Genomic DNA, 143,736 nt, shown 5'->3' with positions numbered 1-143,736 from the left:
TCCTTTCTCTCTCTCTTCTCTCTGTTCCTTGCTGTCCCCAGTCCTTCTCTCTCTCTCCTCTTCCCAGGGTTCTCTTCTTCTACTTTTCTCCCACCTCTTCTCCTCAGTCTCTATTAGTAAATCTAGGTTGGCCCCACCCTGTGATCAACCCTAGTGTCAGAAAGAACAGAGAGACATGTCACTGCAGGACCTCTCTGCCCACCAGGGAGCTCACAGCTTAACCTGAACTTCCTGCCCCCCAAACAAAACAAAACAAACAACAACAACAACAACAACAAAAAAAAAAACCCAGAAAGTCATTACCTAGGAGGAACTGAAGGGAAACTTGGTCTTCTTACCCAGGGGCTCCACAGCCCTTTCTACTGAGAGGCCACCCAACACCTCATTTCCTGATATGGAAAGCTGAGGAAACAGAGGGCAGTTTTACTTCACTGAGGGATAAACTGAGTCTCCAGCCCCAAAGCAAAATATATCATGTTAGATGGGTTCAAATTCTCATTCTGCTGTTTAATGAATTAACAGGTTGCTTAACCTCTGAGCTCAGTGTGTTAGGGTTGTGAGAGTCATGTATGTGGATACTTAGAGCTGTTCCTGGAGTTAGTCTATGGGTCAAGGCCACCTGCCCAGCTGAGGTATCAGGATTGGGACCAATCCCCATCTTGGAACTCTCAGGCTGAAAGTCTTTCTTGCGGGCAGAGGCCACAGGAAACAGAATGCTTCCTCTGATTGGCTCTTTTGGGGAGTGGTCTCTGTATCAGTCAAAGCACAGGAACTCGTGCCCTCAGGCACATTATGTCTTTTCCTGCCATGGATTTCCCTGGGGGAGCGTACCACCCTTTATTCTCACCAGGCCATACCTGATATCCCCTGAAAGCCAGCTGAGGGAGGAAGAAAGAAGAGGTGGATTCGAACTCTGCTGCGGGGCGGGTGATTTTTGACCTAGCTGCTCCACTTGACTGGATTGATTTTATAGATAGACTCATAGATGGGAAGAAAAATGGTGCATGAGGCTTCCAGTCACCATTTTTCTGGCTATAACAGAATATTCAAAGTCAGGCATGGTGCACACCTACAACTCTAGTACTAAGGACATGGGACAAGGCCAGCCTCAGCTACATAGAAAGTTTGAGGTCAGCCTGGGCTACATGAGACCTTGTCTCAGAAATTAAAATAAATCTCCCCCAAGGATCAAGTCTCTACTTTCCCTCTTTCTATCCATTCTTTTAAAAATACAAGAGCCCATTACATAGCCCATGATGGCCTTGAATTTAAGGTGATCCTCCTGCCGTAGCCTCCCAATGCTGTGATCACAAGCACACACCCCCACATCCATGCCTGGCTTTCTTTTCCTTTCTTCCCCTCTCTCCCCTCTCATTCTCTCCTTTATTTTTCTCCCCATTCTTTTCAACTAAAAATTTTAAAAATTGGATTTATTCACTTATATTTTATGTATGAATGTTTTTTTAAAATATTTTATTTACTATGCATACAGTCTTCGGCTTGCATGTCAGTGGAAGGTACCAGATCTCATTCAAGGTTGTTGTGAGCCACCATGTGGTTGCTGGGAATTGAACTCAGGACCTCTGGAAGAACAGCCAGTGCTCTTAACGGCTGAGCCATCTCGCCAGCCCTATGTATGAATGTTTTATCTCCACATTTGGCATCACATGTGTGCTTGGTGTTCAAGAAGGTCAGAAGAGGGCACTGGATCACCTACAACTGGAGTTACAGATGCTTGGGAACCTCTATGTGGGGCTTGGGAATTGAACCTGAGTCCCCTGCAAGTATAAGTGCTCTTAAATGCTGAACCCTTGCTCCCACTTAATTTTTTGTGTGTATGTGTGTGTGCATGCGCATGTGTGCATGCATGAGGTCAGAGGACAACTTGAGGCAGTCTGTTCTCTCTTTCTACCGTGTGAGTCCTGGGGATTGAACTCAGGTCATCAGGCTTGGCGGTGAGTATTTTTACCTGCTGATGCATTGCCTTTTTGCTTCCCTTTCCCAACTTTAGACAGGGTCTCATTCTGTAGACCAAGCTGGCGTGTCTACAGGATCAAACCTGTGATTCTTTGGTTCCACTTCCTTAGTGCTTAGAGTACGGACCTGCAGGAGCACACCCTTGCATTTCCTTATTCCAGAACACATGTGGTGAACGAAGGAGAAGCCTTCTCCAGACAGGAGGCCTCACCCTGCTAGCAGCCTTGGGCTCTGGCTTCCTGCTCTTCCAGAAGAGAGACGCATTCAGGAGCTTTATAGCAACCATGGGCACGGCAGAAAGGGCCTGATGGTGACAAAGCTTTCCCACTGGCTGTTCGGTCTGGAAGTTTTTCTGGGAATGAAAGCGATGTGGACATCTACTTTTTTTTCTCCTGCTGGCATAGTGGTTTTGATGGGTTGTGACAAGGGCAGGGTCTTCCGCTTGGCTGGGGACCCAAGGCCTCCCAGGGAAGGACAAGATCCCAGTAATGACTAGTTTGTTACATCATCTAAGTCTAGCTCTCAGGGATCCCAGCCAAGAAAGATGCTGCTAATGATGGTTAGCCCTATGAACTTCCCCTGCTAAGCTTGCACACATTTCCCTTTTCCTCAGAGACCTGTGTGTGCCCATCCCCTTATATGTACAGGCAGACGCAGTTTTTCACTCATACACAAACAGGTCTGCTTGTTAAACCAACAGGTACACACGCACATGCAAACACCCACAGACACATGCACCCATTCAATCCACACTTTAAGACACACAGTGTATCCAGATAGCCATCCTGATGTTCAGAACAAATCCCCACAGTGGCAGTTCCCAAAGGTGGCTGCCAGCAAGTCTTCTTCCCTAACATCTGTCAAGAAGAAAATCTATTATCCTCCTACTGAATATTTGTGGTCAAAGCAAAGCTCTGACATTTCTACACCCATGCTTGAAGAAGACTGGGAAGGAGCCATCTATGAGTGAGTCCATTTGAGGATGCCATGCTGGGAGGAAGCCCAAGTGAGTCACATGAAGAGAGAGGGGAGCCATACTGAGGAGCACTGGTATGCTGGACACCTGGGTGAAGCCAGCCCAGCTGCTGGGCATCAAACCCATGGGGTGCACTTAACCACCCAGTTACACTTTTTTTTTTTTTTTTTTTTTTTTTGGTTTTTCGAGACAGGGTTTCTCTGTAGCTTTGGAGGCTGTTCTGGAACTAGCTCTTATAAACCAAGCTGGTCTCGAACTCACAGAGATCTGCCTGCCTCTGCCTCCCGAGTGCTGGGATTAAAGGCGTGTACAACCACTGCCCTGCATAGGAAATGGTTTTTTAAAACCATTTTAAGTCTCTTTTACTTTCTTGTTTGTCTTTGAGACAGGTGTTATGCATCCCAGGTTGGCCCTTTGGAGTCAAGAATGACCTTGAACTCACAATCTCTCTATCTGCTCTTTTACAGTAATGTCATTTTAGGCATGCATTATCATGCACCCAGGGATTTATTGTATGCCAGGCCAGCACTCCATCAAAAACCAGCCCTCATTTATGTTTTTGAGATAGGTATTGTTATGTAGTCCAGAGTGGCCTGGAACTCTTGGCAATCCTCCTGTCTTAACCTTCCCAGTACTTTATAGACCCGTCCCACCATGCCTACATCTGGACTACGCTCATACCCTTGCTTCTCTCACAGAAGTACTCCCAAGCTATTAGTCATAACACGATGCAGTCAGGGGGCCCTTACAAGACTTTGCATGCCATTTGAACTTTGAGCATCAAAATTATGAGCAAAGTAGATTTCCTTTGTTTTTAAGTTTTACCTAGCCTCTGCTATTTTGTTATAGCAAGAGGAAAATAGATTAATACACAAGACAAGAAAAACACATGAACAAACCATTAGAAAGGGCTCCAAGCTCTAATGTTAGCTCTAGGTGGAAGTATGAATCATACAGACGTGAAAATCATAGTCGGCAAGAAATGAGAGGCAAGCAGGAAAGAGAATCTACCTGGCTGCCAGTGGGTATGAGTTCTGGAGCTCAGTCGCCTCACCTCTGTGAACCTCAACCTCCTTATCTATCAAAGGGGTTTAGTGATAGCAAATGGCGTGCTCTGATGATCAGATGAGATAGACTATCTCTAACTGTTCTGTGGACTCTGATATTAGCCTAGAACAGCACTTCAAATGCAAAAGCATCCTTATCCTTGCTAGTAATTCAGGCCTAAGCAGCAGACAGGGTGGGAAGTGTGTGTGTAGATCTTCTGGGGACAGGGTCCTTGAATGCCCCTAAAACATTTTGACCTTCAGGTATCCCAAAGAAAGAGAAAAACAGGAGTGGCCAGGTCACTTCTTGTCATTCTCCGCATGTCCGGTCCTTTCATAATTTAGCTGCCTGCTCCACATAATTATTTGCCTTTGCGTCTGAGCTTGGAGCCACAGTAGTTCCCAATAACTAGAGGCTTAATAAGGCTAAGCCATAATGAGTGTCCTGCAGAATTACACACCGCATTAACACCAAATGAGTTCATTAGAAATTCATTAGGCATGATTCCTGTGGCTGCCACAGGAATTAATCATGGTTAGCCAGCGGCAGGAAAGTGGGGGATGGATCATTGCAAGCAGAGTGGGAGGATCTTTTGGCATCTGACTTTGGCCCCAGGCACTTTTTTTGTGAGAGTCATAGACTGCTTAGGTGTAAGTTTGGAGGTGAGGATACTTGGATGTTGTTGACCCTCCTTCTGTCTTCCTCCCCCTTCCTCCTGGATGTAGCCCCACTTGGGATGGAATCTACAGACACGGAGTTAGGCCACCTTCTCTTTCAGTCCTGATTGTAACAGGCAAACTTAGCACAACTGACACCATGATGGAAGTACCAACCATTCAGGCCGTAAAACCCAGCATGTAGACAGTTCCACCTACCAAAATAAAAACAAAGACCTGACCCATCACAGTCCACAGCTCTGGGAAAGTCTCTAAATGTACTAACCTTGCCTTTTGGCTTCTGTAGTTCTGCTTCTGGCTAACTTCTTGTTAAGTGCAGTATGTCACCCAAGATATGGTTTTTAGTGCTTAAAAGCTCACTCCAGGAAAGGGTTTGGGTTACAGTGGGATCTGGAATATCCAGTGTCGTGGCCTACCGGCTAATAACAATTTTCTGCTGGCTTAAACCTGTTTCTGAGCAGTCTTCTCTGGTGGGTGGTCCACAACACGGATGAGCTGGGAGGTCACACTAATCTGGCCTTCACAGTATGAGTCTGTTCTCTTCCAACACAATCCTATCGTGTTCCTCAAAGAGCTGGTCTTTGAATTTCCTGAAGTCTGTGAACCTTCATGGAACTATCAATCAAGCTCCCCCCACCCCAACCCACATGTCTCTCACTGGGCCAATAATACTCTTTCTTTCTTTCATTCTTTCTCTCTCTCTCTCTCTCTCTCTCTCTCTCTCTCTCTCTCTCTCTCTCTCTCCTCTCTTTCTGTCTTAATATTTTTGGTCATGAGCCTAGCTTTTAACGGCTGAGCTATCCCTCCAGCCCCTTTCTTTCTATTTTTGTTTTTTACACAGAGTAGCTTAGATTGACCTCTAATTTGCTATGTAGCCAAAGATGAACTTGAATTTACGATCTTCCTGCCTGTACCGCCAGAGTACTGGGATTATAGCATGTGTGACCACTTCTAGTTTATGAAATTCTAGGGGTTAAATCCAAAACACTTTGCATGCTAGGCAAATAGCCTGCCAGCTGAGCTGCATCCCCAGCCCCTCTCCCATATTTCCTTTCTTTCTTTTAAATTTTTGTTAAAGACAGGCTCTCACCATGTAGCCCAGCTGTCCTGAAATCCATACATAGACCAGGCTAGCCTTGAATTTACAGATCTGTCTGCCTCTGCCTTTAGGGTGCTGGGATTAAAGGCACATGCCACCACTCCCAGCCCATAATAGCTAATATTCATTAACTTAGGCTGTCACTAATCTATGACTTTAATTTACAGGTTTTGACGTTGGTGCAGATGTGATGTGAATTTAGTAGAAGCTATGCTTTTTTTTTTGTACAGTGAGAGGGATTCAGACACAGGGCTGCTGCCATGTCAAGCATCCTTAAATCCTACCCCTGTATAATACGTATCTAGCCTCATACATTGACTTTTGATCTTTTTCTGGGCTAGTGATATGCCATACAATACTCACTATCCTCCATTAGCTAATGGCCTGAACCTCCAGTGGAAGTTCAGCCACCACCACTGCCTCCCCCCAATACCCCAAATCAAACTGTTCATATCAGTGCCTGGTCCTCAGTACCACTTTTATTGTTCTTATGTATGCATGCTCTTTTCCTAACCTAACTGTCCAACACTAGGACTCTGGTTGAGTAAGTTGTGATGCATTGTTGGGGGATATTCAATCACACTGTGAACTCCAAGTTTGCATCTTCATTAATTAAATAGAGTTAACCCCGGGGCAGGAGCCTAAGTTAGCAACTAGTTGACGGAAAGTAATCGTAGAGCATCAGAGGACATCAAAAAGAATTAGAGAGATACACAGGAAGTAGGCAGGAGGGATTTGGAATGGCTTTTTTATGCTTTGGTGAAACAGAAAGATGTTCTTTGGGAGACGCCAGTAATGACAGAGGGATAGCTAGTTGCTACTCTGCCTCTCTGAGCTTACAGGTTTTCATCCTTGTCTTTGAATCTCGAGGCTTATTTATAAATAGAATGATAGAGATTTAGTTAAAGCTACTTTAGTGGCAGTGACAGAGCTGCGATGGCCTGTGGAGCAGCTGCTGGAGAAGGAGGTCACTAACTGCTTGAAAGAGCAGTAGATTAAGGCGCAGCCATCCTGTTGATGTGAAAACAACATAAAACAACAATGTATCTTCACAGCGGATGGCAATGTGGCTATTGAAAACAGTGTCTTGACCTGGCAGTGGTGGTGCATGCCTTTAATCCCAGCACTTGGAAAGCAGAAACAGGAGGATCTCTGAGTTCAAGCCAAGGCTGGTCTACAAGGTGAGTTCCAGGACAGCCAGGACTACACAGAGAAACCCTGTGTGAAACAAAACAAAATAACCAGTGTCTTGGTGCGGTGATGTACTCCTGTAATCTTAGTACCCAGGGTGCTGAGGCAACATGAGTGTTTTGAGTTCAAAGCCAACCTGAACTACATAGTGAGATCCTTTCTCAAAATAAACAACAGCAGCAACAAAACACCAGGTGTGGTAGTACATGTTTGTAATCCCAGCACGGGGAAGACTGAGGCAGGAGGACCATGAGTTTGAATCCAGCCTAGGTGTATTAGTTATTTTTCTGATCAATGTGATGAAATACACGAGAGAAATAAATAACTTAGAATAGTTATTTTGTTTCATGGTTTCAGAGGGCATCAGTCCCTCATAGTGGAAAGAGCATGGAGACGGGAGAGGCTCATTCTGCTGTGACAGGAGTTTGTAACTACGGCTGCTCACAGGGAGCAAACCAGCACACAGAAAAAAAAGAGGCCAGAAGCAGTTGTGAGCATAACCTTTGAAGACCTTTCCTCAGTGGCTTACTTCCTCCATCTTGATTCCATGCACTTAGGATTCCAAAGTCTTCAAAATCGTGCCACAAGCTGGTCTCTGTGTACTTCAAATGTGAGCCTGTCTGGGATCTATGCAAGAGAGCCATAGGTGGTAGAAACGTATTTTCCAGACACGACAGGGCTGGTACACATATGAAATCACAGAGACTGTGACAGCATAACCAAGGCCCTGCATAAGACCAAGCCACACAAATTCCAAGCACAGAGGTTGGGCAGTGGGCACCAAGTCCCACGCTTAACCAAGAAGCTATTTGCAATTGATAGCTTCCAGGAGAGAGGAAATCTGTTCTCTTCAATGGAGTGAAATTGAGTGTATCGACTTTACTCCAGGGCAGACTCTGTGCCCAGGAGCAGTTAGTAACACAAACTGGACTCCATGACTTTGTTGTTGGTGGTGTGTGTTTGTTTTGCTTTAAGAGAGAGAAAGGACATGAATTTGGGTGAGCAGGGAAGTAGAGGAGGGTCTGGGAGCATTTGGGAGAGGGAAAGAGTATGCTCAAAATATATTATATGAAATTCTCAAAGAATAAATAAAAACATTATAAAAAGTAAGTCTGTCGGGGACATTCTAGACTCAAACCATAATACTGGGCTACATAGTTATTTACAGGCTATCCTGGGCCTCAGACTAAGTCTCTAGATAGTTGATCTGGGTGTCCCCAGCTGGTGGGAATGTGGTTGGAGGGCTGGTAGGAAGATGAAGTTTACTCCACATCAGTTGTTATGAGCAAGGAGAGTGGGGTTAACTCTGTTAAAAGGAATGACAGCTGAGCTTTTCAAAGCCCTGCTGAGCTTCTGGAGCTGGGGATGTAAGTCACCTGGGAGAGTGCTTATTGCATAGTGTGCATGAGTCCTGAGTTCAATCCCGTTTCCCGACACCAGTTTGAGTGTTAGGGCTCATGCTCACAAGCCCAGCATAGGAGGGGTGGAGACAGAAGCAGAAGCTCAACATCATCTTCAGCTACATAATTAGATTAAGGCTAGCCTAGACTACAGAAGGTCATCCCCCCATCCCTTTCCCGAAAGAAAAAAGGAGAATCTTAAGGGAGGAAGTGGTTTGTTCCAGGGCCTGATAGGAAAGTAAGTAAGCTAAAGGTTAGGGGCTAAAAGGGTGGGAGGGGATAAGCTGCCAAGCTAGAGCTATCTGCTGAGTCACTGCTCACTCATAACCCAGGGCTCAGGAAATAGAGTGAATTAATGGACGAATGCAGTTTACAAGTCCATGTGAGGATCTGGGTAAGGAGAGTGGAAGGAAGCCCAGAGTTCCTCTTTGATCAGGGACCCAAGTACCCAGATCCCCACTCCTTATTCTGCAAATTCTCCTCAGGGTAGTGGTGGCTGCTTGAGGCACAGCCAGAGTCAGGTGGGAAGTTGGGGTTGCCAAAAGTAACCTTAGACTCACTCTTATCTCCACTGGGGTATATTTGCACCACTGGTTCAATGGCCCCATAAAACTTGCGGTTGGAGTTCATTTACCCTTCCCAGGAGGCTGAATGTTCAAGCAGATGAACCCCAGAATAAGAGGAAAAGATATGGGTGTGGGTGGATGGAGGGTGGCGGGTCAGATGCACCATGGGAAGAGGGTGCAGCTGAGTCAGGCATCTGGATGCCAATGTTGTCCTTTCTACACCTCACCACTCCCATCCTGTCCTCGGTGGCTGTGCTGAGCAGCAGTTTGGAAGAAACCGATTCTGCCCATTTGGGAGAAGTTGGTGGGAAGGGAGCTAAGTGGGGGCTGTAGAGTCCCAGGCCCGTCCTGGCAGCTTCGCACCCATCTTCTGGCCCCACTGCTATGAACTCCAGTTTGCAACTTCACACACTTGTTTGGAAGAATCAATGAATGAGATCAGCCATAAAATGCCCAATACCTCTTAGCCATTACTGTCACTGTTATTCTGCCATTATTATTATCCTGGGGGAAATTCTCACATGGCTGTGGGAGAGAATATAAACCACTCTAACCTTTCTGAATGGCAGTGGTAGCTATAAATACTATATTATTTCTTTAAAAATTATTACTTTGTACTTACTTATTTGTGTGTGTGTGTGTGTGTGTGTGTGTGTGTGCATGCAAACACACATGCCACAGCACATGTGTGCCAAAAGGCAACTTTGCTGGAGTTAGTTCTCTCTTCCTGTCATGTGGGTCCTGGGACCATCAGGTCCATCAGGATTGGTGGCAAGTGCCTTAACCCAATGAGCCATCTTGCTGGCCCTATTTGGTTATTTCTTAAATTAATCAATTATTATTTTTTCTAAAACAGTGTCTCACTCTGTAGCATCAGCTGTTCTGGAATTCTGGATAATCCTCCTGCCTCAGTCTCCCAAGTACTAAGATTACAGGCATACACCATCATGCCATTCTAGATATATTATAAATATAAAACCCTTTATGTGTAGTGTGGTAGCAGATACCTTTAGTCCCAGACCTGGGAGTCAGAGATAGGCAAATCTCTGAGTTCAAGACCAGTCTAATGTACATAGTGACACATTGTCTCAGTTCCATTTGTTTCAGGAATGCTATGCTTATAATCCATCCCTTTATTTTTTTTATTTGTTGTATAAAACAATAAGGGCCTTGTACAACATATGGAGCTTTCACATGTACCTCAGCTTGGTTTTTTTTCCCTACCTTCCCCCCAACTGTCACCCCATCCCCCTTGCCCTCTTCTCCACTGTACCCTTTAATCCCAGTATTTGTCCCTTCCATGTTGCCCCATTGTCTTCCTTACCATCTCCCTTGGAACCTTTTTATTCCCCAGTCACATGGCCCCTTTCTTACTTAGGAATCCATCCTTAACAGATAGTCCTACTTCGTTATCTGATATATATGCACCCAAAGGTATGAGCAATAATTACTTAATTATGATAGAAAAGGGTTGGAAACAAACATCCAGAATGAAAGTAAATTATACATAGACTAGAATGTGATTGATTGATTGAGACGCTGTGGATAGACCCCAAGACCATGTCCATGCAAGGCAAGCTCTCTACCACTGAGCAATTAAAATGATATAAACAATAAACATGGTGTGTGCCTGTAGTTGCATCTTTTGGGAGGGTAAGGCTGGAGGGTCATGAGCTTAAGGTTTTCCTAGACCGCATAGGGAATTTGAGTCTTGTCTAGGCTACTTGAGACTCTGTCTCAAAAAGAAAGAAAGAAAGAAAGGAAGGAAGGAAGGAAGAAAGAAAGGAAGGAAGGAGAAAGGGAGGGAGGAATGAAGAGAGAGAAGGAAGGAGAGGAAGGAAAGAAGGAAGGAGGGAAGGAAAGAAGGAAAGAAGGAAGGAAGGAAGGAAAGAAAGGAAAAACTCATTATTGGGATAATGAATTATAGGACTGAAGACTGAAAAAGTGTGGCAAAGCTGACATTTCATCAGTTTAGAAAGTACTGAGGGTCAGTGAGATAGCTCATCAGAGAAAGGCTCTTGCTGCTGGGCTTGACCTGAAATCAGTCTCTGGGTCCCGCATGGTGGAGACAGAGACCCATTTCTGAAAGTTGCCCACTGACCTACAGACACACACACACACACACACACACACACACACACACACACACACGGCACATGTGAGCATACACACTCAACAGAGAGAGAGGGGTGGGGAAGACAGAGAGACAGAAAGAAAGAGAAACCACCTAGTCACAGGCTTGGGAATCAGCAGCTGTGGTCAATTCTGTGTTGAGCAGAAATGATGGGAGTTTGCAGAGAGGAGACCCCAGAGAAGGAGAATTTTTATTTGTTTGCTTTTGGATTGCTTCTGAAATGGGACCTTGCTGTGTAGCCTATGCTGTCCTTGGCTTTATGGCAATCCTCCTACCTCAGCCTCCCAAGTACTAGGGCTATGGGTGTGAGCTGCGATGGCCGGCCAAAACTTTGTAATTTAGAGTAGTAATGATGAAGATGCTGATGAGGGCCTTTGTAGATACTTTGCATTGCTATTTTTGTGTGGCCAAGGAGCCACCCAATAAAACAAAGCAGGCAGCTGTCAACCCAGAGACTGGGGTCTCCATGTGTAAAGTGGCGCAGAATACGTCTAGCTTACACACTGCACATACGTGCCTTGGGTCTGGGTTGGCCTGGGTGCTCCCTGGGAAGGAAGCATCCCTCATGCTTCTGGGTTGCCACATACAGTTCAATGCACAGTGCTTGGTGAATGAAGGATGAGGAGAGCATGGGGAAAAGGCATGGCAGGGATGAATGGATGGTGTGATGAGCAGAGAGGTGAATGACCACACTCTATGGCAGTCCTGGCCCTGACCTTTCTGAGACATAGTGGGATTGCAGGTAGCTTTTCCTGGGTCAATAACCTTGGGGTCATGCCCCTCAGTGTCCTGCCCATATCATAAAACATCAAACACCTTCTGATTAGGGGCGGGACCAAGGAGTGGGGTGACTTTGGTGCTGAGCCTTAGCAGTTGGGAGTGTTTATAAACCGGGACGCCAGTCTGCTCAGTACCAACCTTTTTCCTCAGCTTGCTGCTCTCTGCTGCCAGCTCTCTCCCAGCATTATGGCCTTCAGTGGAAAATTCGAAATTGAGAGTGAGAAGAACTATGATGAGTTCATGAAGCGCCTGGGTGAGTGAATTTCTTCGTGTCCCTTCCCTGGGGCTTGCTGTTTACAACCAGCTCTGGGATAGGAATCCAAACCCTTGGGGTAGAGTGGGACAAAATTCCATCATCCATCATCCATCCATGCATCCATGCATCCATGCATCCATCCATCATTCTGTCTGCATGCATGTCTGCATGACAGAAGAATGCATCAGATCCCATTATAGATGATGGTAGGTCACCATGTGGGTGCTAGGAATTGAACTCAGGACCTCTGGAAGAACAGCCAGTTCTCTTAACATCTGAGCTATCTTTCCAGCCCAACATCTTTTGATTTTAAAAGACTTAGAATCTTAGTATTTCTAGTATCTTCATGTCTCCAGTTTGAGCTTGAGGCTCAAACAAGTCACTTTAATATTCCAAATCACATTGGAATGGTGAAGCAGAGATCTGATCTTTAGTCATTTAAATGTTTGTTATTGTTATTAGAGAGGTAGGTCCTCATATAGAGCAAGCTGGCCTCAAAATAACTATGTAACTGCGGATTCTCTGACATTCTGATCCTTCTGCCTCTCTTTCTGAGTGCTGGGATTATAGGCATGTGCATACCTATTTTATACAGTGCTGGGGACCAAACCTGGGGCTTCATGCATGCTAGGCAAGCATTGTGTCAACTGAGCCATATTCCTAGTCCTACTCAAATTTATTGAAAATCTGCTACATGCAAAGGCTGTCCCAATATTCTTAATGAGACACCTCAGCACTATTTACCTAAGTCAGGGACAGAGATCATCACTACCTAGGACCCTGTTTTGAATGCTGGTACTATATCTTGCCAGGGAGAGATGACCAGGGAGGTAATATAGAAACCAGGTATGACAAGAAAATCCTCATAGCCAACAAACTTTCTTCCCTTACTGTGCCATTTCAACTAAAGTGACTGGTTATTTTACCTCCCTTACACTGTCTTTTGCTTTTTGCTTTTTTTTTTCCTGCTTGCCCTTTGACAATGGTCTGTTGTGAGTTGACCTTTGACACTGGTTAGTTGCAAAGTGTCAAAGAGAAAGTAGATCTGACAATCCTATCAAATTTCAGTGTACTAGCCTGGAGGCCATATAATTGTCAAGGGCCAGATGAAAGATGTGACTCAGTTGGCAGAGGGTTTGCCTACCATGCATGAGGCCCTGGTTCCATCATCAGCACTGCATAATTCAGGCATTGTCATGAATGCCTATAATCCCAGCACTCCAGAGACAGAGGAACGAAGGTCAGAAGCTCATGGCCATCCTGGCCCAGGGTGCTTGAGATTCTACCAAAAAGAAGTAAAGCTCCATGAGAACTGTGGACCTTCCTCTTGTGGTCACATCTGTTATTTCAGAGAGGCTGAGAGCAGAGCCTTGTCCCCAGGCCTTGTGGACAAGCTCTTTTCCCTTTTGGGTCTTCATTTCTTTGGAGTATGTGTGTGTGTTTGTGGGTGTGTGTTGAAATTTATTTTTATTATTTTATATGTATTGGAGTTTTGCCTGTATATATGCAACTGCCTGGTCCCCAGAGGTCAGAAGAGGGCATCAGATTCCTTGCTGTAACTGGAGTTTCAGATGTTTGCAAATTGACATGTGTATGCTGGGAACTAAACCCTGATCCTCTGCAAGAGCTGTGTTCTCTTTCCAGCTCTAGGTCTCCATTTTCTCATCTGTAGAATAGAAGTATTAGAAGGCTGAATTGTGAAGGTTGCATCCATTCCAGAACTTTCTGCTATATTGGTATATCACTGTAGGAAAATTTGCTATTATTATGATTTAAAAAAACGAGATTTGTTTTATGTATATGAGTGTTTTGCTCCTATATATGTCTGTGCTACAGATGGCGTGAGCAGTCATGTGGGTGCTGAGAATTGAACCCGGGTCCTCTGCAGAACAAGTGCTCTTAACTACTGAGCCCCACACCAAGTAGTTGTGAGGAGCTGTGAGAGACACAACCACATTGAATTTAATTCTCACAACAGCTCTGAGTCAGACCTTACTGTCACCATTTTGTAAATGAAATCAGTGGGGCAGTGTCCTGCTCAAGCCACAGGTCTTATGGCAGAGCTGGGATTTTAACCATGTGCTATCTATGTCTCAGACACTATATTAGACCTGCAGGCTTGCCTGCCTCTGGGGAAGAAATCTCACTCCTCAAATCATAGGGTTATAAGTAGATCTTATGTGGACTCTCTGCTTGTCACTGGGCCCAGGTCTTCCAGGAGAGGTGATTGAAAAAGGACGCAACTTCAAGATCATCACAGAGGTCCAGCAGGATGGACAGGACTTCACCTGGTCCCAGTCTTACTCTGGAGGCAGCATTATGACCAACAAGTTCACCATTGGCAAAGAATCTGAAATTCAGACCTTGGGGGGCAAGAAGTTCAAGGTGAGAGGCCCCTAGCTGCCTTTTAGGAAAAGATATGGCCCCTCTGCTTCCCAGGCCAAGGCTTCTTTCTATAGTTTAGCCTTCAGTATGAAAAGTTTTCTTTCTTGATGTTTTTAATGCTGGGTAATGACTGCCATTAGCAAGGAACACAACACTGAGATACAAACAGCTAATGTGCTGGGTGGGTGGTGCTCGTCATTAATTCCAGCACTTGGGAAGCAGAGTAGGAGGTTCTCTGTGGGTTCTAGGCCTGCATGGTCTACAAAGTGAGTACCAAGACACTGAGAACTGCATAGAGAAATAATGTCTCAAGAAAGCAAACAAACAAACAAACAAAAATAGTTTAATTTTCTGAGCATGGTGCAAGCTAGTTACAGCACTTAGGAGGCAGAAGCAGGCTATCTCTGTGAGTTCTGAGTCAGCCAAAGTTACATAATGAGACTTCTTTTCAAAAAGAAAAAAAAAGTCCTGGATGGACTGTAGTGGCACATTCATTTAATTCCAGTACTTAGGAGGCAGAGGCAGGTGGATTTCTGGGAGTTCAAGGCCAGCCAGGGCTACAAAGCAAGTTCAAGGACAGCCAGAGTTGTTACATAGAGAAGCGGCCCCCCAAAAAAGGAAGGAAAATAAAGCTTATATTTGCTGAGTATTTAACATCACTCACTTCAGATACTTACTAATAGTTGGTCTATCTGTCTGTCTGTCTAATCTATCTATCATCTATTAATCTATACGCTAATCTATTAATCAATCTATTAATCAATCTATCAATCATTTCTATCATCTATCTATCTATCATCTCTATAATTATCTATCTATCATCTATTGTGTATGCACATGTGTATGTATACTCACTGTGTATGTGTATGTGAAAACCAGAGGTTGATATCAGGGTTGTATGCTCTTTAACACTCTCCACCTTACCTTTTGAGGTAGAATCTCTCTTTGAGATCCTTTTTGTTTCTGTAAGACTGGCTTGCCAGTGGGCCCTTGGGATCTGCCTCCCAAGTGCTGGGATTAAAGATGTGTGCCACCACCACCCAGCCTACATGCTATTTTTAAAATAATCTAAGTGATGCTTAAAGACTTGGTAGGCTGTAGATAGAGGTTTTGTGCTCAATGCTCTGTCTTTCTCCTAGGCTGTTGTGAAGATGGAGGATGGGAAGGTGGTGGCAACCTTCCCCAACTATCACCAGACCTGTGAGATTGTGGATGACAAGTTGGTGGAGGTGAGTTCGCAGAGATTCCTATTATTTCTATTTTAAAATTTATTTATTTTTATTTTATGTGCATTGGTGTTTTGCCTGATTTCATGTCCGTGTGCAAATGTCAGATCTCGGAGTTACCGACATTTGCTAATTGCCATGTGGATGCTGGGAATTCAACCTGGGTCCTCTGGAAGAGCAGTCAGTGCTCCCAACAGCTGAGTCATCTCTCCAGTCTTGTATTATTTCTGTTTTTAAAAAATGCTTTATGAGTCTTAGAGACGCATGTGACCTGCCTGAGGTCACACAGCCAGTACATTTTGGAGGCAGACCACGTCAGCTGATTTCTAGAGAAAGTTGTCAGCCTTTTCTCAAAGACCAGTGATTCTCTGCCACCCTGCCATGTTTCTTTCTCATACACTTAAAATACATCAGATCATGGTGGCAAATGCTTGGGATCTCTACATTCTGGAGGCCGAAGCAGGAGGATCTTGAATTTTGAATTCCAGGTCAGCCTGGACTAGAGTGAGACTCTAATCCCTCAGATCACACACACACACACACACACACACACACACACACACACACACACAGGCTGCACTCTACAGGGGATATATTTTAGTGGAAACTGCATGCCTACCTGCATGAGGTTCTAGGTTCAACCCTTACTACTGCCAAAATCAATACTATTGAATTGATACAGTAACAATATAATAAGTATTAGAAAGTAGATATAGTAGTGTTGAAACAAACAACAACAACAAAAAAAGCCAAAGGTGGGCCACAGGATAAAAGTGGTTGCTACCAAGTCTGAGGATCTGTGTTCGATTCCTGGGACCCACATGATGAAAGGAGAGAACTGACTCCTGCACGTTGTCTTCTGACCCCGACACGCACACTGTGGCACAGGTGCCCACACACATGAAGAGAATAAAAGTCTCTTCTGCTCTGGGTGAACACTGGCCCATTGGAAGATCTGATGAGAGCTTTGAATGAAATGTCAGCCAGTGGAGACCTGACTTCCAAAGCAGAGTTCCCAGGCCTGAGGTGTGCAGGGAGAGCTGAGGGCAGGAGACCTACCTGAAGCTTCATGTTCACAAGACTTAATCATCACAGGCTGACCCAACCCTCAGTTTGCTCCTCTGTATAATGGGAACAACCTCCTGGGGCTCTATGGAATTATAGGTGGAATAATGTGAACAGGGGCCTGGCTTACAATAGTCCAAAGGAGCCGTGATAGACTAGGAGTGAAAATACCCACAGCCCATCACTCTTGCTGCTGCTCAGCATTTTACCCCATTTTCTCTGGTGTAACCGACAGGGAATCTAAGACCCAGAAAGCAGTGAGCCTGTCTTGCATCCACCCAGCAATGGCTGGCCTTGCTTCCTCTGCACCCTGTGAGCACCTCTGGGGGAGCAGCACTGACTTCCTCTCTTCTGGTTGCTTCTTTCAGATCTCCACCATTGACGGTGTGACCTATGAGCGTGTAAGCAAGAGGCTGGCTTGAGCCACCAGGCTGGGCTCTAGGGGCTACAACCCACCAATAAAAAGTGCTTCATGAACTGCCAGTGCTGGCTCCAGAGTGTCTTTGTTTCTGTTTACCAGTCTCTTAGGGCAGCCCTTTCCTGAATGGGAGTGAAAAAACATCCGGGAACTGCTGCACAGGCTTCTACCATGGCGTGCACATGTGTGCGTGCGTGCAGTGCAGTGTGTGTGTGTGTGTGTGTGTGTGTGTGTGTGTGTGTGTGTGTGTGTTAAATCTGGAGTGCAATGCTACCCATTCTTGGGAGTGGCTACAGGTGGAACATGGTGACACACTTCTGCAGACACCTTGTACCATCTGCCACTGTGTTATTTACAGGCTTCCTTAAAGGCACAGTTCAGGGCTAGAGATGGTTCAGAGGGTAGGTAAGTGTTCCGCAAGCATGAAGACTTGAGTTCAAATCTTTAGCACCTGGGTAAAAAGCCAGGCGTAGCTGTGCTTATACCTATGACCCCAGCTCTGTGGGGAGGAAAGACCATCTTTGGGACGTCATGGCCTCCAGCTTACTCCAGGTTCAGTGAGAGATCCTGGTTCGAGGAAATAAGACAGAGTGATGGAGCAGAACACCCATATCTTCCCGTGACATGCGTGTACACAAATACCACACACATACCTAACACACAGATATACACATATACACAAGGGCACTGTTGTGCGTGCATGACTATTCTCTGAGCCAAGCAACTGCAATCTTGGGGAGTTCAGCTGTGTCCACTTGCAAAGGGACTATCCCAACTGAGCTTGTTGACCTTTTACAGCCCCTCATGGAGGGAGTAGGGAGGGCCATAGGACCCTCGGAACACAGTCTATTTCTGTCTGTTGCAGCAGGAGGGACTAGGGGCTCTAGGTCCTGGAAGACTGGGGAAAGGGAAAGTCCATCTTTGAGACTGTGGGGAAGCTTTTATCTCTGCTGGGAAAGGTTTTCCAGGTGCTGCCTTTTGGGGAAGGAACGCCCACACCCCTATATACCTGCGTCATAAAAAAATTTCTTGGGTGAAAAGGGCTTGGGATCAGCAAGTGGAAAAGTTTCAAAACTTTGGCTTAGGGTACCAGTGTTACACCAAGTAGGCAAGTGCATGTTAGGTGGGTTCAAGCAAATACAGGAGTAATGAGAATGCCCAAGGCCACTGCAGAGTTCTATTTGCAACTTAAGACCTCAAGCGGGCTTCTCAACTCCAGAATATGGTCATTTGCAGTTGGTTCATCCTTTGCCTTGGGTGGGGGTGTCCTCTAATGTAGTATGTTCAGCAGCACCTCCAATCTCTACCCATTGGGTACCAAGAGCAGATACCCCCAATTACAGGAACAAATTATATTTCTTTATAATTACTAAATGTTATCTTGGTTCCCAATGTGACCCTGGCTGCAATTTGCTGGTACGATGGTCAAGGAACCCATCTCACAGGGATGAAGTGTGAACAGTTTGGATGAGAGAGGCCAAACAGCTTTGCAGTCAGGGACCAGGCATTTATAATATGAGCCCAGAAGGAAGCGGTTCTCTCTGGGAAAGAAGTCTGGCTTTCTCCACTCTTCACACAACTCAGCTCAAAGAAACACTGTTTAGAAGCAAGATTGGTTTTATGGTTTGTTTCTTGAGATCTCCATTCATCAGCCTCCTTAGGGCTAGGATTGAAGGTGTGTACTACCATACCTAGTACAACAGAAGCTGAGAACTCATAGGGCCTATATGGGGATTCTCCTCTGAGTTCAGGAGCCAGGCCTTGCACATTTAAGCTTTCCTTGCATCTCTGAAGAATTCTCACATCTGTATTATGAGGAAGCCGACTAAACCTGCTGATTCTGTGCCCCATCTCAATGAGAGAAGAATCCAGACCATTCTGCAGCCTGTTCAGGTTTGAGCTGCTGTGTTCATCAAGACAGGAACCCTGGGAGAGCCTTGAAGGCCTTCTCTGTGCTTTGTGGTGGTTGTTTTCATTAACAGACAGGATCCTGCTAGGCAGCTCTGGCACCCCTTATGTAGACTATGCCAGCATCATACCAGAGATGAGTCTGTCTGCTGGGATTAAGGGTGTGTGTGTGTGTGTGTGTGTGTGTGTGTGTGAGAGAGAGAGAGAGAGAGAGAGAGAGAGAGAGAGAGAGAGAGAGAGAGAGACTATGCCTGACCATCTCCACCTTTTAAACTTTTCTAGTCATGATCTGGTATGACAACAAAGTCTTAAACAGAATACCCATGTCTGAAGCCGGGCGTTGGTGGCACACGCCTTTAATCCCAGCACTTGGGAGGCAGAGGTAGGTGGATCTCTGTGAGTTTGAGGCCAGCCTGGTCTACAGAGCTAGTTCCAGGACAGCCTCCAAAACAATGCAGAGAAACCCTGTCTCGAAAAACCAAAAAAAAAAAAAAATACCCATGTCTGATTTTTTTTTTTGAGACAGGGTTTCTCTGTAGCTTTGGAGGCTGTCCTGGACCTCACTTTGTAGACCAGGCTGACCTATGCCATGGCATATGTGGAGGTCAGAGGGAACCTTCAGTATTGGTCCTTGCTTGAGACTAGGTCTCTGGTTATTTGCTGCTGCACATGCCAGGCCAGAACATCTGGAGAGTCTCATCTCTCCAACTCCCATCTTGCTGTATAAGTGCCGAGATTGCAGACGTATGCTACTGTATCTGGCACATAAGGATGTATTCTGACCTCGGGTTTTCACCCTTGTATGGTAAGCACCCTACCCACTTAGCCATCTCCTCGGCCCCTTGTTTTTCCTTCCTTCTTTCTCTCTCTGCCTTTTCCACCTTCTGTGTTGCTAGGGGCTATACAACCAGATCTCTGTGCATGCTAGCCAAGTACTCTGCCACCCAGTACTTGGCCCTGTGACCTAGCTCCATTCCCAGCCTTTGGAAAGTGTCTTAGCCAGGCAGTGTCCTCTTGCATCTGTCTTTGCTACTTGGGAGGCCAAGATGGGAAGGTTAGTTGAACCCAGGTGTTCAAGACCAGCCTGGGCAACATAGTCTGCTATTATTGCAAACAAAACACCTTTATCGTTATAATAAATTGTCTTATGTTTGAGGAGTTGTATAATAACTACCTCTTATTTCGAGATACTACCTTGATGTTCATTATATTGTTGATCATGAGCCCCCAATAGGCAAGTGCTGTCACCATGCCCTATTAGTAGGTAAGAAGACGGTTTGGAAGGGGCTGGCCTATTTGTCTCCCAACAGTGACCAAACATGTTTAATTATGTGGGCTCAACCTGTGAAGCTATGGTACTGTTATTTGATGAAAAAGACTAGTGTAGGTGTTGCTGTGAAGATTTTTTTCCAGATGTGATTGTTTCTTAGATGTGTGACTTAAAGAACAGCAGGTGAGTGGTTCCCTTCCAATCAGGTAAAGGCCTTAAGAGCAAAGATAAAAGTTTCCCAGAAAAGAAATTTTGCCTCCAGACTGCAATAAAGAAATTGCCCAAGTTCCTGGTTTGTTGGGCCACCCTGCAAAGTTTAGACTTCACTTCCTGTATCTGCATCTTCAGTCTGCTGGCATGCACTCTAAAAATTCTAGGTTTGCCAGCTTCCATGGTTGCGTGAGTCACTTCCTTGTAGCAAATCTATTATTGGTTTGCCTGTGGACAGTGATGGTTGATGCAGGAGTTGCTGTGGAATATTATTTTAAGACATGTTACATTTGTTTGTGCTGTGGAACATTTCTTTCAATGATGCAAAGATGCATTGCATTCTCTTATGTTAAGCTTGTCTAACTCTGTGAAGCTATGTCACCTTGCCTGTCTAAAACACCTGATTGGGCTAATAAAGAGCTGAACATCCAATAGCAAGGCAGGGGAAAGGATAGACAGGGCTGGCAGGCAGAGATAATAAATATAAGCAGAAAAAGAAAAAAAGGAGGGAGATCTAGGATCGAGAGGAGGAGGAGGACTCCAGAGGCCAGCCACCCAGCTACACAGCAAGCCACATAAGAAAGAAAGTTATACAGAAACAGAGAAAGGTGAAAGCCCAGTGGCAAAAGGTAGATGGGATAATTTTTTTTTTCAGTTTAAATTTAGATAAGAAACAAGGTTGCTTCACAAGTCAGTTCCAGGTCCCTCTCCCTTTCCCTCCCCTCCTCCCGTGCCCTCCCCCCACCCCCCCATTATCCCCTCATTTCCCCAGGGAGGGTGAGGCACTCCATGGGGGTGTCCATAGTCTGTCATTTCATATAGGGCAGGGCCTAGACCCTTCCCCAAGAGTTCAGGGTGAGAGTGCACCCCACATTGTTGGATGGGAGTCTAAAGTCCGTGTGTATACTTGGGATGGGTACTGATCTGCTGCCCAGGGCTCAATAGATTACCTAGGCCTAGATGGGAAATAAATAAGCCAAGCTAAGGTCTGGCATTTATAAGAAAGAATCAGGCTCTGTGTGTGACTTATTTGGGAACTGGGTGGCAGGACCCCCCGCTCAAAAAGGGTAAAGAGTGAAAACAACCAATAAAATATTCCTCTGCCTAAAGAAGGGCTTGGGTCCAGAACATCTGGTCTTGCTGCTGATGTCTCCAGAATTGTAAAATGTCCCTCACAGGCTCTCTTATCTGAACACTTAGTCCTCAGCTGGTGGCACTGTCTTGGGAGACTGTGGAACCTTTTGGAGTTGGGACCAAGCTAGAGGAAGCAGATCTCTAGAGACCCAGCCTTGACATTGATAGTGCAGCTTGACTTCCTGTCCCACCTCTGCTCCTGGTCCATGGAGACGTGAGCAAGCAGCCTCATACTCCTGCCATGGCTGCCACAGCTGCTCTTGCTCGCCATGGCTTCTCTGCCACAGTGGATTGAATTCTCAAACCACGAGCTGAAATAAACATTTTCTCCTTTAGGTTGCCTTATTGGGTCATTGTGTCTAAACCCCTTGATGTGTTTTACCTCTCATCTGGAGGAGATTCCCACAAACTAGAGAGAGCAGGGGAAGGGCTGGCCTGCAAAGAGACATCCAGACAAAGAAGGATGAGACCAAGAATAGGTGATGTGTTTTTATTGCAGGACATCTGGTCCTGGAAATCAGGCTACCTCTGGGGCCCCAATGGAGATGCTTCTCACAAACCCCAATCCAGAGCAGACAGACAGAATAACTTGGACTCCAAACCAGTTGCACATAAATACAAAGAGGCTGGTGTAGGGGATGGAGGGTGGGAGTAAAAACACAAAAAATAACAAACAAATGTGCAGGTTCCTATGCTAACTGACAAAATGGCAGCGCCCCATCTGTATCCAGCTCTTTCCCTATTCTGTTTCCACGAGACATTCACCTGCTCAGAAAAGTCCCATCGCGGTTGAATCTGACTCACAGCTTGCGGCCTCCTTCCTGGCAGTCTCTGCCATGGTTCTTGGATTGGCAAATGTGTCAAGGAGAACCAAGATGGGAGGCAAGGGGCGGGGGCATACATGGAAGGCTGAAGCAAGAGGATCAGGAGTTCAAGACCAGCCTCAGCTATATACTGTTTGACGATAGCCTTAGCTACGTTAGACCTGTCTCTAAATAAAAGTACCCTCCCCCCAAAAAGAGAAAAACAACAGAAAACCAAGATGCAATCTTCTCAAAAACAAAACTAAAATTTGTTTCTGTGGCCTTTTGCACCTCCCTCCCAGTTCTGATGGGTGAACAGCATGTCCCCTGACCAAAACAAAAACAAAAACAAAAAAACCCAAAACTCAACCACAAGAATATCCTAAGCACAGGCTATGAGTCAGAGACATAACATATTGCACATGGTGACAGTCTTCCTGAGCCCTCCTACTGCGGATCCCCAGACACTGGCTTTTGCTCCAGCAATCCCTGGCCTGTCAATGCTGGTTCATACAGCATGTTCAATCCCCCACTTCTCAGATATCCACAGCATCGTTACTCTTTACCATTGGCCAAACTCAAAGCCGGGGTCGGTTTAACATTAGCACTACAAGCACAGAGGGAAACGAGGACCGGTTTAAACCTTTGTCGTCCTTTCAGCAACATTCCCCCACCAGGGGGCAGTGATCCAAGTTCAACAGGTGAAACCTAGCATCCCAAGGGTGGACTCTTCAGAGCTGAGATCTGGGGAGGCGTTCTCCCATGGTTGTTATCCATCAATTGCTTACAGGATGGGTTAATAAAAGATACAGCCTCAATGTGGGACAGACAGTGCGGCAATTCAAACTTCTTTCTCCTACGAAATTTTCAAGTATCACAAAATCCCTGATGAAGTATGTAAACAAGATGTTTCTGCAGGATAGAAAGCTAGATTGTTCCGGGAAACAGCAGCATGTGAAATATCTAGAAGGGCAAAAAAGGTTTTGGGTTCAAAAACAAAGGGCAAGATAGCCGCTGTGCCTCATGGGGCCAGTGCTCAGGCATAAACATGGGCAATGGGGCCCTTGGTGTGGAGCTAAGCAAAAAAACAAAACAAAACAAAAAAACCAAAAAACACACACACAAGATGCATCTTCTAGGCACACAGACGTGTCGATTCTTTCTTTCTTTCTTTCTTTCTTTCTTTCTTTCTTTCTTTCTTTCTTTCTTTCTTTCTTCCTCTCTTTCTTTCTCTTCTCCAGACAGTTCCTGGCTGTTCTGGAACTTGCTCTGTAGACTAGGCTGACCTTGAACCCACAGAGATCCGCCTGCCTCTGCCTCCTGAGTGCTGGGATTAAAGGTGTGTGCCACCACTGCCCGGCTACCCCTTCTTTTTCAGTGGCATAAGTGTGAACAGTAGTCTTTGAAAAGCCCGGATGTGTTACTGATCTTTATGCAGTCCTCAATGTCCAAGCTTCTTACCAAGTCTGATGTGCTCCATTGGATTCTCCAGCTCAAGGGAATGGCCACAGCACCATGTCTTTGTCCTCCATGCACACATGGAAGAGGTTTCCCAGAGAGATGCTATTGGGTGAGGTATGTCCCTGGATGTTTGGCTCTGGGTTGTTTGTTTGTTTGTTGTAAAGTACACAGACCTCACTATTGAAGGGTAAACCATGTTCTTTGCCTCACCTGGCTGAGCTCTCCCTCTTAGGTGTGTCCACTTCTTCAGTCTGGGTCTTCCAGGATTCTCCACGTGGTCCAAATGTGGCCTAGCTGTCAAAACAACCTGTGGGGAACATGTGGCTCCCACTGAAATAGCTGCTTCCATAGGTGGCGGTAAGACAGTGCCTGGGTTCAGCTGCAATGGCCATTTGCATGCTAAGGGATGCAGGGACAGGCACAGGACACATATCCAAGGGCTGGAGGGCTGGGTATGGGGTGTGGAGGGATGGGCCAGTGTCTCCTGAGAGCAGGGTTCCTGAGCGGTGAGCCTGCAGTGAGTCTCGGTAAGCCAAGCACAGGTCTTGCGCTGGACTCTGGAACTGGGCTAGTGTTGGTGGCGGTTGGCTAAGTGTAGGGTAGGTAGGTGGTTGGAACAGCACTTGGGTGGGAGCTGGTGATGTGCCGGGCACCATGGCCAATGTCTGGCTCTTGACTGCAACGGCATCCTTGAGGACATTATCGTATGCTCTGAAAGGAAAAGACACGTGTGAGCCTTGGAGAGCAAAGCTCACCAGACACCTGCTTACCTTCCTTGGTGCGTGGGACTGGGAGAGAGGTGCACCATGCTATGCCAGTCTGGGATGGCAAGCTACGACACAGCCTCGCTTGCTCACCATCTGGACTCTGGCTCCAGGTCTCAGCTTGGAGCTGCTTCTGTCACACAACCTCTCTGATCTTATGCAGCCAGACTTGTCCCAAAGCCCCTGTACCAACACACCCCGGCTGTTAAAACCTCAGAGGGTAATTTGGGTGGCATCTGCCTCTGTTCACTCCTGCATTCCTTGGCAGAGTACTAGCATGACTGTCTAGGTTCTTCTGTACCAGCTCTGTCCCCAGCTGGATGCATCCTTAGCTTGTAGACACCAAGCAAACATTTGAAACCAGGGGACACAGAGAGTATTTTTTTTTTGTTATTTTCCCCCATCTCAAACAAACAAACAAAAGGTTTTGAAAAGTAAAAACACTAGCGGCATCTGGAAGAAAGGAGCCTATGGAGTCTACAATGTATCTGAGAAAGGATTTCGCAGGGTCACACCTGACAATGACAAACAGAGCTGGCCTGGTGGTTGATACTGGAGTATCCATCAGTTGTCAAAACAGGCTGTGTTCTGACTTGGGGGTTTTATTAATTAACTCTTTTTGAGGGAGAGTTTCTCTGTGTAGCCATGGCTGTCTTGGAACTGACTCTGTAGACCAGACTGGCCTGAAACTCATAGAGATCAGCCTGCCTCTGCCTCTCCGTGCTGGCATTAAAGACCTGCACCACCACCACCACCACCACCACCACCACCACCACCACCACCACCACCACCACCACCACCACCACCAAGTTTGACTTGGGGACTTCTAAAAGCATATGATTCAAGACACCACCTAGGGAGCAGGGCAAATGTTTCACAGCAGAGTTCAGACAGTACAGCAAAGCCGCCCACATTGGGAAGCTGAGAGGTGACTCTTCAGTGGCTAAAGGACTTCTGCTTCTGCCACCCAGATTCCTGATCGACCAGGCCAGCATACAGAGGTCATTACTATCTGCTGGTGGAAGAGGGAGTGGATTGGAGGTAACCGCTTCAGGGCTGTTCTGTCCTGTCTTCCCTCCTCCTGGCAGCCATTACAGACCTCTTTGGCTGCCAGTCTCTAGTTCACAGTGTTAGCTCTAAGATGACCCTTGAAAGGAGGCTGTGACCTCTCAGTTGAAGCCTCTCTGGACTTGGTTGACTAAGTGGTCAGCTTTGCAGCTTTGCCCGAGAATAGGAACTCATGAGAGAATGAACTCACGACCATTCACAAAGTCACCCTGAGAATTAGATCAATAACCCAAACAGGATGGAGTTCAGTTGACTTGCCTAGCGTGCACGCAGCCATTTGGCCCCTAGCACTAAATAAACTGGGTGTGGTGGCACACACACCTGTAATACCAGCACTCAGGAGCAAGGGGCAGGAAGATTGAAAGCTCAAGGATACCCCACTAGCGACATAACGAGATCGAGGTTAGCCTTGGCTACATGACACCCTGTCTCAATAACAAAACAAAATGGCAGGATGAGTCCAGACACACAGGAGCAGGTGTCCCCAGTCCCGCTCCTCTTTTCCCTCGCTCCCCAATCTTAAAAAGACAAAGACAAATAGGCAGCGCTCCACGCTCCACCTCTTGGTTTTTTGAGACAGAAGTCTCACTATTTATCCTAAGTTGGCCTCCAGCTTTCAATCGTCCTGCTTCAGCTTCCCAAGTGTTAGGATTACAGTCACAAAACACAGTACCTTACTTTCCAAAAGACCACTTCTGTCATGGGGCACTCGGCTCCTTCTACATGCAACACCTTATCTGGGGGAACACCATCTGTCCCAGACTCAGGAACCCCCCTACCCTCACTGGAGTGGGGCCCCAAAGGGTAACCAGAAGGTCAGTATTTCAGAAACAGCCAACTGGGAGAGAACTTACACCAGCAGGATCTCGATACATGTGCTGAGATGCTCCAGGGAGTAGCTCGAGACCCTCTGCAAGTCTCTGGTCCAGTAGGGAGAGAGCTGAAGGCAGATCCTGGAGGCCCCAACACAGGCTGCGGCAACCACAGAAGGCTGGAATTTGTAAAAGATATGATCTGCAAGAGAATTGCAGAGGGTGTAAGCACTGGAATGTGTCGCCATGGAGTCTCCTGCTTGGTCTGCCCAACAGCAGACAAATGAGTCAGTTCAAGGGCTATGCAATGCTGGCTTTTTATAAATGGGGGAAGAAACTCGGAGAAATCAGGTGCCACTGTTGGGTCTTAAGGGGTTTGGCATTCCACCTGAGGCTTCTGGCATCAGTCTAGAGGGACATTTTTTTTTTTTTTAAATGTTGTCTACAGTTCCCAGAAAGCTGCACAGGTGCAGGTTAATGTAAACAAAGGTCTACAGGAAGGAACAACCAATGCTGTAAGTGCTCAACCAATGCTGGATAACACACAATCACTGATATCCCTGCTCTGGGCTGTTTCATCTTATTGGTGTGTCACCGAGCAGGTGTAACAATAGTATTTCTGACTAGCATCTCACCTGACAGCTAGACTTAAGAATTTGATTTGGAGGCTGCAGTAACGACTCAGCTTTAAAGAGTGCTTACTCTACATTCATGGGGTAGGATCCCAAAACCCACATAACAAGTTTGCCCTCCTGCCGTTGCCTGCAGCCTCAACTCCAATGAGGGCAGAGACAGGAAGATCGCTATGGTTTGCTGGCTTCCAGCCCAACTGAGAACAAGTCCTAGGTTCAAGGGGAGACCCTGCTTCAAAAGAGTAGATGGAGAGCAATGGGCCTATTGCTGTTTTTAGGCTTCTGTGTGTGTTTACACACACTTATGCATACTGACACACTCACATATGTATGTGTGTGTTGTGTGTATGAGAGTGTGTGTGTGTGAAAGATTACTCTTTTTCTCCAAACAGGATAACTTGTGTGGTTTGTGTGTGTGCATGTGCGCATGCACATATTTTTTTAAAAGATTTATTATGCATACAATGTGCTGCTGGCATGTATGCCAAATGCCAGAAGAGGGCACCAGATTTCATTGTAGATGGTTGTGAGTCATCATGTGGTTGCTGGAAATAGAACTCAGGACCTCTGAAAGAGCAGCCAGTGTTTTTAACCTCTGAAAGAACAGCCAGTGTTTTTAACCTCTGAAAGAGCAGCCAGTGTTTTTAACCTCTGAGCCATCTTTCTAGCCCCCAGGTTCACGTATTTGCAAGTGTGCATGTGGATGCCGGATATCAACCTCAGGTGCTGTTCCTTGGGAGCGACCTACCTTGTTCTTTGAGAGAGGGTTTAACACTAGGACCTAAAGCTGGCTGGTCAGCAAGCACCTGAGATTCTCCTGTCTTTGCCTTGCCAGCTGTGGGATTACGGGTGTGTGTGTGTGTGTGTGTGTGTGTGTGTGTGTGTGTGTGTGATGTGCCTGATTTCATATGTAGGTTCTGTGGTTCTGTATCTTCACCTCCGAACTCCCCATGCTTTCACAGTAAGCACATTATCAACTGAGCTATCTTCCCAGTCCCCAAATCAGCCAACTTACAATTTATGGCTAACGCATATGTGAACATTGTCACCTCCTCCCCCCCCACCCTATTTAATCTGTGTGATGACAGCTCTTTGGGAATGAGCTACTTGTGAGTTTGTGTGATTTAAATCACCTGGAAGGTTCTGGGTACCCATGAGAAAACTCCCCAGGTGAGTTGCTAGTCTCTAGGTACTAGTGGCTTTTGTGTGAGGCTGCTATTCTGTTTATGTGTTATTCTCTGACACTGGGGATATCCTTGCATTTCTTTGCAAAGTGGGAGTGATACAGGTGGGGGGCTCTAGGCAGGAAGGAAGGCCCTCTCCGGGTGACAACCCGTCTTGAGCCACTTGACCCCTGCCCCTGTACCCTCCCTTATGCCACTGTGTCTGTGCCCTCACCCTGCAGGGTAACTTCCAGGAAGTAGTGGGCATACTCCTTGAGGCACTCTTTGGTCTTTCGGAGACAGGTGGTGGGCCAGGTGTGGCAGTGGTGGTCCTTCTGGCTGATGGAGGCCAAGAGGTAGTAGTCCAGAAAGTGGGCAGGTGTGGGCAGGCAGAGATCCCAGCTGAAAGCCTCCAGGAGCAGGAGTTCTGTGGTCAGAAGCTCCTTCTTGGTGAGGGAAAAGTTTTGGCTGCTCAGGATCCTTGTACTGTTTATCTGCTCCAGTTTGGGCACACGGTCTTCCCTGTCCTCAAACTTACCTGCGGAGAGGCAGAAGCAGAATTTACTCAAGGAAACGGAACCCAGGACAGTAATTCTCCCCATGATACATCTGGATGGTGCTGACAAAAGTGACAGAAAGCGACAGGTAGGAGGGACTGCCTAGGAGCAAAAGGACACATTTGGACCGAGAATCTCCATGCCATCACTTCCTGCCATATGATTATGATGAGGTGTCTCAATCTCTCTGTGACCCCAACTGCAAGGGGAAGTGACGGCTTAGTAAGGCTTTTGTTTGAGTCCATGAGAAAATACACACCAATGCTCAGACAGGTGCCTAGGACATTGAAGGCACTGGAGAGTAGTCATGAGCAGCCTTTACGCTCTAGGGGCGAGGTTCCTGCATTTCCTGTCCAACCCTCACCAAATCAGGTAGAGTCGTAATGGCCTCAAGTCTAACCCCATCCTTCAAGGTGCAGACGAGCCTGCCCACAGCTCTCCACCGTCCTCTACAGGCCTCATATTCTAACCATAGTGGTTTTAGTTTGGGCTGCCTTGGACACAGGTTGGGGAAGGAGAGAGGGAAAGGACAAAGCCCCAAAGAAATCATCAGGAAGTGTTTCTGAGGACATCTGGAGTCTGATCATATACCAAGGGGTTCTGAGAAATGGTTAAAAATGCAGGTTTTAGGTCTTGGGTTATAACTCAATAGTCAGAGACAGACGGATTTCTCCTGCACTGAGGGTGGAGACTGGAAGCTACTGGGAATCATGATAGGCCCACTTTGTGAGACTCTGCAGGCTGGAAACCTCCAGACTCAGCACTCCTTTCTGGGATACCACTCCACACCCGGCAGTGGACCCCATCACTGGCAATTCTTTGAAAGCACTATGTTTCCTGGCCTTGTCTGCACAGCTCTGTAACCTGGAATACCATCTTCATCCCTTCTTCACTCAGCCAAGGTTGGTGTCCTTCACCTTCCTTCTAGGTTACTGCCTTGGGTTAGGCCTTCCCCAATCGAGCCCTTTGAGGGTCAGCCTTGTCCTGGTCACCCATGGTCTCCGAATGGCCACATAGGGTGCAGAGCAGCTGCTGAGCAAATGTGTTGGGAAGGGCACAAATACCTTTGTGTACCTGCTCATGGCCATGGCAATGGACTCTCTGACCCACTTAGTCACTTGCTTCTCCATGTCCCTGGAGAGGTAAGAAGCACCCACCCAAGGCTGCTCTGCAGACACACCCATCCTAAATGCAAGGATGCCACTGCAAAGTGAAATGAAACTCCGGGCATCCCAGGAGCTAGCAACAGCTCTTCAAGAGGGGAAAGAAGGGTGGACCTGAATTCAGGAGCAGAGAGGGTAAGTGGGATATACCACAGGGAGGAAGCAGAGACCACTCTGGTCAAGTGTAGTCTCCTTTCAGAGTGCAGCGTGTGGCTGCAACGGTGATGCCTGCAGAGTGTGTACCCCTACGGAGAGCTGGGGCCGGTAAGCACAGGGCAAACTGTCCAAGGGGGAGGAGCTTCTTCCACAGCCGCAATGTGGGCCACCCTGGTATCTACAGCTTCATATCTAGACCTTCTTCCTCATCAGCAGGATGTGGTCCCATGGACCGATGACCCTCCGCTGTGGAGTGCTCTTTAATGCTCTCACACATCCTGGGTCCTTCAAAGCTTAGTTGAAAGGTCGTGTTAACATGAATCACCACCAACCGATTCTAAGACCTTCTGTAGGTGGACAAAGGAATGGGTGTTTTTTTCCTGGCCACTGGAATTTAATAATACTGTTTGTACTTTCTTTGGGGAGTTTTTATTATTCCCTGTTTTTTCTCCAATGTCCATATATTATTCAGCTTTTTAAGTTTTAATTTTTTCTTTTCAAGAATATTTTTATTTGCTTTGTTTTGAGACAGGGTCTTATTTTGTAGTTGTGGCTGGCCTTGAACTTACAGAGATCCTGCCTCTGCCTAGCAAGTGCTGGGATTAAAGGTGTGCATAATCATACTCCGCTTTTTAGTAATTTTTATTGTCTGTCTGTCCGTCTCTGTCTGAGTGTAGGTACATGAACATGACTGCAGGTGCTCTCAGGATCCAAAGGGTATATCAATCCCCTGGAGATGCAGTTAAAGGTGGTTATAGGTTCTAGGAACCAGTCCTCTGCAAGAACATCACGTGCTCTTTAACCAATGAACCATCTTCCTAGCCCCTGACCCCTTTTAGAGACAAGTCTATTCAGTAACTACAAGAGTGCAACAGGCAAGATTATATATTTAAATAATCATGTAAAAGGCACTTCTCCCAAATTACCTACCTTTCCCTGAACCTTATACACAACTGAGATAATCTTGGCCACATATACTAATAGATATGACCCCCCCCCAACCGCCACCTAATTTGGTGCTAGTGATTGAATTCTGGTCCTCCTACAAGCAAGGGAAGTGCTCAACCACTGAGCCACATCCTCATCCCCATGAGGTTTCTTTTGGGGGGCAGGGGAAAACATAAAATGGCAGGGTACCTAGCCCAGGCTGTGCTGAGGGTGACCCTGAGACCCTGGAGCAGCACTGCTGGCAGCCAGCCATCTATCTGCAGGCACCAGCTGATGTGTTCAATTAGATTAGTTTCCTCTGCCCCTCCCTGCTTTTCAAACCTTTCAGAACCTTGCTGCCAGGCCTGGGAGGATTAACCCCCAAAGGAGGGGTCATGGCTTATGGAAAAGGGATCTCACTTCCCTGACTCCCTCTACTCCCCATACAAGCGGGGGAGGCCTCTTGGAGACCTTCCACACTGCAGGTTACAGCCAGGCAGGGCTGGGCCTGCATCCTCAATGAGTTTGCTCGGGTGCTAGCGGGTGTATGAAACCCTCCAGGCTGTTCTTTTGTTTGTGACTAGGAATATACTCCCTATGGAAAGAGAATGATCTGTGAAATGGAAAGTGCTTCACCAGCGCCCAGCACAACCAATGCTGTACTGAGCCTCACCATACTGGGTCCTCAAAGGAACCCCAAGCATCCCCAGGGCTAAAAACAAAACAAAACAAAACAAAAACCCAAAAAGAGGAGAGCTTTGGTTTTTATCCCCAGAAGTTGCTTCAGAGTCCCTGCTCATTTTTGTTGGCCACAAAGACTTCAGCATACACATTGTTTCCCAGCACACACACACTTAGCAGTCAGGAATGGCTTTGAGTTTCGTAGCCCAACAGGCATTTCCTCCCCTCCTCCCTCTTAAGTGGTCTAGCCCTTTGTCCCCAGGGCTGCCACCACCAAGCACCATTACACTTAGCGGCTTCCTCCTTATGGGAAAGAGGCACAGAGGACAGTTGCCTTGTCTTCAGGGCTGCTCCCAGAGAGATGCTGGGACACACCATCCAGCCCACTCTGTGGGAGTCAGACAAAAGCTAGGCTCTCCCCAACTTCCTTGGTACACTTTTGATTTTCAAAACCTTCTAATCCACAGAGGAGAGACTGAGGAACACACACAACCCTTCACCCACATCCCCAGCTGCAGACAGTTGGTCCATACTGATTCTGCTTCTGTGTGTTGTATATAAAATGCAGGCTTTGCAGGTTATACACAGGACACGCCACTATCCCCAGCACCCCAACGTCTCCTCTTGAGGATATTTTCCTACAAATGGTAAGATATTAATAACACTAATACATCACCACTCATGCAATAGCTTATCTTTTGTTTTTGAGATAAGGGCTCATGTAGCCCAGGATACCCTCAAATTCACTATGTCATTGAGGCTGTCCCTGAGCGCTGGTTCTCTTCCCTTTGTCTCTCAAGTAGTGAGATCACAAGCCTGTATGCAATAGCATTCTAACGTTCAGTCCATATTTAACTAGCTCCAGGGGTTCTGAAAACACATTTACTCTTCGCCGTCATTTTGGATCCCAGAGCCAAACTAGGTTCACACAAAGAGTCTAAAATCTTTCCAGGTTTATTTCTTAGTGTTTTGAGAACACAGAGTCCAGCTATGTTTTGAAATGTTCCCCATTCTTGGTTGGCTGGATTGTTTCCTGGTGGTTAGACACATTTTGAACAGTGTTCAGGAAAGCTCAGAGGTGCCCAGTCTTCCTTGCTGAGTCATCCTGGGATTTACAGATATAGTCAGTGTATCCCAGCAACAGAAGGACCAGCTTGTATTGCTAGGCTAAGGTGGGGACATGGGTTCTCTCTGTTCTGAGGAGTCCCCCTTCCCCCCTGTGAGATTCACAAGTAACCTATGAAGCCAAAGTGATACCTCTAGATGTACTGTCCTGTTTCCCACCAACTTTGTCTCACTGGCTTGTCATCCATGGGTGATACTTTCTTGAATAAATTATGACACTGGAGCTGAAAAGGCTATTTTACAGATGTTGCCATTGCATATGTATTTTTCTTTTAAAAAATTTCCTTGTCTTAATTTTAATAGTTAAGAGTCCTCTTGACTCCCAGAGGTCAGGTATGTAAGCAAAGTATCTTTTTTTTTTTTTTCTCGAGACAGGGTTTCTCTGTGGCTTTGGAACCTGTTCTGTAGACCAGGCTGGCCTCGAACTCACAGAAATCCACTTGCCTCCCTCCACCAATGCCTGGCTAGCAAAAAGTATCTTGTATGTCCCATTTTCATACCTGGCTCACAAGTGGCAACCCCAAGGTTGGTGTACAAAGAGCTGGTGTATTCACGGCAGGTCATACTAGTAGACTAAATGGTCGACTAATGACCAGAATTCTGGCCTTAACCACCCCCCATCCCACTAAAAGCATTTACTTTTCCTAAGATAGGGTCTCTTGAACTATATTAGCCTGGAGCTCACTATGTGTCTCAGGCCTCACACTCATGGCAATTCTTCTGTCTCAGCCTCCCAAGTGTTGGGATTACAAATGTGAGCCACTACAACTGTGTTGGCTCAGACTCATTTTTTTTATTTTTTGAGACAGGGTCTCTAGGTTTAGCTTTGTAGACCAGGTTGGCCTTGAACTCAGAGAACTGCCTGCCTCTGGTTCCCAAGCACTTCGATTAAAGGTGTGAACCACCAACACACGACTGGCTTAAACTCACTTTATAGACATTTATTTTGCATGCATAAATGTTTAGTCTGCATGTATGTACATGTGTCACATGCATGCCTGGTGCCCTTGCAGGTCAGGAGAGAGCAGTGGATCCCCTGGAACTGGAATTGTAGATGATTGTGAGCCACCACGTGGGTGCTGGGAACGAAACCCAGGTCGTCTGCAAGAGTAACAGGTGCTCTTAAGGAGCCATCTTTCCAGCTCCATTGGCCTAGACTCTCCAGGCCATAGTGGAAAGAATAGCCTGGTTTTCTTTCCCTCCCTCCTCCCCTGGGACAGGGGTGGGGAGGGTGAGGGCTGGAATGAGACAGGATCTTACGACGACATAGGCCAAGCCTTGAGCTCTTGGCCAATTCCCAGGCATCAGCCCTCCTAATCCCGTGCTTACCTGGTGGGGAGAATCTCTCTTTCTCTCACACTCTTCCTTTCTTCTTTCCTCTGTGTGCGTGCAAATGCTCAAATGTGTGCTCATCTGTTGTGGGATATTTTTGTACTATGTGAAGATGTATTGCTGTGTTTGGTGTAATAAAAGGTTGAACGGTCAATAGCTAGGCAGGAGGTGTGTAGGTGGGATTTCCAGGGAGAGAAAGGAAGGGGAGGAGGAATCTAGGCAGGTGGGAGACGCCAGGAGACAGAGTGGACTCTGGGAAGAAGACAGGCAGAGATACTATGGAGGCGCAGGACAAGTTGGACTCATAGAATGAATGGGAGAGAGATTAAAGCCACGTGGTAGAATGCAGATGAATTTAAGTGGGTTAATTTAAGTTATAAGAGCTAGTGGGACAAGCCTAAGCTAAAACCGAGCTTTCATAATTAATAATATTTTGGAGCTGGCTGGTGGGACAGAAAAAGACTGGGTACACACACGGGTCTAGTAGAGGCTCAGGGAGATATCAGGTGTCTACTTCTATCACTACCCGTCTTATTTTTTTGAGTCAGGGTTTCTCACTGAACCTGGAACTTGCTCGTTAGCCTGAGTGGCTGGCCCGCAGGCTCCAAGAATCTTCCTGTCTCTACCCACGACCCCCATTGCTCTGGGATCACCCAGAGCCTCCCTCGCTTTTACTCCATTCAGTGTGGAAATCTGAAAGCACTTTACTCCTGAGTTATTGAGAGAGAGAGAGAGAGAGAGAGAGAGAGAGAGAGAGAGAGAGAGAGAGAGAGAGAGAGAGAGAGAGAGAGAGAGAGAAAGGACCGTGGTTACAAACTAAAAACCACATAACAGGAAATTTACCATGTAAAAATGTACAGTTCAGTGACATTATGTACTTGACAACGGCCATAACCATCATCACCAACCACACTTCTGAAACCTAGCACCTTGCAAACCTGAAACTGTCCTCATGAAACACTGGCTCCTGATTTCTGCCCACTTCAGTCCTGGCAACTGCCATTCTTTCTGTCTCTGTGAATGGGGCTTCTCTGAAGAGGAGCCCAGTCTGTTCCTACTTACTGGCTACTGAGCCACAACAATGACCAGACAGAATTCAGATCTAAATTAGGGCCAAGAGAAGCAACATTGGTAATTGCCCTTTAAAAAATAAGGCACTTCTTTACTCTGGAGATTTTATGATATAGGAACAAAAGTAAAAAAGAAAAAAAAAAGAAACAGGAAGAAGAGAACATGTTGTAATAACCCCTGTGAACACATTACTCAGCTCCAATAGTCACGGTGTCTATCGACATTGTCTCTTAAAGGAAAATATTCTGTTTTGTTATATTTTACGTGTATAGACGTTTTACCTGCAGGTATGTATGTGCACATGTGTGCCTGGTGTCCTCAGAGGTCAGAAGAGGGCATTGGATGCCTTGGGAAAGGAGTTATGGGTGGTTGTGAGTCACCAGGTAGGTGCTGGAACCAAACCCAGGTCCCGTGCAAAAGGAGCCATCTCTCCAGCCCCATAAAGAATTCTTAAACAAAAACCCAAACATAGAAGGAGGTACTGAGAAACTTCAGGGATTAGCCTACCCTGCTGCCCAGGCTCCAGTGGCACGGTCCTTTCTCAACTGCTCAGGCTGCACCCAGTTAAGCCCCAGCATCCTTTTGTGGTTGGCAGGATGCCATACTCACTCAGGGTACCTGCTGCCTGACCATCCTAGGCTCAGAGGAGGCCACAGTTTCTTGGCTAAAAAGAACTGGGTTTTAAGGCAGGCACAGCCGGCAGGCCTTTCCTCTAACGGCAGCGCTTCCGAGAACAGAACCACTTGGCATCAAGGATGCTTTTCTCTCTTAAAAACGTTTCATCCCTCGGCTGAGGACAAGAACCACAACTGGATCAGGAGCTGGGACTCTGACCACCCAGCAGAACTGTGGCAGCCGGTTACCTCCCTGTCTGTTCAGCATGGTGTTGATGAGGGCGACGGGGGAGCTGGGTGAGTGGGACAAAAAGCCCCCCCACCCTCACCCCGGCTTGGCCTCATGCCCGAGAGGATCCTGACATCTCTGCAGGCAAGTGCGGGAAACGCCAGGTAGCAGAGGCAGCGGCCTCGCATGGAAAGAGAACTTGTTGCCCTTGCAGGAGACTTGGGTTGGAAAGCCTGCTGCCAGGCTGTGGGCCTTGCCAGGGAGGGTGAGGCCAGGGTCCCAGGAGTGGCAGCCCAAGCAGGGCAGTCTGTCAGGAAATCTTTGAGGTACCTTTTTTTCTTTTTGTCTTCTCAGAGTCTACCCTCCTCAGAGGAGAGATGTGGTCACCAGGAGGAGAACAGCTCAGCCCGCTTTATTTACGGCAGGGGAAGCAGTGACCAGAGAGAAGATCATAGAGGGTACTCTCCCTTGAGTCTTACATTTCCTAGTTATCGCTGTGCAAATTTGAGCGGTTGAGCTGAAGCCTCACTGGGCAGGGGAGGGGGCTCAGGGGACATCCCGGGGAACATAACAGACAAAGGATCCCCTGGCACACGGGAAGTGCCCATCAGTGGTAGCAGCTGCTGCTGTATTATTTACAGAATACGATAGGCATTTTTTTCTTGCACCAAACTGGCTACTTTGAGAGTCCTGTCAGTCGGGCACAGATGAACTGCTGGTGTGGCGGCTAACGGCAGAAGGTATTTTTCCTACAGCTTCTGAAAAGGGCCAGAAATCATCAACAAAAGGCACCTTGAGCTCCCTCCCACTGCACAAGTGGCCCTGGGTGTGGAGAGTGAGCGCTACAACTGCAGCCTCCTTCCTCAGGTATGGCACCTCGCGCTTGGCCCGCTGGTAACTAAAGCCCCAGGGTAGAAGTGAGACAGGGCAGAGTTGGGTTTGGCTCTTTTCCCAGATCCATGCCTCTTCAGGGACGGGGCTTCTCCCAGCTGGTTAGAGTAAGAGACAGAGTCTGCCCACCAAGCTGGGAGCTATGGGAGTGGACACCTGGTTCTCAGCTGCACCCCAGCTGCTGTGCAGTAGGCAGCCCCCTAGCCACACCTGGTTTTCCTGCATCCAAGGAGGATGAAGTCTGGCTGCTTGCTGCATGAGGCCAGGACACACATCCTCCATGAAAAACACCAGAGCAGCCGGGCGTTGGTGGCGCATGCCTTTAATCCCAGCACTTGGGAGGCAGAGGCAGGCGGATCTCTGTGAGTTCGAGGCCAGCCTGGTCTACAAGAGCTAGTTCCAGGACAGCCTCCAAAGCCACAGAGAAACCCTGTCTCGAAAAACCAAAAAAAAAAAAAACCAAAAAAAAAAAAAAAAACAAAAACACCAGAGCATAGCTTGTGGCCTAAGGATAATACTCAACAGATAGCTTTGGTTTTCTTTCATAAATGCTTCCAAAGTCTAGAATTTTCTACACCATATGCATGGACCTCATATACATGGTCCCAAGGCAACCACAGTTTCTTAGCATAACCCTGTGGGTTCAGGCTTCCCATAGATGTGGGTGAGGGCAGCTGCTGCCTCTTCCTGTCTAGTCACCTTGTGCTCCACAAATATTTTCATCATCAATTTCCTTTATGCTAATGAGCAATTGAATTCCAGAGCCATTCTAGGGAAGACTGTACGATCAACAGGATTTAGCTTTTTCTATGAACAATAGAATATAAATCAAAAGTGTGACTCACTACAAAGATACTTTCTGTAGTGAACGAACCCTTTAACCCACCTGAAAAACACACACAATCAATCCCCCACCTTTTTGGCCTTTTGTAGTTAATGGAGGCAGTTAGGAAGGGTCCTTCCTACTCTTCCCCAAGGGAGGCATAGCTGGGTGTCTTCCCAGGAACTAGGACACAGAGAGAACAATATGGGTGAAAAGCCCATCAGACCATAGCCCAGAACCAACCCGAGGGCATCGCCCTCACAAGAGGTCATTAGCCACATGGTATAGCCACACGGTATAGCACAGAGGTCAGAACCACTGAAGACAGCATGCAATGTCAGAGGCTCAGCCAGCTCACTTACTGGCATACACTGTGGCTGAGGGACAACTCTTGGGTCTATGCGTTCTGTTCTGTGGCACGGGAGCGAGTCACTCAGAGTGGCACCTTTGTAGACCCTGCTATATCCAGAACTAGCCCCATCCTCAGTCACAGATGCAATGGCAATTTGGTTTCTGGATGGACCCAGATAAAAGGGACAGAGAAAGCCAGGGACAAAGAGAGAGAAGGCTCTCTTTACATCAGTGTTGGGTGATCTCAGGGAAAGAAAAGAAGCTGTGGCAATCATAGTGCTTAGAGACAAGGCATCACACAACCCCACTGTTCCTACGGTCCTGCTCTGGCCTGTGGAAAGATGCTGAAGTTAGGGATGCCCTGGAGGAACAAACTTTCATTGCCAGTTGTCCTTGGACTTTGGAGCCTTGAGCGTATCTGGCATGAAGGTGGACTTGGGACACCTGTCTGGCTGGGCTGCCTCCTCCCTTAGGAACAAAGAGAAAACTCCTTTCCTTTCCCCCATCTCTCTTAAAAGCAAAGCCGCTCTGTCAATGGCTGCCTCCAGTGTGTGCATACAGCAGGCTGGATAAATAATTCATGAGTGGACCTACGGACGACGGATGGGCGGAGGAATCATTTCCGATGGCCTGGATCAATTCCTGAGCCCATTTTGGGGAAGAGCCTAAGGTGAGGCTGTGAGTGGCTGTTTTCTTCCAGAGGAAATTGTGGAAATGCCTCTCAGGGTTTGTGGTGGCATCAAGCCAGCTGGGTCACACACAGGCTTCCCTTCTCACTGTGGGGACGTCGCTGCCTCAGGATGCAGAAATAGGAACGATGACTTCACAGGGTAGTTTCAGCCAATCCCTGGTTCCATTGTGTCCTACTTTATAAGTGACCCAAATAAATTCCACTGACTGAAATCGAGGATTGTGGGACAGGAGCCATTTGTCACGTGCACCGCTGGCACAGGGTGGGGTAAGCGCTTTGTGTGGAAGAACGGTTCCAGTGCGATGAAGTTCTTTTAGTCACTGCTGAGTAGTTACTGTCCATTCCCACTTGCAGGCACGGCCCCTGGACTTCGCCTGATGGGGCGTCTGCTAACGAGCAGCAAGCCTTTCTAGTTGCAGGGCCAAAGGTGCAGACACCAGAGGTCCTGGACCCTTTGTTCCCACGTCTGCTGGGAGCCGACAGAAGGAATATGAGGGCAACCATGGCCACTGCTTGAGGTTATGAGTGGAGTCACTTCCAGACACTGGGATAGTCCTGCGGGCTGATGCAATCCTCCAGTCAGTGTGGGTCTGTGGCCTAGAAAAAGGAGGACTTGGGAGCTTGCACAACCTGTCTGCTGACCTGGATATCCTTGGTACTGTGAAGCACAGAGACCATCGGGCTAAGACTCACCAAGCCATCCCAAGTCATTTCCCTGGTCCCCTTCTTATCAACCTGTCTTCCTAGGCATGTTCTTTTTATACAAGTTATCTATTTCCTAGCCTTGGTTTCCACCATTGCTATTTAGGGAAGTAACACTTAGGCCCTTAGGGTTTGTTTTGGGAATTAAATAAGTGAAAATGTATGTAAGAAGAAAAATTTCACACAGCACATAAAATCTCAATAAACATTAGCAATTCCATTCCTCACAGAGAGTTTCCCCTCCTGCCTCCACATTCTGATGACAGGGACAATAGGGTGAAGCTGTATGACACTTCAGGGTTTTTTTTTTTTTTTTTTTTTGTCTTCCAAATTTCCACTCTCCCACAGAGGAAAAACATCTTCAACTCCTCAGAAGGCAGGGCACTACTGAAGGGAAGCTGGGCTCTAGAAGTGGCAGAATAAAACTTCCCAGAGAAGGCTCCAGAATGTGAGGCCGCCTAGGCCAGGAATATTCTGGCAGGAACCTGCTTTTACAAGTGCCCACAAGTCAGGAGACGTCATATTTTCCTAGAAGAGTCCCAGAAACCCCACTATGCTGGTGACAAAGAGGAGACTTTTCCTGTCTAGACATCAAAACGCTTGTAATTAAAATTAAGATGGGAAAGGGGAGAGGCAATGCACGCTTCCCAGAGTCAATCTGGAAACTACGCTGACAGAACAAATACAGCAGTGAGTTCTCATCTCACCACCAGGCCAGCGCGCTGCCCTTGAGTATGAAGCGCTTTTCACTACTGACTAAAAGAACCGACCATGTTAGCTAGGTGGTGATAGGGACTGGTGAAAGGGAAGTCGCTGTGACCAAGCTCATCCTACCCCACGAACCTGAGCGTCCCAGAAAGCTAAGCTAGGGCTCTGATCTAGAAAACTCCCAATGTGGTTTCCTGGAGAGCACAGGGTATACTAAACAAGACCTCCTGGGCTAGTCCTTCAGGGTGTCAGCAGGAAATAGGAGGATGGAGTCCAGGGGAGGGAGTGGGTTAGTGATAGGCACATTGAATGTTGAGCATCTGGAGGTCCTGGGTTCTATCCCAAGCCCTCAAAATAAAACAACAGGAGAATGGGCATAAGGTAGTCTTGGCATTAGTAAGGTGCATTGTGTGGTCAAGATGCCAATATTTGGGGCTTGAGCAGTTAAGAGCACTGGCTGCCCTTACAGAGGACCTGGGTTCAATTCCCAGCACTGATATGGCAGCTTGCAGTTACCTGTAACTCTAGTTCTAGGGTACCTGAAACCTTTTAAATTTTTTAAAAGACTGATTTATTTTCTGAATGTTTTGCCTGTCTGTGTGTATGTGTACCATGTGTGTGCATGGTGACTGAGGAGGTCAGAAGATGGTGTCAGATCCCCTGGAACTAGAGTGACAGATGACTGGGAGGCACCAAGTGGGTGCAAATATTCACCACCGAGGGGCTTTATAGAGGAGTCTGGCTCCAATCAGCTATCAGGTAGCATGGCATACAGGGGGCACTTGACTCCAGTGTTCTGTCACTCTCCCTGCTCATGCTGCTGCTGCTTATTCTCTTAGCAGCCAGGGCACATTGTTCTTTTAGAAAGACTTGCTCCTAACACGTGCCCCAAGATCTGCTGGTAACGCAGGTCTAAGCCTGCTTCTTCAGGAAAGGGTTTCAGATGATGAGCAACAAACTCAGTTTGCTTTATGGCCCACTCCCTGTCAAGCAGGTACGCGGGTGCAGGATGAGCAGTCTTCATCCAGGGATGCTGTTAACATAGTCCCCAGTAGAATGGGGGTGGGAGCTACTGAACACTGCATATTCAATCAGCTAAAATCTAAAATCACTTGTGGGAGTGGGGACTACAGAAGCCCAGTTCTGTAAATAAGTCTGGGCTCTAACCTGCTAAGGCATTTTGTACAGTTTAAGAGCTTCAGGCCCAGTCAGCTGTCTGACAGGCAGCTCTCACACAAAATCCCTCCCCTGACATAGCTCCAGGCCTGTCAGCCAGCAGAGATGGGAACAGGGAATGGAAAATTCACCACGGCCCCTGATTATTGGGCTATTGTATCTGTGCTGGTGCTGGGATCTGCTCTGCACAGCTCTGGGCAAAGAGACCACCCCTTCCAGGCTGCAAGGCCACCCCACAAGTGCCACCACTGAGAAGAGGAGTCACGGATGCTGTAGCAGCTCTCTGGTGGCACTGGTGAAGGGAAAATAGAGGCACCCCCCATGCCCGCAACCCAACACTAAAGTGCAGAATCGAAGAATCTTTCACAAATGACCCCCCACGCCCGCAACCCAACACTAAAGTGCAGAATCGAAGAATCTTTCACAAATGACTCCCCCCACCACCCAGCAGGACAAAGGAAATGGAATGTTCCTCCTGTTCCCTTTACCTGGAGCTACGAGGAAGCAGTAACCGGATCCCTGTATTTCCAGGGTCTGCTTCCTTGCAGACTTGGGTTTGACTCAGGCAAGAACTCACATCTTGTCAGAACCCTGGTAAAAAATCACCCCTTTTCTTCTGATATCTGGGACGAGAGCCTTGAAGGCATCTCAAGCATTCTCTTAGCTCTGAGGGCTCGAGGGGCGGGGTGGGGGTAGGGGTGGGGGGCTGTTGTGCTCAGCCTCTCCAGGCTTAGCTCTTCCCTGCCCACCACAAGGGATTAAGACTGCTTTCAAGTTTCTGAAATCTTCAACAAGATCTCCAAGGGGTGGCCCCCTCCCACTCTGTTGCCAGAGCAGCAGCCTGGCAGAGGCAATAGCTACTGACTGATCAAAGCAGGGGTGGGGTGCATGGGTGAGAGGGACGCTGGGGTGGTGTGAAGGGGATTTCCGTGGAGAAAGCCAGGCTAATATAATCTCCTGAGACCCTTATACAGGAGCCTGGCAGGCATCAGCCTTCCCTGGATTCTCCCTGAAGAGACAAGACTGTTGATTTCTGCTTTAAGGTACCCTAAAAGCACCTAGTATTTTTCTATTCCTTTTCTGAACATCACAGGCAGGGCAAGGAACATGTACGAAATGGAAGGGCACCCACGGAGGGCCACCCACCAGAGCACCCTGGGGAGAGCCAGGGACAGGCAGACAATTTATTGCCTCGGTGGAGGATTTACTGATGGGAGTGGTACCTGCTGACAATCCCAGCCCTTGAGAGGATGAAGCAGGGGGATGGAGAGTTTGAAGCCAGCCTGGGCTATATAACAAGTTCCAAGCTAGTCTGCTCAACAGGAAGAAAAAAAAATCCTCAAAACAACAAACAAACAAACAAATCACCTAGAGCAAGCTCTTAGCTCAGTTCAAACTCTGACACATACTGTTTTTTTCCAGACAGTTTCTCTGTGTAGCTTTGGCTGTCCTGGAACTCTGTAAACCAAGCTGTCCCTGGAGTCAAAGATGTGCCTGCCTCTGCCTCCTGAGGGCTGGGATTAACGGTGTGCACCACCACTGCCTAGCTGACAATATATATTTTTAAGGATTTTCATTTTATGGGTATGAGTGTTTCCCTACATGCATGTAAGTATATGGTGTGTGTGTGTGTGTGTGTGTGTGTGTGTGTGAGAGAGAGAGAGAGAGAGAGAGAGAGAGAGAGAGAGAGAGAGAGAGAGAGAGAGAGAGAGAGAGAGAGAGAGATTCCAGAATAAGGCATTAGATCCCCTGGAATTATGATCTGTCATGTCAGTTCTGGGAGCTGAACCCAGGTCCTCTGCAACATGCACATACACTGTGTGTGTGTGTGTGTGTGTGTGTGTGTGTGTGTGTGTGTGTGTGTGTGTGTGTGTTGGTAGTGCTGCAGGTTGAACCTGGGCCTCACACAACGAGGTAGGCAAACACTGTACCATGAAGCTATGTCTCCAGCTTCTCACTTGCCCTGTGGCCAAAACAGTCTACTTGTGGGACAGGACTTCCTCTTACAGACGAATGTAAGTATGCAATGACGCGGGGAACAAGACAGTGGCTCTCTGGCTGTAAACAGCAGGGTTGGGAAAAGGGGCTGGCAATCTCAGGTTCCGCCAATGCAGATATCACTGCATATGTGCTGCTGGTAACGTGGGGGATTGTAGACGACAAAGAGCAAAGATCATCCCTGACAGACTGAAGAAAGTACTTTGTGTAAAGACCCATCTAGGCACATTTGTTTGTTTGCTGTGTGTGAGCACACGTGGGGGTCAGAAGACAGCTCTTTGAAATCAGTTTTTCCCTTCCACCCTTATGTGGGTCCTGAGAAGCAAGCCCAGGTCATGGGGTTTTTTTACAAAGTGCTCTACCCACTGAGCCATCTCTCAGGCCCCAATCACGTGTATTTATCCTGGTGAGTTTTGTTCTGTGTGATGGTCACATTCTGTGAAGTCACCTTGAATACTGACTCATGCCTTTAGGGGGAAGAAATGAGGTGAGGTCCCCATGAACCTTAGACAACCACACTTCATCAGTCGGTCAATACATAGCGTACATAACTTTGAATTGTTTATTTCCACTTAACATGCTGTATTGATGATTCATTAATGCTGAACACAGGGCAAAAAGCACAACCAATGTCTGACCCAGTAATAGATGTACCTTCTCCTTGAGGCACAGTACAGCTTTCCTGAGCACAGGAAACAGGACAATGACCATTCGAGACTAGGTCTGGGGGCACCTGATGTAGCAGGGCCACCAATAACACTCATGAGTGTGAGGAAACACAGCTCTAACCGGAACACAGAAGAAATGAGGTGAGGTCCCCATGAACCTTAGACAACCACACTTCATCAGTCGGTCAATACATAGCGTACATAACTTTGAATTGTTTATTTCCACTTAACATGCTGTATTGATGATTCATTAATGCTGAACACAGGGCAAAAAGCACAACCAATGTCTGACCCAGTAATAGATGTACCTTCTCCTTGAGGCACAGTACAGCTTTCCTGAGCACAGGAAACAGGACAATGACCATTCGAGACTAGGTCTGGGGGCACCTGATGTAGCAGGGCCACCAATAACACTCATGAGTGTGAGGAAACACAGCTCTAACCGGAACACAGAAGAATACTTGTTTACCACAGGAGAGATGAAACAAAGGCAGAGCGCGGCCCCTTTCCATCTCAGCTGGGAATACACAAAAAGGGCAATTAACAGTCTCAATGGCTCTGCCCCCGTGCATAGATGAAAGCATCAGCATTCATTTTTTGCTTAATGTATATTTTTTTAAATGAAGGGCTGGGAGTGTAGCTCAGCAATAGAGTGTTTGCCTGGCATACACAAGGTCTTGTGTGCAATTCCCCAGCACCGGGGGTGGAGGGGTGGAGGGTGTGGTTAGACAAATAAATGCATAAGCCGTAAGTGTAGAATCAATGACTAATGAGGATCAGCTGACTGAATGCCAATACGGATACAGAACATTTCTACAAAAAAATACACTAGATTAATTGTAGGAGGATACGGAAGCCTTCCAGAGGTTTCCTCTGTTCAGTGGGGTGAAAAATGACTTTATTATATTCTGTGGATTTCATTTCTAACTGATAAAGCACTTGTAATTTTAAGGACTTTACTGAGGAGATGAACCCCTGTGCAGGCTACGAGTGACAGGCTCACTCTGAGCTAAGGGACCCTGCCTAAGAAAGGACCCCATCCAGACACAAGTTCTTTCTGGACAGATAGAGAGATCACATGACTACCTCCTACCCTTCTCCTGGGGAGGACTAGGAACTGACAGGCTGACCTGGAGCCCGTCGGAGAACTCAGTTCACCTGTTAAAAACCAAGGTCAGGGGCTGACGACATGGCTCAGATGGTAAAGGCACTGGCTGCCAAGCATGTTGACCTGAGTTTGATCCCTAGGACTTAGGATGGAAGGAGAAAACTGATCCTTCTATGAACTGCCCTCTGACCTCCACGGCATAGTATAGAATGGGGATGTGTGTATGTGCGCACGCGCGCACCCACACCCACACCCCCCCACAAGAGTCAGAACTTGACCCTAAAAGGCAGAAGACCATCATCCCACTACTCCCACTTTCCATGGCTTTCCAGACCTGAGGTGGTCAGCCAGGGGCCGGATGGGCTTCCAGCCCACAGGAAACCACTCAGCAGTGAGCACTGTTTTCCCAGGGAGGGTGTGGGGTCTGCAAGTGACCACGAAAGGCAACAGAAGTCTGTGTAGACAAAGCCAGTTCCAAGGACATACAACCCTCTAGCCTCCATGGACATCTGCACTCATGTACACATAAATAAACACACACACACTAAAAATCTTTTAAAAAAGCAAAACTCTTTGAATTCACAGGTGGGGACAGCGGGTGCCAGGTTTTCTTATCTCAGAGAAATTTGACACCAAATCAGCAGAACTCCAAGCTTCCCCGGGCAAGGAGACCCACCCCACCTAACCTGTGGCTGAGTGTGAGCCCAGGAAAAGGGAGGAGGAGTGACTAGGATTTCAGGCCATACCAGGAACTTTTCTTTCCTTGAGCCTTGGAACATATGGTAGGTGTTCTGAAAACTCCATTTCTGCCTTCCCAGGCTGGCTGAGGCCCATCAACATGTGGGTGGGGGCGTCTGCCTCTCCATCTGGAAGGCCCTCTTCCTCCACCATGGCGACAGAAGCACAATGGAGTCTCCAGTGTGAGCCTTATATCCTGGCTCCCCAGACAGACGCTGGGGGAAGAGCTCCATAGCCCCAAGGAAATTTAAGTCTCCTGCCCCCAGCAGGCCTCGACGCAGTCCACAGATCACAGAAGCAGCAGGCCAAAGGCCATGGTGTGCCTGAAACACGATGCCTGCGCTGCCCTTCTCTGATGGAGACATCTCCCAGGCCTCTGCATCTCTTCCTGAGATGATAAGATGCTACAAAAGGCTGGGCTCTGAGCAAAATTAGCTCCCACTGATAACTTGCAAATTCTAGCTGGTCTAGATTAGAGACAGCTTACAATAGGGTAGAGGTCCTAGGTGAAAATAAGGCAGGGTGTGGGAAACTTGAAAGTCACTCTCCTGCCAGGCACAGTAGCATAACACTGTGGAGGACCACAAAGTTTGGGGGCAACCTGATCTATAAAGGGACTTCCAGACTCACTGGGATTACACAGCAAGATCCTGTCTCAAAAATCAACCAACCATCTAGTCAACCAACAACCAAACAAATAAATAAAAATTTAAAACTGCTGTGTGCATGTGTGTGTGTGTGCTCATGAGTATATATATGCTTAAGCCATGGGGGCTGAAAGAGAGAGAGAGAGTGTGTGTGTGTGTGTGTTTAAGCCACGGGGACTTACAGTGGTAAAAATATTAATATTGGGTCCCAAGGAAATGTCCTTAGTGGCAACTGGCTAGTTTGAACCCAGGATTTCAGGAACATTCCACTCTTATGCACTACGGGCTGCCAGCACAGGGAAGTGGAACCCCAGTTCCTCTGAGGGGTTCCTAAACTTCATTCATTTTGCTGTTTCCACAAATGCTCTTATGAGGGAACATCGGGTGCCAAGCTCTTTTCCTTCTCAGGAACTCTCTGAGTGCAGTGTTGCATGTGTATAGGTACATGTGTGCGTGTGTTATGAAGGCTAGAGGTTGACATTAGATGTCTTCTAGATTGTTCTCCACTTTACTGAAGCAGGATCTGTCACTTAAATCCACAGCTAGTCTAATTAATCAACTTGCCTTGCAGACTCCGTCCCAACTTCCCCAGTGATGGGATTATAGAGGGGTTGACACATTCACCTGGCATTTATGTAGGTATGGAGACTCAAACATCTAGCAAGCACATTACCAACTGGGCCATCTCTCCATTCCTAGTGGGTGTTAATTCTAAGCACGTGATCCTGTGTGCCTATATGTCTGTGACCCCCGCTGTTCAGAAAGGTGGGGGAGGTTTCCAGTAGGGGTGGGTAGCCCAAGATCACAAATGCAGCAAGAAGCAATGAAGGCAGAGGTCTGTGATTGGACAGAGCTTCACCAGTGTGGCTGCCATCCAAAGAGTGACAAGGAAAAAGACATGAATCCAGAGGGAAAGAGTCTGCGGTCTGGCCATTATACTGAGGCTCTTGGTCTATCACGGAGTGGTTTTTAAGTGGCAAGGTGACATAGTAGACCTGTCTGGTCAGGAGCTCATCCAAGCTAAAGTACAGTGATAGAGTAATCCTCACCAAGAAGGACAGATGGCCAGAGTTCGGCTGTTTTCAGTGAAGCCTCCTTGGAAAGTGCAGAGCCTGCACAAGCCATGTGCTCAGGCCTGGTGACTACATCATGGATCCAGCTTAGGTCCAAATCGAGCAGTTCCATCTCTAGACACCTCTGAAAACAGTGGAGGCTAGGGCCCATTTAGAGACCTCATGGAAAGAGGCAGGAGGCATGAGGTTGAGGACACAGGCCTGACATCAAGCAGCTACAGTCTCAAATACTGTCTGTCACATACTAGCTGGGCAACCCAAAACAAGTTCCTAAGCCTCTCTGAGCCTTGATAACACCAGGTACCAAGACTGTCTTGTAATGTAGATTCATTAAGATCAAACTGTGAATATCCTTAGTTTCTCTGGTACACTATAGGTGCAAGAAATATTGGCAGTTACAGAGACGGTTCCCACCCAGCAAAGGATAAAAGGTAGAGGCCATGGAAATAGGTAGTGGGTTAGCAGCAACTCAACTGGCTGCAGAAGGAAAAGTTTCTACGTACTTGCCAGCAGGAGGCAGGAGACAGCCACAGTATACAGCTGCTTGGAGGTGGTGATGTTGTACTGGTCCATGAAGTGGTCCAGCAGGTAGATGGCCAGGTGCCGGGCTGAGGGGCACAGATGGCAGTGTCTGCTCAGCAGGGTCAGAATGTCTACAAAAAACCGACGGCTCTTCAGGAGCGGGGAGTGGGCACGGAAGGTAGGAAGCTTCAGTTCCTGGAGGAAGGCAAACAAAAAAGGGTCAAGGACACCGAGACCCAGGTCCGCCCACGGACTGGCAGGGTGGGCAGCAATTTCTCTACATCCTTGCTCATTTGTTTCAAGCCTCAGATGTGGTACTTGTGTTCTAGAAACTCTAGATCAGTTCCCATCCACCCTTCCAAAGCACAGGCCCATTAGGACCTTCATGACGACAGAGAAATTAGGCATTTTCCCATGAAAGGTGCTGTGCAGATACTTAAACCCACAAAGGAATGGAGGCCTGGAGGCAGAGACCCACATCCAAATTATGGTTCTCCGAGCAGTCGAATCACGTTTCTTCCTTTGTTTCTTCTTCAATTGCTGAGGTATGATGAAAATGGATGCGGATGTCCAGCACACAGGAACCTCTCAGGGTTCTCTGTAATTCCCTCTGCATAGGACTGTGACTGATTCCCCCCCCCCCGAACAAACAAAAACAAGACTAAACTAAAAGATGGTGTTGGACATGACTATATTCCCAGTACCCAGGAAGCAGAGGCAGGAGGATGGCTGAAGGTTTGAGGCCAGCCTTGTCTGCGCAGAGAGTTTTAGACAACCACGGCAACAGAACATGCCTCAGTAAACAAACAGAAAGATTTGAAAGAATAGTCCAAGGAACTAGCAAGTCCTGTGACTCACGGTGGACATTTTGCCTTTTGTCTCCACTGTCAAACAGTTCCCTACTGCAGGTTCTGAACACCATCAGCCCTCTCTCTCTCAAGGTAACGTCTGCTTGATAATGTCTACACTGCCATGTTTCCTGAGTTTATCTAATGAACACAAGGAAACTCAAGGAAAGAATTATTACAGGAAGAATGTTTTTATTTTTGAGACCGGGTCTTATTCTATGGCTCAGACTAGCTAGAACTTTCTATGCAGCCATAGCCTGTCTTGAAGTCAAGTAAATCCTGCTGGCTTAGCTTCCCAGATGCTGGGATTTCAGATGTAAGCCATTACATCTTGTTTTTCTTTTTTGAGATTGATTTTTATTTTATGTGTATGAGTATTTGCCTACTCGTGTGCATGCGTGCGTGCGTGCGTGCGTGTGTGTGTGTGTGTGTGTGTGTGTGTGTGTGTGTGTGCATTCCCGGTGCTTTAGGAGGCCAGAGGAGGGCATCAGAAGAGCTTGGGAGCTTCTGGGAACTGAACCTGTGTCCTTCGAAAGAGCAGAAAGTGCTCTTAACTGCTGAGTCACCTCTCTAGTTCCCCATTTTTGTCTTCTCCCTTACTTAAAATAAAGGACTATGTACCCCAGTCTGTCCTGGAAGTAGCCATCCTCCTGTCTCAGCCTCCCAAGTGCTGAGATTACAGCTGTGCATCACCTGCTCCAACCAACATTTTCACATTAATTTTTTTTATCATATACCTAAGATATTTGCCTTTTGGTCAAGGTAGGTTAGATATATTTGTTTAGGAAACATCTCCAAGCTTTTGGCCTTAGTGCTATTTTCCTGGCAGAAAATCCTGTCAGGAGAACAAAGTGGAGGAAGAAGAGAATGGGCAGGTCCAAGAGAGGATGAAGCAGAGGTCACACATCAGCCTGCACACCCACAAAGGCTGCAGGCACAGAACTAAGGAATGCTGGGGGCTGGACACTGGCGTATGCTGCTGGGCTGTCCATAATGTGTCTCACTGGATCTGTGACATCACCACCATCTGATTGCTGAAAGTACCGAGACAGTTTTGCTCACAACCCCGCTGGTCCTGTGGCCTGGACCTGTGTGTGACATTCTGGGCTAGCTCAGTTCTCATGTGTGGCTGAGTGTAGCATGTGTGCTTTTCAATCTCTCTCTCTCTCTCTCTCTCTCTCTCTCTCTCTCTCTCTCTCTCTCTCTCTCACACACACACACACACACAAAGTCCTAGTGACATTCTGTTAATCAGAGAAACAGAAGAGGAACAAAACTGAAGGAAAACAGGAAGGAAATTTGCAGACAAGGAATCATGAGTACTTATTAGTACCATTAAGCAAACTGGAACCCCCACATAGATGTCAGCCCATCTCTCAAATGGTGTTGCGGGTCAAACCCAGAGCCACGCACAAGCTAGGCAAGGGCCCCGCAACTGCACCCAGCACCTTACCCCTCTAACCCTTTACTCAGCTAGCTGCAGACGAGGACTAGAAAGACGTGTCTGTGCGTTCATTCACTGGAGATATGAACGCATTCATTTCACTACCACAAACCTTCTACGCTCTAGGCATTACTTTAGACCCCGGGGATATAGCTTCAGAAAGGCAGATTCAAACCTAAGTGTAGGCTTTGAAATGGAAAAACTCTTAAAGGAAAACAGGAGAAAATGCATATGACTTTAGACAAAGCAATGGTTTCTTAAATATGATCCCAAAAGCTGAAGCAGCGGAAAGAAATGTAAGGTAGACTTTAAAATGAAACTTTCATGTTGCAGAGATGGCTAAGCAATTAAGAGGGCTCGTTGTTTTTCCAGAGAACCTGAGTTTGATTCCAGCCCACAGCCACCTGTGTAAATTTGGCTCCAGGGGATCTGACACCTTTTTTTCTGGCCACCTGCACATATACACATATATGCATAGATTTAAAAAATAAAACAGAAGTAGGCAAAGTATGCAGAAGGCATTTCTTTAAAGAAGGTTTAAAATGGCTAGAAAGCAATGGAAAAGATGTTGCACATGGCTAAACACTGGGGAAACCACAGGGAAATAATACTTCATATTCCCTGGGGATGGATGTTACATAAAAAAAAAGAACAAAAAACAACAAACAAACAAGCAAACAAATTCCAAACAAAAAACCCACAAGTTTAAAATAAACATGTTGGTGGGGACGTGGGCAAATGAGAACCATTGTACATGGGTAGTGGGGAAGTCAAAAAGGACAACTACTGTGGGAAGTAGCAGGGTGCAAGTCCTCCTATTGCACTCAGTCACTCCCACTTCTTGGGACAGACCAACAAGAAATGAAAACATGGCTGGACCGCAATGCAAGCTGCTGATGCACGACAGCCAGATTCCCTAAAGGGAGGGAGGCCGGTCCGAAGCTTGAGTTCGGTTCTCCCAAACCCTTCTTCTCTTCTGGCTTGTCCTCAGAGCTCTAGAGATCAGGTCTGGATAAATTCCTTTCTGTCTCTTAGTTCGTGCGTGGAAGAAAACCTAGTTTTAAAAAGTCCCTCAATCTCAAGGCTTTGCTGAACTAGCAAGAGAACCAGAGGCCAGAAGACTTTCAAAATAATGGGTTTCATTCTGACATTTTCCTATGCGTATCACATAGCTCTACGTGTGTGTCTTGTTTAGTTTAACCAGTGCCATCTGTGTGAGGTTGGAACTATCTATTAGAGCCTGGAGGGGTCACCGGTGGGTACCCAACTGAGGGCAATGACTTTCCCCCTTTCTTCAATACATCAGTAGTCATTGTAACTGTTCTCCAAGTCAAACAACCACCATCTTGGGACAGTCAGCTGTGTCCTCGTGCAAAAGGTTGTCCCAGCTGGGCTTGTCGACTGTTTATACCCACTTAGGGTCACAAGATGTCACCTGAAAATCTAGCCATTCTCTACCACTCTTGGCATACAATCCTGCCTTAACTGCACTTGGCTTCTGGGAGGGGCTGGAGTATGTAGGCCAGGGGAGTGTTGGTGAGGGGAAGTTCCATCTATCAAACTATAGGAAGCTCTCACCCCTGCTGTGTCAAGGCTTTCCAGGTATTGCTTTTGGGGGGACACTCACATCCCTTTAAGCAACCCCTATGCTCTATAAGGAAGACAAAATCATTGGTTCCCCCAGGGTGAACTCTGGCTGAGTAGTGCTTAGTAGTTAAGACCTCAGGTGTAGGGATCCACCAAGTTCTCTCACTGGGAAGGGATTTTTAGCAACAATAGCAAATTCAGGAGTAGGGCTGAGGCTCTCTGAACCTTTCCTCCACTGCTCCTGACTGCTCACAGGCCCATTCTTGTGCAAACCCAGGGCAGGCATTGGCAGCTGTTTTGAGTCCATAATTCCGATGGTGCTTCGTTGCCCAGTAAATGGCTACTTAGTTTTTTGGAGACAAGGTCTCAGGCAGCCCAAGATGGCTTCAAATTTACTGTGCAGCCCACGATGACCTTGAATTCATAGCGTCTCCCTTCCCAGGTGCAGGAATTACAGGTCTGAGTCACTATCCTTGGCTTTATTTATTTATTTATTTATTTATTTACTTACTTACTTACTTATTTGAAGCAGGTAGCCAAGTTGGCTTCAAATTCACCGTGCAGCCCAGGATGGCCATGAACTCCTACCATCTCCATCTCTCAGGTGCAGGAATTACAGTCTGAATCACTATGCTTGGTTTTATTTATTTATTTATTTGAGGCAGCTTTTGCAATGTAGTTCAAGCTGGCCTAAAACTTTCTAAATTGGCCCAGGCTGACTTCACACTCCACCTTAGCCCATTAGGTTCTGGGATTATGTGCTTGAGCGGCCATGAGCAAATGAACATTTTATTTTTGAAATCATGAAGGTATTTTATTCCCAGCTTAAATTAGGCAAATGACCTGCCAAAGCAGGATGCTTTTTTTTCCCTCTACATTGCTTGGTGGATTTATGTGGTTACTCTTAAGGGAAGCTTCCAAACCCCAGCCCCTCGGTGTGAATACAACAGCTGGATGCCCAATAACTAACTGTTGAAGCATGGATCGAGGAAGGTGTACTCTAGCTACAGCTCTGGGTCTAGTAGATGCCAGGGGACATCAGAAAGGAAACACAGACAAGCTTTTCTTTGGTTTTGGTAGTCTGAAACTCACTTGAATGTTCGCTTCTCCTGTCTCTGCCTCCTGAGCACTGGAATGACCAATGTGCCCCAAGCAGCTCGAGAGGCAAGTCTTGAAAGTGTAAGAATTTGCCTCAGAAGATGCAGGAAGGGAAGGTCACTCAAGCTGGACAGTATCTATAAAGCAGAGGTAACAGGTAGTGGTTAAAAGAGCCAGGTGGGCCAGGCGGGCCGTGGTGGTAGCACACGCCTTTCATCCCAGCACTCCAGAGGCAGAGGCAGGCGGATCTCTGAGTTTGAGGTCAGAGATCCTGGTCTACAGAGTGAGTTCCAGCAAAGCCAGGGCTACATGGAGAAACAATGACTTGGAAAGCCTAGATAAAGCAGACTGGAAGGTGGTTAGGGTTTGATCTAAGAAGTCTGTTCTGCCCTGAGGACAACAAGGAGTCATAGAAAATTTTAGAGTAGGGCTTCTACCTGGTCTGAGAAGCCTTCCATGAGATCTCTGCAGCAGCCCAGTATTGGGCTCAAGCCAATGCAGGCAGTAGCAGCACTTGCTGTAGGGTTCCAGCTTCCGCAGCAACCCCACCCCCAACCTCCAGCAGACCCCACAACCCCGCAGGCTGCCTGAGTGTTCCCTCTAAACACCAGGCTCTAAATTCAGGCCATCGGTGTTGCAGCTGCCATATTAGCCTTTGCCAAATGGCCTTTGCCCGGGCCATGTTACCCTCATCAGGGTAGTTTAGCCAGCACAATCAGATAAATGAGGACCCGGCTGGCTTCCCTCCCTTGGAGCTCTACACAGCCAAGTTCAGTGCCTTCACGATCTTCCCTCCCTCTTGTCAAGTGAGAGAAGAGAGCTCTACAGAGCACCCTATCTGTCCTCTTACTGGTTCCTGGGAAAAAGCTCTTTCCTTGAGCTTCTGGAAGAGAAAGCATAAAGAAGACACATAACAAGGCAGTAAGCAGCCGTGCATGCCAAGGAGTAGAGAAGAGCAAGGCTTTCCAGAAAAGACTAGGCACGGGCTGACAAGCTCCTGACAGCCACAGCTAGGCTGGCTCTTGGAGCTATTTTTCCTACTTCATCTTGACCATCAAACACTTAAAAGTCATTTCCTGAGAGACACGCCCCCCACTTCTATTGTTCCAAGTGGGGTTCTCCTTTCTCTCCTCACCTGCTGCTTATTAGGGGGGAGGGTTACATGGCTCACACAGGCTTCAACTCACTGTGTGGTAGAGGTAACCTTGAACTTCTGATCCTCCTGCTTCCCCTCCCAAATGCAACCACAACTCTTTTGTGTGATGCTCGGGAGTCAGTATGCTAGGCAAGCATACTACCCACTGACCTACTTTCTGAATATTTGTTCTTCACGGCCAAAACTCTGCTTATTTATGTCTTTCCACTAAACAGCAGATTCCAGACAGCCAAGGCCAGGTGCTACTCATCCAAGTTTGCCCCACATCCAATGTAACGGCTGACACACGAGCACGTGTTGAAAATGTATGCTGAGAGAGAATGGTCACCGTTCCTCACAACAAATGATGTGTGTAAGCAGCTCCTCCGGCCGGGAAACTGATTTCTACTATTTGCTAACCTTGGGCACAGAAATCTGACTTTCAGCGACCTTGTCTGAGAAATATGGGTCACGTTGCTGTAAATTTAACGTATTTGGCACACACCAGGGATCCAAGTGAGAACGCAGAATGGCCCATCCCTGGAACTGGGTAATCAAACTCCAGATAAGCAGGGTTTATCTGAGGCCTGGAGCCTAGTGGAAGGCTAGAGGGCTCTCAAAGGAACTTTCTTTGCGTTAACATGGAACAAAGTTTTCTACCTTGGGGTGTGTGGACAGCTGGGCCGAGGGAGCCTCTGGTGAAAAGGACAGCTGTCTATTAGCTTGCTCTGCAGGGCCCCCAAACCAAATGGAATTAGTCATGCTGAGCCTGAGTTTCTTCCTGTCCCCCCAGAGAAGGGTGCTGCTTTGGCACAGGAACAGCAGCGGTGCAGGGCCTGCAGCATGCTCGCCCTGCTCAGTCTGAAAGTCCAGCTGATTATGTCGCTAACCCAATTAGCAGGGGAGAGGCACTCATTAGGCGCGGCTTTGCCCTAAGGATCTGCATTCTTCATTCCCCAAGCACTCCTGACCTAAGCCTTGTCAGGCTGCAGCAGCTAGAGTACAGGAAGCAGGCCTTGCTGGCGCTGGCGAGTGGCCTGGATTTCAGGGACAAAGGAGCAGCATGCCCAGGGCGGCTTGCAAAGCTCTCTCAAGATCAGGCAGGCGCTTGGCAGGCATCAGCAACCAGCTTGGCAGGGTGGGCTGTAGGAACGTGGCCAGGCAGGGTGACCTTCCTCTCAGCACCAATATAGCCAGCAGCAAGGTTACAGGGGGGTGGAGAGGAGACAACAGGGACAGATGGATTGAAGGCCCTTCCAGACTATCCATACTCCCCAGATGTTGGCCCCTTATCACCTGAACCAGGCAGGAACGCCTTCTGTCCCAGGTGCTCGGAGAGATGAGCAGATGGAGACCAGGGACAGATGGCCAGGGTCACCAGAATTCAGGGAAACACACCTTGCAAAAACCTGCCTTTGTTATCATAGCTGGGTTTTTTTTAAATAATTACCATTAACTAAAATATAATTTTTTGTTAAGGTATGCACCAAAATGTTTACAGTGGGCAGGGAATGAAATGGGCTGGAATTTGCATGGTTTTGCTCTTAAACTTTTCAATTTTGTCTGAATAAAGAAAATCAATATATAATTTTATAACTTAAATACTAAATTTGTACCTCAAAGAAAAGAAAAGGTATGGAGAGGGCTAGGTCACTACTGCATTGAGGTCCAACTCAAACATTCCCCCCTTCCCCTTTAATCAGCTCTTCAATTGGGAAGCTGCCACGCTGAGTGAGCATCCGACTGCACCCTCCTGAAATGTATACAGCATGCCAGTAGTTTCCTACTACTGAGCAATTTTTGTAAAGTTTTATGTTCACTGAGGAATTTTAAGATTTATTTGTATTTATGTACCTGTGTGTGTGTGCGCGCGCGCGCGCACGCGCGCGTGTCCCTGGGTTTATGTGCTCTATGTATGTACAGTTGCCCTTAGAGGACAGACATCCTGGGACTGGGAGTTAGAGGCAGTTGGGAGCCACTCGATGAGATTGCTGGGAATTAAACCTGGGTCCTCTGCAAGCGCATCTTAACCACTGACTCATCTCTTCAGCTTTTCATAAAAATACCCAAAATAACCTTTATGAATTCTTCCCACCCCTGTGCCTACCCCCCCAAGCCCCCACCAGGGCTTCTCTGTGTAGCCCTGGCTGCCCGGTAATTCAAGAGATCCACCTGCCTCTGAGTGCTGGGATTAAAGGCATGGGACCCCCACCAGTTCCTTTATGATTCAGAGGGATTCAGAAAAGGGCAGTGGATTCTCTAGAGTTTTCAGAACATGGGATCACACAACAGCATCCTGCTTCTCCTTTGGAAAGCTTCTTGAACATTTTCAGTGGCTGCATAGTATTTCACAGCCCTGATTTTTTTTTTTTAGAAACATGGATTGCTTCTCTTCTATTGGCCTCTGTTCTCCCTCTGAGACCTTCCTCAGCCTCTGCCCCATATGACAGCATTCCAGGAGTTTCTCACAACCAGCAGGTCTTTCTAAACAAAGTGTTACTTACCACACAGTAAGGACTAATGAATACCTATTGAATTAGTGAAGGCATGTGTGAATAAATGAATGGAATGTCTAGGGGAAATCCTTCCTATGCCTTTGGCCTTTTATGCTCTCCTTTCCCCTCAGGCTCCCTTAGCTCTCCTGTGTCCTTCTCGTCCTTCTCGTGGTAACCAATGTGGGGGTGTCACTGCCCACAGAGGGACTCCCTCTCTGTTGTGACTTGGTGGGCAGCACTTCTGAGTCAGGAAGAGCCATTCAGAGGAAAGGGGAGGTGGTGATGTCAAGTCAGGTTTGATTTCTTCAGAATTGCTGCTAGCTCAGATAGCTAGCTCAGAAGGTAAGGGTGCTTGCCATCATGCCTGATAATCCTTGGGACCCACATTAGGAAAGATGAGACAAAGTCCTGCAAATTGTCCTCTGTCTTCCATACATGATACACAGATCTGTGCTCACACACAGATACACACACACACACACACACACACACACACACAAATGCATACACAAAGCAAGTAAAAAGTAAATGCAATATACATTTAAAGAAACCACTGTTGGAAAACCAACCTGGGGTTCTGCAGCAGAAAGAGGGTTACCCTAGAGGGAGAGTTCAGGGAAACAAGGATACATGATTCATACATAAACTGCACAGAGTCCCCACACTGAGCTGCATATACAGGCAGTGGGGATGTCTGGCCAGGTCTGCAAAGACACTGCCCCATCCCCTCCGCCACACCTCCGGCACAGTGGCACTGACCTTGGTAGAGTAGCAAATTCTCCGATGTCTGTGTTGGACTTAGGAGTGCTGGTAGTGCTGGTGTGTAGGGCCAGCTCCAAGTGCACAGGCTCAAGACAGGAGCCAGAGCCAGCCAGCCCTGTAGCTGCCCAGCCACAGAAGTCGATGACCCATTGAAACCTTGACATCTGAAGGTCAGTGCTCTCTGGCTTCCTCTATGGGGTGGAAGTGACACCCCCAGTTTTCACCCTTGGTGTTCTGGTCTGCATTATTTTCTTCTTCAGACACTGGCTTAAAAGTCATTTCCCTGCCAAGTTTCTGCCAATCACTCCCTAAACATCTCAGGCTTTTCATTCATTCATGTCCACAGGCTCACTCTTACTGCCTTCCTTGACAGACTATATGGGGCTGGGTACCAGGTTCATGTCATTCAGCTTGTGACCCCAATGCCCGATACAAAAGAGATGCCCAACAATTGCCCAAAGCTCCTATTTTTGAGGATGGCACACACACTAGTAGAATTACAGAGGTGAGAGCAAGTGATGAGGTCAGTAGGCAACTGTGACACTCACGAGATCAAAAGGGAGGCCTGAGAAACTGGCCATCTGCAGTGCGGAGAAAGAGGAAGCTCTCTTCTTGCCTAAGTATAGACAGGACAGGTGCTTTCACAGTGCCTCAGGAGCCTCAAGAAGAATTATAAATATGAGCAACGTACAATGACTTATGAAAATGTCATAATGAAACCCATCGATTTTATGTAACTAGAAATATTTTGTGATGCTTTTAGTTGGGAATAAAGTTTATGAAGGATATATTAATTATTAGAGAAATTTTGCAGTTTTCTTTTTCTATGTTAAAAAGACCATAAAAAGAATGACAAATTATCTACCTATCAGACACATCAAAGGCAATGTTTCCCACTGTGCATTGCACGGCAAGGCAAATCAGTCCTGTGACATGCTTCCTAAGGAAAAGGGTTCCACAGGCCAGTTTGGGAAACACCACATACCACACCGCTCACTCCTATCAACACGGTCCCTGAAACATTTGTTTGGTAAAGGATATTTATACAATTTAGGGGAAGTGTACACTAGGTTTATTTTGCCACACAATACCACCACCTCTCTTTTGGAGGGCAGAGTGACAACACTCCAGAAAGCCTAGACTGAAACCGTGCTTTAGGGGGGTTGGCTGGTGAGCAGCGTGTGGGAAAAGGAAACCTCCAGAGCTTGAGCAAGGTGGGACTCTCGTGAAAATCCCTGGCTCAGTTGGTTCATAATCTGATGATTCCTCTGATCCCAGAGATTTAGGAAAAGCTGGCTGAGATTAAGAATTGCAGTTTCCACTTGCCAAACTGCCTCAGAACGAATTTCCCTATGGCCATGACATTAACAGCCTGAGAGATGTCTTTCATGGTAAGGAGAAGCCAGCATGAGGAAGCCCAGGCAGCCAAGGGTCAGGTGCCTACCAAAGGTACAGGGACTAGCATCAGGATGAAACACATACCCATACCCCATCTCATACATAACACTATACAACTCACAATTCTGGTGGCTTCCGGTCCTCTGTGAACACTGACCTGCCTACCCCATGGAAGCCCTGTGTTCCAGCTTGTTAAGACTATGAGACATGGCACCCTTAAGGCAAGGAAGGCCAGCTCCCCAAGCTTCTACTCCTCTCCCTGGATTTCACGGGTGTTTGGAATTTTTCAGTGTGATAAACAACTTTGCACAGCCTTCTGATAAATGCAGAGTTCTACCGGACATTTGTACAGACGGACTTAAAACATAACATTCGCAAGCCTATATATTTACCGTGAAGCAAGAGGTGAGGAAACACCATGTGCAACTAAGGTGACCGACAGGAAGTGGAGACTTGCAAATCTCAAGAGAAAAATGCAAGGAGAGGGGGAGGGGCTTTTCAAAGGCCTCTGAGCAAGGCCCCAGCCTCTCCTCCTCCTCCTCTCAGCCTACTACTTCAGCCTGAGGAGGCATTTCCGTAAGGCGTGAACAGCTCCAGCAGACACTGTTTCAACATTCTCCAAAAGCCAACAGTGCTGGTAATGTCCCCTTCTGCGGAAGTTGGGCCCAACTTCCTTCCAGCAGGGTGAGAAGTCATGCCTGTGACATCCGTCACTGGCCTCCTGGACTCCTCAGCAAATGGCAGACGTGTCAATTCCCCAGATCGCCTCATTCCTGAGAGCCACAGTCACTGGCCCTCAATGCATTCAATATTCATTCAGTACCAAGTCCAGCTACAGCTGAGACATCTGACAGTGACCACACATGCCTGCTCACCCCTCGCTGGTCTGCCATCCCACTCAGACCCCAAATACCCCCATATATAGCACACAGCCTCTTTCATCACACCCCCAAGGGCTTCAGGTCAGCCATCCTCCTGATATGGCGGCATCCCTCACACCTCCTGGACTGAGGAGACTCTTCGTCCTCCTACACCCTCTTATCTAGGGTGGGGCCAGTGTGTCCCTGCTTCATTGCCGACTCTATAATTGATCTGGTCTTACAGCTCTCTTCTCTGGGTCCCTCCTCCACCACCTCTCCAGCTCCTGTTCCTCTTTCCGTCCCTCCCTCCCTCCGCTCTCCCTTTCTCGTTAACAGTCAGTTCCATCTACTTCTCTCCTGCCCCCCCCCATCCCCTCTCTCTGCTAGGGAGTGACCCAAGGCCTGCACATGCTAAGTAAGCAGTCTACGATGCCAGTCAGCACTGTGATTCTGTCGAGAACCCTAAAGCACCTCAATGACACTCAAAGCTCCTATCACTCATCTTCAGATTCTTTTTGTGGTCTCTCCTGGGCACCGTAGTGAAGCCCGCCATGGATCAATAGGAAATTAACTTCCACCCTTACTTCTGCAAAGGGGCTCTGTTCCCCTGCCCCACTCACTTCCAGTCTCTCAAATGATAGTCAGTTGACCACAAGCACCAGGATCTCCTGAAGACTGGCTTACAACAGCATCTCCTCACTATGCAGCAGTCAACAGGGTCTCCTGTAAATTCATTCCTGTAAAGTCTACCTAGGACTTCAGAATGCGACCTTACTTAGACACAGAATCCTCCCAGGTGAAACGAAGATAAAACAGGGCCAGGGTGGATTAGGAAAAGGAAATAGGGACTAGAGCTATGGTCAGTAGTTAAGAGCACTTGGTCCTGCATAGGATCCGGGTTCAATTCCCAGAACCCATACTGTGGCTCACAACTACCCTTAAGCTTAGTTCCAAGGGATCCAATGCCATCTTTTGACCTCCAAGGAACCCAGGCATGTAAGTGGTATACAGACATACATGCAGGGAAAACACTCACAAACATAAGATAAAATATATTTTTTTGTTGTTGTTGCACTGTTTTTGTTTATCAAGACAGGGTTTTGATAAACCCTGGTTGTCCTGGAACTAGCTTTTGTACACCAGACTGGCACTCGAACTCAGAGATCTGCCTGCCTCTGCCTCCCAGGTTCTGGGATCAAAGATGTGTGCCACCAAGCCTGACAGATAAAATAAACATTAAAAAATTTTTTTAAACATAAAACAAAACAGACACACAGAAAGAAGGCAAGGTAAAGAGAGACACAGTGAAAACCTTGTTAAGGCAGAGCAGGAGGAACTGAGGAGATTCGACTAGAAGCCAAGGAGTACCATAGACTGTCATCAGCCACCAGCAGCTGGGAGAAGTAGGAATGGAGCCCTTCTGAGAGATGACATCATGAGTCAAACTTGTACCTCAGAACCAAGAGAACACATTTCTGCCATTTTAAATCCCCCAGCTACTTCTTTGTTACAGCAGTTCTAGGAATTACATTCATCTCTCAAACACCTGACTCAGGGAATCAAGAGTTCAGCAACTATTGCTAGCACTGCGTTGCACTTTGCAAGCCAATTCAAAAAGGGTAAAGGACTCTACACTGAAATCATAGAGGCTCCCAATGCTTCGTGTGCAGTCAGCTGAGAGGGAAATGAAAAGTACCACAAAAAAGGGCTGCTAGGAATGTTTGAGCAATTATTTCTTCTTCCTTCCCTTCTTCAGACGGGGTCCTCATATATCCTAGGCTGTCTTCCAATTTGCTATGTGTCCAAAGATGACTTTGAACTTCTGACCCTCTTGCCTCCACTTCCTGAGAACTGTGATTATAGGTATGTGCCATCATGCTGGGTTTTTTTTTGTTTGTTTGGTTTTTTTTTTTTTTTGCCATCATGCTGTTTTATGTGATGTTGGGGATAAAATTCAGGGTTTTGCGCATGCTAAGCAAGCACTCAGCAAACTGAGCTACATTCTTCATCTCTCTGAAGCCACTTCCATAACCAGATGAAAGTATGTGTACAAGGCATTCATTTGGCAGTCTCTGGCAGGTACCCTATAGGCATCTAGTGAACAGCAGCAACTTCCTTTAGTGGGCTGCATGTCCTTCAACATTACCAGACAAGGTTTCCTCTTGGGACTCTCCAAGAACAATGTTTGCTATGGAGCTCCTTTATTCCAACCAGGGAGCAACATGCAGCCTTTCCGCTTCTGTCCACTGGTTTTCCTGACCCTAATGCTGAAACCTAAAGGCATGCACTCTTCCTGTGCTGGTTCACAAACCACTGCCTTGGGTGGTTACAAACCAGCATCCAATAACAATGAGCCAGCTCTCCACATGCTTTGAAGATAAAGCGTAAACTTCTAGGGAGACCAGCATGTCAAATGCCAACAGTCTTGGTCTATCCCCATCTCCCTCTAAATCACCAAGGTAGTCCCCATGGGGCTCATGCTTTGTGTGACTGCCACATGCTGTCCTGGGCCTTGCTAGACCAACTCCTCCGTACCCGTCTCTACCTGCCCTCGTCTTTCAAATGGCATCCTCTATTCCTCTATAGCTTTTCAATACTCCCCAGGCAAATCCTCTCGTCTGTTGTAAATGGACGGTGTGTGTGTGTGTGTGTGTGTGTGTGTGTGTGTGTGTGTGTGTGTGTGTGTGTGTGTACTGAACTGAACTTTCCAAACTACTAGCTTTGTGGTCTTGGGTAAGTTATTCAATTCTATAAACTTAACTCTCCTATCTGTAAGATCATAGGACACACTGGAGAGGGTTGCAAGAGGTCTTAGCAACAGAAGGGAAATCCAGCTCTTAGCAGACAGTTGAGCACTCATTAAATGGTGGCTACAGACATCAACTCGCTAGCACACTGTAAGCACCCATTAAACTTATACTGTCATTATTGGCTCTTGTGGTCATTTACATATGGCTGTAACTGATTTTCTATGAATGTCCTTAGGTATGCTAAGGGCAGCTTTTGGGATATATTTCCCCTGGCAGAGCATCAGGATAATGGGTTATATATGGAGCACATTAAAAGCTGTAGACAAAGGTGCTCTATAGTGGGTCACACTGAGTACTGACAAAATAAAAATAGTCCAAAGAGATATCAGCTCCCCCCAACTCAGGAGCAGCAAAGCCTAATGGTAGGTGCACTGACTTCTTCCCTCTTAACTAAGAATCTCCTTCCCAAAAAAGGGAAGGGCTTCAGGTCAGCCATCCTCCTGGGTGTTCTCATACCCCTGCAAGATGTTCCCTACTGATCTGATGAGATCTCCCAGAAACTACTTTATGGTTGGGTTTTAAAGTAACCGTAAGAGTTGGGCAAAAATTTACAAGAGTCTAATCTTGGAAGGGTAGGAGGATGGAGAGCTTGAGGTGAGCTGGGTTCTTTTTTTTTTTTTTTTGGTTTTTCAAGACAGGGTTTCTCTGTGGCTTTGGAGGCTGTCCTGGAACTCACTTTGTAGACCAGGCTGGCCTCGAATTCACAGAGATCCACCCGCCTCTGCCTCCCGAGTGCTGGGATTAAAGGCGTGCACCACCAACGCCCGGCTGAGCTGGGTTCTTAAATAACAAAACCATGAGGACTAACCTCTGAGGCACTTGGGACTATGGAGAATTATTTCTGTGGCTGGGCTCAGGGAATGAACGTAGAGAAGTGGGTGAGAAGGCAGAAGTGTTACAGTGTGCACCAAATGGAGTCTTCGTTTGCAGTTCTGTCAAAACCAAAGGTAGCGGGAAAGGAGGCTGATGTTAGCACTACTTCAAAAGCGTCCTATACACCCACCTTCTCACCCTGCTCAGGGAGGGCCCAGGCTGTTTGAGGGGGAGTCCATGTTGTGCCACCCCCAGCTGCACCCTTATATACCACAGATATCAACTTCTTAGCTCATGGCCTACAGCCATTAAAAGTAGTCTTGACCGGGCGTTGGTGGCGCACGCCTTTAATCCCAGCACTCGGGAGGCAGAGGCAGGTGGATCTCTGAGTTCGAGACCAGCCTGGTCTACAAGAGCTAGTTCCAGGACAGCCTCCAAAGCCAGAGAAACGCTGTCTCAAAAACAAAACAAAACAAAAACAAAAAAAAACCCAAAAAAACAAAAAACAAAAACAAAAAAAAAGTAGTCTTGACTAGGAGGGGAAATAGAGATTTTGTGAGCTGATTGTAGGCAGCTGGACATGGGAACATGAATGATCAGGTTGGGGGGACACAAGGGGAGAACCCTGAAAGACTACTGGAAAAGGGGTGGGCATTTCAGAGCCACGAGAAAGCCTGGCACAAGAGACTCTCCCAGGAATCTCCAAGAATGACCCCAGCTAAGACTCCTAGCAATAACAGATACGGAGTCTGAACTGACCATCTCCTGTGACTAGGCAAGACTTCAGGTAGAGGGAGTGGGATACCAACCAGACAGATAACCTTCGACCTACAGTCTGTCCTGCCTATGGGATGTGCTGGGATAAGGGTAGCCTACAGATTGAGGGAGTGGCCAACCAATGGCTGGTATAGCCTAAAACCCATGCCAGGAGAGTAAGCCCACCTCTGACACTGCCTGGAGTACCAGGACCCACAGACTGGATGACCCAGAGACCTAAGATAGAACCAAATATAACTTGAAGAAAAAAATGTCAACGTAATGATGTCTAATGATATCCTGCTATATTCATAGATTGGTGCCTAGCCCAATTGTTATCAGAGAGGCTTCATCCAGCAACTGATGGAAACAGATGCAGATGCACAGCCAAACATTAGGTGGAACTGTGAGAATCCTGCAGAGGAGGGGGAAAAAAGGACTGTAAGAGCCAGAGGGGTCAAGCCGGACGTTGGTGGCGCACGCCTTTAACCCCAGCTCTCAGGAGGCAGAGGCAGGTGGATCTCTGTGAGTTCGAGGCCAGCCTGGTCTACAGAGCGAGTTCCAGCACAGCCTTCAAAACAATACAGAGAAAGCTTGTCTTGAAAAACCAAAAAAAAAAAAAAAAAAAAAAAGAGCCAGAGGGGTCAAGACACCACAAGAAAACTCACAGAATCAACTAACCTGGATTCATTGGGGCTCACAGATACTGAACCAACAACCAGGGAGCCTGGGACTGATCTAGGCACTCTGATGTTAACAGTTGTGTAGCTTGGTCCTCTTGTGGGACTCCTAACAGTGGGAACAGGGGCTGCCTCTGACTCTTTTGCTGACTTTTGGGACCATACTACTCATACTGGGTCACCTTGCCCAGCCTTAATACATAGTGAGGTGCTTAGTTTTACTGCAACTTGAAATGCCATGTTTTGTTGATACTCATGGGACACCTGCCCTTTCCTAAACAGAAAGAGAGGAGGAGTAGATTGGGGGGTGGGAACACAGGGAGGTGGCCGGGGGTGGTGGGAGAGACTGAGAGAAGAGGAGGGAGGGGAAACTGAGGCCAGGATGAAAGTAAGTCTTGAGTCAGATGTGATGGTACAGGCTTTTCATCCCAGCACTCAGGAGGCAGAGGCAGGTGAATCTCTGTGAGTTTGAGGCCAGCCTGGACTACATAAGAGTTCTAGCTCAGTCAGGGCTACATAGTGACAACAAAAAGTTAGGTCTTGGCTGAGGTGGAACTCTAGGGACAGCAGGTGGCAAGGTTTCACAAATCTAACTTTCCTGCTTACTAGGGATTGGAAGTAGGTATTTCAGGTCTTGAGGCTGTTTTTCTACCATCTGACAGAATCACTAGTACCTAGGCTGCTTGTCCTTCCAGACTGTGGTAATAGGGAAGTCCAAGGAGGCAACTGTGGACTGTAATGCACATTCTTGGCTGCATAAGGTGCCTGTGATGGGCACATTCTGACCCCCATGCAACTGCAAGCCCTGCTTAGGACAAGGAGGTGCAGTCCTTGCCCTCAGGAGCTAATCAAGGGAGGCAGGGACAGGTAGATCCCTGGGGCTTGCTGGCCATCAGTGTAGGGAACAGGTGAGTTCAAGAAACTTTGTCTGATCTCTGTGAGTTCGAGGCCAGCCTGGTCTACAGAGTGAGTTCCAGGAGAGCCTCCAAAACAATACAGAGAAACCCTGTCTCGAAAAACCAAATAAAAAAAAAAAAAAAAAAAAAAAGAAAGAAAGAAAAGAAAAGAAACTTGGTCTGGGGTTGGAGAGATGGCTCAGAGGTTAAGAACACTGACTGCTTTTCCAGAGGTCCTGAGATCAATTCCCAGCAACCACATGGTGGCTCACAACCATCCATCCATCCATAATGAGATCTGGTGCCCTCTCCTGGTGTGCAGACATACATGGAGGCAGGATGTTGTATTCATAATAAATAAATAAATACATAAATATTAGAAAAAGAAACTTTGAGCCGGGCGGTGGTGGCACACGCCTTTAATCCCAGCACTCGCACTCGGGAGGCAGAGGCAGGCAGATCTCTGTGAGTTCGAGCCCGGGCTGGACCGACAGCCTCCAAAACAATACAGAGAAACCCTGTCTCGAAAAACCAAAAAAAAAAAAAAAAAAAAAAGAAGAAGCTTTGTTTAATGTCTCAAAATATAAGGTAAGCAAGGCATAGTGGTACACACTTTTAATCCTGATACTCAGGAGACAGAGGCCAGTGCACTTCTTTGAGTTCAAGTCCAGCCTGCCCTACACGAAGAGTTCTAGGCCAGCCAAGCTTGCATAGTGAAAGCCTGTCACACACACCAAAAAAAGTAAGCTGTGACTAGCTTAGACAACACACACACACACACACACACACACACACACACACACACACACACACCCGAGAGGGGGGACAGACAGAGACAGACAGACAGAGGGGAGTGCAAAATAAATTTATCTAAAAAATTTAATAGGAAAAAAAATCAAGAGGAAAGAAACCAACAAACAAAAATCATAATGGTTAGTTCAAAAGTCAGAGGTGCTCTGAACTGATTGGATTTTTTTTCCTTGTGACTAAAAATATCAGCAATGGAAAAGATAAGGCCATCTATGAGGGCTGCTCTAATGACTCCAGACTCTGGCACCATCTGCTCCAGTGACCTGCAAGGGACCCCGAGCCTCAGGATAATTGAAACTCTGCTTCCAAAGCATCCAATTACTGAGTGGCTGCCACTTGCAGTACACACTGCAGTGCCAGGGTTAAGAGGGGGCAAGAGTTTTCCACCAGAGCCTCCCAACAGCCCCCACACAGCCCCTCACAGGAGCTTGGGCCCACTCCTTGCTACAGTCAGGAGTTCATGGGCCCCTGTGAGGCCTAAGAGAGTGCCCTTCCCCACACCTTTCTTCTTGAGCTGGGGTTCCGCTCTTTTTACCCACGGCCAATGAGACATCACTTTCAGCTGATCCAAGGGCACTGCATTTTATTTTACAGGGATTCTACCTGGGCTAGCAACGTTACTGGGGAGCAGGCACCATTACCAGCGATACTGTACATTGCTGTACCCTCTTGAGAATTTGATTGGTGACAGGCAAGGTTCTGAGAATCGTATCTTGTCATGCACAGTTCCATTTTAGGAATTTATCCCTAGACAGGCGGGCAGATAAGGCTCACTGCCACAGTGCTGTAGACAATTAAGTGATTCACTTGAAATAACCCAACAGGCATTCAGGGGCAGAATGGCTGCTCAAGATGTTATAACAGACTCCAGAAAGGCAAAATGGCACAGATGAATCTCAAAAGAATTGTGTTACGCTGAAAGGTAGAGAAGAGGGCATATATGACTCCATTTTCATGCACATGAAACCCTAGAAAAGACTGCTTCTAAGCTGTAAGAGGAAGAGGGAAACTGTGGATGATCTGGGGCTAGGAGCAGGGTTAGGTGACAGAGAGGAACAAGGGAGCTCCCTACATTCAGCTGACACCCTCTGTCCTGATCATGCTGGTTACATGTTTATATACACCCTTGAGAACTCACAATACACTGTAAACAGTACACACACTTCATACCTGTACATCCTGTGATATGTTAGCATGTCAGTTGCACTTGACCTCGAATAAAGCAAGCATTGGAACTTAATCCTACAGCAAAGAGGACAGTCAAATCATGGTGCAACTATAAAATAAGCATTGTGCACAATATTGGCTAATACTTAAAGACACAGGCTAGACATGGTGGCATGCTAATTTCAGGACTTAAGGCTACAGCAGAAGAATCACAGGTCACAACTAGCCTGGATTTTTTTTTTCTTTCCTTAAATGTGTGTGGGTGTTTTGCTTGGGATGTATGTTTGTGCACCAAGTGTGTGTAGTACCCAAGAAGACCAGAAGAGGGTGCTGGATCTACTGGAACTGGAGTTACAGATGGCTGTCAGCTACTATGTGGGCCTTGGGAATTGAATCTGGGTCTTCTTAACCACTGAGTCATCTAAATCTAACTCCTCTCGTGTTTACTTTCCATTCTCTCTCTCTCTCTCCTTCTCTCTCTCTCTCTCTCTCTCTCTCTCTCTCTCTCTCTCTCTCTCTCTCTCTCTCTCTCTCTCTCCCTCTCTTGTGCGTGTGTGTGTGTGTGTGTGTGTGTGTGTGTGTGTGTGTGTAAAAACCTTAGTGTCATCTCATCCTGCCAGGTGCTTACATTCTAGAAAAGCTCTGCCTGCATTCCCTTTGCTCAAGGGAATGAAACACTTAAGAAGATAAAGACCAAGTCAAGGCAAAGGCTCAGGGCCAGCCCCAGCCTTAAAAGTTCTGCCTTCACTTAGTGAGTACAGGCTTCCCAGGCAACCCGGATGCCAGCCCAGTCTTTGCATCCCATGCTTCAGAGGCCAGAGGGTCATTCAAAGCACACATCCTTGTCTTCTCCCAGGGACAGTGTGTGGTCCAGAAGTCAAAAGAGTTGGGCTTCCTCAGGACAAGAAGCATCGAGACCAAGTCTCTACTGATGCTGTGCCCACACCATGCACTTTGGTGCCCTAAGACTTGAGGTCTCAAGTGAACACACAGATTCCTTATTCAGATGTTGTTCTAGCCTCTTATGAGACATTTACAAGGAATTGCGAGTCATGGTACAGGCCTGTCTCTCCAGTTGGGTCAAGGGAATCAAAGTTCAGGCTAATATGGGCAACTTAGTAAGACCTCGCCTCAGATCAAAAAGTAAAATAAGGAAAAGGGCTGGGGATGTAGCTCAGTGGCAGAGCACTTGCCTAGCATGTGTGAGGTCCTCAGTTCAATTCCCAGTACCACACAGATGTGGTTCACTGGGGTCAGGGGCTGCGTAACAGGACAGCTGAATGCCAACTGGAATGCCATTCAGCCCCCCAGCAGCTTTCCATCCTCCATGATCAGCCTTGCATCCCATCTGTATTCCCCTGCTGGGCAGCTCAAGTCAGCTTTGTAGTTCAGACAGCAGGAAAACACTCTCTGTACTATAATCTTAGTTGTGTTCACTTCCAGGAAGGAGCCACCAAGGGAAGCTGCTTAGAGTGGCACCGAAGACTACAGCTATGAGATAGCCCTGATGCTATAGCAGGCTAGGGCTTGTCAAGACCAACACTCTTTGATCTACACTAGGCAGATGCAACCATCAACAGTGGCCAGGACATCTTTTCATTGGAGAACTGGATGTGTCTCAGACGTATGGAAAATGGCCTTTTGGTTCAAAGGGGTTCAGAACCCGAAAGAGGAACGGGAGTAGGAAATTCAAATGTACAATAGCCAAGTTGGACTATTTTGTCTATTGGCCAGTTATTTTGTTCTTTTAGGGATTCAATTTAGGGTCTCAGGAATACTAGGCAAGAACTCTTCCCTACTGAGCTAAATTCCTTTCCTTTGTATGACTATTTATCTATTTATTCCTTCATTTATTCACTTTGTTTTTTTTGTTTTTTTTTATTCTCCAGATTTATTTTGGTAAAAAAAAATCAGATATAACCTTTCAAAAATTACATTAATGTTTAACATGCATTCAAATAACTTTCTTTTTTTTCCAGTTTAAATTTAGATAAGAAACGAGGTTGCTTCACAAGTCAATTCCAGGTCCCTCTCCCATTCCCTCCCCTCCTCCAGTGCCCTCCTCCCAGCCCCCCCCCTTATCCCCTCATTCCCCCAGGGAGGGTGAGGCCCTCCATGGGGGTGTCCATAGTGTGTCATTTCATATAGGGCAGGGCCTAGACCCTTTCCCAAGAGTTCAGGGTGAGAGTGCACCTCACATTGTTCTATGGGAGTCCAAAGTCCGTGTGTATACTTGGGATGGGTACTGATCTGCTGCCCAAGGCTCAATAGGTTCCCTAGGCCTCCTCACTGACACCCAAATTCAGGGGGTATTGATCAGTCCCATGCTGGATTCCCAGGCTGATGCCTGGGATTCAAGAGTTAACCTTTGTCTGGTCAGCTGTTTCTGGGGGTTAAACCAGCCCAGTCTTAATCCCTTTGATCATCAGTCCTCCCTCTCTGTTACTGGCTTTCTTGAGTTACTGGCTTTCTTGAGTTCAGCTCAGTACTTAACCAGCCGCTAAATGAAGTTTCTGTTTCCCAGACTCTCTGGCCATAGGATTGTAGGCTGGCACTCCCCAGAATCCGGGAAATGCAAATCAAAACAACTCTGAGATACCATCTCACTCCTGTCAGAATGGCTAAAATCAAAAACACCAATGACAATTTATGCTGGAGAGGATGTGGTGAAAGGGGAACACTCCTCCATTGCTGGTGGGAGTGCCAACTGGTTCAGCCACTTTGGAAATCAGTATGGAGATTCCTCAGAAAAATGGGAATAAACCTACCACAAGACCCAGCAACTCCACTCTTAGGCATATATCCAAAAGATGCCCATTCATACAACAAAGATGTCTGTTCCACTATGTTCATAGCAGCTTTATTTGTAATAGCCAGAACTTGGAAGCAACCTAGATGCCCCTCACCCGAAGAGTGGATAGAGAAAATGTGGTACATCTACACAATGGAGTACTATTCAGCAGAAAAAAATAATGGAATCATGAGATTCGCAGGCAAATGGATGACACTAGAAGAAACCATCCTGAGTGAGGTAACCCAGTCACTTTGTTTTTGAAGCAAGGTATTACTCTGTAGCCCAAGATGATCTGGGGGTCTCTATATAATGCAGACTGTCCTTAAACTCATGGCAGTCCTTCTGAACCAACCTTCTGAGTGTGGGTTAGTAAAAGATTAGTTTTTGAGACCATGGCATAACAAAATAGACTACAGTGTCTTGGACAACACAGTGTCCCCTTCCAGGCCAGCCTATGTTTCCACTCTTTGCTAAACATTTTTTTCATAACTTTAACATAGTTATTCATTCTGTGCCTTACAGGTCCCCATCTGTAAAATGGGCTGAATCCCAGCACTGGAATGGGGGGTAAACAAGATAATACATGGACAGATGCTAGAAAGGTGTAAAATTTATGTAAGTACAGCAGCCCACAATAGTTTCATCACTGAACAAAACCTTTCTTGTCACTGTGCTGGAAGATAATTGTAACAAATGCAATCACAATCACAAACTACTAACAATGCCCTTTACTAATCCACTGGTTCAAGACTTGGTTTTTGCAAAGCTGGGGACATAGCTAAGTGGGAAAGTACTTGCCTAGCAACTGCAGGCCCTGGGGCTGGTCCCCAGCAATGCAAACAAAGTAAAAGCAAACGAAAAGCCTCAAATAGGCAAGGTGTTCTCAGTGTACTGTGAAGTAGTTTCCGGAAGTAGGAGAAATGTGTCTGATGATACAGTGCTGAACAGATCTCAGGCTAGGGCAGGATGAGATTACCTTAAGGTACCCCATGACTTCCATTCCAGAAGACAGACATACCTGGAGGAAAGGCCTCTAGGCTGTAGGCTCCTGAGAACCCAGAAAGCTTGATCTCCTATGTCACCTCAAGGTGGGAGGTGACCTTATGTGTTTGGGAGGGATGAACCCATCCTTAAAACCTCTAAATTAGGTATTATGACAAGCCAGCATTAAATCACAGCCATGAGGAAGGGTCCTTAACTATTTTCTCTGCTTGCTTTCATAACCTTCTCCTCTTAGTTGGAGAGTAAGGGCTATAAACTGGGCATACATCTAAAGGAGATGAGAGCAAGTTTTGTCCACATATGTTGTTCTTTGGGGGATCAAGTTCAGGAAACGGTTGCTCTGACTTGAAGAAACTATTCCTATTATCTGAGCTCAATATGTAGTCATTTTCCCAAGTGTACTTACAGTGTACTTTGGTCTAGGCCAGGACACCTGTCTCTGTGGCTAATTGTTTTCTTATGTTTCTTATGACCCCACCCAGCATTATCTGAGAGGACAGTACCCAGGTGTCTAGGGAGCTGAAAAGGTGCCTTCCCAATGGTCTGGTGTATGACACTTCTGCCAGCACGATGGTCTGCTCCAGTTGAACCAGAAGTGTCACTCCCCCACCCCATGCCAAAGACTAGTTAAGAAAAACATTTCTGCACAGGTATTCAACACATCCAAACGAAATCCACACGGTTCCTTTCTCTAGGTCCTCAGCATGCTGTGCCTGTATTAGGCAGGGCAGTGGCCCCTGAGGTCCTTTTGCACCAGACACTGGGCTGGGAGTGCTAAGGCATAAGGCATATCTCATGCCCACAAACTGCTCACAGCCGGAGTTTGAAGGAGTAGCTACTGCATGGATGACAAAGATCATAGAAAAATAAATACAAGCCGGGAGGTGGTGGCGCACGCCTTTAATCCCAGCACTCAGGAGGCAGAGGCAGGTGGATCTCTGTGAGTTCGAGACCAAGCTTGGTCTAGCGAGCAGAGTTTCAGGACAGGCTCCAAAACAATACAGAGAAACCCTGTCTCGGAAAAAAAAAAGTAAATACAAGATTAGTGAGACTGGGACACAGTGGGGAGGCCAAACCTTGCAGGATGAAGAAGATGAGTCTCAAAGTAGGTACTATCTGTGTCCTGCCTCTATGTGCACCCCAAACTTGTGCAAACCTAAGACTAAAGACTGTGAGCCTAAGATGAAGACTGTGTTAACTTTAAACCTAGGAGGATGATGCATTTTCCTGGGGGACAAAAAAATAGTTCTAGGTTTTAATCTGATACTCAAAGGGTATGGACCATAAAAAACATTACCACCACCAACCTCCATCCTTCCAGGTGGTCCTATGTTCTTCTCTCGTGTTCACTGCACAGGGGAGAAACCAATTTTCCTCTAGGAGCTGCAGCTACTGTCCAACTCACAGCAGACAGGTCGGAAGGGGCAAAGCTGGGGGACAGTGTGTTTTAGGATTACAGGGGTCTTCCATGGAAGCTGCAGGACTGAGAAGGAGGACCAAAGGAGGGACTTAAGGGCTTGTTGTGGGACAGAGGTGGCCTGCAAAGGGAGAAGTGGGAGACATTTTTCCAGAGACATTTGGTAGAAAGGCACCCTGCACCCAGTCAGTTCCTGGGTCCTCTCTAGGCTAGGTGGAAAGTCTTTGGATGCACCATCTTATTCCTGGGTCCTGCTCTCACTAGACACATGGCTTTTAGCAAACTACCCTGTCACTTTCACTTTTGAGAGTTACCCACCACCACCCACTGGTCTCACGAGATGACAATGCTTTTCTTTTTCTGGCAGGGAGGGTAAGGTAATTTCTCATGTAGTTCAGGTTGACCTCCAACTCACTATGTAGCTGAGGCTGGCCTTGAACTCCTCCTGCCTTCACCTCCCAAGTGTTCAAGTTATGGTTTTGTGCCACCACACACCGCTAAGATGCCCTAAAATAAAAAACCTGGAAGTGAGAATGTACATATATGTGTTAGAGGCCTGAAATTAACACTGAATGTCTTCTCCATTCACCCTTTATTTATTAAGGAAAGGTCTCCTGTTGAACCTGGAATGCCCCAATTCTGCTACTCTAGCTAGCCTGGTTGCCCTTAGAATACCTTCACTATACCTCTGGAGTATAGGAATTACAATAGGCTACCAGGCTTGCCTGGCTTCTTTGTGCATGCTGGGGATTTGAACTCTGGTTCTCACACTTGCATGGTATTTTTTTCACTGAGTCATCTCTCCAGACCCCCCGAGATGCCTTTCTTATAGGGATCACTGTCACATTTAGGGAGACCAGGAGACTCTACAAACCCAATCCTTACCTGAGCACATATATTATGAAGGAGTTCACTGGCCTCCCACATAACAATCCTAAGGAGGAAAGAACACCCCGGCCACACGCCTTCCACATAGCTCATATTTTTAGATTGTCTACCTTAGCCTTGAAATTCCTATAAAATATTTTTCCCTAGTTTATAGAAGAAGCTATTGAATGATTCTTTTTTTTTCCATTTTGAACATATAGGGAGTGCTCCATTCTAGACATGGAGGTCCCAGAATTGCACGAGATAGGCTTAGGCAGACTTTTGTGTTTAGAATCAGGGGAAAGACAGAAAAGAAGAGTGGTCAATTTCAGATATTAGTAAATGCTATAAAGAAAATAAAACAGGGTGATCTAGTAGTGCCATGGGGGAATAATAGATTAGACAGACTGGGAAACAGACTGCAGTGAACAGCCAGTATAAAGGCCCTGGGGCATGAAGAAGCTTGACTAGTTCAAGGGACAGAGAGGAAGTCAGTGTAGCTCCAAGGGAAGGAGATGGAGACAAGATAAGAGAATAGGCCAGGGAGGCTACGTCAGGAAGTCCAGGTAAAAGTGTAGACAGGGAAGTTTATTTGAATATTGTATTTATTCATAATGTGCATGGGTGTTTTGCCTAAATATGTATCTGTGCACCATTTACTCCCAGTGCCCACAGAGACCAGAAAAGAGGGGGTTAGAAGGCCCAGGACTGGAGTTACAGATAGTTGTGAGCAGTCACGTGGGCACTAGAAACTGAACCTGTGTCTTCCGAAAGCACCACCAGCGCTCTTCATCATGGAACCATCCAGTCCCCTGGGAATTTTACTTGAAGAGCAACAGATCTTGAAGCAAAAAAGTGACCCAGTGGGATTCTGGTTATGTGGGAAGAATGAGCCACAGCATCTGGGCTGAGAGAAGATGAACAATCAGCTCAGGAGACGCCACCATTACTCGTTTGCATTCAACACCAAGACTCATTTCCATGGTGTTAACTTGTCCACATTGTCGTATGATGCTAACCAGACTCTCTCATCTGATGAGATGGGGCTCCCAGTGTTCCCAAGATGGCAGCTGTGTCCCCTGCAGCCATCAGGAGAGGATGGCTGCTGGTAGTCCCCCAAAACAATCTCACAGCCTGTATGCGAACATGCTTTGTGCTTGGCTAGTAACATTCAACAAAGCGCTAGTGTCCAGTGTGTACCAGGCACTTAGGAAGTTGTTCTGCAGTAGTAGGAACACATTATTAGAGTTGATGTCTAATTAAAAAAAAAGTCACCCTGTCTGGGAAAGATAATGGGCCAGCCCTTGTTCCTCAAAGACAGGAGATCAGCTGGGGTACCAGTCCCTTTCACTCAAAACTCCATTAGGCCATTCTTAAACATCTTTGAAGAGGGAGAAGAAATACAGTAAGAATACAGTCAGCAGTATTTGGAGGAAGTGGGACATTGTAACTAATGAGATTTGACCCTAAGGTCAGCTTCAAGCCTGGAATGTCTCAGGCAACTGAACTCTGAGTTACATTGTTTCCATAGAGTTTTCTGGTCCCGTCAGGCCCTAAGCTATGTGCAGAAATGGCAACCACTTGAAGTATGTTAAATCAGGAAGGCAAGCTCCCCAGTGGCCCCCACTACCTGCATTCTGCCAATACTTCTAGAAAAGGACTAAGAACATACTGTTTCATGTACAACCCCTATCTCCTCTGGCCCTGCTTTCTGGCCTTGAACTCTCCAAACTCTGAATGCTTAGTTAAAGGTGTGTAGTATCATGACGTGCTTTTGAAAAGAACTATTAGGACCCAACTTTGTCTCCAGATCCCCAGACTGGAACATTTTATTCTGAAAAGAGCCAAGTAACATGGGAAAGCTACTCGGGGTGAGGGGGTGTGTCAACAGGTAGAGAGAAAGAGAAAAAATAAAACAAAGCACGTCTGTGACTGGAAGACACTCACTCCCCAGTGAGGCACACACCCGTCCTGAAGAACCAGGGGACTTTTAAACAGGACTGCCACAGACACTGAGTACACGTGTGCTGAAAGGGGGACCCAACCCCACGGTGACCCACAAGCTCCAATAAGACAACTTCTGTCCTACATTTGGCTGACACACCAGCTGAGAACACCTCTCCCCTAAATTCATGTCCGCCTGGAACCTGAGAGTATGAACTTGCTTCAAAGTCATATCCTTTCAGGTCAACCAGCTGAAGTACAGCTGGGTCCTATCTGGTTAGGGTGGGCTCCTAGGAGAAAAGGGACACAGACCCTCATAGGAGATAAACCGAGGCAGCAGGACCATGAATTTGAGAAGTGCTTGGACCATACAATAAGTATACAGCTAGTCTGAGCTGCATGTCAAGACTATGTCTCAAAAACAAGATGGAAACGTCATCTTCGCGACCCTTCCAACATCAGAGAACACATTTTTGGTGCAGGATGTCCTCCAGTTCCAGTGCTTTGGTACAGTAGCTCCACTTCCATACATCGCACCAACTGTCCCCACCCCCCTCGCCAGCCCTGGTGTCAGAAGGGAGAAACAAACACAGGGGAGCCTCCAGTCCACTGGGCTTTTCCAGCCTCCCAGCAGCCACCAGCAGCCTGGGAAGGGGAGGGGAGCCAGGATCACGTTTCAGGCACCCCCACCTTCTACCACAGAAGGCCAACTGGCAGGGGGATTTCTGTTCTCTCCCTTGGCTTTCTAGTTTGTAACCTCTTGGCGTTAGATTAGTGTTTCTTTTCTTTCTCTTGTTTAGAGACAAGGTGTCACTCTACAGCCCCCAGGCCTTCCTGGAATTCACCATGAGGACTCCCACTGGCCTTGAACTTGTGGGCATTCTCCTGCTTCTGTCACCACAGAGCCGGGATCACCTCCAGGCCTGGCTTTTAAATTCCAATCAGTTCCAACCTTAACAATGCATTCCCCACCAACTTACCTAATATTTCTTGCTACCGAACTGCAATTTTACTACTTTTACATACATTTATTTAGGCATCTGCTTTACCACTGAGCTATGCACCAGTCTAATATTTTTACCTTAAAAGCAATTGCTACCTCATTATTACAGTAAAGGGAAAAATCAGCATCATGTATGCAATTCAGACCTGCTGTATCATTTGTCTTTGAAATACACACTGAAATGATACACAATATTTTTAAGTTCATTTTTGTACCATTTAAAGCAATTTCCGGAGGTAAATCCAATGGGATAAGAACTATTCTCCATTTAGTTGCCTGGAGCTCCGCTCTCCTGAAAAACCGACTTCAAGTTCTTGGACCTCCAGGTATTCTCTCTGGAGGAAGATCACACTCCCCCATGAAGGTAAAAGAGCAGGCGCTCAAATATGCACCGAGAGTTCTGAGTTCCCACGCGGGGCGTCCTGAAGACACCGACACGAGAGCGAAAGTGATTTTAAAAACCCGGTCCTTGTCCTTTCGAGTGACAAGGGCTGGGAGGGACTGACCTTTTCGCGTAGGGTGCAGTGGACGTCCGAGGCGACGCGCCCTTCCCACCACGGCTCATCCATCACCGCCGCAGATCCAAGGCTACCGGGATATCGGGGCGCACCCTGCGAGGACACGGGGAGCTTCAGCGGTCGGAGACACTTTTCCCCCACCCTGCCCTCGGTCGCCCTTATCCTTGCCAGTCCCTGTCCCCATCCTGGACGGGCGCCCCCTCCTGCCCCGCTCAGCGGAGCTGGAGGTCGGTCGCCCGCTGTCCTGAAAAGCCAGCAGTGTCTCCCTCTCCTCTCTCGGTCCGCCCAACCTGGGGCGATCTGGAACTGTGTGCAACAACTTGCAGAATTTCCAGTGTTCCCTTTTGCAAAAGTTGCAAAGTTGCCGGCTGCAGTAGCTCGCCCGGGGCTGGCTGGGTCACCGGCTGTGAGTCCCCAACTCCTCCCCCGCCGCCCAGCCTTTGTCCTGCTCGCACATCCTGCCCTCGAGCCGGGGCGAGACTCACGCATCGCTGTCCCCGCGTGGGGGGCCGCGGGTGGCGGGTCCCTCCCCGCACCGGGCACGCTGTGCTCTCCGGTGGCCGTCCGGCCCTTGGCCTCGCGTGCTCGCGACCGGCGCCTCCGCAGCCCGTCCGGCCCGGTCACCGGCGCGCCCCTGCGTGCGCTCGGTCCCGCCGCGGCTCGCAGTTCGGGCCGCCGGGGGCCTCCCTCCCTCGCTCGGGGAATTGGGGGCCGGGCCTCGCGCATGCGCCGGCGGCGCCCCGCGCCCCGCGGGGCGGGGGGCTGGGAATGGCAGTCTTTCTTTCCCCGGCGCTGGGCTGAGCTTCCTGCCCACCCTCCTCCCTCGCCCAGGAGGAAAACTAGGCTTCACCTTCCCCGCGGCTCACGGGGGGTCCCCAGTCACCCCGCTGGCTTGATCCCGGGGCGCCGACACACGGCGCCACCTGCGCTCGCCGCGCGTGGAACCAGCGGCCGGGACGCCCCCGGAAAGTTCTGACTTCCGCATGCGCTTCTCCTGCCAACCTGCGGACGCTTCCACCTGTCTTTCTTCCTTTTCAGCCTGTCCTGTGATGGGGAGGTAGATTTCCGAACAATTCCCACAGGAGCCCCAGAAAGCCACCCTTGGTTACGCACGAGTTCCTCCTTATAAAGGGGGCTCAGTGAGTATTTTATTGTGCTCTTACGCATACATCCATGCGGAGTCTTGTAAGGAAACACTCCTTATAGCCGGTTGCAGGATAGAAAGCCCTTCAAAAACGCTTGTTTTCTGGAGTCTGCCATATAATGGCATCACATCCCGCTGTGCTGATTTTTGTGAACCCCCTTTGGTTACCCCACTAACTTGAAATCAAATCCACCAACTACCTGGGTGTTTTTGCCCAGTTCCTCAAACACTTCGAGCTTGACTTCAGGTAATGGGGGAATACAAGTTGGAATAATTTACTGAGGATACATTATAATAAAATGAGAAAATGCACAAAGAGGATAACCACCAGGCCCGTTATAAAGTAAACAGTCAGTGAATAATTACTATGCAAAAGACTTTTGTCTCTGCCTAGTTTTATACAAGTAAGAAAACTTTATTTTTTCTTTTTCCAGACAGAGTGTAGCTCTGATTGTCCTAGAATTCACTCTATAGACCAGGCTGCCCTCGAACTCAGAGATCTGCCTGCCTCAGCCTCCTGAGTGCTGGGATTGAAGGCATTTGCCACCACCTGCCCAGCTTCAAGTAAAATTTTACCGGTTAAAAATAAAATTCAGAGCCGGGCGTTGGTGGCACACGCCTTTAATCCCAGCACTCGGGAGGCAGAGGCAGGAGGATCTCTATGAGTTCGAGACCAGCCTGGTCTACAAGAGCTAGTTCCAGGACAGCCTCCAAAGCTACAGAGAAACCCTGTCTCGAAAAACCAAAATATATATATAATTCAGTTTTGAAAGTCTACCATAGTGGTACATGCCTGCGATATTAGCACTCTGGTAGGCTGCAGTTTAAGAATCAGGAATTCAAGATCCACCTGGGTTACACAGAAGTTGAGCCGTGTCTAGGTTATGTGAGATTTAAAAGGAAAGAGGTTTTTTTAAAAAAGCTATGATAAGCTTGATCTGAAATGGTTTTAGCATTTATGAGCCCTCATAAAAAATATAACATACCTGGGGTTAAACAAATATGATGTACATTCATGCATGTATGAATATCTTTAGAAAAATGTGTGAAAACCTTAATATCTTCAGGTAGAAATGGATGGAGATCATGAATAGGCACAATATGAAAAAAAATTCACAAGGACAGTTGCATTCCCATATTCACTAACAAACACAATTTTTAAAAATTGGAGCCTATCTTTACTGAGGATATTTTTGCGTTTGTTAATTTTTTTAGGTTAGCATATAAAGTAATGGCATTTCTCACCTATGTGTTATTATAGTTTGTTGTCAATCATTACCCCCCCACTGTCAAGGTTTTTTTTTTTTTTAGCACATGACTCCTAAGGTTGGTAAATATACAGTGTTCTTGGGAATGCAAATGCCTTCTTTATGAAAATTAGCCTTAGATCGGAAAGTTTTAAAGTATCATTTGACCCAACTATTCCGTCTCTGTAAGTTTGAGGCCAGGCTGGTATACATAGTGAATTCTAGGCCAGCCAAGGCTACGTGAGAGCCCTTATCTCAAAAAACAAAACACCCACACCCACACCCACACACACTATGGTGATGTGCTTGAACAAGGAACTGGCTAAGAATGATCTGATTAAAAAGTTTTTTTTTTCTTAAAGAATGACTGTAATGGGTGGGTTAACATACACAATGTATTTAGTAAACAGTAGGCTAGAATATGTTTTTTCTACTACTTTCATACATATTTATTCACACACAAAATAATTTGGAAAATATCCAATTATACTGTTGTCAGTGATAATTGGAGGGGGCAGGGAAGGGGAGAGGGGAGTGGTAGGAGCTGGTGCCTGCTATTGAACCTAGGGACTTGCACATCCTAGGTGAGCACTCTCTACCTCTGAGCTTCATCTCAGTCCTGGAAATTTACCCCTGCCAGTGAATCTGTGCTTTCTAAATCTCCTACAAGAAACGTATATTGTTTTCAAAAGTACAAAACAAGTGTGAATGTTGTTTTCAATACCTACATGCTACATTTTTTGGTGCTGTTTGCATTTTGCTCACTTTTTTTAAAAAATCACATTATTTCATTTTCAATAATCTCTCTATTCTGGTATATGGAAAGAAGAAAGGCCTCAATTCTTCATTAGTTTATTGTCTCCCTTTCCTAAACATCAGTTGAGTTTATCGAGGAAACTGATAACAGAAGGGAAAACACACACTTTGGGCTTTTCTCTAGGGGCTGTTTTAAGAGGAGTCTAAACACACTCACCCAGCACTCTTTTGTGTATCCTTAGGAATCCCTCATTTTCCCACTATCTCTGAAGAGTAAAAACACATTGCACCAATAAACTGATGCTTTTAGAGGTTGGTCACTGGCCACAGGTGCCCTTAGCAGAGGCGATTTCCTGTGCTGGCTGCTGGGAAACAATGTAGCTGGAGTTACTTCTCCCAATCAGGTCAAAAGTTTTTGATCATTCAAAAACTAAACTTTTATTAAGTGCTTATTATGGAACAATGACCGCTTCTCCACCCTCCATCTCAAAAGCTGACAGTTAAGGAATCAAAGGTTTGAAGCAATGACATTCTAGCTACCTTCAAATTTCCCATGTATAAAGTGAGAAAAAGAAAACCTCTGCCCATTACAATCTTACTTGGAGGCAAATGAGTCTAGTATTTCCACCATGTTATTATTGACTGTTAACTCTGCAATAAACTTTCCCTCTCCTTCCTCTATCTGCTCCCTTTCATGTGATACAAGCTCACCCTGGTCCCAGGCCCCATTCTATTGCTGAGGATAGCCATTAGCTTGTTTTTTTCTAAAGTGACTTATGGGGATTGGGTGCTTAAGAGAGATGGCTTGGTGATTAGGAGTGTTTGCTGCTCTTTCGGAAGATTGGAGTTCAATTCTCAGAGTACATGTGAGGCAGCTCACAACTCCCTGTAACTCTAACACCAGGGGCCCAATACCCACCTGATGCCTTCTTCTCCTTGGGCACTTGCAAACAATTGCACACACACACACACACACACACACACACACACACACACGTGCGCGCGCACACACACGAGACACATAAATAAAAATAAATCTTTTAAAGTGACTGATGAGGAGCTGAGGAACAAGACTGAGTTAGAGTGCTTGCCTAGCTTGCACAAAACCCAGTTCAATCCCTAAACCCACATTAAACCAGGTGTGGTGGTGCACACCTGTAATCCCAGCACTCAGGAGGAAGAAACAGGAGAATCAGTTTAGCTACATAGTGCTACTGCCTGCTTCCTTCCCCTCAAAGGTGACTGGTGATATGGGCACAGGGTATACCCCTGTGATCTCATTACTCAGCAGACTGCTATGAGTTTGAGAATGCTTGAGCCAGATAGCAAGTAAAGGCCAACCAAACACACCACACACACACACACCACACATACACACTGACCGACCGGTGTTTACCAATATAGAGATTATCCCTTCCTTTATAACAACGGAGCAGGCTATGCACATCCTTCTGACCCTGTTCTTTCACAGTCACGCCCATAGAGCTACATGGTACCTAGTGTCCACAGTGATGGGCATTTTCTTTTGCTCAACCCTAAGACTGTAGCTCTTTGCTGCCATGGCTACACTGTAGAGAATATCCTGGGTCAGTAGTGCAGTGACACAATTCTTTCAAGGTAGCTTCTCAGGGGAAGGTGAAGTATACACACTGAGTAGTGTTTTCTCCAGGTCTGAGTAGTTCACACTGCGTTATTTAGAACCGAAAGTGTGAAGGCTGGATGTTAATTGGGGCAGAAGGAAGATGCCTGCCTTATTACTACTTTGGTCTTTAACCAAAACCAAGAAACCCTTTCAAATTGTTTCTAGTCATGTGTTCCAAAGAATCAAGAGTGTTTGGCAAATCCTCTATGATCCTGGACTAGATAATAATTCTGGAAATTCAGCTCAACAATCAAACAGGAAGCACAAAAAAGTAGCATTTTTCATCTCAGAGTCTAGGATATTTACAAAGCTGGCACACATTACCCACCCCTTTGCTTTGTTTTGTTTTGCTTTGTTTTTTGTTTTTAGAGAGACAGGATTTCTCTGTGTAACAGCATTGACCTGGAAGTCACTTTGTAGAATGACCAGGTTGACACAGAACTCAGAGATCTGCCTGCCTCTGCCTCCCAAGTGCTGGGATTAAAGGTGTAAGCCACCACTGCCAGATTCCACATTACTCTTTTTCTGTTTGTTTGTTTGTTTGGGTTTTTAAAATTTTTTTTTCAAGACAGGGTTTCTCTGTGTAACAATCCTAACCGTCCTAGAACTAGGTCTGTAAACCAGGCTGGCCTCGAACTCACATTACTCTTTTAAGTCATCATCTATATAATGCCTTTGAGCTTTTATTTTTGGCAATTCTTGGCATCAAATCCAAGACCCGACCCACGCTAGCATGCTAGATACTTATTCTGCCACTGAACTACACACCTAGTCTGTTGAACCAAGACTTTATGCCCGGTTCTGTGTTCTCTAAAGACATCTTCCAGAAAGGTTGAATGTGTGGATAAAGCCAGCAAATAGAAGCAGGAAGTGTCTTCTGTTCCTGTAGCCCATTGGGATGTTCCATCCTCTACACCTTGGGAGCACAGACTCCCACCAAAACTAGGACAGTTAGAGGCAGGTGGGCTAAATCTACAAGTGGGCATCCTGTGGGGAGCAATGGCTACCTGGACAGGCCATGCACTCCGTTTGAAGCGGAACGTGATTTGAACACAGAAAGAAGACATAGTGCATTCTAAGGCCTCTGTGACAGAGCACCTGACTAGGTGGCCTAACATCTCGGAAGGTGTCCTTTCCATCCTGCATGCCAGAGGTCTGGTCCGTTGTCAGCAGGGCCATGCTGCCTCTGAAGATGCTAAAGCAGAACCTTTTTTTTCCTTTCCCTCTCTTCTGTTGGTGGCCTTGCTGTATATCCAAGTGACACCAAACTCTGCTCCTCCCTCAAGATCTTCTTCCTGTCCTCACCTGAAATTCCTAAGGGCTCACATCAATTGTCTTGCGCTGTGGACACACTCTACTCCAGTATGGAGTTGTTTTCTTTTCTATTTCCACTTTCATGTGTGCATGTTTGAACATGCGGAGGGTGACACTTGTGTGTGGGTACTTGTGCACAGGGGTGTACATGCATATGGAGGCCTGAAGCTTATGTAGGGAATCATTGTTGATCATTCTTTCATCTTATTCATTAAGGCAGTGGCTCTCAGTCAAACTCAGAGCTCCCTGATCTGACTATTCTTGCTTGTCAGATTGCTCTGAGGAACCCCCTTGTCTGTGTGTTTTAACCATGGGGACATCTCCCCAGCTACCAGGATGGCCTCATTTTAACCAATGATGTCTACAATGACCATGTTCCCAAGACAAAGTCACTTCAACACATCATTTGGGGGACATAGTTTCTCTCCAGAGGAAAGAGTATTTTAAGAAATGCTTTCAGGCCGGGCGTTGGTGGTGCACACCTTTAATCCCAGCACTTGGCAGGCAAAGGCAGGCAGATCTTTGTTAGTTCAAGGCCAGCCTGGTCTACAAGAGCTAGTTCCAGGACAGCCTCCAAAGCCACAGAGAGACCCTGTCTGGAAAAACCGAAAAAAAAAAAAAAAGAAAGAAATGCTGTTGGCTAGGCATTGGTGGCGCATGCCTTTAATCCCAGCACTCGGCAGGCAGAGGCAGGCGGATCTCTGTGAGTTTGAGGCCAGCCTGGTCTACAGAGTGAGTCCCAGGACAGCCAGGGATGTTATTCAGAGGAAAAACCCCGTCTCAAAACAAGAAACAAGCCAGGCGTTGGTGGCACACGCCTTTAGACCTAGCACTCGGGAGGCAGAGGCAGGCGGATCTCTGTGAGTTCGAAGCCAGCCTGATCTACAGAGGGAGTTCCAAAGCAACAAGGAGAAATCCTGTCTTGAAAAAACAAAAAACCACAAAACAAAAAAAGAAACACTGTCATATGCTTTCTTACAGGAAAGGGAATAATGAGACCACCCAAACTTCCTTTTCTTTCAACTCTGCTTAACTCCTCAGTAAGCCAGAGGCAGGGATGATTGATTGGAATCTCATGTATCAAGAAGGCAAACAAAAGCACAGTCAATGTATGTAGTATTTCCACCATTGTCATAAGAATTAAAAGATTCATGGGCAAACCCATACAAGACAGAAGGTCTTTTTTTCTTTTTTTTCTTTTTTTCTTTTTTTTTTTTGGTTTTTAGAGACAGGGTTTCTCTGTATTGTTTTGAAGGGTGTCCTGAAACTTGCTCTGTAGACCAGGCTGGCCTTGAACTCACAGAAATCCACCTGCCTCTGCCTCCCGAGTGCTGGGATTAAAGGCATGTGCCACCAATGTCGTACAGCTCAGTGATTCTAAGTGTAAGGTGTGTTTGCAACTAACTTTTTTAAAAATTGCATTTACTTATTTTATGGGGTGGCATGCATGATTTCACACTTTCCTACCAAGTGGGTCCTGGAGATCGAACTTAAGTCCTTAGGCTTGACAGCAAATGTCTTTATCCACTGAGATGGATAGACTTATATTTGCATTTAAAATGGGAACTTTACAATATAAAAAATTAATGATGAAAGCTCACACTGACAGGCCAAACTTTTCTTTATAAGCACATATTTTAAAACTATCAAGACTGGGATGGAGAGATGGCTTATTGGTTAAGAGCACTGGCTACTCCTCCAGAGGACCTGGGATCAATTCCCAGTACCCATATGGTGGCTCACAACTGTCTATAACTTCAGTCCCAGGGAATCCAGCACCTTCTTCTGGCCTCCAAGGGCACCAGGTGTACATATGGTTCACAGACTTACAGGGGTACCAAATACTTGGACACATAAGATAGATAAATAACATTTTTAAAAAGCATTGCTAAAAAAATGTAGTCAACTTGAGGGGGATAGAATGAAAGGGAAAAGAAAGCCCAGATTTCTACCTTTAATGACACCTTTTTGTACTTTTTGAGCAAAGGGCTCATATTCTCATTTTGCATGGCTCTCCACAAACTCTGTACTTGGGTTCCCATATTGTCCCCCTGAATTTTATCCCTGAAGGAGCTCCATTTACATTTCCTCTAAAGATCTCCCATGTTGCACTGCTCTTTACCTGAACTTTCCATTACCCCTGTGGGAAAGCATTTGAGCAAAATGTTCCCTTTTGCTTGTTCAAAAATTACTTAGTTGCTATGCTGTGTGTATGAGAAGGTGGACCATTTGGGGAGTGCTTAGCATATGCTAGGCACCGTGCAACTTATGATGCTGTCCCTGGCTGTCAAAGAGTGGTCCATCCCCTTTCCTCTGCTTCTCCCCATCCATTTCGGTTTACTCTGTTGACCTTAAGGCAAAGAAGGCACGTTCTGTCTCACGTCCACATCACTGACACACAGCACGTGCCTACAGTAAGGGAGCACTTGCCAATACAAGTTTCTTAAGCTAATAAACAACGATCACCCGGTTATTTAGACCAATGGGGGTAGAGGTTAAAGGAACCACCTTGCACAAAATGACTGCCCGATTTCCCCAGTGACTCTGAGAAACTAAGTCACTTCTGCTCCATGAACCTTCTTGATCATATTAGTAAAGGGAACAGACCCTTTCTTCAAGGGTCTCTCCAGCTGTGAAAGGAGACATGAGTGCACCTACTGCAGCCTTCTGTTATTTTTGTCTTTGATCAAAATGACAAGGCACTCCACAAATGACACATTCTCTCTCACTGATTAATGAAGACATTTAAATACTGGCGATTAAATAATAACATTTTATTATTAAAAAATTATTGTGGCATTGCTCTTCAGAAGTCGAAGCAAGTTCTGTGTAAAAATCCCTGTGGCACCTGGGTGATAGCTACGTCCCCTGATTCTAAAATGCTGCTTTTCTTTTTAACTCCTTGTGGACCGCACATGGGCCCAGCCCCGGGTGGGGAGCCCCAGACGAGGTGTAATGCTAGGAACCCACCAACCCAACTAGGCTTCTGTGGGGTGTAGTGGAGCAAGATGCTGAGAACTTCGCAGCTGCAGCCGGAGGAAATAAAAGGAGCCATTAACTTCAAAGACCCCAAGGGAGCCTTGCAAGCCTCCCTCCCGTGACAGACAGACAATGGACAGGAAGAAGGCTGAGACTGGACAGTAAAAGTGACCAGACAAGCCTCCTTCAAGCTGGGAAGACTCTGACCACCAGCCACAAGGTGCTATGTCCCTGGGGCCACCAGGGACCCAAAGCTTCCAGGAGTACAGAGAGCAGGAAAGAAAGGAGCTGAAGATGGGGGAGTGGACCACTCAGCAGAGGGGGCCATAGTGGAGGAAGGTGCCAGTCAATCTATTCCTTTAAATGTAGTCAGGTGTTGTGGCTATAATCCCAACACCCAGGAGGCGGAGCCAGGGAAGGATGCAGGGTCCCAGGTCAGCCTGAGACCTTACTCCAAACCCCAGGCCTTACCTCCAAAGGAAAAGGATTGGACAGTTTGAAGGAGGAAATGGGCTTTGAGTCAAATTGAAAACGTGGGATCATCAGGGGGACCAGATGTGGAGCATGAGGGGAAGAAAGGGGTCAGAGTGGCTCCAGGTTGTAGTGCTGAGCACTTAACAGCAATGTTAACCTCATCTGTCAGGACATGTAGATATATGGCCTTCCCTTCGGCATCCTGCTCCGAGCCTGCATCACCATGCTGGCTTTCCACCAGCTCAGACAGGAGAGCTAAAGCTCTGAGTAAGACTGCCTCAGATGTCACTTGTGGCTTACATTGCGGAGAAGTTTGTTAAGTCCAGATTCCATTTTTGCAAATGGCAATGATAGCAGTACCCCCCTAGTAGGGTTATATGAAGTACAGATGATGACAATACCTATCATGTAGTGGGTTACTGTATTAGAGTCACAAAATTTACGGAATGAATCTCAATCTCTGCCTGTCTGTCTGTCTGTCTGTCTGTCTGTCTGTCTCTCTCTCTCTCTCACACACACACACACACACACAGAGAATATATTGGGACGACTTACAGGCTGCAGTCCAACAATGGCTAGCTGTGAATGCAAAGTCCAAAAATCTAGCAGTTGCTTAATCCCAGATTAAAGGTGTGCCATCCAGTTTCAAGATCTGTCTTAAACGCGTGTGTCATCCTACCTCAAGAACTGCGTCAAAAGCCTGTGTCTTTCAGCCTCAAGATGTGGATCAAAGGCTTGTTGTCTTCCTGCCTCAAGATCCATTTCGCAGGTGTGATCTCCATTTCTGGATTGTAGCTCATTCCAGATATCGCCAAGTTGACAACCAGGAATATAGCCATCACAGTTACCAAATAAATAGGAGCCAAAATTGTTATTGAATCAATAAATTGTTGTAGATGTATACATAGTTTAACATTCTTCTGCTTATAAGACTCAACTTACCTCATGAGAATTTTTATGACATCTTAAAAAAACCTTTCAAATTTTTTTCCTTTTTTCTTTGAGATAGGGTTTTTCTGTGATCTGTTCTGGAACTTGACCTATAGACCAGGCTGCCCTTGAACTCACAGAGTTCCTCCTGCTTCTGCCTCCCAAGTGTTGGGATTAAAGTGTGTGCTACCACTGCCCATCTGGCCTTTAATGAGTTTTTTAATTATTAAATATTTTGCCATTTCAGACTCCTACAGCTAAATACTGAGCTGAACTCAAAAAAATCCAGTGACAGAGAGGGAGGACTGATGACCAAAGGGGTTAAGACTGGGCTGGTTTAACCCCCAGAAACAGCTGACCTGACAAGGGTTAGCTCTTGAATTCCAGACTGATGGCTAGGAATCCAGCATGGGACTGATCAAGACCCCCTGAATGTGGGTGTCAGTGAGGAGGCCTAGGTAATCTATTGAGCCTTGGGTAGTAGATCAGTATTTATTCCAGTATACAAATGGACTTTGGAATCCCATCCAACAATGAGAGATGCACTCTCACCCTGGACTCTTGGGGGAGGGTCTAGGCCCTACCCTGGATGAAATGACAGACTATGGACACCCCCATGGAGGGCCTCACCCTCCCTGGGGAAATGAGGGGATATTGGAGGGGTTGGTGGGAGGGTGCGAGAGGAGAGGAGGGAAAGGGAGAGGGACCTGGAATTGACATGTGAAGCAACCTTGTTTCTAATTTAAATTTAAAAATAAAAAAATAAACAAATGGGTTTTTAAAAAGGAAAAAAATATTTTGCCATTTAACTCGGAATTGTCAGTAACTCTTCTGCAGATCCTGGCTTTTCTCCCTGTATTATAAACACTGAAATGAAAATCCTAAAAACATAGTGGCTTTAGGGCTGGTGATACGGCTCAGCAGTTATGCATACTGGCTCCTCTTCCAGAGGACCCAGGTTTGGTACCTAGCACCCATCTGATGGCTCACAGCCATCTGTAACTCCTTTCAAGGGATCCGATGGTCTCTCTCTCTTCTGACCTTCGAAGGTGCTGCAAACATGAGGTACACAGATATGCAGGCAAAAACCACACACACATAAAATAAAAAAATATTAAAGGTACATGTCTCATGTTTTGTCAAACATAAAGCTAGTTGCCTGTTTTTCTTCTATTCCTTCCTTGTTTCCTTTCTTTCTCTCTCTCTTTTGAGACAGGTTTTCTCACAGAGTGCTGGGATTAAAGGTATGCACCGCCACTGACTGCCTTGCACTCTCTCTCTCTCTCTCTCTCTCTCTCTCTCTGCACTTCCTCCCTGAGCCAAGTCACCAAGCCTGCCTCAACTAAGCTGCCAGAGAGAGACACCTGACCCAGAGACACCAATGGGAAAAGGACGTACAGTAGAGTCAGAGCCTGAGCCAATGGGACTTTGGGAGGTCTAACTTCCTGAATAAATGAGTCTGCAGCCTGCTGTGCTGCTCACTGACTCCCTGTGCCTGAATCATTGGTACTGTGTCTTCTCACCCCTCCCCCATGGGGTGTCCTAGTAGGGTAACATGCAACAGGGATGCCTACATAGTTAATTCAACACTATTCTGTGTGCGGCTAGGAGTCTTTCTGGCAGAAAGCAACCTTGGGCTCAGTAGACTGAAGGACACAGTATCCTTTTATGCCAACTTAAAATCTAAAATAGAACAGAAGGGTTGGATTGGAGAGAATCCTTTCTGCCTAGGTGCCTTTGAGTTGAGACATCACTTTCTCCTATTCTCTGAGCCTACGGGAAACATTGTCTCTTCAGTCTCTAGCACTCAGAGCAGACCTCCTCCATAGTCTGTACTGTTTTTCTAGCCCTAGTACTGGAGGAACTATACCATCTACCTGGGTTTTTAGCTTGCTTACTGAAGCTCCTGCAACCTGTCAGCATCCATAAATAGGGGAGCCAACTCTGTGTAATCATTCATTCATTATAATTAATCATTCATTTGTTCAATAATATATTGAGTCTAAGTCTTTGCAAAATCCTACTTCATATAAAATTAACAGTTTTGTGACTTCTGAGACAGATTGTAAATTTCCCTCCAGACACATTCTATTAGATAGCATGTTAGAAGAGGACCATCACCAAATCCAAGTTGCCATTGAAATATATATATATATATATGAATGTGTGAAATATATAAATATATGAAATATAAAAAGATATCTAACATATATGACTACTAAATATAAACATGTATGTGAAATATATAAATATAAAATGTGTATATTTCAACTTTCCCTTCCTCAAATTGATTGTGAAATTAATTACATGTTTTTGTTCATACTTCTTTGTTTTCCTGCAAAATTAGAGTTCTAAAAATATGAGTATGCATACTTCTGGAGCAGAGGACTGGAGTTTTGTTCCCAGCACCCATATTGGACAGCTCATAATTGCCTGTGGGGACCTAATACCCTCTTCTCTTCTCTGTAGAAACTTACACCTATAATCACACACACACACAGATACAAGCACATGCACATACACACATGAACACAAAAAATAAAATACAATTTTAAAAAGTGGATGAGTGCCTATAATTTCTATTTATTCTTTCAGATGCTGTCCTTTAAATTTTAAAATTGTATTTATTCATTTTATTCTGTTTTGCCTGCATGTATGCATGCATGCATGCATGTATGTATGTATGTATGTATGTATGTATGCATGCATACCACATACACGCTTGGTGCTCTCAAAGGCCACCAGAGAGCATGGAATTACTTGGATGGTTTTGAACCACCACGTGGTTGTTGGGAATCGAACCCTGGTCCTCTATAAGAGTAACAAATGCTTTTAAACACTGAGTCTACTCTCTAGCCCCTAATAACTGTCCTTTATCCATCTTTGTGTTGGCATACTAGAGTCTTGCTAAGGAAAGAAAATAGTTACATATTAAAATCAGTAAGCTTTGTTTTATTGAATTGGTTGCACGTTTTGTTTTTTTCTTGCCATCTTCACATTTTATATTGGGTTGCTCTGGCCTCCAGACACACGCAACCGAACCTCTGATTTTCTTTTGTGACAGTACATGCTTCCAAACACACTGGCTTGCGTGTTGGTGGGAACACAGGTGCCAGGCTTGCCTCTGCCCTTGCTTGACGTGTGGCCTAGCATCTGACATCTCCTTAGATGCGTCTCTCCCATCTGTCACCGAGGATGGAGTTGGCTTGGCCTCTGAGCTTCCTCTCTGCTCTGGCACTCTGTAATCCTAGTGTAGAGCCCTGCGTAGCTGCGGCTTATGGACAGAAGCTGTCACAACCGGCTCTTCAGCGGCTCTTCATTTTGACTGCCCTATGCCACAGTCTCTAACAGTCTCCGCTAGCTCCAGTCTTCCTAAAGACTAGTTCTGAAAGCACTGCTCGGAGTCTCCATAGCAACGTCTAACCTGTTTGGTACCATCTTGCCCTTCCTCCTGCTGTACCCACCTTCTTACCCATTGTGCCTCATGCAGAGGAGTACTGTGGCTCAGCCCGTTGCTTTTGCTGGGAGCTCCCACACACCACTGTCACAGGAGAAATCTTGCTTTCCCTCTAAACCTCAACTGATGTTATCTTTCCTGGAAAGTCTTTAGAAATGATTCCTGGCCCAGAGGCTTTTTCTCTCTCTCTTTTGAACTGTATCGTTTTCCATGGACATTACAGTTGTTGATATTATGTCTTATTTGGGGAAATTACTTAAATGTATTTATTGTATATTTCCATTTTTTCTTGATGGTCTTAGGCATTGAGCCAAGGTTCTTTTTTCTCTGTGTAGTCCTGGCTGTGTTGTAACTCGTTCTGTAGACCAGGCTGGCTTCAAACTCACAGAGATCTGCCTGCCTCTGCCTCCGCCTCTGGAGTGCTAGGATTAAAGGCGTGTGCCACCACCACCAAGCTGAACATGCCTGATAAATACTTAACACTGAACTACAGTCCCAACTCTCTTTTTGCTTTTTAAAACATGTTGAAACAGGGTCTTACTAAGTTGCCTGGGCAGGCCTTGAATTGATGCTCCTCCTGCCTTATCATCTCAAGTAACTGGGATCTGTATCATCAGGCCTTCGGTGCCATCTGTTATTGAAAATGAGAAAACTACAGCCCACCGCCTCATTTGATCTGGCCCGTTTGCTTATAGTTTTACTGGAACAGACCCATTGTCATCTCTTTGTATATTCTCACTTGCTGCTGCTTCCCTACTATGGCGGCAGAGAAGAGGAGCCGAGCAAGGAACGAGATGATGTGGAAAGTCTGCTAACTCCGTAGCATCTTACCTGGGACGTTTCCCGACCCTTGCACAACTGTGAAGCACACTGAAGGGCCCTTTAAATGGGGCCATGGAGAAGAGTGTGGTGGTGTAAGCCATGATCTTAGTGCTTCAGAGGCTGAGGCAAGATTTTTAAGTTCATCCTCAGCTACACAGCAGGTTCAAGGCCAGCCAAGGCTACTCAAGATCTTGTCTCACAAAGGAAGCAATGCTGGTGCACGCCTTTAATCCCAGCATTTGGGAGGCAGAGGCAGAAGCATCTCTGTGAGTTCAAGTAAAACCTGGTCTACAGAGTGAGTTCAGGACAGTCTGGAATTATACACAAAGAAGAGAAACTCTGTCTTGAAAAACCAAAACCAAAACCAAACCAAACAAACAAAAAACAAAAACAAAAAGAAACAAGCAAGAATAAATGCATAACTAACCAACTAAACAAATGGACCATAATTTAGGACATTTTTCCCTTTACTACATCAGACCGAGTCAATTGTAAATATGTATGCTTACTTCTAGGCATTTTTGATTGTTGCTAATACTTTAAAGCATGACAGGAAAGTTCCTGGACCTTGTGAGCAAGGCAATCTCTAGACATCACCCAGAAGTGCTATCTTTCCAGTACAATTCTTGATGACCAAGCTTTTTAGCATAGCTTGGGAAGGTTTAGCATTGTCCCTCAGAAACTACCAGACTAGATCCCTATGGGTAAAATTTTGAGGTTGGAAATCAGAATTCCCACCGTCCCTCCATGTCACCAACATGAACTGAACAACTGTAGGAAAGCCTCGTATAAAGACAAGGAAGACGGCAGTGCTAACTGATGACAGGATTAAGTCCATTGATATCTGCTGTGTGCCAGGCACTGCAATCTTGGGACAGACACATCAGTGAACATTACTAACAGTGTTCTTACATGTGAACTTGGGTAGACAGAAGAACCGGATCACCAAGCAGGCATAATTCAGTCCACATCTGAATTCAGCCATGGTGGTGGGGAATGTTCCAATTCCAGGATGGTTGCCAGAACCTTTTCCAGTGCAGAAATGCAGTGAACCTTAGGTAAGCATGATCCTGGGAGTCAAGGGATTGGGGTTGGTGGTGACAGTTTCAACACTCCATCTTTTTTGGTAAGACTGTCTGTTTCCTGGAGGTCCTGGTGAGATCTAGTCCTGGAGTACAGGAATGTAGCTGGGAGCTCCCATCCACTGCTTAGCACCTTCCTGTCTCATGTTCTTGACTTTCTGGCTGTATCTTCCAAGCACACTCCCCACATCCAAATCTTTATCTCAATGTCTGCTTTGAGGAAAGTCTAAAATAAAAACAAATCATAATCAAACAAGTGAAACAAACAAAACAAAGGAATTGTAAGAGTCACACAGAGAGTTAAAATAGGAATGAACAAAATGAACTCTCACAGGCTATGGCCCATATTATGACGCTTGAGTGATAGGGCTGTAGCCACAGGTGATTAATTAGGGGGGAAACTATCCAGACAGGGAACCATGGGCGCTGCAAAGGCTCAAAGCAGTGATGAGTTTGGCATGTCAAAGAGAAGAAAGGGCAACCTGTCTCAGGTGGAGACAAAGGCTACATCATGAGGGCCTTTGCTACAATTCACTCAGGATTTTATTCTAAATGCCATGGATAAGGAGTCAACAGATGGTTTTGAGAAAAAGAGTGACATGGCTTGAGCTATACTTCCAAATTATCTCTGTGGCCCCAGCATGCCAGCAGTTTCTGTGGGGGAGTGGGTACCTGGTGTCTGCCAAGGAGACCATTGCAGAACTTCGGGCCACTGATGCTTGCGATGGTGTTGTGCAAATAAAGATGGAGATAGGTAGATTTGGGATATGTTTCTGTGAAGAATAGTAGCAACCAAAATGAGAATGGCATGTCTTCATTTAGACAAGAGATTATCATTCAATGCCTACAGAATTCCCCAAAGTTGGACACCCTTCTTAGCTTCATGTTACAAATGGTGAAGTCAAGGCACAAAGACTGCCTAAAGTAAAGATTTGAACCACCACGTTAGTTACCATAGGTCTCCGTACTTGTATTCTATGAGCTGCAATCCTTGTGTGTGTGTGTGTGTGTGTGTGTGTGTGTGTGTTTGTGTGTACAGGGCTTTGTTCATGCTAGTCAAGCACCCACAGTCTGTGTCTGACCTCTGAAGTCTTGTAGCCCATGAGAACCTGTCTTCTTTCTCAGGGCCCAGAAATGAGAGTGAGGACAAAAGGAAACAAGGAATAAGCTGAAACCTTGGAGTTCTAGTATAAGTAAAATTTATGGGTGGTTATTACTGTATAAGTAGTAGCCCTAAGCCCCAATAGACCTGACCCAACCAGAATACAGTCACTCATGCCTTGTAGTAAGCTGGACTTAGAAAACAGGCCAGTTTGCAAAAGCAGGAGACTCACCACAACTAGCCTAAAGGGGCTTGATTAATCTAAGTTGGCGCCTTAGGGAAGTCCCCCTGCACCAGCTCTGTGATGAACACAACTGAAGTCTATGCCTGGGATCCAGGTACTTGGGAGGGTGAAAGAGGGTCATGAGTTCTAGACCAACTTGAGCTATCACATGAAGCCCTATCTCAAACAGCAACATACACCACAAAACCAAAAATCAAACCAAATCAACCAAACAAAAAACTTTGAAATAACTAGTCTTGCCTTTTGCCATAGTTACTTTTCTATTGCTGTTAAAACAAAAACAAAAAGCAAACAAACAAAACATGGGAAGGCAACTTATAGAAGAGTTTATTTTGGGCTTATGGTTCCACAGATTTAGAGTCTATGACGTGGAGTGCAGACAGCAGGCGGCAGGCGGCAAGTGACTAGAGCAGCTGAGAGCTCACACCATGAACCACAAACAGGAGGCAGAGACAGTCAATTCATAATGTTGAGTCTTTTGAAACCATGAAGCCTACTCCAAGGGACACACTTCTTCCAGCAAAGTCATACTGCCTAATCCTCCCCCAAACAGCCACCAACTGGGTGGGGACCAAGTATTGAAGTGCCATAGACATGTGGGGGTGGGGCGTCCCATTCAAACTACCACAGTTTTTGTTTTCTTTTTCCGATTTCTTCAGCCATTCTGCCTATAAAACTTACCCGTTGGCTTAGCTCATGCAGCATCCTTCTGTGTTGTAGATATGATGTCATCTGATCCATGAACCACTAATAACAACCAATCAGATCTTGGGAGGGTCACTTGGTTGACAGCTTTTTCTTTTCTGTTTTTGCTTTTAGCTTTTAGTTTTTCGAGACAGGGTTTCTCTGTGTAGCTTTGAAGCCTGTCCCGCAAGTTGCTCTGTAGACCAGGCTGGCCTCAAACTCACAGAGATCTGCCTGCCTCTGCCTCCCGAGTGCTGGGATTAAAGGTGTGCTACCGCAGCCCAGGGATAGCTTTTTTTTTTTTTTATGTAGACATTGCTGTCAGGACCACCCTGTCTCCGGCCTTTATACACCTCTGTGAAATCAGTGTAGAACCTCCACCCTCTCGGTAATCCTGGTGAGCCCTGATCCCTGCACTTCCCAGTACTGCCATAAGACCCTCCATGTGGCCAGAGTAGCTCAGCCCTCCCAGGCCTGCCCTTGCTCATTCAGACTCAAATCCTCAAGGTTTACTCTGCCTTATTCTGATGCTGTCTCTTCCTGCAACACTGCTGGGCAATCCTCTCAGCACAGCCTACTTTCAGCTTTTTAAGCTCTTTCTCCAAGCTAAACATGCAAATTTCCTAAGGGGAGTTAAAAACAGTCCTAGGCCTGGGCTCCCTGCCAGACCAATTATGTGCTTTAAGTTTCCCAGGTGTTTAATTTAGGGACCAGCGGAGGACCACAGACGGATCCTGAGTGCTCCTGCCGGCTTTGCTTCCCTGGCTGCTGCCTCAGTGGGTGTGGAATCTATCTCCTGTTACCTCCGCACTGTGGGTTTGGATGCGGGGTGGGTTCCTCCTCCATCCCCCACTATAAATGCTTCTTTCTCTGTCGTCGTTTCTTTGAAAGTCTTCTTGGCCGTGAACTTCACGCTATTAGAGTACACCTCCCGCCCCTTTTCTTCGTTACAGTCACCAGCCACCCGAGATTACTTGAAGATTGTGATAGCCGTCTGGCTGTCACCAGCGGGCGCAGCAGCTAATTTGATTCTTGGTGTTCTCCACATCCAGCCCTACGGGTGTGTCTTAAGGAGCTCTGCCCTCTCCCGCAGTGGCCGGGCCTTTCAGCACATCTTCACCCCCAAATCTCAGCTTTGAATCACCGGCCGGGCTCCGTTTTCCACCACTCCCCAGCTCTGAGCAGCCTTGAAGCCCTGGACCCTTCCCCGATCTCCCGGTCTCACCTTTGCCTCTTCCGGATTCAACTCCCAGGTGACTCAGTCAAACCACCTCTCCCATATATGGCCACCTTTAGAGGTGGTCTTGCCTCTTTGGTGGCTTGAGGTGGCATGCACTCAGCAGGAGTTCCTATAACTCAGGGTGAACAGTCTGCTTGTAACATACCAGCCAATAAGCAGCCATGCCTGGCTGGAGCGCCACACGGTCATCGTGCCAGCCTTCTGGTGAACTCACCACCCTCAGGTGAGTTTTCCCACTGGGAACCTTCCACTCAACTGGGTAAGCCTCCTGTATTCTTCTTCAACAGCTCTTAAGTGTGGTCCCTGGACCAGTAACATGGGTGTCACCCGGGAATTTGTAAGTGATCAACATTCTCATGCCCCAGCTTGGCCCTCCTGAGTCTGCCACTCTGCTTTGTCAGGCCCTCAGGGGTGAGTCTGATGTGAATTCAAAATGAAACCATTGTTCTAGCTCATTCCCTTTTCCTTTCTCTTAGGTAACTATTCAAACATTTAATACTTCCTTTTTTTTTTTTTTTTCTTTTGGTGAGAACACAGAGAAGAGAGAGGAGTGTCTACAAGCAGCCGCCATTCTACTCAACTTCTATAAAATGAACTGTTACCTTCTCTGGGTGAGTGAGAACTTGCAGTATTCATCTCTCTGTGACTGACAGTTCCAAAGCCTTGTCCTCAGACATGGCCTGGCAAGAGCTAAGCAGCCTGTGGGTGGGGGGGTGGGTGACTCACCTGTGACTCTAGTTGGTACACCTGTGATCGTGCCCTCTACCTGTCCTTTGTTAAGGAAATGCTGGAGTCCGAGTAAGATCCTCCAGGGGAGCCTGCTCCGTAGACACACCAAGTCAGACCTGCTCTCCATACACCAAATAGACTCCACCAAAGGGAAGGGAATCAGGTGAGAGAGCATACTGCCCACTGTTAGCCAACAGAGGGAAAAGACACACTGGAAAAGGTAAGAGGAAAAGGGCTGTCTGTGGTATCCCGCCCCCAGTTGCCAATTCCTAGCAGCATTGTAGGAGACACCGCCAGCTTGGAGGACGGAGAGGGAGTTATAGTCAGGACTTTCATCTTGGAAGCCAGTACCAGGCCCACTGTGGGAAAACTGACTTCTGGGCAAAGCCATGGGACTTCTGCTAGGTCAATACCCACACTGAGCCACTGGAAACACTTTAGGCCAGGCAACTGACAGTTACTACTCCCTCTCACGACCATGAGGCCGTAAAGTGTGGATTAGGGAGTTGCCCACAGGGAGCAGAGCATGAAAGCCAGCATAGACAGGTCCACCACAGTGAGATCCCATGCACAACCCAGGGTTCACGATGGAACCCCTGGCCCAGCTCAGTATCAGATGGAGATCTGTGTGCCGGTAAGACAAACTCCCTTCTCTGCCAAGGCATTTTCAGCCTTGCTGTGGGTTTGGGGGACTGAGACTGTGCAGGTCACCCACACTGTGAGATTCAGGTGCTAGCCTGCTTACCAGCAGCATTGGTGTCCAAGGGAGTGTCTCTACCACCCATCCCTTAACCCCAGGATGCTTAGCTCTTGCCAGGCCAGCGTCTGAGGACAAGGCTTTGGAACTGTCACTCACAGAGAGAAGAATACTGTAAGCTGTCACTCACCCAGAGAAGGTAACTGTCATCCTGCAGGAGTTGAGAAGAATGGCAGCTGCCAGAGGGTATGTGTGGAGGACAGAAGAGGATGAACAATGGTCACTGAATGACAGGAAAACAGGAGCAGGAATCTGTGGGGTGCCATTGCACAGCAGGGTAGCTCTAGCTGACAAGAATATACTCTACATTTCATAAAAATACTTTAGAGGTTGTTTGTTTTTTGCGATAGGGACTCAAGTAGTCAAGGCTGACCTCAAATCCACTCTGTAGCCCAGCATAGCCTTGAATTCCTGATTCTGTTAGGCCTGGCTTGTGTTGACTTAGCTTTTTCCTCTTCCCTCCTCCTTTTTTTCCTTCATTTCTTTGAGACAGGGTCTTGCTAAGTGGCCTTTACTGACCCAGTCAGAACTCACTATGTAGCCTAGGCTGGCCTTACACCCCCAATGATCCTTCTGACTCAGCTTTCTACAGAGTTACAATTGCAGGCATGAATGACCAAATTGATTGATTCTGAAGCTTCTCAATAAAGGAATGATAATGTTTAAGGATATAGATAATTTAACATTGTGAGAACATTATACAACATATATGTTTACCAGAAATTACATAGTACCTGTTAATATGTTCAATTCAAATCATTTTAGGCACTTTAAAAACCACAAAATATGCATATCCAGGATTCCAAGCCAAGTTCCCACCATTGTCTTCTCCAACAATGTCCATGTGTGTTATATATGGGCAGTTATTCAGTCCTTACAACTACAATATTATTAAGAGCATCACCATTTTCAAGATAAGAAGACTAAGCTGGAAAAGTGCCATGCTCTATAATGCCAGCACCTGGGAGGTAGGGGAAGGAGGATCAGGGGTTCAAGGCCATCCCTAGCTACATGACAAGTTCTAGGCCAGCCTGGAATATATAATACTATTCTACCTCAACACACACACACACACACACACACACACACACACACACACACACACACAGAGAGAGAGAGAGAGAGAGAGAGAGAGAGAGAGAGAGAGAACTTTTTAAATGCTTAAATGTGTAGTTCAGGGTCATTAATTACAGTCAAATTGCTGTGAAACTATCAGCAGTGTTTTTAATCTTTTCCTATATATAGGAAAACCCAAGGAATCCACACACAGCAACTGGATCTAATATATATAAATTTATCAAAGTTACAGTCTGAATCACATCACTTCTCCCCTCCCTTCTTGTGACCATCTGGTTCTAGCCCACACCATCTCCTGTTTGGCTATGACAATGACCTCCTATATCGCTTCTTTTGTCCTTGTCCTTTCCAGTCTCTAATCTAAGCCAGACTGCATTTCTGTTCTACCCAGAAGTCTCCAGTGGTTCTGTGTCACCCAGCATCCTAGAAAGGCCTTCATGACCTGGTGCTTGGAATCTCTCAGATGTCTTTGGCCACCTCTATCACTCAGATTCTGAACTAACCAAAATGAATTCTCACTGAGAATACTGGGGGCCTCGAGGGAGCTAGTAGGATTATCAGGGTACAAGGGTACATTTTGTACCATTTGAGATTTGTAGGGGTGTGTGTGTGTGTGTGTGAAGGCCAGAGGTTGACATCAGTTGTTTTTCTCGATCACTATCTTTTTTCTTTTTCCTTTTTCCTTTTTAAAAACAGATTGCCACATTCATGTACAGGGACTTGGGTCTGACCAGGGGTGCTGGAAGGGAATGGAGAAGAGGCAAATACAGACAGACACAGAGGTGAAAATCTGGGATTGAACGGTCTGGGCTTTCCCCTAGGTCCCCAGAACCTGGTGGTGTAGATGATTGTGAGGTGTCTGGTACTGCACCTAAGTCCTCAGGAGGAGTAGCCGTGCTCTTAACCACTGAGCCACTGAGCCATCTCTCCAGCTCCACAGATGTTCTCGAACTTCCTTCATTAGGGCGGGCCTGTAATTTAGATCTGTCTACTCCAGGCTTCTGAATGTGTACTCCATAAGAGGCTGTTTTGTATGGAAAGTGAGACTCATCAAACAGTTGTGCGCTCTCTTCCCATGCTGTTGGGAATGTGTGATTTGGAGAAAAAGGGATGTAAGTTCTAGTGAGACTAATATTTTTCTGAGAAAGAATGACGAGGTAAGAGGAGTGAGGACACTAAAGCTATTGGTGTAAAGGAAGGCTCACTAATGTTGGACCAGAAAACTGCAGCAGGGAATGAGGGCATTAAGGTAGGTAATACATACAAAACATTTACTGCAGGCCTGGCACTTTATGAAGGCACAAGAAACATGGCCCATACACCCATCCTAAGTCCAGGCAAAGTACCTTTAAGACCAAGACTTGCTGACCAAATTACCTTCAGTACTATACTCTGGCCTAGCACCTGTGACTACACTCAGGTCTCTAGTGGAGAGATGACATTGAAGATGAGGCAATAAAATTCAAGACAATGAAAATATTCAAGACGTATTTAAGTGCTTTAGGTGAAAATAACTAAAACGTAATTTGGACTTCATCACACCATCACCACTACCACCACCACCACCACTAAACCACCACCAAACCACCACCACCAACAGCAACATACTGCTACCACCACCACCACCACCACCAAACCACCACCACCAACAGCAACATACTGCTACCACAACCACCACCACCACCACCACCACCACCACCACTACCACCACCACCACCACCATCACCACACTACCATCACTACCACCACCACCACCGAAAACAACACACCACCACTACCAAAATACCACCAACATACCACTACCACCACGAGAAGTCGTTATTGTTTTCCCACTCAAGAATTTACCAGTAATGTGTTCTTGGATTACAGCACATAAAGACACATCTTCGAAATATTATAGTCTGATAGTACTGTGGTTTCTGAAATGTGTACCTCATTTTGCAAATCTTCCCTGACTTGGCTTCAGTTGCACATTCATGCAGATACTCAAGGTGCTTTCTCATCTGTGACCCGTAGCTGCCAAGTCCCAAGCTGTGGCTGACTAATCAGAAACACACAACCAAATAGATGGACTTTATCATTGTGTTCCAAAAACCCAAGGCCATGTCCTGTTTTTCTCATGGTTCAGTATTAGTCAAAGATTAGCCTGAGGAAAGCATTCTGCCTTTACGTTTTTTGTGCTACCAGAGATGTGAATGTGTAGAGTGTCAAAATCACATTGGTTCTAAAGAGTGACACGTAGCATCAAAATTCAGGAGCAAGACTATGGGCCAAGGAGTCAAAAGAGACAACCTTCCACCTGCCAGTCCCTTCCACTGGTGTAGGACTGAATAAACCCCTCCATGGTGGAGAGGCTGGCTGACGGATACATTTCTGCACTGAACTCTGGATGGATGGAGCTGTAAGTCACTGAACAAAGGAAAGGTCTGGGAGAAATGGTTATGGGTTCAAGTCCTTTTTTCATTGCTTTTTCCTTATTACATATTTATTCTTACATTAAATTAAGTGTATATGCATGTCTCTATGTGGGGATGATGTGTACATAAGAGCACGTATCCCTGAAGAGCAGAAGAGAGGGTGCGGTCCCCTGGAATTTCTAGGCATTTGTGAGTTGCCTGATGTGGGTGCTTGGGAGCAAACCCAGGTCCTCTGCAAAAGCAGTGTGCACTGCTGAGCCAGCTCCCCCACTCCCACTGTTTGCCTGGGTTTCATCATTTGGGAAGTGGATGTGGTCACTCTGAATTTCCTCAATTCTCTCATTTGTTCTTACCATTTCTGCTCATGAGAATGTGTGTGAAATTTTAATCTGTTTGAAGAGGTAGAGGTTGCCTTCTAATGGAACAATTCTAAAATCAAAGATGTCTCTTATACATGGAATTGACTTAATGTAACCCAATAGCTAGGACCTAGATCATATGGCTGCTATTCAGATTGACAATGTAACTCAGTGGGTAGAGTGCTCATCCAACATGCACAGAGTTTCGGGTTTGATTCTCAGCACCACTTAAAACCAAGCATGGTGATGAAGCCCTATACTCCCCGCATTTAGGAGGTAGGCGCCGGAGGGTCAGAAGTTGAATGTCATCTTACTCCACACTGAGCTTGAGGCCAACCTGGGCTGCAAAACACCTGCCTCAGATACAAAGTAACTGCAAAATGAGATGTTGCTTGAAAAGCATTTGGGAGAGTGTCTGCCCTGGGTTGAGGTGAAGAGGAGGGCACAGCTGCAGGTTCAGGGTGCTCCACTTCCCAGGCCCCAAGCTGTTAAGGTTTCCATGGCACCTTATCAGAGTACAGAGATAAAGGAGGGAGAAAGACATCACCAGCCTGTCCTGTGGGATTACCTCTTATCTGAAATTTGTGGAAACCAGGTTCAGGGGCATGCCTGTCCATTGAGCTGCTCCCTACACACTTGCTTTCTTTTTAATCCTTATGAAACCCATTTCAGTGCAATGGCATACTCTGGTCCTCTGATGGGCATCCCTGCAAGGGGTTCTGGAGCTATCATTTATTTCCTGTTTATGCTGAGTTATTTATTTAAAACCATTGATCAAAACATTCCCAAGTTGTGTGTTGAATGGACAGTCCATGCTCCTTTGGTGATCTGCTCACAGAGATCTCTGATGGGCTCTGTAGAAAGAATGACAAAAGCTTAAAAGGAATTTTAGAAACAAAAGAACGGAGAGAAGCACAGCTTCTTGGTAGCAGCATTTTTCTCAGGTGGGCTGTTTTGCTAGAGACAAGCAGAGACTCACGTGGCTCACTTAAGGGAGTCTTCCTGACTCAGCATAAGCAAACAAAACAAAACAAAACAACAACAACAAAACCCAAAAAACAAACCAGCAAGGTTCTTTTAAGAGGCTCTGCTAACAATTGAAAGGTGTGTATGTACAGCTGGAAGTGGCAGTGATCGCATCTCCAAGCCGGCAGCTTTTGCTGGATGTCAGCATAGACTGAGGCAGTGAGCTAGAGTCACGTTTATGCCCGCCATCTTGGAAAAACTGCAGTTTAAACAGCCATGGTTTTTAGCTGATAAGACACATGGCCAGAAAAACATAAAGATTTACAGTAAAGTCAGATTCAGATGAAGAAAAACCTCTAAAGGTTTACAGTGTGTTTAAAAATATACGTAGGATTGAGAGAGAAAAAGAAACGGCATAGTGGTAAATAAATAGAGAAGCTGGCTGTGGTGGTGCACACTGGTAGGATTCGCTTCAGAGGCAGAGGCAGGCGGATTTCCAGAGAAACTCTGTCACAGAGAAATAAATAGATAAATAAAAGTAAAAGAAAAAGAGTAATATAAGCCACGTAAGGATGGAAAATACACAGAAAGTCTGGATACTGTATGCTATTGTGTTTTTCAGTTGTTCAGTGGCTAAGGAAGGATCAACTGCTGAAATATACTTGATTATAAATGCTGCTGAATTAATCCAACTTATATATTTAAAAAATGCTTTGACTTCTAACTTTAAATATAAGGACCGGTTACTTGGGAAAAGAGTTTTTGTTTATGTTTCCACAGAAAATGGAAAGCTGTGGATTCCTTCCAGGCTTCTGTGGTTTGATGAATTAAGACCCCCGGAAAAAGTGGGCCAGGTGTTAAGACAGCTAAGATGATGCAGCCTTATAGACCCTGAAAATAAGGACTTATACAGGTTTCTGTGTTTTGTCATGGTCCCCATGGTATGGACAGCAGCCCCTTCTAGCACGAAGCAGTTTGGAATGAGCAACATCCAAATTCCCATATTGTTTATAAATCTTTGTTTTCATTTGAATGGAGTTGCTTATAATTGGTTAATGGTCATAACCAATCTCTTTTAATGGTAAAAGGGGAATTATGGTGTGGAAATGAATACTTGGTATACAAATTCAAGGTCAATTTTGTGATATGTATATTTCTCCTCTTGATTAAGTATAGTGTTTATACTGGTCTTTTAAAACATAATGCATAATTAAGTACAGATTATAGATAGTTATAATAGTCAGAACTGATAGTTAGGTAAGTTAGATTTTCTAGATACAGAGATATATTTGAGATAGATAGACTTCAAACCTTTTAGAGACCTTCAGAAAATGACATTTAAAATGGTTTAGGGTTTTTCTTGACAATGAGAAATATCTGCTCCTGGCAGCACCAATTATGTCTAAGAGGAAGATGGGCATCGATGAAACTCGTTATGGAGTTTGCTTTCAACATGGCAAGATTAGCCATTTGGGCAAGACACTGCTCTTGCCTGGACTGCTTGACTGTTGCTGTATAAACTAGACATGCAGGACCCACAGGAAAGTGACTGCTGAACTCAAACAGTCCTTCAGGGTTCCTGCTTCATGAAAGAGTCTACGAGACTTTCTGCAGGATACAGAAAAATGAACGACAGGCTGCCAATGAAGATGGACAGTTTGAAATTTCCTGCTTTGCTGAGAAGTCTTCCAGACACACTGTGGCCTATGGGCTGAAGATGGATGCCCCAACATTACAGAGGAACTTCAGGTGACTGTCAAGACAGCAAGATGTCTCTGTCAATCCTAGTGTTTATATATTATCCTTCTGTGGTCTTTGATGGAATCGAAGGCAGATAGTTATAATCATAGTTTTCCTAGTTATGATAAAAGATAAGTTACACATAAGACTTTAGACTCACAAAGATAGGATAGATGATACTTTCTTTAAATCTTACTAAATGTTAATGGATTAAATATTGTAACTATAGTTCTTACTTGATAACTGTTCTGATATATATACATACACACACACACAGACACACACACACACATATAGTTTGACTTTGCTAAAGTTAAAACCTTTTATTTTAGACAGAAAAGAGGAGATGTTGGGAGATGTCATTCTGTAAAAATGTATCTGATTGGTTTGAATAAAGAAATATTGGCCAATAGGGAAGCAAGATAGGTGGGACTAGGAGTCAAGGAGGATGCTGGGAAAGAGAGGCAGAGGAGATGACCATGTAGGCACCAGAGAGGTCTGGACCCTTTTCTCCAGTGAGAGAAATACTTAGATTAACAATTATGGGTTAAATACTTAAGTCAGAGCTAGCCAGTAAGAAACCAAGCAAACGGCCAACAGTTTCATAATTAATATAGCGTCCTGTGTGTTATTTGGGGACTGCAACTGTGGCAGGGCCCAGGAGGGTGGCAGGGAAGGCTACATTCTACAGGGCTCCACTCGACACAGTTGCTTTTCCTTCAGCTCAGGCATGCTACTGTGACAGGCGCTGGCATTTGACATTCCCTCTGCCTGGATTGCTGTCACCAGCAGCCACCTTATTTACATACTTCCTCACTTGCTCTCATCTTATTGTTAAAATACAACCTCCTATATTAGCACCTCTGACTTGCCCCCTCAAGTTGTAACCCACCCAATCGGCTCCCTGCTCCACCTCTAGGTTCCTCCTGTAGCATCTACCAAACCATTTTACCATTTACTTGGTCATCTCCTTAGTAGAACATTAGCTCCAAGAAGAAGAATTACCAGGCAGTGGTGGCGCATACCTTTAGTCCCAGCACTCGGGAGGCAGATGCAGATGGATGTCTGTGAGTTTGAGACCAGCCTGGTCTACAAGAGTTAGTTCCAGAAAGCCTCCAAAGCCACAGAGAAACCCTGTCACGAAAATCTGGAAAAAAAAGAAGAATCTTCCCGTGTTATCCAGTTTTGCTTCTGTGTCCAGAGTGGACCCAGGTACATATAGGCCCTAAGTACTTATTTCAATAGCTATTACTTATACACTTAATTTTATTCTTCTTTTAGTTGGTCTTTGGGTCAAATGAATAAATGTGTGTGTGTGTGTGTGTGTGTGTGTGTGTGTGTGTGTGTGTGTGTGTGTGATGTATATCTCCTAGTTACTGCTTTGGTTCCGTGTCTTTCTGCTTCCTACTATGATGATCATGGACTAACCCTCTAAAAACTGCCAAGTAATCCTCCAATTAATAGCTTCCTTTTATAAGAGTTGCCTTGGTCATGGTGTCTCTTTACAGAAAAGAACTGTGACTAAGAAATTCAGTGACATGTCTCTTCCTATCTTTTGTTCATGGTCTCATTAGATTGCTTACTTTCCCACTACTGACTTTTGAAAGTTTAGACATTCCAGATTATTAGTCCTTTGTCATAGATATAGTTTGAAAATAGTTTCTCTCACTTTGAAGGATGAGATTCCCCCTTCCCCCTTCCCAATGTGTGTATGTATGTGTGGTATTGGGACCTGAACCCAGGGCCTGGCACGTTCTAGGCAGGTGCTTAACCACTGAATCACACCCCAATGTCTCTTCTCCTTTTAAGGGTCATTCACAAAGTAAATGTTTTTATGATTTTCGATGAAGTCTGTGATAGTTTGAATGTAATTGGCCCCCATAAGCTCATAGAGAGTGGCACTATTAGGAGGTGTGGCTTTGTTGGTGTAGATACAGCCTTGTTGGAGGAAGTGTGTCACTGTGTGGGTGGGATTTGAGGTCTCATGTATGGGCAAGCCATGCCCAGTATCTCAGACTACTTCCTGTTGCCTGTGGGTCAAGATGTAGGATTCTCAGCTACTTCTCCATGTCTGCCTGCATGCCACCATGTGGGACCATGATGTGAGTGCTGGGAATTGAACTCCGGTCCTCTGAAAGTCTAGAAAATTCACCGATCTCTATAGCCCTATAAGTTACATTACTCTCTCTCTCTCTCTCTCTCTCTCTCTCTATATATATATATATATATATACATATATATATACACACATATATATATCACGCACACACGCGTGCACGCGTGTGTGTGCGTGTGTGCGTGCGTGCGTGTATGTGCGTGTGTGCGTGCGTGTATGTGTGTGTGTGTGTGTATGTGTGGTGTGTGTTACTTGATCACTCTCCACTTTGTTTTATTGATGTTAGGTCTCTAACTCCAGAGCTTACCCAGTCAGGGTAACAGGGAGCCAGCTTGCTTGGGGATCCCTGTCTCTGCTTCTCAGAGTGCTGGGATTACAGACAATTGCCATGCCTGCCTGGCTTTTATGTGCCTGCTGCTGCTCCAAACTCTGGTCCTCCCCACAAAGCCATCTGTCACCCCTATCTTTATTATTCTGGATAATAAGGAAGTCTGCCCTATTTGGAGATAAATACTACAGAAGCAAGTTCGAAAAGACAGCCCAGAGCTGAGGTGTAGCACTTTCTCTACCATGTGAGAGGCTCTGAGTTTATCCCTAGGCCTGAACAAACAAATAAACAAACCCAGAGTAAAAACAAAGGTGTAGTTTAGTAATGGTTGTGTTTAACAGCCAGCTCTTGAAATTCCTGAAAATTTAACAATAGAGTTTTAGGAGCTTGTAGAAGCTGGTTCACAGGAAGAATAAGAACAAAGGACACACACACACACATACACACACATGAGAGAGAGAGAGAGAGAGAGAGAGAGAAAGAGAGAGAGAGAGAGAGAGAGAGAGAGAGAGAGAGAGAGAGAGAGAGAGAGGCTGATTTCTCTAGCTAGGAACCAGGAAATGGGAGATGTTTAAGACTTGGGCTGGCCTTTTGATTATCTATTTTTCAGAAAGGTTATTATTATTATTGGAAATTGTAACGATGACAAAAAAAACACAAAATAGATACTCTTTCTTCAGCTAACTCCAAGTAAAGAAAACATGGGGGGGGTCGTTAAATGGAGTGTGTATTTGCTCTGTCACTGCTAATTCTTCTGCTCCCATTTTATTGGCTGGAAAACTGTAAAACCGAGCATTTTGGTAAGTTAGCTCATATCATATCGTGGATATGTGTGGGATCTGCATTTAAAACTAAGACTCCTAAGTTAGTCAGTTTTGAGATAGGGTCTCATTCTGTAGCTCAGCTTGGTTGTCAGCTCATAGCAATCCGCCTGCCTCAGCCTCCTGATGCTGGGATTCTAGGTGTGAGCTACTATAGCTCTAGCTCATCTTCAATCACAGGTTCTACTGGCTTCTCTGTTTCAAGTGACCACATCAGCAAGCAGGCCTATGTTTGGTGCACCTCTAAGTGTAGTTTGATTTCTGGGACTGCGAGCTCACAAATAATGGGATGGAGACTTATTAATTATGAGACTTGGCTTTTAGCTTAGGCTTGGCCCCAACTAGCTCTTGTAACTTAGTTAACCCATATTTTTAAATCTACATTTTGCCACATGGCTTTTTACCTTTCCTCAATAAGGTATGTCCAATTTTCTCTGAGTCGGCTGGCAAAATCCCCATGTTAGTATTCAGGCATCTGTACTGGCCTGTTCTTGGGGTTCTGACAGGATACGTCCTCAGCTGCTGCCACTAAGAGCACCATTTGTGCAGATTCACTATGTTCCCTTTTAAAAGGGCCTTGTCTGCTACCCATGCTTCTCTTTCTCTCCTACTCTGTCTCTTCCCCCTCTCTCTCCCTCCCTTCCTCTCTCTTTCTTCCTCCCTCCCCTCTTTCCTCTCTCCTGTTGCTCCTGTCTCCGGAGGCCAGTCTCCCCTCTTCCCTTTCCCCCTTTTATGATCCCTTTACTTAATAAAAACCCCTCTGCTTGAAGCCTGTCACATGGCGTCTTTCTTGCCTGCCGCTTTTCTTAAATTACAACACCCCACCTCTCTTCTTCCCAGCAGTTTGCTCTTCCTGGTAGTCTCAAATATTCTCTCTTGCCCAACTATTGGCCAGTCAGCTCTTTATTAAACCTATCACAAGGCGCCTTAGGCCTTAGGCAGAGACACATCTTTACAGTGAACAAGGAGATTATCCCTCATCATTTAAGGGCTGTGGGTCCCATATAGACTTTGCAGTAACCAAGTCTGATCACCAAAGGTCCTCACAGGTAAACGTGGCTTCGTGGGTAACTGTGATTGTTGAGCAAGCCTGGAGATTCCTTGAACTCAAGTAATGGTAGAAGGAGAGAGCCTACTTCACAAAGTTATCCTCTGACCTCCACATGTGCCCTGTAGCATGTACCCAGACAGAACAAAAAATTGTGTACATGTAAACACACACACAGTAATAAGTAAAAATTAAGATAAAATAATTAAACAGGAAGCCAAAGAGATCATTCTCTGCATAAGAGCATCTACCCCGCAACCATGAGGACTAGAGCAGCCACGTCACAAACTGGGCATGGATGGTCCTGCCCACACCTGTAACCCCAGCATGGATGGAACAGTGACAGAGTGGTGCTGTGGCTTTCTGATTGTCAGACTAGTCAAACAGACAACAAACGAACCAAAACAACACCCAAAAATGAGAGCTCCAGGTTTACGGAGAGACTCTGCCTCAAAGGAATAAAGTAGAGAGTGATGAAGGGGACATTAGATACTTCCCTCTGGTTTCCATATGTGTGTGTAAGCACACACACACACAAACACACACACACAAACACACACATAAATTAGTAAAAATTAAAACAAGCAAGTAAAACAGGCTATGTGTAAAATCAAAAGTTAAACAGGCCAAGTGAGGTAAATGAAGCTGGATGGGGGACTTGAGGATGCCAGCAAAGATTGAGGAAGTGCCCTCGGAGTAGGACCTGAAGGAGGCAAACAAAGGCACCAGTGGGTATTGCAAAGCTAGGAACCGGTCAGTGCTATAGCCCAGAGGAGGCAGGAGAATGCAGGCTCAAGTGGCAGACGTGACAGGCCAGTGATAGGGGACAGGAAGAGGAACAATTCCCCAGTAGCAGAAACCTCATGAAGCCACAGAGCCTTAGGCAAGAGATGACTCAGTTGATAAAGGTGACTGTTGTCCAGGCTGACAACCGAGTTTGATTCCAGGAGACCCGCGCAGTAGGAGAGAACCAAGTCCTAAAAGTTGTTCTGTGATCTCCACATGTGTGTGGTGGCATGTGCATGTGTGCATGTGTGTGCTGGCATGTGCATGTCCCCGCTCCCCTAAGGTAAATAAATAATGTTAAATAAAAGAAGCAGTTACAGCAGCCATGGAACTATAAGGGGATGTGTCAATCACACTCTTCTATCCTTTCACCATCAACCATTAGGCACAGCCCCCTTGCGTTCCCCTTGAAGGTGGCCTCCACCTTCTGCGGTTCCCAGTTTTCTCAGAGAACAGTCAGCAGCATCCATCGGAGGCTCTGGTGCGCAAGATCTGTGCTCTCTCTGTCTTCCTGTCCTGACTCTCGCTCAGCTAGCCTGTGCCTGGCTCTGGGACTGAAGCAGAGAAGGCCTTGTCTCTACCTGTCCTGCCATTTGAGTTGACAGGGTGCCACTGAGATCCCCTCATCCTCCTGTCACTTCTAGAGATCCACTCACTTTACAGAAGAGGTTTGTAGGAACGGAGCTGGCGAACCGCAAAATCACAGAACATCTGAGCTGGACATAAACTCAGAGTCGCTAGGTCCAGCTTCAGAGGTGGTTCTGTCGCCATAACGCTCCTATGCTGTGCTGTGTGCTGGGGTGGGGTGAGTGGGTGGAGAGGTGGGGGTGTTTCTTACCTCTCCTTGGGAACCCCCAAGGCCAAAGCTCCCTTGAGGAGACTGCATCAGAGTCTTGGGTGACAGATTTTCATACTCCACCACTGGATTCTGATCTGTGTTTGAGTGAGAACCAGGGCTGGGGCTCGCACGGCTTCCACACATCAGAGCGTTGCATTCATCATGCTCCGGGCTGTGGGGTTAGACTGACTTGTCCTGGGTCCACTGTTCTGCAGCTTCTCCACTGGGTGTCCTCCACCAACTTCCTGAGCCCCTTTGTCCTCATCTGTCAAAAGGGCATCACAGTTATACGCCTACCTTCCATGTCTGTGAAATCTCACGTACAATGCCGAGCTTCTCTTCAGAATGCCAGTAAGTATGGGCTTTGACTGTTATGGCTCTCTTAAGGCCCAGCACTCCAGTAGACAGCCCTTCCTCGGGTGAGGATGAACTGTTCTCTCAGCTTCAGAAGTGACTTCAAACTCCGTGTTGGTATATGCTGCCTGCTGACTTCAGACCATTCTATGGTTTTCTGCCATTCTCAGGGTCAAGGTGCATGCCTTTTGTTTGGTTTCCCAGCAGCCTTTGAGGTCTGGGCTCAGCTGCCTCTGTTTCTCAACTTTCTCCATCCCCATGAGAGAGAGGGTGTGTTTGATCTTCCCACCCGCCATGCTTTGTCTCCCATGGAGCTTTCGCCCGTCTCTCCATTGAGCAGCTCTGTTGTGACTCTCCCAGTGAAGGTCTACCTTGTTGCACTAATCCTCAGCCTGCCATTCATTCTTTTTTTTTTTTTTTTTTTTTTTTTTTTTGGTTTTTCGAGACAGGGTTTCTCTGTATTGTTTTGGAGCCTGTCCTGGAACTGACTCTGTAGACCAGACTGACCTCGAACTCATAGAGATCCACCTCTGCCATTCATTCTTGTGGCTTCATGTCACGGTGGACATTTTGCTTTTATCTGTGTGGACATTTTGCCAATGTCTGTCACCTGTGTTAGACCCTACGTTTACCACGGGGTCCCCACTGCCTAATGTGAAGCTTGGCACATAGTCGCAGTTAATTATTTGTTGACTATGCAAATTTGGCAAAGTCTAGCACCTGTTTAGGGGTTGCTTTCCAGAGCTCCTCAAAGGCCACCAGAGCAGCGGGAGAGCTGTCCCTTCCTCTCACCAGCTGTGCTACTCAGGAGAGTGGGCCCCTGAACCTCATCTGGACCACACAGTAGAGCTGGCCTTGGGGTAGGTGTGGGTGGGCTAGCCCTGAGCGTGAGAAAGCAGGAGAACAAGCCCCACCTCTTGCTCCTTGTTGCACAGGGTGAACTAACCAGGGCAGTGCTGGAGAGCTCACCCTGGTGGTGAGGATGGGAGGCAGCTGACAGACTGACCAACCTTGCACTACCCAGGCCCAGAACCATGGCTGAGGTGGCTCACCCCAGCACCCACCCCATCTGTGATCTGTTGGAGCATATGAAGGGGCCAGTCCTGCAGACCCAAAGCTACAGGATCTCCACGACACAGGGTAACAAAAGGATATCCAAGAGGAGTCCCGGTGAGGGTGAGGGCCCAGTGCAGATAGTGTAGCAGAAGCCAGAGACCTTGAACCAGGTTAATGAGTCATTGCAACGAGTACTTGCAAGTAAAGATGTATGGACTAAAGAGTATGCTGTGTGACCCACTGTGTCACACTACAGTTCCCACAAGGAGATTTTTCTGTTTCTTTTTTTTTCTCTTAAATTTTGTTTCATTTTATTTGGGGGGGGTTGCAAGGGCAGAGGGCAGATACAAAGGGATGGGGAGATGAATGGAATAGATAAGCATGATGTGAGAGCCACAAAAAATAAACAAAAAGTTAAGAAAAACCACACCAGGACTGGAGAGATGGCTCAGAGGTTAAGAGCACTGACTGCTCTTCCAGGGGTCCTGAGTTCAATTCCCAGCAACCACATGGTGGCTCACAACCATCTACAATTCAATCTGGTGTCCTCTTCTGGCATGTAGGCAGAACACTGTATATGTAATAAATAAATAAATCTTTACAAAAAAAAACACCAGGAACTAAATGAAAATCTCCAAAGCCCACATACAAGCCTGGCATGTTTGAGCACAAGTCTGTCACTCCAGCACTTTTAGGGACAGAGACAGGAGGATTGCTGGGGCTTGCTAGTCATCAGCCTGAATTCATGATCAGTGAGAGACGCTGACTCAAGGGAATATGATGGGAAATGATAGAGCAGACACACACACACACACACACACACACACATACATACAAACACACACAAACACACACACATACATACAAACACACACACACATACACACACACAAACACACACATACATACAAACACACACACATACACACACACAAACACACACACATACATACAAACACACACAAACACACACATACATACAAACACACACAAACACACACACATACAAACACACACACCCCTACCTTCAGGGGAAGCAGACGCCAGTGTGAAGAGTCAGCATGCAGACAGCTTCCTCCAGCAGAGTTACAGTGTTTCAGGAACCTTAGGCTCCTTTCCTGACTCTACTTTAGAGATAGAAATTAAGATTGGAACTGAGATCATCTGGCCCAACCCTTCATTTTACTGAAACCACAAATGTTAATAACATGGCCCAAAACACATGAGGAACCCAAAGACACTCAGGACTGAACCTAATTCTCGTTTTCCTATAGCGGGTGTTCCTACACTGTCTCAGGCTGTCTCTGCCACACAGAGGGTGCCCCAAACTCTGCCCTGAGTGCAAATGTTAGAAATAGGTGGGGCTGACTTGATTCCTTTTCCTTTTTTTTTCAGCACAGGATCATGACCACGCTAGAACCTTGGCTTTTGTCTGGGGCTCTGAATCTAAGCCCCAGAATCTAATGCTGCAGAGGTCTGCTGGTTCTTCCAGTTGCCTGTGGCTTGCTGGAGGTTTGTGTGGTAGCTGTGCACCCCCTAGTGGCACAGGTGAGGATGCCATGCATCAAGGAAGAGATTTCTTCCTAATGTGGTGCGGTGGGGATGGGGGTGGGTGGGCTGTCAGAGCTTCACTTCAGCTTTGATGCAGTCTGTACTTGCAGAACTCTCTCTCTCTCTCTCTCTCTCTCTCTCTCTCTCTCTCTCTCTCTCTCTCTCTCTCTCTCTCTCTCTCTCTCTCGCTGTCTGTTCCCCCCTCCCTCAATATCTCCCCCTCCCTCCCCATTCTTCACACACCGGAATTCCAGCCCTGTCAGATCCCATCTTTACTGAAACTTTGATTTTTCTCTTTGCTTCTGCATTATTTTTGATTTACTAACATTCCGTATTAAAATATTATTGGCATTGAGCTTTTTGGCCACTTTTTGTCTTACTGTCGCCTTGTCATGATCGTGATCATAAGCCCGTATAGGAAGAGCCCTAGTGCATGGAGTACATGCAGCACTCACTCATCAGGAGAAACCTGAGGTCTGTCTGTCTTCCCGTCTGGGCTGCAAGCTCTCCGCAATGTTGTGATCAGAGCTGGGGTTCTCCAAGCTTCTCCAGAAGGGGCAGCTGCATTTCAAAGGGTGTACGGAATGAGAGAAGACCTTTGGACCAAAGGCCGTCTTATGGTTAAAGATGTGCCGTTCTGCCTCTTCCTCAGTGCATGTATAATGGGAAGACCCAAAGGCAGTCCCAGGTTCCCGAGACCCTCAAGGAGCAGCCAGGGGTAGGATGAAGGATTAGGGTCTCTCTGTATAGCCCTGGCTGGCTTGGAATTTGTTATGTAGATCAGTCTGCACTACACAGAGATCCACCCACCTCTGCCTCTTGAGTTCTGGAATTAGCAGCACTCACTATTATGTTTGGTAAAACAATTTGTTAAAGAATGGAAATGGGGGGGGACGTTTACAAATGAAGGCGTCATGTCATCTCAGAGACTGACCCATCTATGGGGGCCCTGGATAGGATCCTTGACCACATGTTGATTTGTTTGGGCCACAAAGTCCTTCCATTTCCTATACCATTTCTGTTTGTTTGTTTGTTTTGGTTTTTCGAGACAGGGTTTCTCTGTATTGTTTTGGAGGCTGTCCTGGAACTAGCTCTGTAGACCAGGCTTGCCTCAAACTCACAGAGATCCTCCTGCCTCTGCCTCCCAAGTGCTGGGATTAAAGGCGTGCGCCACCAACGCCCGGCTCCTATACCATTTCTGACTCAATAAACCCTGTTTTATTAACACTGGGGCTTCTCTCCCCAGGACCAACCAAGGCATTACTTGCTTTTCCATTACTATCCACCAGGGGGCAGTAAGAGCCAACTGCTTGAGAGTCGAGGCTACATCAGGAAACTCCAGCAATTGATCTTGGGCTCACATGAGCCTCCTCTCTGGAGGCTTCTTCAGCCCAGCAGGTTGAAAACAGCTGGACCACGGTAGACTCAACTCAGTGCTATTCATTCCTGTCAGCAAGCATGCAGAGATTCCCTGCTCTGCATTACGGACTGAGCAGTAGGACAAGCAGAACAGTAAAATGCCCAGGTTCTTGAAGGACTGTACTCATGCTCTGAGAAGGTTCAAGTTTATCCCCAGTGGGCAGTAGGGGTGCACGCCTTTAATCACAGCACTTGGGACGCAGAGGCAGGCGGATCTCTGTGGTTTGAGGCCAGTTTGGTCTACAGAGCAAGTTCCAGGACAGCCAGCACTACACAGAGAAACCCTGCATGGGGGGGGGGGGGGATTATCCTCATATTGATGTCACACTTCCTCTGTATCCTGATAATAAACTTTTTTTGAGATAGCTTCACCCTCAGCCTAGACTGGCTTTGAATTCAATGCAATCCTCCTGCCTCAGTCAGTTGAATGCTGGAATTACAGGTGTAAGCTATCATATCCAGAGTAAATTCATTTTCTTTGTGTTTTTTTCTCCATTAAATTTTGTTTTAAATTTTATTTTACATTCCTACCACAGTTCTCCTTCCCACCACTCCTCCCACCCCTGAGCCTCCCTCCTCCCCCATCCACTCCACCTCATGAGTAAGGGCTCCCATGAGTAGTCAACATAGTCTGGCTCTTTAGGTTGGGGCAGGGCTGGGTTAAGTGGAAGGAACGTGGCTATCTATGCCTGTGAGGGTCTGTGTGATATCCTAGCATCAAGAGTCTCTTCCTCCCAGCAGCCCAGTTCTTCTGGCCTCAGTCGTTCCCTCAAGTGCGCCCATTCTTCCCTGTCAGAGAGGGCGATTGTACCTGCAGGTAGGTCATTTTGCTTGGGGAACAATCCCTCCAGGTTCTCCCATTGCCCTGTGTCCTGCTTCAGTGTTCAGCTTTTCCATGCACACAAGGTTTCTGATTTATAATGCTCTGGCCTATGAGCTTTTGACTTTACGACGGTGCAAAAATGACACACATTCAGTAGAAACCACCTGGAGTTTTGATCCTTCCCCCTCACCGAGTGTGTGTGGGACAGCGGCCTTTGCAGTTGAGGACACTGGCAGTGGGCCACCCATCAGGGTGAACAACGGCTCTTCCGTGTGCTGTGTGGCTAGACCCTGACATGCACCGTTGAGTGTACCTTCAGCTGAACGACATTTTAAACTTACTGTGTTTCAGACACAATTCTAACGCAAGCCGAGGAGCATCTGCTGTGGCTTGAAGGGATCCCAGAGAATTGGGGAGACAGGACTGGGAGTGGGAGTGGTTTGTTTCTGATCTATGCGGTGGTCCAGGCTGCACATATAAGTAAAAATCCCTAAGTTTCTCACTTAAAAAGTTTGCCTGTATATAAGAAGACCTAAGAGATGAACTCTTACAAAAAGTCACACAAATATTTCAGCCACTTCCCTGTGCCTGTTTCCATGTGGCAGAGTATTTATATTTTTCTGTTTATTTATGAATTGTATTTGCCATGGGGATAGGAGCTCTGTCTTGCCTCTGCTGTATGTAACTCACAGAGTTTAGGCCAATGTCTGTTACTCAACAGATACTAAGATAACTAGTGAGCGAACAGATAAATAATGAATCAAAAGCTTGGATTTAATGATATTTTTAAGCAGCAAAAGAGGAGGCCATCCTGGGAATAGAAGCTCCCAAGATAGCCAGACCCCACCCCCAGCCCAGGGGTCCTCTTCCATCAGCACCCATCCCCAGAAACTCAGTCCCTTCCTGGAGGCTCAATTCCAGCTTGTCTATACCTCATTGGGGTCTCCTTGGTCAGCATAGATGAGAAAGCCCGTGAAGAGGCTGTCGGTCCAGTAAGGGTCATAGAAGAGTCCGTTCTGCTCCGAGTAGAAGATCTGCAGCCAGACTTCGTCACCCTCCTTGAGAGCTAGGATGGTGGAGCCCGAGGCCACGTCGTGGTTGCCAGTGTTGGCATCAAAAGTCCGAATTCGGTACTGGCCATTGTGCACCAGGCCGATGGCCAGGTGCTTGTTGGCCAACGTTATGTCGTAGGTGAAATAGTAGATCCCTGGCACGCTGCAGACGAACTTGCCACTGGATGCATTGTAGTGCCCACCCTCATTCATCAGGATCTTGTCAAACTTGATGGGCAGTCGCTCCCGTGGATAGCTCTTGGTCACCGCCACCGAAAAGGCCGACTTGGCACGGCCACTGCCACAGCTGCAGGGCCCTGGGAGCCCAGGCTCCCCTTTCTTGCCTTTAGGTCCCTTCTTGCCTGGTGTGCCATGCTTCCCTGGGGTACCGCTGACCCCCTTGGGTCCTCGAGGACCGGCCCGCCCAATGGCTCCTGCTTTGCCCTTTGGGCCTTGTTTTCCACGGTTGCCTGTCCGTCCAGGTGGCCCTGGAAGACAGAACAGTAGGGTTTTATAGGGGGCCTGTAAAACCTGGGCACAGCCCATGACCAGAGAGAATGAGAGACTTTGGGGCACACAGGAGGGGACAGAAGATGAAGGCATAACAAGAGGCACTTTTCTAGGTCTTTTCAAGAAAACCAGGATTTCGAAGCCCATCAGAAGCCCTGAGAATCAGGGCAGGAGAATAGTTCATTGGGCTGGGGATGTAGCTCAGTTGGTAGAGTGCTTGCTTAGCATGTGTGAACTCCTGGGTTCTGTCCCCAACACTGCATAAAACTGGACTTGGCCGTGCACTCCTAGTGCAGTGTGTGAGTGTGTGTTGAGGGGATCAGGAGTTCAAGATTATCTTGGCTACATAGCGAGTTTGAGGCCAGCCTGGGCTACATGAGACTGTCTCAGGAAAACAAAAAGAAGGGAAGCAGATTTATAGGCTACGTAAAGACAGCTCTGAAGTTCACTGAGCAAAAACAGCAGCGGGTGCCAGAATTTCCAGGTGCCAGGGAAGCAATAATGCCTCCCATCCCGTGTTCTCTCAGTGCACAGGACAGTGCCTGGCAAACACCGTCTAAGTGTCAAACATCAGTTGGTAAATCCTGCAGAACATCCCCAGGTGTTTCCTCAGAGGACACGTCTTGGTTGTGAATACGGATATTTCATAAAATATACATTGACCTACAAACAGCATTTTTGAGTCAATGATTCCATAGGAAGCATTTGTACTTAGGATTGTTTAGCACAACATTTTATTTCAGCCGGTCTCACATGGCCTAGGGCTGGTGTGAACACACCGCGAAGCCAAGGCTGGCTTTATACTGCAGACTCGTATCCTACCTCTCAAACGCTGGGATTCCAGTATGAGCCACTGGGCCTGGCTCTTCAACACATTTTAAGCAAAACACATATGGAAGGGGGCTTGGGTTCTGTCTTCACTCAGCTGTGCATTGGCAGAAGCGTTTCAAATGCCCATCAAAGGCCTTGCTCCTGAGAAGTGCCAATGCTAGTGAACATCTGAGCATCACCAGGTACAGGGCAAGGATGGCTTACCTCTACTGGAGTGAAAGAGGGGAAACTTTTAGCAAGTTTTTGCCCTGACGAGGTACTTTGTTTCCTCTGTGTAACATGTAGACCCTCCACTGTGTGATGGCTAATCTTGGTTATCAACTCCATTGGATCTGAATCAGCTAGGAGACACACCTCTGGGCAGGTCTATGAGGGAAGGATTAAACTGAATCAGGAAGATGCTGCCCTAGAGTATAGCATTTTCTGACTGTGTCCCCGATATGAAGAGATCTGAGGGAGAGGTTGCTGCTTCTGCCTGTCTGCCTTCACTCTCTGCTGGTGAATGCATCTACCCTGTTGTTACTGTTTTCCTCTGCTGGTGAATGCATCTACCCTATTGTTACTGCTGCCCTCTGCTGGTGAATGCATCTACCCTGTTGTTACTGCTGCCCTCTCCTGGTGAATGCATCTACCCTATTGTTACTGCTGCCCTCTGCTGGTGAATGCATCTACTCTATTATTACTGCTGCCCTCTGCTGGTGAATGCATCTACCCTATTGTTACTGCTGCCCTCTGCTGGTGAATGCATCTACTCTGTTGTTAGTGCTGCCCTCTGCTGGTGAATGCATCTACCCTATTCCCATTGCTGCAGGCATCCTTTGCTGACATTACCAGCCTCTCTAGCCTTCCACTGTGGGCTGAAGACTTGTGGCCCGCCTGGAGTCCTCCAGGTCTTCATTGACAGATTGGGACTGCTGAAGTATCCAGCCTCGTGGATGGAGAAGCTACTGAGTGATCAGCCTTTTCCATCAGGCATATGGTCATTTTGGGCTATCAAGCCATGTCATGTAATCCTACCTGAAAAATCCTGTTTGTAATGGTGGCAGTCAACAAAGCTGGAAGGAGTTGGATTTCTGAAGATCGCATTGACATCAGACATGCAGATGCAGAATTTAGAGTTTGCCCTGGTCTTGCTTTAGTGCGGTATTTCCTCACTGTGCTCCCTTTCCTTCCCCTTGGCACGGTAATGTATATCCTGTGTGCCACTGCATGTTGGAAGTATGTGTCTGCTTCTTGATTTTGACTTTCAGGGGTTTACAGATAAGACATAGCCTTGAGTCTCACAAGAGACTTTGAACGTTTAAACAGTCCTAAGACTGATAGACTACGGTGACTTTTACAGTTGGACTGGATTTATTTTGTATTATGATATGGCTATAAGCTTATGGGGGCCAGAGGGAGGAATGTGTTGGCTTGAATGAGAATGGCCCCCATAGGCTCATATATTTTCATGTTTAGTTTCCAGATGATGAGCTGTCAGGGAAGGATTAGAAGGAGGAGGAATGTCACACTATTTTAGGGAGGAATTTTCTTTTTGTTGTTGTTGTTGTTCATGCTTAAAATTAATTTATTTTTTACATTCCAATCCCAGTTCCCCCCTCCCTCCTTCCCTTCCAATCCCTCTACTCCCCACCTCCTCTCATCTGCTCCTCGGAGAGGGTAAGGCCTCCCCTAGGAGGTCTACTAAGTCTGTCCCATCATCTCATTGAGGCAGGACTAAGGCACCTCTCCACCCCCCACATCCCTGTGTCTAGACTGAGCAAGGTATCTCTCCATACAGAATGGGCTCCACTAAGTCAGTGTGTGCGTTAGTGTTAGATCTTGAACCCACTTCCAGTGGCCTCATATATTGTCCCAGTCACACCGTTGTCACCTATGTTAAGGGAGTCTAGTTTGTTCTTATGCAGGTTCCCCATTTATCAGACCTGAGTCAGTGATCTCTCACTAGCTTGGGTCAGCTGATTCTGTGGGTTTTCCCTTCATGGTCTTGACTCCTTTGTTCATGTTATCTCTCCTCCTTTACTTTGTACTCCAGGAGCTCGGTCCATTGGTTAGTTGTGGATTTCTGCATCTGCTTCCATCTGTTTTTGGAAGAGGGTTCAAGCTTCTCTGGGGTTATGGATCGTAGGCTGGGTATCTTTTGCTTTATGTCTGGTAACCACTTATGAGCGAGTACATACTATATTTGTCTTTCTAGTTTTAGGTTACCTCACTTAGGATGTTTTTTTCTAGTTCTGTCCATTTGCCTACGAATTTTCAGATGTCATTGTTTCTTACTGCTGAGTAGTTCTCCATTGTGTAAATGTACCACATTTTCTTTATCCATTCTTCAGTTGAAGGGCATCTAGACGGTTTCCAAGATCTGGCTAATACAAATAATGTTGCTATGAACATAGCTGAGCAAATGTCCTTGTGGTGTGAATGTGCCTCCTTCGGGTATGTGCCCAACAGAGGTATTGCAGGGTCTTGAAGTAGGTTGATCCCTAATGGAGGAATTTTCTTAATCCAGGTTTCTTCCTCTCGTGTGACTTTAGCTTGTGTCAAGTTGACATAATACTATCAGCACACTTGGTCATGGTGCCTCTTCACAGCAATAGAACAGTGACTAAGACAGTAATATGTACTCATTCTATTGGTTTTGCTCCCCTACAAGTCCCTGAGTTTACTATCACATTTTAAAACATTTATTACTTTAAATAGTTGGGAAATAGATTTCCAAACAACATTTTTTTATTGAATATCTAATTTTCAGGAGCCGTTTCTCAATGTTCATTAGTGTTAGATCTTGAACATTCAATTTTTATTCTTATGGATTTTTTTCTTGCTTGCAGGCCTGTGTACCACCTATGTGCTTGATGCCTATGTGGTACCAAAGGCTAGAAAAAGGCGACAGGGGCTGGAGTTACAGATGGATGTGAGCTGCCACATGGGTTCTGGGAACCAAACTTGGATCCCAAGAGCAACCAGTGTCCTTCACCATGGAAACATCTCTCCTGCCTGGAGCCATTTTTAAATGGTGTAACTGGGACACAGATAGATACAGTGTCATGGTGATGACGGCACAAACACACGAGGAGCCCCCCCTTAAACACTTCTCATCTTCCTCTTGTTGTCTAGACACAGTCACATACATCAACCAGGTGTTCACCCTTCCTGACTTTTCTCTATAAACATTTACTTATCCAATTAATATTCAAAGCCATTTATGTATACAATTAATACATCAAACGAGGGTGGGACATTTAGGTCAGTGGTAGAGCACACGCTTAGTACCAAAATGGGATAAATGACAAGTGGAGAAAAAATACAAATAAAACTAGTCAAGACCTTGATAAAAATGGAAACTAAAGGCATAGGAGATGGTTCAGCTATCAAGATCACTTGAAGAGGACCAAAGAGTTGGGTTCCCAGTAAAGGTAACTGAGCTGTGTAAAGGAATGTGGGTTAAAAAATATGGGTTAATTCAAGTTCTAAGTACTATTTAAGAATAAGCCTGAGCTAAGGCCGAGCTTTCATAGTTAATAATAAGTCTCTGTGTCATTCTCTGTGAGCTGGAACCCCAAAGAAAAATCCATCTACTCCTGTAACTCCAGCTCCAAGTGCTTCAATGTCTTCATCTGGTCTCCTTGGGCACTCACGTGCATATGAACGCACACAGACAAACACACGCACACACACACACACAGGCACATAAGTAAATAATAAAAATTTTAAAACTGAAGTGAACAAAAGCTGGGAGAAGGGGTTGAGGGCATAGGAAGCACAGAGATGACCACTTTGGCTTGGCATTCTTTCCCAGTGAGGTAGTTAGGAAAGTCAGGACAGGGACTTCTAACTCTGGCTGTGTGATCTTCTTCCTTCTTCCTTACCTTCCGAAAGCCTCCAGGAAACATTGACTTTCCTCCCTGAGACATTTCTAGAGATGGGTTTATGTTTGTTGGTTGGGCGCATGACTAGATGTTATCCTGCTCCAGTCCCAAGGTGACCTGGATCTGATTGAGCTACACACACCTGACTGCTCCCTCTCTGCCTCTCAATGCTGCCTTCTTCTGTGGTCACTTGACCTCTGGCAGGAGAGATCCCAGGCCAGCTGTCTCCTCACTCCTAATCAAGGAGCGAGATCAACATAAACCATCTCCCACAGGATCCACAAGCAAATCTCCAGGAAGGCTTGGGCAGGCCCTGCTTGATCCAAATACACTATGGGGTCAAAGAATGTGGGATGGTGCCATCCAGTGTCTGGCACCTTGCAGGACCTCCCAGGGTCCAAGCATTTCCATTTTTGACAGAAGTCTTGGAGGAGTTGGTTTTGTGTGATATGAAACACCTTGGATTTGGAATCTAAGTTCAGGAAATCAGGATGGGGCAACGCTGGAACAGTGATTTCAAGACAAGTGCTTCAGACAGTTTTTGCCTCTGTCTCTGGTAAGAAGTGTTGTTGGTATCACTTTTGTAGGTATGGGGACACTTAGGTTGGAGGAGGTTAAGACACTTGTCCAAATTAGTATTCAAGGTTGTCCCCAGAGTTTAAGTGCTTGTAACTATGACTTAGTCATCTTAACCTTGCTACCCTGAGTCTTAGTCTTCTCTTTTGAAACTTGAATAATAAGGGCATTTGCTTTACAGGAGCATATTGGTGATTTGATGAGTGACCTATTCAAAATGCCTTGTCAGTGTTAAATTGCCATGTAAGTAAAAGCTATCACGGGCCTGGCAGGGTGGAGCATGTACTTAGGTTCCCTGGTACAAGGTCCAGGGTTTTCTCACTAACACCAAAAACAGCAAACTGCTCTAATTTCAGAGTATTTCAGATGTTCCCTGGAGGATGCTGATAAAGAGCAGGGGTGAAAGGTCACAGCTAGAAGGAAAGCCCAAGTAGAAGGAACCTAAAGACAACATTCAATGTGTTCCATGCTACCCTTAGGTACTCTGTGTGGGTCCCCGTGGGGCGGTCAACTACAGTGACCCAGGACTTCCACTGCCTACTCAAAATCATCCAGGGGCGGCATGTGAGCCAACCTTGGCAAACGTTGGTACCGCATCTCCCTTTGAAAAGGTGAAGGATGGGTATGGACGAGAGACCTGAATCATCAACTGCCATTTCAGAGTATCCAGCTTTAGGGGGATGAAACCAACCTCCTGGGAGAAGCAGAGCCCAGACAAAAGGAGTTAAACTCTGGGCCAAGCTGTTCGTGAAGCTCATCTCTTGGTCTTCACAGTTTCATGAGTCAAGTAATGTTAGTTGGGCTTATGAATTGGATTGCTGTCACCTACAAATCACGAACTTGGGATAATATAGCGCACAGATTTGCTCAACCCCTCCTCCACCCCACTTAGCAAGTCAAATGCTCTGCAGAAGTAGGAACATAGGAGTGACAGTCTCCATCTGTTCTCTTCCATTTGGTTAGAAAGATGTACCGATAGGTACTGGTTTCAGGAACTCTGAAGCATGACCCCTCCCCATGACAGATGCTGTCAATTTTGGTGGGACAAGAGGACAGGTAGAGGTCTCTCACCTTCTTCTCCGCTGTCCCCCCTGTCTCCATCCTGGCCATCTTGGCCATCTTTACCAGGAAAACCCATTCTTCCCACCATTCCTGAGGATCCTGGTGCTCCTGGAGGGCCAGGTGGGCCTTGGGGACCAGGCAGGCTGCAGACGAGTTGAGGGCCACCTTTCTGGAAGTCCCTTCGAGCGAACGCACCAAGTAGGGGGTCAGCAGCACATGGAAGAGCACAGGCCAAGAGTACCCAGGATATCATGGTGGTCACCTGTGGGTGACAAAAGAGCTGTGGCAGGTGAGAGCGGACATAGTTCTGACACACTAGTGGTCAATCCAAAGGCATCAGGAGGAGGAGAGGCATGGATGCAATTACATTTCTGTTTGTCTCTCTTTCCTGTGACACAGACATCCAGCTAGACCAGTGGTTCTCAACCTGTGGGTCGGGACCACTTTGGGGGTTGAATGACCCTTTCACAGGGGTCGACTAAGAACACAGAAAAACACAGATATTTGCATTACATTATTTTTTTAAAGATTTATTTATTTATTTATTATGAATACAACATCCTGCCTCCATGTATGTCTGCACGCCAGAAGGGGGCACCAGATCTCATTACGGATGGTTGTGAGCCACCATGTGGTTGCTGGGAATTGAACTCAGGACCCTTGGAAGAGCAGTCAGTGCTCTTAACCTCTGAGCCATCTCTCCAGCCCTTGCATTACATTTTTAACAGTAGCAAAATTACAGTTACAAAGGAGCAATGGAAATAGTTTTATGGTTGGGGTCACCACAAGATGAGGAAATGTACTAAAGGGTCACAGCATTAGGAAGTTTGAGAACCAATAATCTAGACAGTGTCATCATATTTTTTTCCCAGACAGAGTTTCTCTGTGAAGCCTTGGCTGTCCTGGAACTCAGAGACCAGTCTGCCTCTGCCTTCCAAGTGCTGGGATTTAAAGGTGTGTGCCACCACCACCTGGCAGTGTCATCATACTTAGATAGCTGAATCCTGTGCTCAGATACACTTTACAGGGGTCTTGAGAGCAAGCCATTCACCATTAGACTGTCATTCACCCAAGTAGCTGAAATGCAGAAAGAACTCCCCCATCCCTAACTCAGGGCTTCAGTCAAATATGCAAATTGAAAGTACAAGAGCAGGCACACTGATTGTAGCTGGTGATTTTCAGCTGGATTACTTCTCACAGGGACTTGGGATTGTAAGTGTGAGAGGATGAGGATTCAGTGACTGAGGGATGGTGATTCCTTGTGAGGGTGGCAGCCCTGGCCATGGTAACAACTCCTCTCTAAGCGCTTCCGGTGCCCAGGCCCACACTCAAGGTCAGAGCTATCAATACACCCCCCATCTCAATACAACAGCCTTACAGAATAGGCACAAGTCAGGAAAAGAGGCTCAGAAAAGCTAGGTGATGGGTCTGGCTAGGTCATGTAGCCAGAAGGTGGTAGGCTGGGGTTTGATCCAGGTTGCACATCTCCAAAGATTGTCCCCTCCTACTCCGAGCTGGACCTGTCCTTAAGGTTTGTGGTATAAGACCACTAAGTATCAGTGTGGGACACAGTGGGAGACCCTCGCCTCCCCATGTACACCGTGCAGATACACACTCGGGTTTGGAGCAGAAATCAGGGACTTCGCTTAAGGCCCGTCAACAAGCTATCTCTGATGCCTGGTCACCAACAGCCTCTCTTTCCAGGAGGAAACTAGGAGAGAGGAGAAAAATGTTGGGCATGACTTCTGGCTACCTGGATGGCTCTCAGTGGTAACTTGATTTGTGACCTCAGGCTAGCCCTTTTCTGACTCCTAGTTTTCCTACCTGAACAGCAAGGTGCCAGAAGAGATCAGTGGTTTTCAATCTGAGCGTCTATTCAATCAGATTGCGGATTGGGGGCTGGTCAAAATGTAGATGGTGGAGTCCCACCTGTAGGGATAGATCTTACTAGGTATCTGTGGCGCTGACCACACCTGTTTGGGTGTGGCTACAGGTGCGTTTGGGGTGTGTGAGGTATAGGCCTGAGGGGAGAGAGGCGAGCTCTCTCTCGGGGTCCTGAGACCCTTCCAGCTCTGACACTGAGCCTTTCCCTCTCCTGCCTTCCTGCTCGTTGTGGAGATGAAGGGTGACTGACTCCACAGCTCCCACATGGCTTTTGACCCATAAGCCCAGGCAAGATTCATGGGTGGTGGGAGACTGGGGTCAGACTGGGGACTCAAGTGTGGGAGCTCAGGGTTCTTCCTGGGTCCTTCACTCCCCCAATCCACCCCCTTTGTTTCCCACCCTGCTTTGGTCTTGATGCTGACAACTGCCCAGGATTTGGGGCTCTCTTTGGTGCTCCCCTTGGAACAAGCTGACTTCTCCTCGGCTCCTGGTCCACTCCAGGTCAGGACATCTCTTTTCAGTACTAGAGAGTGAAGCCAGGGCTCCACCCATCCCAGATAGATGCTCTACCCGGAGACTGCACGCCCAGCTCCCTTCCTACTTTTCCCTTTCAGACTAGCTTGAGCTCCCCTCACTGACTGATGCTTGCTCATAAAGGGACAGAGGGACACAACCATAGGTGACCACACTTGGTTGCATTTCTTGTGTCAGGCTTGCTCAGCATAATAAACCATGTATGTTAGTCTGACACCAATGGCAGGCGCTGCTGGAAAACTGGCCCAGACACTACTCAGGTTCACTTCTCTCTTTCTTCTTCCTGCTAAACGAGATGAGAGTTGTGGAAAACGGCCTGGTATAATTTGGAGTTTCTTTTTCCTGAGTTAGGGGTTGAACCCAGGTCCCCACCCACGCTAGACAAGTGTTCGGCCAATGAGTTACATTTCGCAGCCCTGTTGTTTAGGAGTTGAAGCACAGCTGGGCGTCTTAAAGAATGAAACTTAATTTTCCAAGCAGTTTTGAAATGATCTAGAAATTTGTGACCCATAAACATTTCAGATTATCAAGAGAGGGAGGGAGAGAGGGAGGGTGGAGGGAGGAAGGGAGAAGGGAGGGAGGTGGAGTGACTTTTACAAGTAGACCACGGACTCCAAGAGCAGCTAAAGTCACAGCCAAGAAACAGCTAGACCAGAGTGGGCACAGGGGCTTATCTATCACAGTGCTCTCTATTCTACCCCAAAGTACAGACACGAGGCCCCGGAGAGGGAGGAACTTGCTCTCTCCAGTCTAATATTCTCTGACAGAGAGGGGTCAACGGCCTCTCAATGACAGCTGGGCTGGAGCAGGTCCCTAAGGGGCGGGCTGCTCTGGGACACACAGGGCGATGTTTTATTTTTATTTTATTTTTTCTGGAGCTGGAGTCTGAAGGTTCCTGCAGCCCAGAGGCATTCCTGCAGCTGGAGCCAGGAATAGCTTTGGAAAGAAAGCAGGGGACTAGATTTGTTTCCAGGGCTGAAGGGAGAGGAGAGTTTCCTTGCTTCTCAGGCACCTCCGAGAAAAACAAGACTTCAAATAGCTCTGCTCCCCCCTGAACTCTGTGCCCACACTACCACCCACATGAAGGCCCTGGTGAGAAAACTGGGAAGGGGGATGGCATATTTAGAAGGTAGCAAGCCCCCAAGCCATCTACATGGAGTAACTCTCCCACAGCCTTTTACATAAACACAGAGCGGGCTTGGGGAGGGTTTTAAATCCAGCTCCTTCAGTTATGGATGATACTGAGGCAGAGACAAACTGACATTATCAAGCGCCCACAACGTTCCAGGGTCTGCATGAAGCAATTTGCCTGCATCACGTTATTGGAAAGGTACAATAAGCCCTACAAAGGCAAGAATCATCCTTGCTTTCAAAGGGAGAAGCCAAGGCTCTAAGAGGTGATGTGGTTTTTTTTTGTTTGTTTTGTTTTGTTTTTTTGGTTTTTCGAGACAGGGTTTCTCTGTGGCTTTGGAGGCTGTCCTGGAACTAGCTCTTGTAGACCAGGCTGGCCTTGAACTCACAGAGATCCGCCTGCCTCTGCCTCCCAAGTGCTGGGATTAAAGGCGTGCGCCACCAACGCCCGGCCGAGGTGATGTGGTTTTACCCCCTGTCACACCAGCAGGGCGTAGGCTTTTACCATGGCCAACTATCTCTAGTGACCACGCTTACCCCATATTACCTTTCTCCCTTCTGCGACTTCCTCCCACACACCCAGGGAAGCAATTTGCTCATGTTTACACAGCTAGTTAGTGGCAGACGTTGTATTTGAACTTGGCGCTGGCTGCCCCTGATATACAAGTGCATTCCATGCTGCTAGCACTGCTTAGATGTCTTTCCTTCTAAGCATCCCCAAACGATAGAAGAGATGTCGAAGCGCATGCCAAACCCACTCATAGCATCCTTTGGTATGTTGTATTCTATTTTACAGCTTTATACACATGCATGCCACACGACTTAGAAAATGCCAAAGGGATATTTCTGCTTTCTCAGGATACTTTGGTAATCAGATACTTGAGGAAAACCTCTTGTTCTCTGGGATGTGGTGGTGCACACCTGTAATCACAGCACTCAGGTGGAGGCAGAAGGATCAGGAGTTCCGAGTCATCCTCAGCCATATAGCAAGTTTAAGGCTAGCCTTGGCTACATGGGACCCTAACTCAAAAACATACAAAAAGGGGACTAGTGGGATGGCTCAGAAGTTAAGAGCACTGGCTGCTCTTCCAGAGGACCTGGGTTCAATTCCCAGAACCTACATGGCATCACAACTGTCTGTAACTACAGTTCCAGGGGATCCTACACACTCATACAGACATATCATACAGTCAGCACACCAATGCACATAAAATGAAATTACACACACACACACACACACACACACACACAGAGAGAGAGAGAGAGAGAGAGAGAGAGAGAGAGAGAGAGAGAGAGAGAGATATATAACAAAACAATGAAACATTTCCTATTCTTTTGAAAAGTTTCTGCTTCAATGGACGTGACCATCCAGGGCCCTGGTTCCCACCATAAACCCCTCCGGAGTGTTCCTGATGTGGGGTCCAGCTAGGGTCCTAGCCAAGAGATCAGGGTTGGGGTTTGCAAAGTCCACTTCATCCCATTATTCATTCTTCACTTGGGACTTTCAACACCCTGCTTTCCTGTGCACACTCCATGACTCTGCCCCAGCCAGAGCTGAAAACCATCCATCAGACACCTCATTCTTCAAGCCGGTCCAGTAGCTTCTGGCTATAGGCCACAAACACAGGAACCCCTAACAGACCCCACAAGGCCCTAAATGACCTGGCCTCAGCCTCACCCCAGTCTCTGCTCCTCCGTCCCTTTGCTTGTTGGCTAGCTACAGGGCCTCTAGCAGATGAAGGTCCAGCCCCACTGCTCTTAGCATAGCCCTCAAGCTCAGCTGTCAGCCTCTCTTCCAGGTCGCTGACCCCCTCTTTGAGGCAGCTCCCCTTTCAGGCCCAGCTCTTCGCTCTTCCCTCGCCATTGCAGCCCCTTGCTGGTGTTTACTTTTTCATCCCTCTTACGCTTAAACCCCACAGCTCACAACCATCTGTAACTGCAGGGGATCTGACATCCTCATCTGGCATCTGAGGGTACCCCATATATGAGGTGTGCATGCATGTGCGTGTGTGTGTGTGTGTGTGTGTGTGACACATCTTAAAAAAGAGAAATAGCTGCTTAATAAATGTTTGAGATTCAGAGAATCTGTAGGAAAAGAAAAGGGAGTCTAAATGCCAGAGGGCACAGAAACCACTAATTCAAGCAATTTTTCTCTTCTATTGGTTTTTCTTATCTGGCCCAGACAAGAAACCCTCTTTTGGATTGCTCAGACAAAGGTCTGCCTCTCTTTCTGTCCCTGTCTCTAGGAATGAGCTTGCAGAATACCACACACACAGCAAACGTTTCACAAAGAGAGGTTCAACTGGTCAGAAAAAAAATAGCCATCACCGCCACCTTACCTTTTTGAACACTGTCATCTAAATTGTTCTTTCTGACTATGGGTTGAGGAGAAAGGCTTCATCAAGTCTTCTTGCTAGAGGGCAAAATAAGCATAGTTAAACCCCAGAAATGGAATTATGAGGTGTTAGACTTGGATGAGTTCTGAAGTCTGGTTTTAATCTGTCCAGTCCTGGGCTTCTAGCCTCTCAGGAAAGTAGCTAGTGATTCATGAATATGCATGTTCCAAGAAAGCCCTGGGAGCCCATGGCTCCAGCCTGGAGTCCACTGTAGGGAAGGAGCCGTCTCCCTCCACACTTCACAGGACATAGCCTCTGCCAAGACATTGATATGAGAAGGGGCAGAGGTGGGGACCCCGGCCTTGCCTGGATTTTTCTGGAATGTGGTCTGCAAGTGCAAACGCCAGGGATGCTTGTCTGGGCCTTGAGTGAGGCCGTGGAGGCCCAGGTGCTGACCAAGCTTTGCTCGAAAGATCTGAAGATCTCAAGCAATTTTTTTTCTCAGTAGAAAAGAGCCCTGGAAAATCCAGTCACTTGTTTGTTTAACTATTTCATGGACACAATGCCATTTTTAACCCACAGAGTCTGTGTCAAAGATGAGATTACACCTCTAAAACATTCATCCCAGGGGTTGACACACTAAACACTGCAGCTGGCCACCTGTACTCCGCCCCCCATCCTAACCTGATCCCCAGGAGTCCTCTCAGCTGCCCACCTCATCCTTGAAACCTCAGGTCTAGTCTCATCTCCTTGGGAACGCGGCTCACACTCTATGGTATCTGACCCATAATGCTCTTGGGCTGCCCTGTTCTGTCTTGCAAGGCATGTGACCCAGTTGTGGTCATGATTTGCCTCTGTCTCCTCCTACTGGGGAAGTGGGGGCCCTGCCTGTGCCTGTCTGTAACACTGGAGCCTAGTACAGTGCCACATATAGTGCATGTTCAATACGAATTAAGTGACTTTGGATGCAATGGTCACTCATAATCCACGAAATTGCAACAGGATCTTGATACATTTGTGGTTGACAGAGCTAAGTGTCTGAGTGCTAAGACTGCAGCTCACAGTCCCCTCCTCCACCTGGAGACCCTGGAGTGATGCCCTGCCTTGCCTCATCCTCAGCAGAAGAGGACCTCCAAACGGGATCCAACAGGGGAGTTCTTCCTGTGTACAGCTTTAGAAGGAACAGGCTTGCGGCTGGGGTTAAAGAGAGCTTGCTTGCAGATGAATGAAGACTGTTAAAAATCTGCTTTGATGGCAGTGAGAACTCTAATGGAAAACACCCTGCCTTCCCCAATTCCAGGAAGCAAATTAGAAGCAGTCCTCTTCCCAGTTTCTCTACATGCTGAGGTGGACTGGAAGAGAGGGTTGGCTGTAGCTCCTACAAGCTCTCCGGACATCCCCTTTTCTGGGATCTCAAGTTTGGGGCCCACTTGGAAACTCTGCCCTGCCCAGAAGAGAGAGAGAGAGGATTTCAAAGTGAACACAGAGAGTTGAAAAGCATAGGGTCTTCTTGCTGAGACATATTTTAATCCCTCCCCCGTTCCTCCCTCCCCATTCCTGGCTCTGCCTAGGAACAGAGGTCTAAAGATAAATTATGACCTAATGAGAGGTCCCAGGAGCTGGAGCTGGCTCTGCTTGTCTCAGCTAGCATTTCTGAAGGCACGCAGGAAGTCAGTCTTGGACTTAATATCAAAGGATCCTATTTTCATCTATATATATACACGGCAGGACCTTTGAAATCAGCAAACATAACATTCAACATGGTGGGCAGTGCAGGTCAGCCCTCTGGCCCAGGCTGCTTCAGGTCTGAGCCTCCACTGAAGAATTGGCTACAGGAGTCAGGGCGGGTGGAGCTCCTGGTAACTGAAGTGGAGACTGGTAATTCCACCTTGCCTGTGGCTATTGTGCCACGTGGAGGACCAAGGAGGACAGTGAAGGAGAAGGATGCGGTTGCTGAGTGGGATGTTGCCCGAATATGATATTTCAGATATAGGCCTCAATTCCAGGAGCTCGAATCGCCTATTGTCTTTTAGATGTTGGATGGTTACCTCCGGATAGCCTTAGCCGCAGTGGAGAATGACTTCTAGTTCGTGTAACAATAGACCTAGGCCCCACACCCATCATGAGGGCTAGTGGGATGCCTGAAGACTGGTCAGACACGAGATGAGCCTTTACAGAATGTTTGAGGTCTTGTGTACGTGCATTCTAGGACCATCTCTAGGGCTAAAGGGAGTGTTTCCTAGTCAGCCCTGAATACGTGATAATAGATGTCTTCTGCCAGTACCCCTGCTTCTAGAAAGCTATTTAAGAGGATGCTTGAATAAACCGGTGTCTCCAGTATGGACTGAGAGCCGTCCTGAGATGACATGATGTCTCATCCTTAACGCCTCTGGGTAGCTAGGACTTCCCTGATCCACACTCTCGCACTCAGGGTCAGACCTGGGACTGTTTGGCTGGTTCGCTCCAAAGACATCAGTTCAGAACAGATGGCCCCTACAGCATAGGACTGATACAGGCCGGACCCCGGCAGGACGTGAGGAGCAGTGGAAGAGGGGTTTGTTATTCTGTCTCCATGTCTCCAGCCCGTCAGCCTTGGCATGGCAGACCTGAGTGGTGGGGGAGAATAATTGGACGACATTGTCCAATAGGAAAAGGACACAAGCCATCTATGTCACTTAAGATGACTTTGTGGTCACATTAAAAGAAGCAGGTGAAATTAACTTCAATGTTATTTAGGTCAGTGTGTCATGTCATTTGAACATGTAATCTTCAAAGAAAAAAACATTAGTGAGACATTTTACAATCTTTGAAACATATTCCTTAAATATATTTTTTTATTTTATGTATCTGAGTGTTTTGCTTGCATGTATATAGTTGCACTGTGTGTGTGTGGTGCCTGTGGAGGCCAGAAGAGGGATATGGTTATATCAGAACTAGAGCAGAGACAGTGTGATCCACTGTGTGCATGCGGGGACTCGAACCTGAAAAGTGAGTGCTCTTCACTGATGAGCCACCTCTCCAGTTCCATATTTTACAGTACTTAGTTAACACTAACTTTTGTGAGTTTTTCACACTTGTGACTCAATTTTAATATTATTTATTAATGTACATTGATTGATTGGCTGATGGTGTATGTTTGTATATTTGTGTGTGTGTGTGTGTGCTTGCACATACTAAAGTGTGTCACAGAGTACATGTGGAGGTTAGTACACAACTCATAGGACTGTGCTCTTTCCTTCCACCTTGAGGGTTTGGGGGATTGAACCCAGGTTGGCTCTAGTCACATGACAGAACTCTGTAGCATTTCAGGGACTCCACCTCCCTCTTCTGGCACAGCATGCAAATGGCGCGCGGACCTACATTCCAGAAAAATACTCAAGGCGCTTATTCTCCAGACATGCTGGACTCTAAAGAAGGTTGTCAGCATCAAACCTAGTGGTCAGCTTCCTTAAGATACAATGTGTAAGAATGGACTCGGAGAGGCTGAAAAGCAATGGAGAGCAAGCCTGTCACTGAGGAAATTCCACCTTTGTGAGAGGCATCAGCTGGAAGCTGGGGATACGGCTTCAGTGGATGAAGTACTCTGCCGCTCAAGAATGAAGAGCTGAGGCTAGATCCCCAGCTTCCGCAGAAAAGCCAGGTGTGATGGTGTGCACTTGTTACCTCAGTGCTGGTGGTGAGGGGACAGGTGGGTCCCTGAAGCCTAGCTGAAATGCCAATTCCAGGGTCAGTGACAGTCTGTGTCTCAGAAAAAAGAAAGGCGGGACACAGTAGAGGCAGACACCCAATGTTCACTTCTGACTTCATATACACTAATGTACATGTGAACACACATATGAACACACATATACAAACACCACACAAATACATAAATTGACAGTGATCAGCTTGCTGCTTGTTAATCAGTTGCCTTATTTGGACTGCAGGTTGCACTGGACTTTTTTTGGGGGGCGGGGCGGGTCTACTTGTGAAGCGCTGGCTGGCCTGAAGTGACTATGTAGACAGAGCAGGCTGGCCTGGAGCTTGTCAGCAACCCTCCTGCATTGACTTCCCAAGTTTTGGGATTGTGGGTGTGTGTGCCAGCATGCCCAGCCTCCACATCTCTACTTTTTTTTTTAAAGATTTATTTATTATGTATACAGTGTTGCCTACACGTACACCTGCACACCAGAAGAGGGCACCAGATCCCATTACAGATGGTTGTGAACCACCATGTGGTTGCTGGGAATTGAAGCCAGAACCTCTGGAAGAGCAGTCAGTGCTCTTAACCTCTGAGCCATCTCTCCAGCCCTCTAACTTTTATTTCTTGACAGTGTCTCATGTATCTTAGGTTGGCCTAGAACTCACTCTGTCCTGGGCAAATTTTTAAACTTCTGTTCTTTCTGTCTCTTGTCTCCCAAGCGTAGTAACTGTCACTAGATTCAGCATTACAGTGTGCTTTTAATTTGCTTTCTACTTTTTTTTTTTTTTTTGGTTTTTACGAGACAGGGTTTCTCTGTATTGTTTTGGAGGCTGTCGGTCCAGCCCGGCCTCGAACTCACAGAGATCCGCCTGCCTCTGCCTCCCGAGTGCTGGGATTAAAGGTGTGCGCCACCAACGCCCGGCTTGCTTTCTACTTTTAAGGTAATTGTTATGTTCAAATATAATTTCTAGGGCTAGGGAGATGATTCCGTGGAGCTGACTCATGTTCTGTGCTCCTGTGAAGGCCTGAGTTCAAATCCCTAGAACCCATGGGAAGCCAGAGACAGCAGTGTGAGTCTGTAATCACCGCACTCCTATAGTGGAGACACAGGACTCCTTGGAGATTCACACGACAGCTAGAAGTAAGCATGAGACTGAGACTCCAACAAGGTGGAAGACTCCACACCTGAGCTTGTCCTGCGCTCTCTGCATGTACTCTGTCACATAGTATGAACACACTCAGGCACCTAGACATGCAGAGAGAGAGGCAGAGAGGGGAAACCCCTTAATTTTCCGGGGGCCTGGCATCCTGCAGACCCTATACTTCTCCCCCACTGTCCTAAGAGCCTGATTTTGGCATCTCCACTTTGCAGAAGACAAAGCAGGGCTTAGAAAAATGGAAACCCATCTTCCCATGTCAAGCATATTTGGGGAATCAGGGCTGTCAATGCCAGTCCTGTAGGTTATGCTCCTCCATCTTATCCCCTCTGTTAGCAGGAGAGACCCTAAGAGGTTAGTAATGTCTGCATGACTGGGCATATGTACAGAGAAATAAACCAGCTATAGAAGAGCTATATCTAGGAGAGGATCATTGGCTTTAGAAAGGGCTTGGCTTAGAATTGCTTTCAAAATTAGACCTAGAATTGAAGGGGATTAACTGAGCAATTTGATTTGTGCAGGTTTTCTCCTATGGAGGTAAATGCAGTTTTCAGGGCTCTGACTGGCAGGAAAACGTAGGGGATGTATGAGCATCAGTCTGCTACCCCGTAGGGAACCTGGGGGAGCAGAAAGCATCAGTACCAGAGCATAGAAAAGATGCAGGGTCTGGATTAGACAGGAAAGAATGCAGAGACAAAAAGTGGCTTCCTGGGTTGGGGAACAATACTCAAAAGTATGAGGACCTGATTTGATCCCCAGAAGCCACATAAAAACAAAACAACATGATATGGGAGGCTCTCTCAGCTGGGACTCTTGGGAGAGGGCCTAGGTCCTGCCCTGGATGAAATGACAGTCACTGGAGATCCACCATGGAGGGCCTCACCCTCCCTGGGGATCGGAGTGGAGATTGGATGGGGGACTGGGGGGCCTGGTGGGGAGGGTGGGGAAGGAGGGGAGGGAGAGGGAGCTGGAATTAACATGTGAAACAAGATTGTTTCTAATCTAAAAAAAAAAAAAAAGATGAATGTGCCCAGAATGGCGGAATGTGCTTGTAATTTCATCCCTGGAGAAGCCGAGACAGGGAGATCTCTGGGAATCTATAGCCAGGCTAGCCTATTTGGTGAACTCCAGGCCTGTGAGAGACCCTGACTGGGGGTGGGTAAGGATGGACAGCTCCTAAGGAACAATGCCTGAGCTTGTCTTCCGACCTCTGCGTTACTCAAGCGCATGTGTACTCACCAGCACGCACACACACGCGCGCGCACTCACACACACACACACACACACACACACACACACACTTTCTTGGGGGTAACTTGCTGACTTTGAACTTTCGTAAAGAATTCCAATTCACCAGTGCAAGTGGAACAAGTGTGATATACCTTCCAGAAACTGAGAAGACATCACACATTTGAATATCGTATACTAGCTGAATTAGAAAGAAGGGCAGAGGTGATGTCTAGAGAGATGTGCGGAGGGGTGAATTAGCTGATGGTGGAAAGTTAAGTAATGCATGTAGCAACCAGACAACAGAAATGCAAAAGGGAGAGCAGAAATAAAATCACGAGAAGAGAGGCTTTTTTTTTTTAATAATGCTAAATGCCATTGTCATCAGCAGGCTGCTGGCCTTGAGTGGACAGTCTCTGGTAGATGGTTATTTAAGGGAAGGCCCTCTGAAAGGTTGTAAACCAAACAGTTATACGGTTGAGAGGAGCCCCACACTGAGCTATAGACAGGCCTTCTTCTGTTCCAGGAGGGACTGGGCTGGGAGGCCACTGCCAGCCACTGTAACGGCTTGGTTAAGTGTTAAGGTCCTGTGGTGGGACTAGAGAATAGGAACACTATACAGAATGAGTGAGGCTCGGATGCTGGGGCTTTGGCTCTGCAGGTAGAGTGCTTGCATAGCATGCACAAAACCCTGGCTTTGATCCCCGGCACTGAATTAATCTGATGTGGTAGCACACACCTGCAATCCCAGCACTCAGTACGCAGAAGCAGGAGGCCCAGGGGGAGTCAAAGGTCATACTCAGCTACCTAGCGAGTTGGAGGCTACACTGGGCTGACTCAAACCAAAGACAGGGCTTTGAGACAAGTAGTTTGAGGGAGGAGGAAGGGGAGTGAGGAGGACTGTGAAGAACTTATTGTAATTTTCTCACTGTCACTGTATCTTTCCGAGTTCAATCTACTCCCCCATTTTAATGTATTTGAAGAAACACCCAGAGTAAATGAGATAATGGGCCCAAAATTAATATTAACTTTTGCTGACATAAAGGGTTAAGTGCCTTTGCCATCTGTGCAGCCCTAAGTCTGTCCTTAAAGTAACTGAGTCAATTTCTCCTTTGAAGATAGCGATAACTGATTGTCATGGAAACGAAAGCGCACTAGTTCAGGGCCCAAGGGCTTGGCATCAAATAGGTGCACAGCAAACTGCAAGGTTCTTTTCCTTCTTAACCCGTGAGTCACCGGTCGGAGGCTGGCACATGGCAGGCTCTTTAGAAATGTTTGAATTCGGGCTATAATGTCCAAGACAGAGGGGGAGAGGCAGAAGTTTCCCATCTCCGTCCGGGGGAGAGCTCTCTGCTACCTCATCTCGGGCCTACAGCATCCAAGGTTCCTCCAGGTCCGCCCCACTCTTTGCCCTGGGGGCCACGACACTCACCCTCTCTACCCCGCGCCACGTCCAGCTCTGGTGGTTCTCGGTCCTGCCTGCAGCAGCGGGAGATGCGGGCCCCAGGCATAGTTTTCTCATCCCGTCATGGGCGGGAGTGCCTTCCTTCCCGGTCACGTGCACTGGCCAGCAGCTGGCGCTCTTTTTCCCTTCGGATTTCAGAAAGACTTCCAGCGGCAGCGACAACTTGGGTGTGTCGATACATTTATGTGTGGAGAAGTTGTGGGAGCGTTTGAAGGGTTTCGTACTCGAGTCATGGATATTGGTGTGTTTGCCAGTGTCTGCAGAACCATCTGTGTGTACACGTGGGCATCTATCTCTCGGTGGATCCAAGGCGGTCGGTAGAGAACATTTCTGTGTACACTGGATGTGTGTGTACTGGAAAGTGATTACAAATTATACACACGTGTGTAATAGTATGTGCGTGCATAGGTCATGTACCTAAGCATGCATTAGACCCCAGTATGCACGCATGCGCGCGTGCGCGCACGCACACACAGAGAGAGAGAGAGAGAGAGAGAGAGAGAGAGAGAGAGAGAGAGAGAGAGAGAGAGAGAGAGAGAGAGAGAGAGAGAGAGAGAGAGAGAGAGAGAGAGAGAGAGAGAGAGAGAGAGAGAGAGAGAGAGAGAGAGAGAGAGAGAGAGAGAGAGAGAGAGAGAGAGAGAGAGAGAGAGAGAGAGAGAGAGAGAGAGAGAGAGAGAGAGAGAGAGAGAGAGAGTATTTTCTCTGGATGTTAATGTCGGCGCACATGGGGACAGGTGATTCTGCGCTCCAGCCTTCATCTCTCTCCTCTGCAGACAATGACTCTTTTCTCACCCCACTGACTCTCAGGCCTACTTCAAACCATGCACAGAGAGATGGGACCCACTGGATGGTCTCAGCCCTAAACACAGGTCGATTCCATCTCGACGGTAAGCAGATACTAGAACATTACCCAGAGGCCTGTTACTAGCCTCTCTCCATTCCTTACCCTGCTCTCTTCCTCTAGCTGCTAGTGAACCACTGGGCAGTAGGAGCATCTGTCTAACAGCTGTCACAAGATGCGAAGTTTATAGACAGAATTTTAATGCACATATGCCTTCAAAGTCCAATGCTGGTTCCACCACCCTAGACAAGTCAGTGAACTGCATCGATTGCATTTCACTTTCTGAGAAGTGGGAAAAGTAATAATGATCTCACCTGCACCTGTCTTCCTTCCTGTAGCCATGACACTCACCCATAAGGCATTTAGGAAGCTAACAAGCTATGCAGAGACACATTCTTGATATTACATAAATTTGTAATGATAATAAATGTTATACTAATAATATTATGATGTCTTCTCTAAAGCATTACATGTTATATAGCATAAAATGAGAAATGATATTATAGGGCGGGCAGTGGTGGTGCACGCCTTTAATCCCAGCACTCAGAAGGCAGAGGCAGGAGGATCTCTGTGAGTTCGAGGCCAGCCTGGTCTACAAGAGCTAGTTCCAAGATAGCCTCCAAAGCCACAGAGAAACCCTGCCTTGAAAAACCAAAAAATAAAATAAAAAGTAAAATAAAAAGAAATGATATAAAGAGATGAGTTAGTGGGTTCAATGTTTACTCAACAAATTTTAAAAATTAAATTGCATTTTCTTATTTATGTGTGTGTGTAGAGGTCAGTGGGTCTCAGACAGGAATGCCTAGATGGTGGTCACAAGTCCACCCTCCCATGTGGTCTCCATGAAGGGTACCAATTTTCTTCTGAAGCATTAACTTCAGAGACAGAGTCCTATTCTGTCTTGAGCCATAGCTTCCTGCCACTTGGAAAGAGCCTGCTTGTGACAAGAGACAATGGCATTGCAATATAAGAAGAACTGGAAAGTGCAGAGTGCTGTGGCTACTTTATTAAAGCCTTTGTTCTGATCCTTGTAATAGTTGTGATAGAAGTCCCATTCTCTTAGTCTTCCTCTCTCTTTAAACTAGCTTCAATGAGTTCCTGTCAGTCACTATAGAAGGACATCCACTGCAGTATTCTCCCATGCCTAGTTCGAGCCTTCCTCTTGTAGGAAGTTACTCCAACACAGAATGGTGTGAACAAAAAGCTTTCTTTGAATTGTTAACTGATGAATTATTAACTGAGGAGAGATTGGGTCCCCACAATCTCTCTGTGTTTCTCTTCTGAACTCTGAGGATGCTGCGTTGATAGTTTGACAGGTTGTAGGTGTAGCAGCACACCATAGACACAGCAAGCAGTGTGAACCAGCCTCCAGCGTGCTCACCCAAAACATCACTATCAAAAGCCCTCCTCAGTGGCCTCACCCACTGGCAAGAATCATGTACTGACTTGTGTACCTCTTGCTTACATTGGGTAGATAAGCAGTCCCTGGTCTAGGCTGGATCTGAGTCTTTAGACTCACTAAGGAGGAAAGGTCCTGTAAGAGAATTTAGGTCAAGGTTCCCATTCTATGCACAATGCCAGGAGACCCCGAGACTGTTAGTGACTTGATAGCTGTGGAGTAAAATAAAATCCAACATCTTCTGACTTACACCCATAGCTAAAACATGGATCACCCTCTTTGCCCTTTTCAAGCCTCCTCTTACTCCACTCTTGGCACAAACGTGTCTACAAGCCATTATTGAGTCATTCCAAAAGCTGGTGGCCAAGACCCAAGAATTCAGATGTTTATTTTCAATACAGGGCTTAGTGATGGTGAAGTTCCCCAGGGTGAGGTCATTTGAGATGAGGTGTCAGTAATGAAGCAAGCTTGGAGAGACAGCTGTTGGTAGGGTGGGCACACTGTCATTGTATAGACTTCTGAGTTGGAGGTCTTGAGGAACTGTGCTCATGGTTTTAATGTCATTTGATGGAAAAGATCAAGTTAAAAGGCCATAATATTGAAACAGACACTAGCTACTTGTGTCACTTAGGATGAAACAAGTCATTCAGTCTTGTTTTGGTGTTGTTTTAGACATAGCAGCTATGTTTCCAGGAATTTGTTCTGCAAGTATGCTGTATGTGTTTCAACCCGTTTGAACTAACAAAGAACTTTAAACACTTTAGGGAGCAAGTTAAATAAATCATTACACACTTGTATACAAACAAAATTTCACAAAAGCAAAACCCAACAGGGAACAGAAAAGATTCCATCCGAGTGTGGTGGAGCACACCTTTCTTATCTGAATGTGGTGGAGCACATCTTTCTTTCAGCACCCAGGAGGTTGAACAGGAGCATCATGAGTTTGAGTGCAGCCTGGGCTACCAAGTGAAATGGTGGGTTTTTGTTTGTTTGTTTTGTTCTGTTTTTTAAGTTACTAATGAAGTGAACCTTGTTCCCTAGAGAGAGAAATTGGAAAACTGGAGAGAGGCATATTTGTTTTCCACTCTGTGCCTTGGAATGATGTGTGTTTGAAAGCCATGAGAGTGCTTTACTAATACACTATCCTGCTTTCTGATAAAGTGAAACTAGGGGACTGCGTGGCAGTTCTTACACACTCTTCCTTTGCTGTTATGGATGGCCCAGATCCGTGGGTGTGGCAGAGACTTCACAAAATTAGCGGTGAACTCCCTACAGTGACGCATTTAATTAAGGAAAATAGTGAAAATGGAAGTTCATTCTTCCATTGCACAGCAGAGAGGAGTGGGGCACAGTGATGGGTCTTCCCCAGGTTACATTAGTGAGAGGGAGCTGAGGTGACCTCACCCCTTGACCCTGGCAAATCTCCTCTCCTAGCGCATGGATAGAGTAGTTTCCATGGGAAGGGAAGGAAACAGAGGGAGTCTCTAGAGCAGATGGTTTCAGGAAAGCTGAAGCCCTGAAGGGACTGGAGCTCTGGCAGAAATGAAATTAGACCAAAATAGATACTGCATGTATGTCTTCAACAGGAAGTGGCCAGAAAAGCTCCAACTAAATTCCAGATGTAACTTTCAGAGCTGTGGCTGGAGAAATTTCATTTTTAGAATCAGATGAAAGAAAGAAAGAGAGAGAGAAAGAAAGGAGAAGGGTAGGAAGGAAGAAAGAAGAAAGGAAGAAAACAATAAAGGAGAAAATGAAGGAAGGAAGAAAGAAGACAGGAAGGAAAGAAAGAAGGAAGGAAGAAAGAAAGAAGAAAAGAAGAAATAAAGATATAAAGAAAGGCAGAAGAAAAACAAAGGCCCTTGAGACAGATTTTCAAATACATGGCTCAGAAACCAAAAAACTGGGCATTACAAGCTCATGCCTGTAATCCCAGCACCTGTGAGACTGAGGAAGGAGGACTACTATGAGTTTGGGGCAAGCCTGGGCTACATAGGGGTGGCAGAGTGAGGCCAGGGTCAAAAAACAAAATAGACATATGATTGAAGGAGTGCCTCAAACTGTTTTGCAGAATGAAGCTTTGAGGAGAAGGTATGGACAGGACTTGCCACGTTTCTGCCAGTGTAACCATATAATCTTGGGAGAGCAAAGCCTAAGTAAAGTCTCCATATCTGCCCTTTGGCTGCGAGGAAAAAGCAGAAACCCCAGATTAGGAAGTGAGATGTGAATGAACTGTATACTCGAACTGAGCTTGGTCTGCAGCTGCTTGGATCAGGAGGAACTCAATACTTTTAAGGACACTCAGAAAAGACTTCTGCATGTTAGGTATACTCAACCCACACCTGGCAGATGTATTTGCCCACAGTAAACTATAAATGTGTGCATACTCATTTCATGATTTATGCCTTCAATGCCATGGAGACAGACAAGCTGAGTTTTGGACCTGAGATGGTTGCAAAGTGCCACATGTGTGAGTTACAGCGTAAAATAAAACATGTTCATCAGAAAAAAAAAGTCAAAAGAAAACCAATTAAAAATACAGAACCTTGCTATGTGGCCCTGTCTGACCTTGAACCTGAGCATTATGTAATCCTATGGAACATCATGATAATCCATTTCATTAATGACATAATGCAGATTGGCTCTAAGGTCATAACAAGTAGCCTCCAGGATTTAGTTAAAATGGTGTGAACCAGAGAACCAAACTTGTTGAAATTTCTGATGTTCTAATTAATACTCTGGAACATATTGCAACAGTCATCTCATGGCCAAAGGCAAGTTACTATTTCTCACTACTTATCATGGTGGTGAAGCACCATTCTTGGTAGCCTTTGGAGTGGTATTTCCCAAGTATTACCAAGTAATCCATAATCCAGAGACCAGAGCATGAGAGGCTTTAAGCAAGCCTGGCTTTAGTGCTAGCTGCGTGGCCATCTGAGTGGCCAGCTTCAGACCCAGCAAATCCAATGACACTTGATTGAACAAATAGAGATTCTACACGGAGCCTGTGGCAAATGCCAACAGAAGAATTAAAATCTCCAGGGAATTTAAGAAAATCCATACTCTGAGACATAGCTCATGTTGACGATGGAAATAATGCTACCTGAAAAGTCTAAGATACTTTATTGAATATAGAAATCACTTACTGAGAAGAAGCTCTATTGTCCTCTCAGCGGCCAGGATCTAACACAGAGAGATTTACTTTCCCTTCTCCTTTTATTCCTTACCTGTCCCACGTTTTCCTGTCCATGCCCAAAGGGAATGTGAGTGTCCCCTACATCACGATCTTCTGCTAAGTCTTGTGAAGACCAAGTCCTTTACCATGGAACTGGATGGTACTTGATCCATCGGGTCATAAATTGGATTAGTGAATGTGAAACAGAGGAGACAAGGGATAAAGATGTGGAAGGCATAAGATTGACCTGGGTAGTGTAATAAAACAGTTCAATTCTTCTGACACACCACACCCACAGTGCAGCAGCTGCCTCCTCCTCCTCCTCCCTCTCCTCCTCCTCCTGCCCTTAGTTCATAAAACTGTTCGCTGTGCAATCCTGACCACCTGAGCTTGATCTGACCCCAGGAACCCAAGTAAAGGAGGAACTGACCCCACTAAGGTCTGAGCGGCACACGTGTGCCAAGTCACATGGGCATGCACAAGCACCACAAACACACGTCACATATACATACATCATGAACAAACAAGGCTTAAAATACACAAAATAAAACATGGGAGATAAAGTTCTGAAAATGTAGAGAGGGCTTTTGCTAGAAAGACGTAATAAATAAATAGAATTGTGACTGTTCCAACCAATCAAACTGATGCTCCATCTAAAAAAAAAAATAAACATCGGCCGGGCGTTGGTGGTGCACGCCTTTAATCCCAGCACTCGGAAGGCAGAGGCAGGCGGATATCTGTGAGTTCGAGGCCAGCCTGGTCTACAGAGCGAGTTCCAGGACAGCCTCCAAAGCCACAGAGAAACCCTGTTTCGAAAAACAAAAACACAAAACAAAAACAAAAACAACAACAAAAAAATAAACATCCTCAAATGCCACAAACCAACTGCCTAGTTCTGATTACAGAGAGGAAAATGTCTTTACATTGCTAGTGCCACAAAATGTAACAATTAAGCAAATAAAATATGACTTCTTTGTGTGGAGAATGAAAAGGTTCTATAAGGACAATCTCTACAAGTGTTTGATTTTATAGAGGAGAAAATCGAGGCCCAAAATAAGTAAGAGTTGCCCAAAACCATGTAACAAAACTGGAATCAAAACTTCCCCATTACTCATTCACAATATTGGAAGCTGAGCAGATGAGGCTGGTCTCTGGATGGCTTGCAATGGGAAGTAGCCTCCAACAGGGAGAATGTGTGGCCTCAAGGAGGGGAAGGGGAAAAATGAGTA

The 143,736-nt window shown here is 46.5% G+C and overlaps 3 protein-coding genes across 4 annotated transcripts in view; 1 reads left to right on the top strand and 2 right to left on the bottom strand.

Moving 5' to 3' along the window:
- The window catches only part of Fabp6 (fatty acid binding protein 6), a 17,656-nt gene extending 394 nt beyond the window's left edge, over positions 1-17,262 (top strand). The window contains exons 2-5 of the mRNA XM_021228227.2: positions 11,998-12,100; positions 14,313-14,488; positions 15,628-15,717; positions 17,148-17,262. Of these exons, the coding sequence (XP_021083886.2) occupies positions 11,998-12,100; positions 14,313-14,488; positions 15,628-15,717; positions 17,148-17,201 (423 nt within the window). The 3' untranslated portion in view covers positions 17,202-17,262. The remainder of the gene's footprint in view (positions 1-11,997; positions 12,101-14,312; positions 14,489-15,627; positions 15,718-17,147) is intronic.
- Positions 17,263-22,195: 4,933 nt separating this feature from the next.
- On the bottom strand, positions 22,196-78,433 carry Ccnjl (cyclin J like). 2 transcript variants are annotated; one of them, XM_040748474.1, is made up of 6 exons: positions 78,328-78,433; positions 77,466-77,570; positions 48,355-48,568; positions 28,658-28,960; positions 26,670-26,829; positions 22,196-24,694 (listed from the first exon to the last, which is right to left on the bottom strand). In XM_040748474.1, the coding sequence occupies exons 2-6, from the start codon at positions 77,526-77,528 to the stop codon at positions 24,274-24,276; spliced, it is 1,161 nt and encodes a 386-aa protein (XP_040604408.1). In that variant the 5' UTR covers positions 77,529-77,570; positions 78,328-78,433; the 3' UTR covers positions 22,196-24,273. The 2 variants fall into 2 exon arrangements, with proteins under 2 accessions (XP_040604408.1, XP_005071981.1); XM_005071924.4 differs by lacking the exon at positions 78,328-78,433 and adding an exon at positions 77,963-78,124.
- A 38,099-nt stretch (positions 78,434-116,532) lies between these two features.
- C1qtnf2 (C1q and TNF related 2) lies at positions 116,533-137,224 on the bottom strand. Its single transcript, XM_005071925.4, has 4 exons — positions 137,063-137,224; positions 129,568-129,641; positions 123,689-123,941; positions 116,533-117,319 (listed from the first exon to the last, which is right to left on the bottom strand). Exons 2-4 carry the CDS (start codon positions 129,583-129,585, stop codon positions 116,706-116,708), a joined length of 885 nt encoding a protein of 294 aa, XP_005071982.1. The 5' UTR covers positions 129,586-129,641; positions 137,063-137,224; the 3' UTR covers positions 116,533-116,705.
- Between the last annotated feature and the right edge of the window lie 6,512 nt (positions 137,225-143,736).

This window comes from Mesocricetus auratus, unplaced genomic scaffold (assembly GCF_017639785.1).
Source record: "Mesocricetus auratus isolate SY011 unplaced genomic scaffold, BCM_Maur_2.0 Super-Scaffold_100007, whole genome shotgun sequence".
NCBI lineage: Eukaryota > Metazoa > Chordata > Mammalia > Rodentia > Cricetidae > Mesocricetus > Mesocricetus auratus.
This window is presented reverse-complemented; position numbering and strand designations above follow the sequence as displayed.

What these genes read in the sequence shown, in the direction of transcription:
- Ccnjl (XM_040748474.1), bottom strand. Translation starts at nt 77,528, where the DNA reads ATGGATGAGCCGTGGTGGGAAGGGCGCGTCGCCTCGGACGTCCACTGC. An exon ending in ACTGCACCCTACGCGAAAAG is followed by an intron (nt 48,569 to 77,465) that starts GTCAGTCCCTCC and finishes GCCTTCCTCCAG; the next exon opens with GAACTGAAGCTTCCTACCTT. An exon ending in TGTATCGAGATCCTGCTGGT is followed by an intron (nt 24,695 to 26,669) that starts GTAAGTTCTCTC and finishes TTTTCCTTTCAG; the next exon opens with AGCATACGATAATGTCCTCA.
- C1qtnf2 (XM_005071925.4), bottom strand. An exon ending in GGGGGACAGCGGAGAAGAAG is followed by an intron (nt 117,320 to 123,688) that starts GTGAGAGACCTC and finishes TCTGTCTTCCAG; the next exon opens with GGCCACCTGGACGGACAGGC.